The 120,505-nt window shown below is 38.1% G+C and overlaps 12 protein-coding genes across 26 annotated transcripts; 6 read left to right on the plus strand and 6 right to left on the minus strand.

The window, feature by feature from the left end:
* Positions 1–10,789: 10,789 nt before the first annotated feature.
* On the minus strand, positions 10,790–30,890 carry LOC128865374 (transmembrane protein 214). Of its 2 annotated transcripts, XM_054105680.1 has the most exons (11): positions 30,652–30,888; positions 30,292–30,593; positions 30,009–30,230; positions 29,777–29,942; positions 29,619–29,715; positions 29,451–29,568; positions 29,196–29,394; positions 24,818–24,972; positions 14,354–14,761; positions 11,582–11,700; positions 10,790–11,519 (listed from the first exon to the last, which is right to left on the minus strand). In XM_054105680.1, exons 1-11 carry the CDS (start codon positions 30,773–30,775, stop codon positions 11,405–11,407), a joined length of 2,025 nt encoding a protein of 674 aa, XP_053961655.1. In that variant the 5' UTR covers positions 30,776–30,888; the 3' UTR covers positions 10,790–11,404. The 2 variants fall into 2 exon arrangements, with proteins under 2 accessions (XP_053961655.1, XP_053961656.1); XM_054105681.1 differs by lacking the exon at positions 14,354–14,761 and having other exon boundaries at positions 30,652–30,890.
* Positions 30,891–34,761: 3,871 nt separating this feature from the next.
* LOC128865375 (transmembrane protein 230) lies at positions 34,762–35,632 on the minus strand. Of its 2 annotated transcripts, none has more exons than XM_054105682.1 (3): positions 35,266–35,632; positions 34,963–35,206; positions 34,762–34,865 (listed from the first exon to the last, which is right to left on the minus strand). In XM_054105682.1, exons 1-2 carry the CDS (start codon positions 35,449–35,451, stop codon positions 35,021–35,023), a joined length of 372 nt encoding a protein of 123 aa, XP_053961657.1. In that variant the 5' UTR covers positions 35,452–35,632; the 3' UTR covers positions 34,762–34,865; positions 34,963–35,020. The 2 variants fall into 2 exon arrangements, with proteins under 2 accessions (XP_053961657.1, XP_053961658.1); XM_054105683.1 differs by having other exon boundaries at positions 34,762–34,891.
* Positions 35,633–36,249: 617 nt separating this feature from the next.
* On the plus strand, positions 36,250–37,349 carry LOC128862800 (thioredoxin-related transmembrane protein 2 homolog). The gene is made up of 2 exons (XM_054101544.1): positions 36,250–36,312; positions 36,380–37,349. The coding sequence occupies exon 2, from the start codon at positions 36,406–36,408 to the stop codon at positions 37,240–37,242; it is 837 nt and encodes a 278-aa protein (XP_053957519.1). The 5' UTR covers positions 36,250–36,312; positions 36,380–36,405; the 3' UTR covers positions 37,243–37,349.
* Positions 37,350–40,937: 3,588 nt separating this feature from the next.
* LOC128862817 (40S ribosomal protein S11) lies at positions 40,938–42,380 on the plus strand. 2 transcript variants are annotated; one of them, XM_054101573.1, is made up of 5 exons: positions 40,938–40,964; positions 41,322–41,444; positions 41,583–41,708; positions 41,801–42,006; positions 42,204–42,380. In XM_054101573.1, the coding sequence occupies exons 1-5, from the start codon at positions 40,953–40,955 to the stop codon at positions 42,325–42,327; spliced, it is 591 nt and encodes a 196-aa protein (XP_053957548.1). In that variant the 5' UTR covers positions 40,938–40,952; the 3' UTR covers positions 42,328–42,380. The 2 variants fall into 2 exon arrangements, with proteins under 2 accessions (XP_053957548.1, XP_053957547.1); XM_054101572.1 differs by lacking the exon at positions 41,583–41,708.
* Positions 42,381–47,775: 5,395 nt separating this feature from the next.
* On the minus strand, positions 47,776–71,381 carry LOC128865345 (menin). 12 transcript variants are annotated; one of them, XR_008454789.1, is made up of 7 exons: positions 70,285–71,380; positions 69,587–70,228; positions 61,106–61,236; positions 60,445–61,014; positions 59,693–60,369; positions 54,658–55,102; positions 47,784–54,575 (listed from the first exon to the last, which is right to left on the minus strand). XR_008454789.1 is itself a non-coding variant. In XM_054105573.1 (7 exons), exons 2-7 carry the CDS (start codon positions 70,649–70,651, stop codon positions 54,521–54,523), a joined length of 2,442 nt encoding a protein of 813 aa, XP_053961548.1. In that variant the 5' UTR covers positions 70,652–71,012; positions 71,183–71,381; the 3' UTR covers positions 47,785–54,520. The 12 variants fall into 12 exon arrangements, 10 of the variants coding, with proteins under 10 accessions (XP_053961551.1, XP_053961549.1, XP_053961550.1 ...); XR_008454788.1 differs by having other exon boundaries at positions 54,650–55,102; XM_054105573.1 differs by lacking the exon at positions 54,658–55,102 and having other exon boundaries at positions 47,785–54,575; positions 70,285–71,012; positions 71,183–71,381.
* Positions 71,382–72,010: 629 nt separating this feature from the next.
* LOC128863147 (uncharacterized) lies at positions 72,011–73,616 on the plus strand. The gene is made up of 3 exons (XM_054102119.1): positions 72,011–73,119; positions 73,176–73,304; positions 73,366–73,616. The coding sequence occupies exons 1-3, from the start codon at positions 73,074–73,076 to the stop codon at positions 73,458–73,460; spliced, it is 270 nt and encodes an 89-aa protein (XP_053958094.1). The 5' UTR covers positions 72,011–73,073; the 3' UTR covers positions 73,461–73,616.
* A 132-nt stretch (positions 73,617–73,748) lies between these two features.
* On the minus strand, positions 73,749–74,783 carry LOC128863146 (uncharacterized). Its single transcript, XM_054102118.1, has 3 exons — positions 74,700–74,783; positions 74,451–74,640; positions 73,749–74,378 (listed from the first exon to the last, which is right to left on the minus strand). Coding segments are annotated over exons 1-3 (387 nt in total). The 5' UTR covers positions 74,702–74,783; the 3' UTR covers positions 73,749–74,183.
* A 5,416-nt stretch (positions 74,784–80,199) lies between these two features.
* Positions 80,200–80,737, plus strand: LOC128864398 (probable 26S proteasome complex subunit sem1). The gene is made up of 2 exons (XM_054104033.1): positions 80,200–80,423; positions 80,477–80,737. The coding sequence occupies exons 1-2, from the start codon at positions 80,327–80,329 to the stop codon at positions 80,605–80,607; spliced, it is 228 nt and encodes a 75-aa protein (XP_053960008.1). The 5' UTR covers positions 80,200–80,326; the 3' UTR covers positions 80,608–80,737.
* A 3,263-nt stretch (positions 80,738–84,000) lies between these two features.
* On the plus strand, positions 84,001–85,944 carry LOC128863015 (uncharacterized). Its single transcript, XM_054101899.1, has 5 exons — positions 84,001–84,625; positions 84,683–84,861; positions 84,924–85,138; positions 85,289–85,648; positions 85,718–85,944. Exons 1-5 carry the CDS (start codon positions 84,352–84,354, stop codon positions 85,854–85,856), a joined length of 1,167 nt encoding a protein of 388 aa, XP_053957874.1. The 5' UTR covers positions 84,001–84,351; the 3' UTR covers positions 85,857–85,944.
* Positions 85,945–88,828: 2,884 nt separating this feature from the next.
* On the minus strand, positions 88,829–90,579 carry LOC128862892 (WD repeat domain-containing protein 83). Its single transcript, XM_054101699.1, has 3 exons — positions 90,414–90,579; positions 89,627–90,349; positions 88,829–89,570 (listed from the first exon to the last, which is right to left on the minus strand). The coding sequence occupies exons 1-3, from the start codon at positions 90,493–90,495 to the stop codon at positions 89,458–89,460; spliced, it is 918 nt and encodes a 305-aa protein (XP_053957674.1). The 5' UTR covers positions 90,496–90,579; the 3' UTR covers positions 88,829–89,457.
* Positions 90,580–92,223: 1,644 nt separating this feature from the next.
* LOC128863887 (nucleoporin NUP42-like) lies at positions 92,224–94,061 on the plus strand. Its single transcript, XM_054103291.1, has 2 exons — positions 92,224–92,457; positions 92,524–94,061. The coding sequence occupies exons 1-2, from the start codon at positions 92,381–92,383 to the stop codon at positions 94,004–94,006; spliced, it is 1,560 nt and encodes a 519-aa protein (XP_053959266.1). The 5' UTR covers positions 92,224–92,380; the 3' UTR covers positions 94,007–94,061.
* Positions 94,062–97,710: 3,649 nt separating this feature from the next.
* Positions 97,711–114,836, minus strand: LOC128863501 (serine/threonine-protein kinase RIO3). The gene is made up of 3 exons (XM_054102697.1): positions 113,929–114,836; positions 104,979–105,743; positions 97,711–98,176 (listed from the first exon to the last, which is right to left on the minus strand). Exons 1-3 carry the CDS (start codon positions 114,685–114,687, stop codon positions 97,826–97,828), a joined length of 1,875 nt encoding a protein of 624 aa, XP_053958672.1. The 5' UTR covers positions 114,688–114,836; the 3' UTR covers positions 97,711–97,825.
* Positions 114,837–120,505: the final 5,669 nt, after the last annotated feature.

The following is a 120,505-nucleotide window of genomic DNA, read 5'->3' on the forward strand; positions in this document are numbered from 1 at the left end:
GCTAATTACTGGTTCCAGGCGACCAGACAGGCGCAGCATAGTTCAGAAGCAGTAAACTAACCCTGCCTAGTATACCGTACCCCTCTCAAACCTCCTCATTGCTTCTGGCATATGTTCCCATCTGATATTGAGAAATTTCATCGGTGGCATTGGGAGTTGCGATACCAAATACTGCCATATTCCTTCCTTTTGTAACATACTTGCAAACGCATTTTATGACCATCATAAAATTTTAATACTTAACATTTCAGTGTATTTTGAATGTTTTTCAAAACAGCGGCGAATATTTAACAATCCAGTTGTTATCGACTACAACGATCTTAAATTTAGGCGAATTTATTAAGCCGGTTTGAGGATACACCCATATACCCAAAAGTAAGCGGAGCATCACTGTCTTGACTCCGTACTCCCTGGCCCATAAATGCACGGTCAAGCTCATTGCCACGGTTCAGAAGATCTGGATAGATAGCGATTTCTCAATACTAGAACTGGCTATCAAAGAGTATAGCCGAAGTTTTTTAAGTGTAGGGTGCTGATCATCAAATGAACTAAGTCATTTTTACGAGAGTTCCCTCGAGAGGTAATTACCTCAACTGTAGGTAACTGAAATTGAGTTAACTTGCTAATTTTTATGGGTAATTTATACAAATGAACCACCAAGCAAAACAAAACAGAATAAACCAAAGCTAAAGAAGGAAATAAATTCATAGCAAACTACCAAAAATGAGCGATAAGTAAATAAACATTTAAATAATTTTTGCATAATGGAAGCAGAAGGAAATCATAAAAACATGTTTTTTTTTTTTTTTTTTTTTTTTGATGAGTTGCAATTGTGTTTAGGGGAACTGTTGTTTCTCTTTGGAAAGATAGAGTTGGAAAAAATTGCACTTATTTGTAGATACTTTTAAGGGAGAGAATTTATATTTTAAGAAACAGCTCCAATCCTACAAGGGATCGGATTGTCAGTAGGCTGATGAATACTTCTTCGAAAACGGCTGCCGTAATCGAATCGGTTGGCCCGTTGCTATACCATTCGTCAGGATCCGGTTGCGAAACCCACTAAAGCCATAAAACATCAAATGATAGAAAAGATTTTTTCTAAAAGCGGTCGCCCATCCGCAGGCTATGGCAAACTTGGGAGCGTATTTATGTTTTGAAAAAGCTTCTTATAAGAAAACCATCAGCCGGTCGGAAGCAGCATATAACCGGAAGTCCCTCCATTTGTGGAATAACATCCAAAATCGCACCAAAAACTGCAAGAAGATCCCAGCCAAACACCTAAAAAAGGAAGTGCATGCCAATTATATATATACTATACAGTACAGTTATTAAAATTCACCACAGTTAACCCACCCTGAATAACTGAACTTAAGTGTGAAAAGCTACTGTTTAGAGAGGTGACTATTTTCCTTTTGTGATGTTCGCTCGTAATGTGTGGGCTTCAGCTCGGTGTGGTATGTTGCCTCAACTTCGCGCACAATTCAGCAGCTTTTTAGATGTTATAATCGCTTGTTATAATGCGTCCCAAAGTTTAGCGAATAACATAAGCAGAGAGCTTTTAATTTATTTCATTATTTATTCGCAGAAAACGTTTAACTACCCTTAACTATAAGGCTGCTATAAGTATTAAGTTCACTTATAATTATTTAAACCATCCACTTTAAGGATAAATGTGCACAACAAAATATATGTACCAGAGAATGTTAATGAAATGATATGACGCAAATGTTAAGTACACTCGGAGGTTTGCCCTGCCTGCGGAGAAGCGATCGCTATTAGAAAAACTGTGTACATCATTTGGTTTTTCGTGACCGGGGTTTCGAACCAGTGCACTTTCGAATGGTTTTTTTTTCAATACCCACATAAAAGCTACATATTCACGTTTAAGTAAATATATTTTATTTGATACCAATACTGAAATAACTAAATTACTTTCTAGATAATTTAAATACAACCTTTACTGGACAATACCTTCATTTAATTGAAAACTAACCAAAATAAACTTCCATTCAAGTCGTTAGGCAGTCAAAGTTTTCTCTTCTTCTTGATCGACGCTGTAACCGCCTAAGCCATTTTGGCCGAGTCGAATAAAAGTGCGTCAGCCGCTTCTTTCTATACCAACTGACGCCACTTGGAAATACCGAGGGAAACCAGATTCTTCCGCACCTGGTCTTTCCAATGCAGAGGAGGTTTTATAAGGCTCATACAGCTCATCGATCCATCGTCGGCGGTATTCAACATCGCACAACCATGCTTTCAAAAAACGAAAAGAAGTATTTTCAACTCTAGTCAAATCAAATCAAATCAAAAATATAAAGGGTGGTTAAATTTCAAGGGCGGATGTTGAATGTGAACCTCACCTAAACGTCAACGTCACCGTTGGACTTCTTTCTTTGGGGTTATTTGAAAGAAAAGGTGTACATCGACAAGCCAGTAACAATTCAAGAGCTAAAGGATAAGATAATTCGACACATTAACGTCATAGAACCTCAATTATGCCTCAGCGTCATCGAAAATTTGGGCCATCGGCTGGAGGTGTGGCGCCGAGGCCGCGGCGGCCATTTGGCCGCTATTTTGTTCCATACGTAATTGAGCCATACCAATATTATCATAAAAAAGAGAAATGACAATAATTTCTTAAAAAAATGTATTTTGTTCAAAATCAACACCGGCCCTTGAAACTTAACCACCCTTTACAATGCAAAAAGGTCAACTATGATCACACGCTGATGCATTTCAATCAGCTCAAAGATATGGAACAGTTGTTTAGGATGGCGCAAAATTCTTGGGTTAAATTGTTGGTTAGTAGAACAACTGAGAACGCAATGAAACAGACCAGGTGTATATATGTGAGATTAATTCTGAAATTAAATACTCGTAACATAATAAAAATACGTTTGGTCTTCTATAAGGATATTTTATTCAACATACACGCGTACTTGGTCCTCACCAATAATCGACGTGAACACAAATAAGAATGAGAAATTATTGAAACATTGAAGCCTTGAAATCAAAATATAATTTTAAACAAAAATGAAATTTTCTATATTTCTTAAATGTGTTAACTATATTTGGCTGAGCTCCGTTTGGTTCTTTCGCTAGCTTTTAAAAATCGTTTCTTGAGGTACCATCGTGATAGTTCTCTGTGATAGTTCACACGATATTTGGATTGTACGTTACCGGAACGACCCGCATTTATGTGCAACCAAGGACTGTCACTTCAAAATTATTCATACATAAGTATTGAACAAATCTTTTATGCTGTTACAACAAAAACGATATCAATTGCCACTTACATACATATACATAGTGCATACTTATATAATATATGATATACTTAGTCCTGCCATAAGTTCTGTTACAAGTTAAATCCGTTATAGATATGAAATTATAATACTTTTTTTAATGAAGTTAGTTATATTAAATCATGTAAATGTTAAAAAATAAATTTTAATGGTCACCATAACCCTTCAAACGATTAGGACAGTCAGCTATTGCAGCACGATCGGTTTCCATGGATATTGACGTTTGAAAATTGTTTGAGACTCTCCAAGTTTCTGTGAGGTCTTCGACAGGCCATGTTCTCCAATTCTGATTACAAACTGTAGTCCAATGGATTCAGATCAGCCAATCTTCTACGGCTATGAACCCAGGAATATGGTTGTTTAGCCAATGCAAGGTGGTTGTTTGCCTTATGGCCTGAATTTTGCTGGAAGATCCAACGCACTTAATTAAGAGAGCGCTGCTCAACTACATCACCACGCCTTCTAAGACATCATCTCCCTACTCTATTGCTCATGTCTTAACCTCTTTTTCGCAGAAAGGAAGAGATGAAGTGAAGTGAAAGTGAAGACACTCCCCACCGAAACATTACGGAGGCTAGATGGTGCCCACGCTGAATCTTTGGAACAACATTTTTTGCATCTTTAGAAGTTTTAGCATAGGTTTTATCGTTTGCTTATTAAAAACTTCTTCAGCAGTGAACATTTTCTCAGCTATGAAAAAAATATTTTCATGGCCGTTGACCTCGTGCACCGAAGAAGCTGGTTGCATCTGTTGAGTCTAATTTTCTTTAAGCGCGCTGTCAAAAGATGACCAGATGAGCGACGGAAGGAGATCATTTCTTATTACTTTTGATGGTTCTGGTCGATATATTCATTTCCCTGTACATCATTTTTTGCATTCCAAGGGAATTTTTGCGAATTCTTTCTCGAACGGCTTTTATGGCTGCACTGTTTCGAACCACGCGACGACGACAACTTCTTTTTCTGTCTGTCACTTCAAACATTTGGGAAAAACGATTGATCGTGCGATAAACAAACGTTCTCGAAATATTAAGTTTTCTCAGAATTTCGTAAATCTCATTTACACTTATACCACACTTATGTAATGCAATCACTGTAAAGTGATTTTCCTTACCTCTTCATTCCACTGTTAACAAGCGAAATTTGCCACGAAATTGAGTATAATTTATGAGTAGACAATGCATAGGCATTGTAAAATTTGTCTCAGAATTTACGGCAAGACTAAATGCATATATGTACTTATACTTACACATACCTACATATTGGAATTATATTTTATTTATTTGTATATTTATTCTGAAATCAATAAACAACTGATTCTTAGTTATGTTTTCAATATGAAGTATTTATTTGATTTTATTTCAACAACGTATTATTAGTTAATATTGTAGTTTTTCACTTGAATTATCTCTGAATCTCAAAATTAGCACCGCTTCGTCCAATTTTAAGGCCTTGTGATCTTTGATACGTGCTTGAGGAATTTTATGGTTGGTTGACAACGTATCATTGTTGCTGTTGCAGGTCGGGTTTATCGATCTGTTGTGCTCATCTTCTTTACCTGAATGACCAAAACTCAATGCAAAATAAAACCTCCGAATTCGGCTACATCATGTTGCCATGCACGATCAGCCTAGCGATTGGTTTTTGACCAATTTTTTAGTTACTCTTTGAAAAAGGTCTTCATACCTCAGTGAATAATTGGCTTAAGTAATATAACGTTTGTTTAAGTATATGTAAGTAATATTAAACATCCAGCCTGAATACGCAAGCCAAGAAGAAGAGAATTAAATAGTGGATATCTACCTACCTCAGTCTTAAAGGAATTTCGTGAAGACCTTTTTATATAATACAATATTATGCTTTCTTAATTTTCAAACGCCTATTGAGATTTCGCACCCAGATATGAAGTCGGCATTTAAAAAATATCGCTGTAAGCTCTTGTCCGCCAATCGCTAATGTATATCTTATTAAGGCCCTTTAATATCTGGTCCACCCATGTAAACGAGTTTTTCGAGCTTCTTTCACTCAGAAGATTGAACTTTATAATCATGTAGCCCGAAATGCATATACTCCAAAGCGTTGTCGTCCAGAATACCGCATTCGTCTGGGTGGGAAGTAGTCAGCCATTCGCTTATGTCTGCCGCTACATTTCCCCTCCCTTGGAGACACTCCGTGTTGCGCGCTACAAAGATAGGAAGAATAAAAATAGATATATATACATATATATTCTGAGAAAGCAACATATACAAATATATGTACATTACCTAGGATATAACTTCGCACTGGGTATATTCAGAAACGCATTATAATGCGCAACGTACTTTTGCAGTGTTGGCAGTGCGTTCAGAAATGCAAATATGGCAGTACTGCAAATGCATCGCGTTCCAAAACGCCATTTTTGTATCAAACGTCACGCATTATTTGCAGGAAAAATTTTAATACTGCCGCTGATTACGCTAATATGATTTCTGATGAAAAGTGAGTATAAAACTAATTTTTTTAGCTTTTAATGTAAAGATATATTAAATATACGTTATTAAAACAATATTTTATTACATTTTTCTTGATTTTAGCGATTATCTAAGTACATCGGAAGTAAAGTTGCTTCTCAGAGTCCGACTGAGCATGGAAAGTGAATTTGCTTCAGGGAGGAGGAAAAAGAGTGTTTTGTGGAATAAGGTGGCGGAAGAAATAAAAAAAGTGAATAAAGATTTGAAAATAGACGGGCAAATCGCGCAGCGAAAATTTTCTAATTGTTTCAAAAGAAGATTTTTTTTTTTTTGAAAATTGGAAAAGTAATGAATTACAATCACAATAAATTAAAAAGCATTAGCGACTAGGAAAAAAAGATTTATTTTTGGGAATTTTTCGTTTTAATGAACATCTTACTATATGTGATCTTCTTTTTAGCTTTAACACGTCTTTATTTTTCTTAAATTTAGGGCTGGAATTTAGAACAATGTATATTTTGAAATTTCTGGCAAACTATAATGTTTTTTTTAATGAAACTTGGTGGAGATGTTAGTGAGGTGTTAAGGAACACTCTTTATAACTTTAAATTATTCGGGAAATAATACAATAATTTTTTAATTATTTACATTCAAAATGCCCTCAGGAACTTCACTATAATTTGCCACATTACACTCTATATTTTTTAACATTTCACTAAAATTCACCAAATATACACTCCCACGCGTGTTTTTACCGATTTTTATGCTAATATTCTAATTATATCTATTAAAATTAAATGCAAATTCATTTGCCAATGCAATCACATTCCAATTTTAAGCGCGAGAAAGAAGAAGATTGGAATTACAACAGTATGGTGTTGCCGGATGCCTGCAAATGTAAACAAAAATTAAGTACTTGAGTTTAGTGTTAATGATGGGAATGGGGGTTATTGTGCCTGCTTACTACATACACGCATATGACGTTTTAATTTTGGGTTCAATGGTTTTAACACGGAAAGCAGTTTTACGCAAAAATACTGTGCATTGCGTAGCCGGAGTGGGACTGATGAGGGTTATTTTTTTGAAGCGCGGCCGAAGGCCGCCCACGCGAAAAGGAGTTCTACGCAAAAATACTGTGGATTGCGTAGCCGGAGTTGGACTGATGAGGGTTATTTTTTTGAAGCGCGGCCGAAGGCCGCCCACGCGAAAAGGAGTTCTACGCAAAAATACTGTGGATTGCGTAGCCGGAGTTGGACTGATGAGGGTTATTTTTTTGAAGCGCGGCCGAAGGCCGCCCACGCGAAAAGAAGTTCTACGCAAAAATACTGTGGATTGCGTAGCCGAAGTTGGACTGATGAGGGTTATTTTTTTGAAGCGCGGCCGAAGGCCGCCTACGCGATAAGGAGTTCCACGCAAAAAGACTGTGTTAATTAATTTAATTTTAATTACTTTATTATTTTTTGTGATACGCTTAATATCATTGTTTTTAAGTTTAAATGAGTTGTATGTTTTTATTTTCAAAATTATTTCTCAACTTTAAATTACAGCAAAAAATACTGCAGTTTTACAATGAACCTTCCACTGAACATCCCTGCGTGCGAACTTCGTTTTCATTTCAGGTGTATGGCAACACCAACTTTTCGCTAAATTATAGAACTTTAACATTAAATTACTTAAAAACTATAAGCCTCCGGCAGGTTCTGTTTTCAGTTTTAAGATGGGGATACACCCCTCTATCACCCCCTTTTTAGCGTTTTTTCCAAAGCGATATACATTATACTAAATTTTAGCCAAATTTAGCAAAAAACTATCACTTTTTACTTCAAATATATCGTCAACAACTAAACTCAATAATACTTCCATTTTAGTGTAAAACGCGTTCATAAATGCAACAAATCTTTTTGCAAATCGTCAACAAATCTATCAATTGCATCACTTGTCACATTGGCAGTGTTGTCAGCGCTGCAATTTCTGCGCATTTATAATGCGTTTCTGAATATACCCTATATTTAAACTCCATCGGTGACGTGTGGTCGTTAGGTCAATTTTGCTGCAAATATCACCAAAGAAAAGTTCTATTACATCCTTCGTTTAATTCGAATATATTTTATACTTGGGCTAAGGTTTACAAGCTCATAAAGCATTATTAATGGCGTGTTGGTCATGAATATTCCGATCTGAAATACTTTTAACCTCATTTTGTTCGGAACTATGGGCAAAATCATAAATTATTTCATTCTATTGGCGGCCACCGTAACCGAATGGGTTGGTGCGAGACTACCATTCGGAATTCAGAGAGATCGTAGGTTCGAATCTCAGTGAAAGACCAAAAATGAAAAAATAGTTTTTTCTAATAGCGGTTGCCCCTCGGCAAGCAATGCGAACCTCAGAGGGTATTTCTGCCATGAAAAAGCTCCTCATAAAAAACATCTGCTGTTCGGAGTCGGCTTGAAACTGTAGGTGCCTCCATTTGTGGAACAACATCAAGACGCACACCACAAATAGGAGGAGGAGCTCGGCCAAACACCCAAATATATATATAATTCACTAGAGTTATTATCTCGTGTAAAACTGGGCTTGAATGAACTTCTATCGGTGAAAGGTTGGCGGAGGCTGTCTTTCTTTTAAGAATATTTTTGTCTGTACTAATACATTTAATGGCATTGTATACCATTTTACGTCAACCCATTATTTCTTCAATTTTTGTTAACTAATGATTGCGTATCGGCACCCACGTCACTGTTGACTGTTATAATTTCGAGATTGTAAAGGACTTCGTTTATTTAGGAACCAGCATTAACAACGATAACAATGTCAGCCTTGAAATCCAAAGTAGAATCTCTCTTGCCAACAAGAGCTACTTTGGACTAAGTAGGCAACTGAGCAGTAAAGTCCTCTCTCGACGAACAAAACTAACACGGCTCTCATCATGCCCGTCCTAACGTATGCCGCAGAAGCTTGGACGATAACAACATCCGATGAAGCGACGCTTGGAGTGTTTGAGAGAAAGATTCTGCGTAAGATTTTTGGACCTTTGCATGTTGGCAACGGCGAATATCGCTGGCGATGGAACGATGAGCTGTATGAGCTTTACGACGACATAGACATAGCGCAGCGAATAAAGATCCAGCGGCTACGTTGGCTGGGTCATGTCGTCCGAATGGATACAAACGCTCCGGCTTTGAAAGTATTCGATGCGGTACCAGCTGGTGGTAGCAGAGGAAGAGGAAGGCCTCCTCTGCGTTGGAAAGATCAGGTGGAGAAGGACTTGGCTTCACTTGGTGTGTCCAATTGGCGCCGGTTGGCACGAGAAAGAAACGACTGGCGCGCTTTGTTAAACTCGGCCAAAATCGCGTAAGCGGTAATCGCGCCAATTAAGAAGAGAAGAAGAAGAATGATTGAAATAAAACTGGCCTATTTCGTTTTCCAACGCAATAATATGCATTTCGAGTAAAACATGGCAAAACGAATATTAGAGAGAAATGATCCACATCATAAGATTGACATAAAGATATCAGCCAAATAAAAAAACCAAGCCAAATAAAAAACATATTGTTGTTGGTGTGAGCAATGCGAAGGGCTCTTGTCGGAATTTGGCTTAACCAAAGGTCGCTGCTGCTAAGCCATTATTACAACTCTTCAATGAAGGTAGCTCACGCTATTATGGTGCCAGCTTCATCCAATCATTGTTTTGTACTATGTCATTAAAAAATACAGTTTTATCACTTTGAGTGTAATCAACACTTAAAAGATATTAATGAAGAAAAAACACATTAGCGGATTCAGTGATCCCTTGAAAGGAGTTGGGGAAATAGCACGAAAAATTCACGGATGTACAAAAAAGTAAGGTCACCCGGTCACTTGAAAAAATAACTACTGGAACTTTGAAATTTTTTTATCTCAGACAAAAGCCAGAATAAAAGAAGTGCTACTATGAGCAATAATATGACCATTCTGGCCAATCTTAAAGCCACAGAGAATCTAAATCTTTATTATTATTCTGAATACGTCAAGCCATTGGCATTTTCTACCATCAGTCCAATTGAGGCAAAACTGTTTAACAAGGTTTAGCCAACGGAACATGGTAAAGGTTCCCAAAATTTACATAACTGACGCAGAGTTGAAAATATTTTCTGCGTTATTGAAAAATACCTACTTTTTTGGGCTCGCAGAAAATTCGCCCACCATGTCCAGCATGATACTTAAGTGTACTTGACGCAATCTCTTCCTCGTACATCCTGTTAAATTTAAGAAAGGTATAATTAATAGCTGCGTTCCAATGGCCAATGGTCGGGATGGACGGGTTGCGCGAGATAGAAGTCGTGGAGAGCAAAGGCGCTTCCTGACGAGAGTTTTTATTCCTGAACACCTGAACAGGTCTTAAAATTTCATCATCCATTGCACTTAACCGAAATTGAGTTCAGAAGGAGCCTTCTTTGGCAAGCAGCAGAATTAAACTTCAGATTCGGGATTAGGTTCATCCCTGAAGAGAAATGCTGGGAGCAAACTAGTTACATAGTATTGTTCCTGTAGGTGAGGGTTTAAATTCACCGTACTAAACAGGGTTAGTTTAATGTAGCGGCAGCTCTTGGTAGGGACAAACCATGCCACCAATAGAATGAGAATAAGGCCATACGATATATATGACGATGTCGAAGTGGTCAAAAGCATCACATAATATTCGTGATTATTGTATTATTGATGAATAAAAGTGCAAAAGTTATCATATGCGCTCAAATTTACCATGTAGAGAAACTCTTTAAGACAGACATGCCAAATTGAAGCGGAATATCTGCTCTAGGTATCTCGATGTTCGAGGGGTGTGCCACAGTTTATAGAGAAAAAGATCAAATATCTCAAGAGTGCTGTACTCAAACTTTGTATTCGTAACTTTTGGAAGTTTTTACTCCAATACTAATGTCAAATCTTCTCATGGTGGCACAAGTCGCATGGTACAAGGTTGAAACAACAATATTCATTAACTCTATAAGCACGAACTCTGTAAAATTTATGTTTTATATCAATACATCAATATTTTCAACTTTTAAATATATTTATTTAAAAAATGTGTTATCATTCACAATTCACAAAATGAACTAAGAAAAATGCATATTATTTTATATCAATAGACTAAAATTTGATACAAACTGGAATAGTAGTAAGCCACAACTTTAAGCACCCTAACGAAAAAGATTACATTATCAATTTTTTGTCCCAAAAAAATTATCTAATATAAAACTGAATTTGGGTTTGTGTTGAATATCAGTTTAAAGCAAATTTCAACAATTTATGATTTTTGTAACAACACAAAAAATGTGAAATTTTCAAGTTATTTCATAATTATCTAAACTTTAATTCAAAATGAGAACTCAGTTAAAAGACTTAGCACGGTTAATTTCCGCTATTGTACTCGATTCTTCTCAACCGGTCCATGAATGTATATGTTTATGTGTACGGTTGAGGAAGTAAAAAAAGTATTTTTAAAAGCACTCAAAAAGTTCAAGTTAATTTAAAAAAAATCAGATTGGCGATGTGGTTTTGCGATGCGCTCCTTTTTGTTATTGGGTGTTTAGCATTGATGTTAGCGAAGGTGTTGTGTTGATTTGGTGGAGATGTTGGTGACCAGTGTATTCGAGATTTTCCTTAAAATCATTTCAGTTTGGAATAGGTATCGACCTTTTTATGAAACTGATTATAATAGCCGATTGCAGCGTTCTGAGTTTGATTCACTACTTTGCTAAGGTTTTCAGGGGAAAGGCTTCCGCTGCAAAAAGATTATAAATTGAGTGTTTATACTGAATATTATTTAACAGCGTAATTACTTACATGAAAACCTGTGTCTTAAAGAAGGTCACTGTCTTTCCAAAAGCATCTACACATACATTTTTTAACACCAAAGAAGTGTCTTCAATTTTTTTGGGCAGACCGGGAACATATTGCTCGAGCTGAAATGTAAGAAAAATTATTAAAATAACTCAAGATATTAAGAATTTCTTCACTTTTTAGTTGAGTAAATTGTATTTACTATTGGTTTACAAGTTTTTAGAAGTAATTTGTCTTTTTTATTTAAATTACAAGGAATTGTATTCTGTAACTGAAATTAATTATGTACTAGTAATATAATTTTTTTCCGAGTTCTTAGAAAGAAATAGTAAATGTATGTGAGAAAGTTAATTTACGAGTATCAAATGTGAAATAATTATTGTAGTCAAATTTTAAAATCGAAACTACGCAGTAGACAATTTTTTCAAAGCTTCGTGCCTGTAAAAGTTAATAAAAGAAATAATAAGAAAATAATTGGTTGAATTGTGAAATTAACACAAAACAATAAATAAACAAACGAAAATAGGTTTTCACTAAGTCACTTGAGGAAATGTGCGTTAGGTTCCATTAAAATCAGTATTTGGAAGTGATAGTCGAAGCATGGTGTCATGTACAACGCATCCAAATAATAACAAAACGCAATAAAAAAAAAAGTCTCTCAACCGGCGCCGAGGAGATCAACAGTGTGGTTACCTTTCTAAATTATTCCTCTAGCAGCGGCAATTTATTATACATATAAACCAATTTACTTTTAAATATACAGGTGATGGAAAATATTTCATGTGTTGAAGGGAAAAGTGATTTTGAAATTGTAAAAAATTATAAATTGTCTCGAAAACATTAAGATGTATGAACTAGGCAAGATCGTTCCCACGACAGTTGGTTCTACTTTACCGACGAAGGACTGTCACTCCAACAGCATTCCCAAAATATGTACCGGGAATTTTTATGCCGTTACAACAATAACGAGACGAGAAAGGAAGCAAGTCAATTAAAAACAATAGGGCAATTCGGAAAATAAATTTAAATTTCTCTCTCCTCTTTCAAGTCAGCGACTGGCAGTCGACAACGTCAGCGCAATGGGAGTATTCAAATGATACTTGCACTAACTGCAAATTCAATTTTAAACTTTTGAGTATTTCTGTTTGGCCTTCCTACTACTTGGAAAGTGCAATATCAAATTCAAATGCAATAATTCTATTCGCTTTGTAACGAAGAAATTGAAAGAAACGATTGCAAGTCTACCAATTATCTAATATAATAAATTTTTTTAGATTAATTTTTGGATGACTTTGAGGAATCCGTAAATGGAATTGGAAATAAAAAACTTATTTCATTATTATATTTTAAATTATAGTCGAAAAATTGGAAAACAGATATATTACTAGCAAATAATTAATTTCTATTACATAATATTATAAAATTCCATTACAAAATGAATTAAAAAAAAATACTTCTAAGGAATTTCTTTATTATCTCAAATCTTAAGAATTTCCGAAGAAGTTAAGCTCGTTTTGTTAAAGCCAACTCAAAAAACATCAAACATCAACGGAGGAGTCTACTCGGAATATTGAACTTCAACTTATCAATCAGAGAAGGGAGTAAATTCTGTGAATGACCAAGCCAGATATAAAAGAAATGCCCAAGAGATTAAAATTTTTCTCGTAATGCCCATACTGAACGTGCACTTCGTGACTTTAATGAGATTTCCAATTCTAATTTCTATTTAAAAAAAAATTGCTGTGCTATTGAACTCTATTTTTTAGTTTATTTAGACCTTACGATTACTGATACTTCAAGTGTGAATTTAGTTGTATTTTCACATCAAATCAGAACAAATAAATTTGTTTGACAACTTACTCCTATGTAAAAGATTCAGTTGACATTTATTCATATGCGAAAGATAGCACTCATGTCATAGTATCTATTTACATAATTTTGCCGAGAGAATACTTGCTCTAATTTAATGTATTTTTATATTTTGTTAAACATAAATAACTTGCAAGTATATTTTTAAGTTGTTTTCAATATATATTGGCTCTTGCAAAAGTGACGCCTTGACTCTTATACCCTATACTCTTTTTCCATGCCATCTTAGACATTTATGAAATAGACAGATGTATAATTTTACATGTTAGACCAACGCGTTAAAGTTATTGAATCTTATTATTTTTCATGGAATACACTCGGAGGTTAGCCATTGCCTGCAGAAAAACTGTTTCTATCATTTGGTGTTTTTTGACCGGGGTTTCGAACCAGTGCACTTTCGAATGGTTGTCATGCACCAAACTATTCAGATACAGCGGACGAGTTTTTTTCAATACCCATATAAAAGCTGTAATACTAGCACTACATATTTAGGTTTATGTAAATATACAATATTTTATTTGATACCAATATTGAAAAAACCAAATTACTTTTTAGATAATTAAAAAATGGAAACCTTTACTGAACAAGATCTTTCATTTCATTGAGAAGTAGCCAAAATAAACTTCCATTCAAGTCGTTAGAGCAGTCGAATTTCCCTCTTCTTCTTCATCGACGCTGTAACCACCTAAGCCATTTTGGCCGTGTTCAACAAAAACACGTCAGTCAGTCGCTTCTTTCTATACCAGCTGACTCCAATTGGAAATGCCGAGGGAGGCCAAGTTCTTCTCCACCTGGGCTTCCCAATGCGGAACACAATAAAATTGTGTTTTTCTTATCGAACCACAAAACTTATTGAACAATCTAGTATATGTAAATACTATAATAAGATTAAAAACAATTACTTACAAAGTTCGCAGCCGCTGGCAACTTTGACGCAACAAGATCTGAGAGCACGCCATATAAGTTACAGGCAGCATTGCGCGCCATTTTGAAAACATCACACGCCAACTGGCCTGCAGGTTTTGCGTATGGGGGCACATGGTGTTCAGCCCATTTGTAACCTCGTGCCGCAGCTCCCATCGACATGTACCACACTTTCTCCACATGCGGTAACACGCCGGCATTCTTCAATACTTTGCCAGTAGCAGAGCGTTCGAAGACACCTTGGCCATTTACATTCGTGTCGTAGATCAAAACGCCAGCAATCAAGACAATCAACACAAAACTGCCCAGGATCCACTTACAGCAGCCACATTTTTTTTGTTCGCTGGTTATTTGCTTTTTCTTTTGTTGCGTTGTCTTCTCTTGAACACTCTAAATTAAAAAAAAAGTATATATATTGTATATATATAATTAAGAATGTACAATATCCTACTAAGTATGTATAGATATTTATTTTCATCTGCGTTAACTTCGTTAACCAAATCAGCGTATTTCTTTACCTTTTTGCCTCCTTGTTTGGTTTGTTTGTTCTTATTGCTTCTGTTATTTTGAGCCATTTTTATTGCAACTTAATTTAATTGAATAGGATAATTTTAACTAAAACAATGAACATATGAATATATCTTTATCTGATAAAACCAAAAGTCGAAGAAATCAATTACGACTTGCAATTGGAAAGGTTACGCCTCAGTTCAGCGAACATATATGTATACATATAAATATATATATACATACATATATATGTAAATTTATTTAAATTTATGTATAAATTGATTATTCATGTAAAAATTAAAAAAAAAAAAATTACAATATTGTAATTTTCATTAGAAATGGTCACCATTTGCTTTTACACAAGCCTTCAAACGATAAAGCCAGTCAGCTATTAAAGCACGATCGGTTTCCACAAACTGTAGTCGAATGGATTCAGATCTGGACTTCCAGACGGTAATCTTCTGCGACTATGATCCCAGGAATATTATTTTTTATTGCTAGGTGGTTTTTGCCTTATAGGCTAGAGCGGAATCTTGTTGGAAGATCCAACACTCTCCATTGAAGAGAGTACTGCTCAACTTTTTCGCAGAAATTAAGAGATGAAGTGAAATATTAGTGAAAGTGAAGACACTCCCCACTAAACCATTACGGAGACTGGAAGGTGGCCACGCTGAACCCTTGGAACAACATTTTTTGTCCCTTTAGAAGTATTAGCCTATATTTTTTTGTTCCGTTATATTTTCGAATTTCCTTTGCTCCACGCTCCATTGTTAACAAGCGAAATTAGCCCCGAAACTGAGTATCATTTATTAGTAAACGGCATGGTGAAAATATGTTTAATGGTGTAGTACCTAGCAGACCGTTATTTGGCTCTGAGCGAATTTGACAGATAACAATAAAAAGTTCGATTAGCTTCGACTTCGGCAAAAAAAACCGAACTTTGGCTGAGCATTTCTCTACTTTTTTTGTTCAAAAATTGTATCAGATGTTTTTTTAGCTGTATGACAATAATTATGGTTTGACAGATGAGAATGACAAACTCTTTGGACATTTCTGATCAGTAAGGTCTGGCAAGTCATCACGCTCATCGCTCAACACCAAAATAGCGCTTCCAAATTGAGGAAATTTACTTTGAAAAAAAAAATTTCTTCGCGAAGTTTATGAAGCGAAGTATTGAAGAAGACGCCGAAATGTCGATTCGTCATCATTCTCAACCTGTTGGCCTTGTCCTTCGACTACATGGCAAATTTTACATACATAAGGATCTTGGCTTACAGCTCGTGCAAAAATTGAAACCAACTTAAATCCTTTGCGATTCTTTTATTATTTCTGTTTTGTATTATCAATTCAACGCGGCCCCCTAGCCAAACGGGTTGGTGCATGTCTACCATTCGGGAGTGTGTAGGTTCGAATCCCCGTGCATGAACATCAAATAAGAGAAAGTGTTTTCTAATAGCGGTCGCCCGCCGGCAGGCTTTTTCTGCCATGAAAAAACTCCTCAAAAAAACCATTTGCCCTTCCGAGTCTGCCTAAAACTGTAGGTCCCTTCCATTTGTGGAACAACATCAAGACGCACATCACAAATAGGAGGAGCAGATTGGTCAAACACCTAACAAAAGTGTATGCGCCAATTATTTATTTAATTTCTTATTATAATTTCAAGTTCCCAAGCTCTTAAAAAAACACCCGATATAAACTTTTAGTTGTGCTTTTTGCATACAAATACGTATGTACGTATCTGCATTGCTATCAGTGTGCCGAGTTAGCAGGTCAACTCTGCAGATAAACTGTACCGCTTGCTTGGCATAAATACCTATAAGTTTTAGTATTATTTTAAATATTAAAAAAATTCCACTAGCAACCATTGTTTTTTTTATTAAGAACTAGTTTATAGGTTTTGCTACGCCAAATTCGCATTTTTCACAATTTTTGATGGATAAACAAAATGTCGCTTAAAATAGGGAGTCGCTGAATGTTTATCAGCAAGTATCAACATAATGCTGTAAACTTGGAATTGAACGATATGAGCGGGTCATGGTGGCTAAAATTTCAAATAGTGTTTAAGAAAGACCCGCAACAAACTTTTATTTGTATATAGAATACTCTTACTTCAAAATAAAGATACCAGAACTTAAGAAATGAAAAATATCTGTCAGAAAAAGTATTCTACATTAGATATTCCTTGGATTGCAAAGAATAGGAAGGTCAATGAACCTTCAGCAAGCATGTAATACTGCTTGTAGTCGAAGATAAGATGAAACGTAAAATGGCCTAAGAAAACAAAGCATATGCGTATAGTTTGTCTAATAGATGCGTGACCGGCCAAAGTAAAATTTACAGTTCCGTTATAAATAAATTCAAATGCTGCTAAATAGGGGTATCCTTTTAGATAAATTTAGATAACGTGCGTTGTTTTTACAAGAGTTCCGCGTATGAAAAACGATTTGAAGCAGTGTTCCTATGTGTACACCCTAAAAGTCCAAAAATGTCACATGCATCTGCAGCTTAATACTTGAAGAAGTCGAAGGCGTTCATAAATAAGTGGGTGCAACTTTGTGCCGAACTTTAAAACGTTGACATTCACGAAAGTATCTTCTTTTCCTGCGAATAATTGCATACGTCCGTCCTGGCGTACTGCTGATAATCGAAAACTTCTACGAACTATTAACCATCCAGTTAAGTCTGCTTCTCCGAAAAACTTTGGCAGTTTATTTGAGTTTACCGCTAACTGGATACCTGATTTCCCCCAGAACTTGTGCAGGACACAAAGTATGAACCGAAGATGTGAAGTCTTTATAGCGAATGGTTGTAAATATACATTTTATTGAATATATTACAAGCCCATACAATGCAGTCGAATTAATCAAATAGTTTCTAAATTATAGCGGTCACGCTTTTATTAGACAGACTGTACATACAGTGGTCACACAATTTATTCGTACACCCTGCATAAAACGTGAAAACCTTTAGCTTTGCGCAAAATATTTGCTGTGACAATTCTGGGTCAGATAAGAATGTTACATTCCTGATGAATTGCCGCAAACAAAACTTCCGGTATTTAAACTCACACTGAGGGATTCCAAGGACAGCAGGCAGACCTAGCAAAATGCTGCAAAACATTTATTCGTAAAAAGTAAAACTATAAACAGCCCGTAATTGTCTGCAGAACGCTGGTTATCATAGCAGAGTGGCACACCGCAAGCCCTACATTTCAGATATTAACAAAAAGAAGAGATTGGAGTTCGCCAAATGATATATAAATAAGCCAGATTCTTTTTGGGCAAACGTCATATTCAGTGATGAGTCGAAATATAATGTTTCCCGATGAGATGGACCTCCAAAAGTTTGGCGAAAAGAAAATACAGAACATGATGAAAAAAATCGTATTCCTATCGTTAAACATGGAGGAGAAAATGCTATGTTTTGGGGGTGCCTAGTTGCATCTGGAGTAGGAAAAATGGTTTTATTGATGTTAAAATGGACAAACATCTGTATTTAAACATTTTGAAGAATCATTTGCATGATAGCGCTGTTAAACTTGGACTGAGTGTTAGACGGTTCTTGCAAGACAATGACCCAAAACACTCATCTTATCTCGTGTAAAATTGCTTACCACTGTAAGCAGCTTAAATATTCGCCTCAATCATCGGATCTGAACCCAATTGAGCATGTCTAGGAGCTCTTAGAAAGGAGAATCAGAAAGCACAAAATAAAATCAAAGGTGTCATTAAAGACAGCTTTAAGTGTTGAGTGGGAGAAAATTGTAGCTAATGAAACCAACGTATTAGTAAAAAGTATGCGATGACGTTTAGAGTTACTCGTTTTTTCCATCTTTATATATAAAAATGAATGTTTGTCTGTATGTCCTCGATGAACTCAAAAACTACTGGACCGATTATTATAACATTGGTATATATATGCAATACGCAGAGTAGCAATTTCTGCCTCGTTCAACCGATTTCTTCGAAATAAACAAAATCAATAAAATGGTTTATGAATGAATTGAATATTTGTATACTGATTTTTCTTTAAAGTTATTTTTCTTAAATTTATTTTAGTTGTTGGCGTAGCAACGCGCCCCGGGTACAGCTAGTTTTTTTAATAAAAAAATTCCTTACATGGCTATGTACAAATAGTTTTGCATAAAATTGTGCCTTATTTCGTTATTGCCTTAAGTTCTCTAATTCCAGAAATGAAATTGAAAGTTTTTGTCCCTTAAATATTGAATAAATATGTTATTCTTTACGAATATATCAACATTTTGTTCGTTTGAATACACCGTGCTAAGAATCATACACCTGATGTTATAAACTGAGTGTACGAATAAATTGTGTGACCACTGTACGTGCAAGCATATTTCCACAATAGTGTATTTTACGAACGTAAGTAGATGTGCATGTGTGTATGTAATTCGCTTAAGCAATGACGTTACAACGTCACAAATTAAAGATTTTTCAGAAACAATAGTTTTTTCTAAAAAGGTTGCAGCCACGTGTATACCATAGTACCGGTGCGTATCAATATGGAAAAGCCATCATATTTAGATGCTGACGGAGCCTGAAGAACAGGTTGTACGCGATATATGTATAAAGCAACAATTTTCTGGTAATTAGGTATACTGTGTGTCCAAGTACTAGCAATTTTATAAATTAGGATGATCTAAACTCATTTTAATAAGAACTAATCTAACTATTATAATTTACACTGTGTAGTAGGAAACCTTGTATAAAATGGCAACCATCGAGCAAGCAACATTAAGTGTACACATATAACATAACCGCCTTTATCAAAAATTCATCAATCCTCTCATTTGAGCACACAAAAAAAAACTCCACGTCGCACACTTTCGTTTCATCCATTACTTTCTCCAATTGCTTATAACTAATTTATATATTTAGGTTAATATCTAATAGTATTTTGTATTGGTTTAGCTTTCGTTAAATTTTCCACTAATTTCTGTGTGGAGTAAGCGAAAGTGTTAACAATTTAACTAGCCAACTCTGACCCATTCCCTTCTTGTGTGCGTATACATATCCAACTGCAATTCCATAATCGATTTTTCAACAATCATTTACTAATATATATAAGCATTGCATTATAGAAATAAAAACCGAAATTATTTTTACGTTTACTTATTAAACAGAATAATTTACTATGTTTTAATTAAATTTTACTACTTCACTGTTAAATCTATTAATCGCCCAAAGTAAATCTCAACCGAAATTGCTTATGCACCAAACCCTCCTCTCGCCAATTTCGGACTAACCAAAATTGATTAGCCAAGGCGAATCTATGAATTCGCTGCGCCATTCTTATTTCCGAAACAGCTACGAATGGCTGCCAGATTGATAAAAAAAAATTGTAGTAATTCATTATAACATGCAGTCTTCACGATATAAAAATTCCATCATTTTGTTGCCTAGTTGTGAAAAGAGCAATTGTCAGACACAAACAAATGTAGCTCAACTATATCGGTAAGAAAATCGATTTACTTCAAAAGTAATTTTAACAAGTAATTTGTATAATTAATAATATATAAATAATAATACTAATTAAAAGCACGATTACCGCACTATAATCATTCGTGTTGTCAGGTTCCGTCAGGTTCCGTCTAATTTACCCGGTTCAAATTGGTTTAATCCAACGAAAATTGGTTTAAGTGAACTAGCTTGTTAGACTCCTTAAAAACTGGAGTAGATAAATGAGCCTCGTCGATATACCAAGCAAACACAAACTTATTTTATTTTGAAAACGCTTTAAAAGTTTTAAACCGAAATTTCCTTACTATTGACCGTTTATTTTGTTTTTTTCTTTTTTTTTTTAGAGAAATATTAGGAATTTTCCAATCAAACCCACAAGATATATTAGTTTAGTGTTTATTTTGCTAAAATTAACACCAACACAATTCAGTTAATAATAGTTTTTAAGTTACTCGTATTTGTTTGTGAAATTTGCCCTTTATCCTCACCAAATTTTGATAAGTGCACTTATCACATTTATTTTAATCATTATTACAACTGTGCAACATACACACACGTTTCACACACTTTTTATTTATATAAACCATAATTAAAAATAGGAACACAATTTCCACAAACTCTTTTCTGCTAGAATAATGCTGAAAACAGTGACCGACGTAAACGCAGTCCCCTGTCAGCTGTTACGATCAAACTTATGAGAACCCCATGTAAATGAAAAGTTCCTTCCTTCCGTATCGTAGTACCGTAGATTTTAATTCACGATTGTTAAAAAAATCTCGTAATACCGACTCAACTGATTGGTCTCTCACCACACAGTGTTGCTAAACAGTACATTTCGAAATCATTTACAAAATAAACTTAGAAAAATTATAATTTTTATTGAAATAACTTAAAAACACTGTTAAATAATGTGAATTTTAGATAAATGAACTATTTGCATTTGTTGGTTTTTTGGCTTTGGTTTATTAAACAATGAAAAATTGTAACTGATAACGCGGATGTGTGGAAAAGTGTGTAAGCAAAAATATCAATGGCAACATTGTGTAGATACAACCAAACACATACACACACAAACCGATGTATTATGTAAATATGTAACTAAAAGAACGCAGTTGTTCTCTACGGGATGAGTTTTTGTGCTCGTTAGGGGCTGCGGTAAGGGACTGCGTATGTCAGTCACTGTTATCAGAATAAGGAGTAGACCGGTGTCCGGTGTTGGATTGATGAGTGTTATTCTTTTGAAGCGCGGCCTATGCAGAAAGAAGTTTTAAAGTACGTTCACATATGTATTAATTACCAATAAATCCACAAAATCAATCTACCCGTTTACATATGGCAAATTACCTGAAAAATTAACAATCAACTGTCAATACTGTTGTGAAAGAGCCGTTATGGTTTCTTCTGTATTATCTGGTATTTTTTTCGTTTTTGTTTTACTATGAATACACCTATATGGCTTTAATTCGTATTTAGTAAATTTTAGCATTTTCAAAAATTTATAAAAAGGTTTTAAATGTTAAAAGAGGTTATAGAAAAAGATCCAATATTATTTCATAAACTCAAAAGGAAAAAAAATGAGATTCGCACTTTCAAAACATCAAGTTTTCAATAGCAGAGAAATGTTCTCAGCATAAGCTTTAAATGTAGGCCCTTTTGTGCCCTTTTTTAGTCTGTCGATAGTTTTAAATTAAAAAAAGAAACAAATGCTAAACTCAAAAATTTTCCCATTTTGGATATTAAAAACCACTAAATTTATTGCGAAGAGCAAAGGGTTGGCAACACTGCACAGCTGCACTAATGCGACGTCACGCACTCTCAAATGGGCGCAATCTTGTTTCTATCATTCTTGGGACATACCATATATTACACCACATATTACATAAAATATAACTCTGTAAGACCCGATCTACTCCATCGTACCGGTCACGGTTCGGCTTCGGTCCGTTTTTGGTCTAGTGAAGTGCTATCATGTTCACTTTATAGGTTCTCACTTTTCGCGGTTCAGTCTCGTTCCATCAATAAAAATAATAAATAATTGGCTCGTACACTTCTGCTAGGTGTTTGGCCGAGCTCCTCCTTCTATTTCTAGCGTGCGTCTTAATGTTGTGCCACAAATGAAGGGACCTACGGTTTTAAGCCAACTCCAAACGGCAAATGGATTTATATGAGGAGCTTTTTCATGGCAGAAATGTACTCGGAGGTTAGCCATTGCCTGCTGTCATTTCATACATGCACTCCCGAATAGTAATCACCCACCAGCCCATTCGGCTACGACGGCCATCAATACAAAAGTATTTTAATTGGCTGGTCATATTTTTTGCGGCCGAAAATGTTATTTAACTTTTCGATTCATTCTTGATGAAGAAGATATGACTATCAAATCAAGAAGAAAACATGACGCAGGGAGAAGGATTTGGGTTCATCTGAGTTTATTAACACGAAAAATGGAAAGAGAATACTACCACTCTTCTTACTCTTACGCGATTTTGGCCGAGTTTAACAAAGCGTGCCATCCGTTTCCTTGTCGTATTAACCGGCGCCAGTAGGAAACACCAAGTGAAGCCGAGTTCTTCTCCACCTGATCTTTCCAACGCAGAGAAGGTCTTTCCCTTCCTCTACTACCACCAGCTGGTACCGCATCGAATACTTTTAGAGTCGGAGCGTTTGTTTCGATTCGGACGACATGTCCCAGCCAACGTAGCCGCTGGATCTTTACTGTGTATGTCGTCATAAAACTCATACAGCTCATTACTTCATCGCCTGCGATACTCGCCGTTGCTAACGTGCAATACAGTTTTACTGTACTAGACTACAGCTAACGTAGTACAGTCTATACTTAGTGTCAAGTCGAATGCAACCGGTCTGGATGGTATTCATCCAAAGTTTTTAAAATGTTTGTTACCAAAGATCTTACCATATCTTACTTACGCTCTGAATACCATCATGATCACGTCAACCTTACCATCTCGTGGAAGGGAGCCAAAATTATACCAATAAAGAAACCGAATGGTGACTACCGCCCGATTGCAATATTGTCGTTTTTATCTAAAGTTTCCAAGCATCGCCAAATAAGCACGTTTCTCAATAACAACGCTTTGGTGAACACATTGCATTCATCACACACTCCTTAAAGTGTCGGATGAAATAGGGCTAAACATGGACAAAGTTATTTAGCTTTACAATGTCGGCTTTAACTCTTGTGGAAACATATCCTAGTGACCGATTACAAGCAGTATGTGGTGATTATTAAACATCCCACTTCCTACCTGTAACCAGAGGTGTACCTCAAGGCTCTATCCTTGACTCTCTTTTGTTTGTCTTGTATATTAATGATTTGTTTAGTGTGATTAAATATAGTGGTGTCCATGTATACGCCGATGTCGTTAAATTATATGTTAGTTGTTCCCGTAACTGCATTGATATTTGCATAAGCAATTTGAATTCTGACTTGAGACTCTTAAGCAAGCGGGCTTCTGACAACGGATTAATTTTTAATCCTGATAAATCCCAATGTATCATTATATACAAAAAAATATCTCAAGATCGATGACTATACAGAAGTCAGACTAAATGACGCTATAATTAAATATGTGGACACTGTTAAACATTTAGGGAATACATTTAATAGAACTTTGACATGGATTAACCACATCTTTATTGCCATAGGCAAAGTTCATGGGATGCTCCGAAATTTATGGACTACTCAATACTTTACACCAGTAAATATTCGACTGCTAATAGCTAAAGGAGGAGGAGGAGCTCGGCCAAACACCCAAAAAAAAGGGTGTACGCGCCAATTATATATATATAATAGCTAAAGTTATGTATATACTATAGCTGAGTTATATACTCATTGTGATAGTCTGTGCCGTAATAAATTTAATTTTTTTAATAATAACATTGCAAGATACGTTTACTATAAAAAACGTTATGACCACATTTCTTTTTTTGCGAAATATTGCTTCCGTTTCATGTTACTCCAGAAGATCATAAATACTCAGGAACTCAGATATCTCAAAGATCGACTTATGTTTACAAAATCTTGTCGCTCGTTAAAGTTAGTCCCGATAAATACAGTTGTTTGGTGACTGAACGAAAATACTTTATGTTGTCGGTCCGTCTTGCCCCGAAAAATTAAACGTATAGAAGGTAGCTTGCGCTTCAAACATAAATGGCTTCGAATGTACTCAAATGATTTCTCTGTACTTCAATTAATTCCAATTAATACCTACTACGATTACTTTTTTAGTTTATTTAATACCTTCTCCAACTTCAAGCTCTTTGCTATTAGCAACAATGTTAATTATAGTTTTATTGTTAATCCTTTTATCTACGATTTATTTATGTCAACTATTCTTAAGGTCAATCATTGTAAAACCCATGGTTGTATGTTTAATAATTAAATAAATAAATAAAGAATATGTATTGATGAATAGGTATTAATAGATAGACTTACTTTTACAACAGCAATCAAATCATGTAAATTTTGATCTTTTCTTTTTGCTGAGTCTAGTTCTTCATTCAGCTTTTGAACTTCTTTTAAGAATATATGGAATGTATTAGAACATACTAATCTTAAAAAATCATCATCAGTTTTATCCAGCTGCTGTTCTGAAAGTGACAACAACAAAAAACAAATTGCCATAAACAACATAAATAGATATTTATGGAAGAAAGAAATAGATATAAATAGATATATGTGCATGTCATTAACTACTATCCAGCATTTATCTACTGGGGTTTCCTGCGGTTCCTCACAGGAATTACTTGCTGAACATAGTGTTATACTAATTAACAGGTAGCATAGTTGCCTCGCTGTTTAGATGTTGTAAAGGGAGCATCAGGAGACATCCAGTAGCCGTCCAGATATCAGTATTATAACAGCTCTGTAGCTTCGCCCCCTGCGTGTCACTAGTTCCAGACGACCTTACATATCGCCCGCAACGTTTCTTTGTCTTCGCTCCATGTGCTATCGGCTAGCGAATTGGGGGCCTTGTTGCAGTTTTGCACATTAATGGAAATTGCGGTTGCATGCACCGGAGAAGGAAAACAAACTATCGAAGCTTACGTTAGTAACCTGGATTTATTGATTATCGGTATTAATATGCCATTGACTTTAACCATCAGTAGTAGTTTGAGCTCCTTCGTAAATAGGGTCGCCTTCAATTTAGTAGGGGAAAGTTGGAGACTCCTTGCAGTGAGGAAGCAAGAAAGTATCGGGTAATCGTTCACTTTTGAACACAAGCCATCGACCTCATTGTCGGACGCCAATGTCGAGCACTCTGGTGGTTAAGGAACGCAGAAGTTGATAAGCAAGGGGGGATGGACAGTACTATGAGACACCCCTTGCTTTATCCTCCTCTGTTTGACATTGACTTCTGTGACTCTGTGACTTGATATCGAAATGCTACTAACGAGTAGACACCATACAGGTAATTTGAGGACCACCGGCGATGTTAACTGGTGGCGTGTGTGTAAAAAGCTTTGGAAAAATCTTACGCTACTAACGCAGCTTCCTTTTATTTGTTAGGATTTTACGTTCACGGTTAATATGCTTGTTATGGCGTTAAGTGCAATGCAATTTACAGAAACTATGTTGATGCGTAGCTAAATACCGACAGTACGATAGCTACAAGAACCTTCATTATTTGGGGGGGAAAAAATATCGGTCGGTATGACTTCCCTTGGTTGGACGAGGTTATATACATGCCCATGTTTCAGTAGTGGAACCACTCTTCCTGCTTTCCACTTATCGGAGATAATGAGAATAATCATGGACGGGTTGAAAACGTTAAGTAGTACACTCCCGTTTGAGTCAAGATTTTTAGCATCAGCATGCTTAATCCGTCAAGACCAATGGTGTAAGAGGCATTAGCAATGATACAAAGAAAATAATAGATTAATAGTATAAACACATTGAATACGGCGACGACAGGCAGCATCTGTCAAATATTAACCTACACGTGTTGCCACCGAAGTAGTAAATATGACATTTTACAAAACTTTTTATTAACACGTTGAATGCCACGCCAATACGACATTAACAGACTACTGATATCAGAAACCCATTTTTATGATAAAAGCTACGTTAGTATTCCCGGCTACAAAATAATAAGTACTAATCACTCTGCCAACAGTGCACACGCGAATCAGCAATTATACTGAGACGTAGTATAATGAAATGGGCCAACTTCACGCAACGACGATTGGAGCAAATAATACTCTAGACCCGCTGGCCATATCAGCTGGTTACTGTCCTCCGAAACACAACAACAAAATAACTACCTTAAAACACTTAGAAGTAAATTTATTGTCGGAGGAGATTATAACGCAAAACATATGATGTGGGTTTCAATATTAAAAAACACCAAAAGAAAAGCACTACTTGTGGTGTGTTTACGGAGCATATGGAATTATTTTTAAACACAAAAGTATCTTTGAAAACAAGCGATGAAATTGAGACAGCTATAAAGTTTTTAACGAAAAGATTATTAAGTCACTTTAGACTTACACTTACACTTTCTTCACCGCGTTAGCTCAACATTTTAAAGATACATTTGAAAATAATATATTACTAACCACATAAATCTCACTAATGCCGCAAACGAGGATATAAGAAGCAAATTAAAAAAAATCGCACTTACAGATAATAAAACTCTAAAGAGATTTCGGGAACATATGATGCATATGCCTGAAAAGGCAATAATGTATCTAAGAAATAGTTTTAACGTGCTATAAGCCTCAAATATTTCCTTAACACCTGGAAAGTAGCTGAAATTATAGCGATCCCAAAACAAACAAAAAACAAAATCGCTACACTAGTGACATCATGTCGACCAATCAGCTTGGTACCGGCAATATCAAACATTTTCGAAAAACTACTATCTAATCGCACAAATCCCATTGTAACAAGCATGAATCTAATACCCCAACACCAATTTCGATTTAGACCAAATCATTCAACAATCCAGCAAGTTCATAGAGCTTCACAAAATAGACTCATAGGGAGTGCTCCACACGGTATATGGCCTTGTGTTGCTCCCGCCAGCAGGCGTCTGATGCCTTAACGGCTACTACTCCCCCTGATAGGCCGGCACCACCAACCGCCACCACAACCCATACCTCCACAGTAAGCAGCCTATCGGAGCAACAAAACTCCCCCGACTTAGCCCATCCCCGTCCCTCCTGCTCCAACCCCAGAGCGGGGACAAACCAGCAGCTCTTGGTCCCCCGCACAGTCTGTTCCGTGTGTCACACCGAAATACCTCGGAACCTGATATCAGTTAAGTGCAATTCATGCAATGGCTGGTGCCATTTTCGGTGATGTTCCGGCCAGCGCACCACCCTTGAGTGGACAACTGACTACGTTGCCCCCTGCTGCAGAGCTCTGCGACCGCAACCGCCCCCCGTGGCGCGGCCGTCCACCACCCTCAGACCGCAACAACTACAGCGGAATGCACAGCAGGCCCAACGTAGGCAGCCCCACGCGTCCCTAAATGATATTTATCAGTTGACACTCCCGCCATGGCTGGAGAGGTGGTCCGCAAATTACGTTCTGGATACTGTAGCACTGAAGGCACCCAGCACGACACTAACCACCTTTTCACATGCCCATCAAACCCACTCATCTAACACCTCTCTCCCTCTGGACCCAACCCGTCGAAACAGCTAGTTTCCTGGGCCTACCGTTAGATGAGCTAGACGAAGACGACCGGTGATTACACTACACTGACAGGGCAAAGGTACTGCTACAACAACAACAACAGGTGGTCTGCAAACTACCTGAGCTGTCGTCACTCGTCAGTGATTTTTCGAGACTAAATATCAAAGCAGAGGAAGATTAAGCAAGGTGTACCACAAGGTGGTGTCCTTTCACCCTTGCTGTTCAACTTCTACATCTCGAAGCTCCCCCAGAGGGGGTATCCCTGGTCTCATACGCTGACGACTGCACGATAATGGCGGCGGGCAATCGATGGCCTGTGCTCCAAAGTGAACAGCTACCTCACCGACCTTTCTCGCTTTTTCACTGCGAGGAATCTCCAACTTTCCCCCGCTAAATCCACGGAGACCCTCTTTACCATCTGGACAAAGGAGGTCTAACTGTCCCTCAAAGTAAAAGTCGATGACACACCAATTCCGACGGTAAACAATCCCAAAATTTTGCGTGTGACCTTTGACAGTTTGCTCTCGTTCTCAGCGCACACAACCGCAATTGCCACTAAGGTCCAAAATCGCACCAAGGTCCTCAACTTGCTTGCCGGCAGCACTTGGGGCAGAGACAAAGAACTGTTGCTATCGACATTTAAGGCAATTTGCCGCCCGGTTCTAAACTATGCTGCGCCTGTCTGGTAGCCTGGAACTAGTGACACGCAGTGGATAAAACTACAGACATGCCAAAATACTGCCATTCGAATAGCGACCGGTTGCCTCTTGATGCCCCCTATTCAACACCTTCACAATGAGGCACAAATGCTCCCTGTTATGGAGCACAATAAACTGCTCAGCAAGCAGTTCCTGCTGGGGTGCTACCGTAGGTTTCACCCTTACATTAAATTACTTATTGTCTAATAATAGGTGTAATATTTTATGTAAGCAAATAAAAAATATTCCTTTTTTTAAATAAACAATTTTACTTGAAAAAAGATATATAAACGCAAACCCTCTAAATCAGCAATTTTGCTTTTCGCTGCCGCTTTCAAAATATTTATGGAGCTGACTTTATAAGGACATTTGCAGGAAAGCAAAATTTGGCTGTCGCTGTGTCGTGAAGAGTGGTGGTCAATGTGTTTATCCTACAATCCTCAATGAACATGTTATAAACAAAATAAACTCACCTATTTCTTTAAAAAGTAGAAGAGATGGCAACAATTGCTTTTTGTAATTCATTTTCCATACTTTAAAACTATCTTCACCATTAACAAGGCAACACAGACAGCCCGCCAACTCACTACGATCCTTTTTTGCATTTTCAATATTACGGAAAAGTGTAAGAAATATATTAGCATGCTTACTGCTGGATAAAATGTACTTGATCTGTGGGAGTAAAATTGATAAGTACCGTGCATTAAAGTAAACTTCAAAAAACTTACCAAAAATTCATGTGCACATTTTGCCAGAGTCTCTTGATTCTCTTTTGGAATAGTATAATTTGTTTTCAATGCATTGTAGAACGAAAAGAATGCGATTTGATTCAAAGTTATTGTGCAACTAAAACAAAACATGTCATTATAAATTTATTTCAGTCCCATTTTACATACGCTTCTCCGGAGGCAGATAAAACTTTCTCTAAATATTCTGTTACAAATTTTGTGTAACTTTTTAATTCCAGATTGGGTAACATTAAATTTTGCCACACTGCAAAAAAATATATTGAAATTACATGTATGTAAATCTTACGATAAATAGCGTTTTATACCTTTGATGCCCTCTGTTATCTGCTTAAAACCGCTTTGCCCAATAGCCCACAGTATGGTCAAACAAATGTTGCTTCTATTTTGATAAGAATTACGCAGCAAAGCAATTTTCGCCATATTATTTGATGCAATGTGTGGCCAATGTTGACCAATTAATTGGAGTATGAACTGAAAACAAAAATATCAAATAATAACTCACATTAAACGTATTGCCCAAAATAATGTAAATCTCACCTTATAGCCCACAATAGGCAAATTTTTGGAAAGTTCCATTGTCATATTAATTAGTAAAGTGTGATAGAAATATGACAAATTCTCATCTCCAACCGATTCTAAAAAATCTACAACAGCCGCATTAAGAGCTGGATTTGCTAAAATGCTGGGGTAATGAATTGATTTCCCTGAAAATGTGGGATCGCAATCGAATGGCAGTTGCTCATTGAAAAAGCTTGCAACCTACCGTATAAAAAATTATTCAAACATTTATTAAATATTTAATATTTTCAAAGATAATTACTCCTTTCAGCCATAGCAGTTCAGAACCAGGATAAATAATTTTTAATTGCTCGAGTTTACATTCGAATTCATCTGCTGTAATATTCCGCAGCACGGTCTCTAAGTTTTTAGGCTTTGACACAACTGGCTTCGATTTTACTTGTTGCTGCGGTAGTTGTTCTTTTTTTATATCTTTCGAATGTTTAGTATTTTTCTTGTTAGGAGAATATTTTGATTTAGTGGAAGAACTGATTGACTTCGCGGGCGATAGGTTTTCTTTGCCTCTTTTTCCAGATAACAAGCTTCTATATTCTTGTACGGGTACTGAAATGCAAAATTTTTGTATAATGCGTCTCATATAGATATTTAAAATAATACTCACAAATTTCCTCCAGTTTTGGACTTAAAGCCGCCAATCGTTTTTTCTCCGAATGGGCCTCTACCTTCTTATCCAAATTTCTCGCTTTTTTTGATTTCGTAACAACTTCCCATTGATTTGAGGACATTGCAATTTAATTACTTATTGACTTTAACAGTACTTATTTAATCAAACAAAACTATCTTGCAACTGTATAAATAAATGCACTTTGCCGGCGCTGAGTCGCATTAAGAAGAAGAATTTAATGCATTGACAGATGACGTTTCCATTTAGCTGTCAAAAGTAGCCGAGGCCTCTCGGCTGTAAGGCGAATTCAGTACTGAAGGTGGTGTCTTCCCAAAACAGCTTCTTTATTTTTCGCGGTTTTGAAAAGTCTGGCGTCAGGTCCCTTACCAATGCAAAACAAACGAGCAAAACAGACAAAATTTGGAGAAATTACATGTTTGTGAAAATTCAGTAATATTGTGGTTTGAGTAAATTAATATTGCTACGAATTTCGTTACGTTAAAGTTCAAATAAATCTCTCTCAATAATTCCTCTCGGTTCGATCTCTAGATTGTCAAATATTATCACAAATTCATGCCACACACTTACTTGCTTTATTGAATCACTTTATGACTTTTCGTTTACTTGCATATAGCCTAGACAGACGAGGGCGTTAATCGGGACTAAAGACTTAGTTCGGAATTATCTTAGGAATTAAGTGCATCTAATGCGGATTGGCAACTACACTTAATTCAACATTGACGAAAAATTTCAGTTAATATCTATTATGAACAAGAAACACTGAAAACAATCATTGCAGCATTAAAATTCTGGAACAATATGATGAGCACAACAGGAGTAAGTATTTTATAGCATTTTTGTTTTATTTTTAAATTTAAAAATGCGTTTTTCCAATTTCATATGGCAAGCAGAAAGAAACGCAAATGAACAAATCAGCGTAATCACATAAAGCACACTAAGAATTAACTGCGCTGGTAATACTGATTAAAGCAGCCGTTGTTGTTATTGTTGTGATTTTAGCTGCTTACTAAACCCTGTCAGTCCGATGTAGTCACCTGCCGTTTTCGCCCAACTCATCTAACGATAGGCCCAAAAAACATGCTGTTTGGATAGGCGAGAGGGGTGTTAGATGAGTAGATTTGAGATGGCATGTGAGCAGATGGTTAATATCGTTCGTAGTTGTGCCAAGGTTAAGAGAGTCTCTCAGGGTAGCTGGAGCTCTTCATCAGCTGTGGGTGGGGGTTGGACGCTGATTACGCCATTCGGGGGTTGGGAGCGTTAGAAGGTGGTAAAGATCTTCTGATGAATGCCGTTTGTTATCTGTCTAAGCACTGTCTATTCCAGTAGTTGTCGATTCGTTTTGTCCTGGATCTCGTCGGCGTAGTTAAAGATGTGCCTCCTGACGTGGCTGTGAGGTGGCTCGGGCTCAAGCGGGTGTCTACATGGGTGAAACCTGCGGTAGTACCCTATCAGAAATTTTTTGCTAAGTATCGTTTTGTAGGTGTTGTAGAGGGAAATCAGCAGGCAACCTGTCGCTGTCCAAATAGCAGTGCTTTGGCATGTCTGAAGCCTTATCCACTTCGTATCACTAGTTCCAGGCGACCAGATAGCGTAGTTTAGAACCGTCCGGCTAACTGCCTTAAATGTCGTTAGCAATATTCCTTTATCTTGAAGGCCATTTGAGGGCTTTGTTGGGATTTGGACTTTAGTGGCAATTGCAGTTGTGTGCGCAGAGAAGGAGAGCAAACTGTCCAAGGTTACTCCCAAAATTTTGAGATTGTTACACAGTCGGAATTGGTGTGTCGTCGACTTTGACCTTGAGCTGCAGTTTGACCTCCTTTCTATGGATAGTAAAGAAGGTCGCCGCGGACTTAGTGGGTGAAAGGTGTAGATTCCTCGCAGAGAAAACGAGAAAGATTGGTGAGGTAATCGTTCACTTTGGCGCATAGACCATCAATGTCATTGCCTGACGCCATTATCCTGCTATCGTCAGCGTAGGAGAACAGGGAGACTCCCTCTGGGGGGCTGGGGGAGCTTCGATGTATAAAAGTTGAAAAGCAAGAGTGAAAGTTTACCACCTTGCGGAACACCTTGCCTTATCTTCCTCTGTTTAGAGATTTGGTCTCGAAAGATCACTGACGAGTGACGACCACTCAAATAGCTCCCGGACTACCTCTCAGCCTTGGAGGGAGTGTCGGCTCTATAATGTCATTTAATAGCGTGGAATGACTGACTATGTCGAAATCTTTCTTCAGGACCAACGCTACTAGGGCAGTTCTCTGTGGTACTGTGCACTCTTCGGAAGCCATGCTGGTGTGTGGTTTGGGCCAGATGTTTTGTGCAGAGTGGGAGAAGGAGGGCTTCAAGAGTATTCACTACTGGGTAAAGTCGAGTTATGGGGCGATAAGAGTTAGTTAGCCGATTTCCCAGGTTTCAGTAGTGCCACCACTCTCCCTGATTCCCACTTGTTAGGAATTATGAGAGTGGCCATGGACAGATTGAAACCCCATGGGAGATGCCCTACTGCCAATGCACCCAGGTTTTTCAGCATCAGCATGTTAAGCCCGTCAGGGCCAATGGCTTTTCACGCATTGGTGTTGTTGATGGCCCCCTGAACCTCATCACAGGAGAAAGAAAGTGGCACCTCCCGCTTAGACCGCTTATGTTGGGTGACCAGTAATCCGCGGTCTCTCAATGGAGATAATAATAGGCAAGTGGTCTGAGGCAAGCGATAGCATAGGTCGTCAGATTACGCTATCTATGTCAGGCGTTATGCCGAATCGTCTATTTGATCTGCCAAATTGTGTCCTCGATCGTTTGGTAGGCTTGAATGCCAAGATCGTGATGAGCATTAAAGTCACCTGCAACCAATCGGTTTTCACCTCTGCTGAGCGCATCAATATGAGGGTGATATCCTGCCTGACAGCAGGTGACAGGGGGTAAATATATGTTATAAATTTCGAGCTCCCCTACGATCGTTTGGTAGGCTTAATGCTAAAGATCGTGATGCGCATTAAAGTCACCTACAACCAATCGGTTTTCACCTCTGATGAGCGCACCAATATCAGGGTGATAACCTGCCGGACAGCAGGTGGCAGGGGTATATATATGTTATAAATTTCGCCATCGCCTGAGCGGACAGCTGCACGTTGACATTCTAAGGTGCTGTCCTTGTGGTCGATGCCTTCATCGATGAGACGATACTGCTTTGTGTGGTGGACTATAAACGCTGGGCCTCCACCATTGTCTCGCTCGCGATCCTTTCTAAGCACGTTATAGCCATCCCTGGTAATCAGGGGAAGCTAGCGTGCAGTTTTGTCTCTTGGACTGCAGCTATATTGATTTCATGTCGGCTCATGAAGTCCACTATCTCGTCTATCTTACTCATGAGTCCGTTCCAGTTTAGTTGTAGGAGTTTGAAGCTTCTCGGGAATATAGTCGAACCACGGGGTGTGAAGGACGCGTAAGGTTCTCTGCCCTGGACCTGCTGCAGCCGCACCAGAAGGGGCGGTTTCGGGTGCATGGCTCTACAGCAGAGGGTAACGTAGTCGCGTGTCCACTCACGGGTGGTGCGCAGGCAAGAGCAACGATGAAAGTGGCACCTACCATTGCAAGAATTGCATTTGACTGGTGTCTAGTTCCGAGATACTTTAACACCCGGAACAGACTGTGCGGGCGACAAAGAGTTGCTAGTTTGTCCCCGCACTAGGGTTGGTGTTGGTCGATATTAGGGGAGTTGTGTTGCACGCAAAGTTGCTGGATAGGATTGCTCCTGTTACGATGGAAGGAGTAAGATACGGTGCACTAGACAGGTGTATTTTATTGGGGCGGCAGCCCTTGAAAAAAGCCGAGTAATTCCGGTAACGTAGAACCGGCTGCCACGGGAATGGTCAATATATGTTCATTTATACCAGTTGCTTCTTCAATTCGCCACCCAGTATGTTCTTTATATTTGTAATTGGTTTAGCTGAGTTCCTCTTCTATTTTTTTTGTTTTTTTTTTTTTTTGCTTGAGATCTGGTGGTTCGAATGTCAAAGTGCATGGTGGCTGTTGTTCGATATTTAGAATTAGCTAGAGACCAAACTTGTCTAATAATAACAATAACACTACCCAATAATTCTAAGAATTTATTTAATTTATGAGGACCAGTGGACCATATTTCAATACAAGTTGTTCTTTCTGGAATTTTTTTTCGCGTGTCTAATATAAACCTGTGTGATAAAAATATTTAACAATCCTTAATACGGAAGCATTATAATATTTATATTAAAGGGAATTAATATTATATCACACAGCTCAAATACTTACTAAAATAAAAATACGGTCAAAATTTTTCGAAAATGCGTGGATTTTAGTAATATGGTTATCAAATTTCTGGAATATCTTCCCATGAAAAGCCGTCACGTTCCATTAAAATTGACGCCAATATATAGCCATAATAACCTCCTGGGATAATCATTAGAGATCCAAGGATAAGTAAAGGAGATGCACGATCAACGTATGTTTTGTCTAAAACTTCTGTGAAAATCAGACCTGCTGTGGTCATGCAAATCTATATATGGAAGCATGTAAAAACGATATGAATTTAATATTACTAAAGCGACAGCTTACCATTCCTACAATTAGAAAAAAAATCACGAACGATATTGTCTTCCATGGTAGTTTTTGTTTATCGCTCATAAAAAATTGACTGTCCTGGAAATTGTAATCATAGCTATCAACATCATCCCTTCCACCGTCACTATCTGAAGCCTGAATGCTTCCAGAAGACACTCTGTGCCGTCGGATTGCAGGCATTTTCACAAACTTTTCGATTTTGCACTTCGAGACACTAAAGAAAAAGGATACTTAAATTTCATTTAGTTTCGTAAGCAATACTAGCAAGTTTCATTGACATCAAGTCATGTATATCTACATTATTTTGTTTAAATATCATTGAAATATCTGAAATAGTGTAAACAAAGGTGGAAAACATATGTACGCACGTAAATTGTAAAAAATGTAAGTTAAATATGCCAAGCTAAATAGTTGCCATATATTTCGATTCAATATGGGTCTTCACACCGAACTCGTTCCGCCGTTACTTGGCAGTTTTACGTATATATTATTTTTCTAAAACCAATTAGATCGGGTAGTTGGCAAAATAACAATCAACTATTTAACAACAAGAATTTGATGGTCATTCACGAACATTGTACAGATTCATAAGTAAAAACACTTCCAGCTGGTTGTCAAAAAATGCCCAGAACTAAGATCACCTGATTAAAAGAAGCAACAATATTTAACCTCGCAATCACAAAGCCCTTCTCCTTTTGTTTGTTTTGTATTGGTAAGGAACCTGACATCATTAGCGTAGTTGATTGATTGTTCTTCAACTTTCTCTAATTTTGAAATGTCAGTAAAACGGATTGACGAAAAGTTGTTGTTGTGAATGCGCGACAAACTAATTTTATCCATTTGTCATTCATTAAATCCTTCTATTATCTTTCCCTTTCTAATTTTAAATATTTTGTTGGTTGTTCGAATGCTACCACCTTGACTAGATTCGCCTTTATGGAACACAGCTTTTATTTTTGATTTTTGTTTTTATCAAAAGTGTGGCAATGCTATGTATTGTTGAAAGCTGAATTTTCATTGTGAGTGGAGGTGGAAGGAAAAGTATGGTTGAGAATTATTAGAATGAAAAAGGCGGATGTTATTAATTAAACTATTATTTTGTTAATAGAACGTTCAATTGCAGCATATTGGACAATGTCGTTCCAAAAGCAGCTTCGTGAGCTTTTAAAGCCGTATTATTGGATAAATATTTTTCTTTCAATTTCATATGTACTCGCGAAAAAATTGGTTCCATTATGTGGAAAACTTTTTAAGCATCGCGGAGAAGATATGTGCGAATTGGATAGCCGTGAAACCGAGATTTTATTTTTTCTACTAATTGTGGTTATGATACGGTCACGCAAAACAGGAAGCGTCACGATGGTTAATTACCTGTCTGCGTCTTTCCTCTACACAAAGGTGGCGAATGCCATTCTTTGGGCTTACAGTGATTTTCGGTACGGCATTGGTTTCTTTTTATTGTGCGTATTAGTCAGTACTGTATTGCCAGAACCATCTTACAGTGGTCCTGAACACATAATCTACTTTCGTAATATGCATACTTTTGAAGAAGAATTGGTTCGAGACAAACGAATAAATTGGATGATTTGTTTCTATACAGTATGGAATCCAAGCTGCGTAAATTTTGCTCCCATTTTCGCTGAACTTTCCGCCGAATACAATTTGGAAAATTTGAAGTTTGGCAAAGTGGACATTGGCCGTTTTCCAGATGTAGCACAAAAATATCGAATATCTGATAGCAGTTTTTCACGTCAATTGCCAACAGTTATATGTTTTAAAAATGGAAAAGAAGTGGAACGGCGGCCATGCGTAGATGCAAAAGGAAAGTTACAAAAATTTTTTTTCTCAGCGGATAATATACGTGCCGCATTTGGCTTGAACCAGCTTTATAAAGAATGTGTCGAGAATTCCATAAAGAAGCCCAAGCAGATGATCACCACTGCAACCACAGCAGTAAAAAAATCACAATAGATGCGTTCCCTCAACAGTTTAATCTATATAAGATGAACGACCCGGATTTACATCTGGTCAAGGGCTGTCACATCAGCACTAAATAAAGACAAAATAACTAAAAACCATTTTATGCAATTTTTAATTGTCTTTTGCTAAAGGTGTCCTCATTACATTTTATTACGTTAGTTTTACTGATATAAATCAATGTCCATAAATATTTAATGTAGTAAGAATATACCAAAGATTTCAAAAGAATTACGTTACTTATTATATTAAGATATATATTTGTTTATTAAAGGATAACCCAAGGTCAATATAATATCTATCATATATACAATTTGTCCAGTTGTCAGTTCGTCTAGCACTAGACCTAGGGACCATGCTAATTCGATGGATCGGATTGACAAGGAGGGCAGACAACTTGGTAAGAGTGAGCATTTGTGTAGGTGGATGATGGTTAGTCTTTAATTATGACGTTCACGTGGCATGACTGGCGGTATTAATGTTGTTAGTTGCATGTCGATAGATTTAAGGTTTCAGAGTTTGACGAAAATGTGTGCATTCCCACGATTGTCGGAATTACGTACTGGAGAGACATATTTTACATGATCAAGTGTAGTTCTCGGGTTAAACCAGTGAGAACGATCCCATTAATCATTAGTGTACCCCGCACGACACTAACCACCTCTTCACATGCCCCATCAAACCTACTCATCTAACACCCCTCTCCCTCTGGACCCAACCCGTCGAAACTGCCAGTTTCCTGGGCCTACCGTTAGATGAGCTAGACGAAGACGACCGGTAATTACACTACACTGACAGAGCGAAGATACTGCTACAACAACAACAACATCCCATTAATCATTCCCTGAGTATATAATGATCCCTTTCTTTAAGTTTATTCTATAACAATTTAAAGTTATAAAATTTTCAAAATATTTGGATCTACACAAAAAAAAATTACTTATAATTATTATAGATTATTCACGTTATAAAATATCGTTAAACCCATAATTTATTACATACTACGTATATGAAGAAGAAAGCACGCAATAAAATAGTATTCTTATGGTGAGAATTCATATACATGGGGCTCTCATTAGTTTCATGGTATCAGCTGACACGGGCCTGCGTTTACGTTTCTGACTGTTGGTGCTCTTAAAATACAAAAGAGGAGAATAATTTCTTTCTGAACAGTTTGGAAAAAGGATATAATTAAAGGTTTACAAACTACTTTTGTCTTTTTTCAATACCTTTACTTAAAGACTTATATATTTGATGTTGACTATGAGCATGAAGTTGTCGAATAACTTTCATATGATTTACATTCGTTCTGTACCACACAAAGCTAGCGTTATAATGATATATGTATATATATTTGTACCAAATAGATAGGTGGCTATGAGGAGATAAATTGGTTTACATGTAGGGGAAAACTGTTTCCTAATTTACAAGTTAAAAATGGATTTGTTCGCAAATACGTACATTAAATTAGTTTATTTCAAACTAATAATTATTTGGTATCCATGGTATCCTTACCATCGGGCGATGAATGGGGTCGTCTTTTGCAGCAAATGTATCCTACACGCAAACACGGATATGTTCTTTAGTGCCATAACATTGTCAGGCACGAAAGGATATTTCAATATTTTTACCCCCCTGAAACATAAATTCAAACACATAAGGAAAAAAGAGAGGAAAGAAAAAACTGACTCATTTGCTTATCAACGTTTTTGTGCACAATACAAATTTCACCATTTTCTCATTCAAAATAACAATGCAATAATATTATATTATATACGGATAAACTTTATTTTTGGCGTTTCAATATAACTGCTACAAATATTTGAATAAAAATGTAGAAACAAAAAGGTTTTTGACAGCAGTACCAGTTCGCCTAAGGCGAATTAGTCAAATATAATGATACTGCCAAGGCGAATTTATTACAGGTGATGGCAACCACATATAAGTAAAAACATACCTGTATTTGTTCTTGCGCTTGGTGTAGACTTTACGTCAAAAGCAGCTGTTTGTTTTCGCGTTTAAATTGGTAATGCTGAAAACAGTGAACACCGTAAACGCAATCCCGACTAATGAGAACCCCATGTAAATGAAAAGTTCCTTCCTTCCGTATCGTAGTACCGAAGATTTTATTTCACGATTATTAAAAAAATCCCGTAATACCGACTTAGCTGATTGCTCTTATAGCGGTTAGCAGAGAAAAAAGAGGAGAAATGTTTAGCTAATTTCCACCTGCAGAAAAGTTAGCTGAAAAACTATGCTGGAAATTGTCACAATATAAAAAGTCGCCACATTTCCCACATGATTTTTATAATCTGTATTTAGAACATTAGTTCCTAAACTTTGAAAAATTGATTGAAAAATAAATTATTTAATTTTATTTACATTTATTTTAACCCGTTTGGATTTTATCCTCTGTTGGGCACTGTGCGGTATCGATATATACAGGTCTGTATGACGTCCTCTAAATCTGTAAGCACCTATGATATAAAAAACAAATTATTGTTTATGCCTATTATTCGAATTATTATTATGCACACTTGCTTATACTCGATATCTGAATTAGTATTCAATTTCAATCCGTGCAACAAAATAACTAATGTATTCACTGGCAGACACAATTTCCTGGTTTGTAATATTAGCTTCCAGCTTCCAAAAGAGGTTTTGGTAATTCGGTTAAAGGGATTATGTTTGAGGAACAAATACAACAGCTCTAGACAATTCGCCAACTGTTAGTATGCATGTTCTTTAAAAAATAACATTAAACGTTTTAAATTTGACAACTTGAAGTCATAATATAGCCATTGCGGTATAAAAGCGTTGAGACTTAGCAGGTTGTTTGCTATATATTTACGTACGCTACTGGAATTTCCTAATTCATAATCATAAATGAGTTTTTGTAACAGTGACCAGGTCACACCTGCAGCTTTATTGCGATGAGGCGAATCTAAATTACAGAAAAAGCCGTATAGCAAAGAAGATGCTTGTATAGAAACTACTTATTCTCACCAGCCATTTCATTTTCTTGTAACCACGCCTACGTTACAATGGCGCTTTCCTTGGTAATGCGGCTTACCCATTTAGAAAGAGAAAATAATTCGAAGCCAGTCACCAGCTTCAATGCAGCAGTACATTGCCAACTGTTGTGGGCCTGCATTATTAAGTGTTTGTTCGTGTTTCCGATAATCAGCGAGTCGAACCAGTGCTTTGTATGATTCCCCACATTCTAGCAATGTACAGCCACAATAAATTATCCAAAAATTGTAAATGAATTAAATAAAAGCACAGCCGCGAGTCTATAAATTGGCATACACGAACAAATGTTCCATTTGCACCAATAGCTCAGCAAACGTACATAATCTTGAATTATAATTTTAAGTTAAGTGCTGAACAACTATTACTCAAATATTACATTGAACCAGACAGGTCATTTGAGTAATAAAAATAGATAAACTATTAATACGTAGACGTATTCGCAAACACACGGATGCAAACACACAAAAACAAACAATACGTCATGTTGAAGTTGTTCATATCTACGGCGAAAAAATCAGTTGGGTGGTTGCCATCACCTTAAAAAATCCACTGTGGATACCACCTTGTATAGATACGCCTTGCAGTCAGCTATAACGAGAATTTGTAGCGAGTGGACTAAATTTTGCTACTCGTTGGCCTTACTTCCTCTAGTTGTTTTCTTTTCCACCAAGATGGCTGATCAGGTAAGACGCGTAATGTTTGTGCTCAATTCTTTGGAGTTGTTTAAAATGAAATAGTGACAAATTAAAGGCTACATCTTGTCAGAAGTCGTGTGTGTTCTGTAATATAAAATTATGAAATATTTGTACTGCTGCGGGTATATTATGAGTGCTGGGAAAACCATGTGGTTCGGTGATTACATATGTATGTGAGGAAGATTGTATTCATAAACACATTTTCTTCAGTATCTTAACAAGATTATTGAGCAATATTAGGTTCCATTGAAGACGCATGTTTAAATATTATCTAAATTCGTTTTCTATAACCTAACTTCCAATTCTTGTGTTTGATGTTCTCACCGCCCACATTTGATCTCATAGCAAACTGAGCGATCCTTTAGCAAGCAGTTTTCTATACCGGTGATACGAAGGAAATCACCAAATGTGAAAAGAAGGCTTCGTATGTACCGCAATATAGGCCTAGGATTTCGAACGCCTGCCGAGGTAAATTTCTAAATGATACAACTAATTTGTTTTTCTTTTTTTTATTTGCATGTGTTGCCACATCCCATTGTGTATTGTTCCTGATCCACGCTAAAATATTACATATTTGTGAACCCAATGAAATTAATAATAATGTAGAACGAAAGAGCGTTCCAAAAACAATTTGGCATCAACCTTAACAGAAAACTTAAGCCTGGAGTGACAAAGAAGAAAACTCTTCGTCGCTACCGTGACATCGGCTTAGGTTTTAAAACACCCCGTGAAGTAAGTTGCACCAAAACAACTTGCATGCCTCCTATATGTGTTAAAAATATATTGCATTAGGAAAGTTAATTAGTACAATTATTATTATTTAGGCTATTGATGGTACTTACATCGACAAAAAGTGCCCATTCACGGGTAATGTACGGATTCGTGGTCGTATTTTGACTGGCGCCGTGCGTAAATGTAAAATGCAGCGTACCATCGTCATTCGTCGTGATTACTTACATTTTGTTCGCAAATACAGCCGTTTTGAAAAGCGGCACAGGAATATGAGCGTACATTGCTCACCATGCTTCAGGTAATTCTATCTTCAATAATTTATGTGCATTGAAAATTCTGACTTAAGCATAATGATGATAAAATCATGACGGTCTTCAGAAACATAATTGCTGAAAAAACTTGACAATCAATTAAAAATACTGATTTTAAATCATTCTACTTATGATATCTTCCAAAAGTGAGATAAAATACAAGAATTATTATTTTTCTTTGCAGAGATGTCGAAATCGGTGATATTGTTACAGTCGGTGAGTGTCGTCCACTTTCTAAGACTGTACGTTTCAACGTCCTCAAAGTTAGCAAAGGACAGGGGTCTAAAAAGAGTTTTAAAAAGTTTTAAGTTTAAATATTTTTAACTTGATGCTTTTCAAATAAATAAGAAAAAAATTTAAACTTGATAATTTGATTTTAAGTAAGGGCACCTTAGAAGTTCATTCTGAATTCAAATATTTGTTTATTAAAGTATTTACAGGTTTTAATTCTCGTAATATTTGTTTATTGGAGTAAATGTAAACATGTACTCGTATATGCTTAAAAATTCGGATTAAAGTGCAACTTTTATAATACGTAGGTTCTTGACTGAATAGCGTCCTGTGACTTGATTACTTTTACCTTTGAGTGAGTTCAGCAAATTAATAATTAAAATGGTTATATCACGGCGGCGTTCATGAACTTAATTGCTGAAATCACTTGATCTTACCGAATTTCAGGTTTTCTCCACTTTGATGTTATAATACTAATCCAAAAGTTCCAATATTAATGCGATTTCTTTTTTCCCATCAAACAACCAAATTAGTCCTGAATTTTTTGAATCTGCTTCGATACTTTTTTTGTTTTTATTTTTTTCTTTGATAAATTATACATTTAGATGACATTCTCACCGGAACATAGGGCGGAAACAAATGTTGTTGTAGCAGTATCTTCGCCCTGTCAGTGTAGTGTAATTACCGGTCGTCTTCGTCTAGCTCATCTAACGGTAGGCCCAGGAAACTGGCTGTTTCGACGGGTTGGGTCCAGAGGGAGAGAGGTGTTAGATGAGTGGGTTTGATGGGGCATGTGAAGAGGTGGTTAGTGTCGTGCGGGGTGCCTTTACATGCTGGACATATGTTTAGTATGTCGGGGTCGATTCTGGATAGGTAGGAGTTTAACCTGCTACAGTATCCAGAACGTAATTGTGCCAAGGTTACGCGGGACTCTCGGGGAAGCTGGAGCTCTTCGTCTGCGATAGGTGGTGGTTGGACTCCGGCATTCGGGGGTCGGGAGCTTAAGAAGGTGGTAAGGGTCTCCCGATGAATGTCGTTAATTTTCTGTCTGAACACTGTCCGATCCTGGAGTGGTCTGTCAGTTTCGTCCACGTAGTTGAGAAAGTGTCTCCTGATGTGCCTGGGAGGTGGCTCGGGCTCGAGCAGGTGTCTGCATGGGTGAGGCCTACGGTGACACCCAAGCAGAAACTGGTTGCCGAGCATTTTGTTGTGCTCCTTAACAGGGAGCATGTGCGCCTCGTCATGCAAGTGTTGAATAGGGGACATCAGGAGACATCCTGTCGCGGCCCTAATGGCAGGTCTGGAGCTTCGTCCACTGCGTATCACTGGTTCCAGGCGACCAGACAGGCGCGGCATAGTTAAGAACCGCGCTTTGAAAGTCGACAGCAACATTTCTTTGTCTTTGCCCCAAGTGCTGCCGGCGAGCGACTTGAGGACCTTGGTGCGATTCTGTATTCTCGTTGCAATAGCGGTTGTGTGCGCTGAGAAGGAGAGCAAGCTGTCAAAGGTGACTCCCAAAATTCTGGGGTTATTTACCGTCGGTATTGGGGTATCATCGACGTGCACCTGAAGTGGCAGCTTGACCTCCTTTGTCCAGGTGGTAAAAAGAGTCGCCGTGGATTTTATGGGAGAAAGTTTTAAGTTTCTCGCAGTGAAGAAGCGAGAAAGGCGGGCGAGGTAGTCGTTTACTTTAGAGCATAGGCCATCAATGTCATTGCCCGACGCCATTATCGTGCAGTCGTCTGCATATGAGACCAGTGAGACTCCCTCTGGTGGCTTGGGGAGTTTCGAAATATAGAAATTAAAAAGCAAGGGTGAAAGGACACCACCCTGCGGTACTCCTAGCTTTATTTTTCTCTGTTTTGAGGTTTGGTCTCGAAATATTACCGACGAGTGACGACCACTCAGGTAGTTCGCGGTCCACCTCTTCAGCCCTGGCGGGAGTGTCGACTGTAAAATGTCATCTAGTTCCGTGGCGTGGCTGACTGTATCGAAAGCCTTTTGTAGGTCCAACGCTACTAGGATAGTCCTCTCGCAGGGGCGGTTTTGGTTTAGTCCGCGGTTTACCTGGGTGTTTATGACGGTTAGTGCCGTGGTGGTGCTGTGCACTCTACGGAAACCATGCTGGTGTGGGGCTGGAGTCAGGTGTTCAGTGAGGAGTGGGAGTAGAAGGGCTTCAAGCGTCTTCTCTACTGGGGAAAGGAGAGTTATCGGACGATAAGACTCCCCTTGGTTGGAGAGTTTCCCAGGCTTCAGTAGTGGGACCACTCTCCCTAATTTCCACTTATCAGGAATGATGAGAGTAGCCATGGACAGGTTGAAGACCTTTGTGAGGTATTCTACTCCCAATGGACCCAGCTTTTTCAACATCAGCATGTTTAGTCCGTCGGGGCCAATGGCTTTTGATGGTTTCATGTGTTTGATGACCCCTGAACCTCGTCGCTGGTGAAACCAAGCGGTGCACTGTTGTTTGGCAGTTTAGATCTGTCGACCGGAGGATGCAGTATGAATTGCCGGCTAAAATAGCTCGCGCATCTCTTCGGGTCCGTCGAAGTACGACCGTTGAAGGTGATATCCGCCTTGTCGTTGTGCTTCGTCGGGTTCGACAGGGACTTTACGGTGGACCAGAGCTTGCTCACACCAGAGGTGAAGTTACAGGACTTCAGATGCTCTACCCATTTGGTCCGCTTATATTGGGTGACCAGTTGTCGGATCTCCGAATTGAGATCCTTTATACGAGGATCCCCGGGATCGGCCTGGCGTAGGCGGTCACGCTCGTTTGCCATAACGGCTGCTTCGGCTGGGAAGTTGGGACGTAATTCCCGGATCCGTCCAGCAGGTATGAAGCGAGCCGGGGCGGCTGTAATCGCCTTGCGGAATGCGCGTTCGCCTGCGCGCACATCGGTGGGAGTGGGTAGGGCTGCGAAGATGTCCTCAGTAAATTCCGCGAATCTGGTCCAATCAGCTGATGTATGACCAGTGATCCGCGGAAACAAAGTCGGCAGGTCTCTCGATCGAGACGATAATGGGCAAGTGGTCTGATGCAAGCGATAGCATAGGTCGCCAGGTTATGCTATTTATCAGGCCAGCGCTAGCAATTGTTATATCAGGCGAGCTGCTACAATTGCCCACTACACTGGTGGGGACGTCGTTGTTTACAGTGCTGAACGTCGAATCGTCTATCTGCTCTGCCAATAGCTGTCCCCTACGAGCATTTACATGCCAAAGATCGTGATGCGCGTTAAAGTCATCTACTACCAATCGATTTTCTCCCCTGATGAGCGCACCAATATCGGGGAGATATCCAGCTTTTTCAACATCAGTATGTTTAGTCTGTCAGGGCTTATGGCATTAGACGATTTCATTTTGGTCCCCTGAACCTCATCGCTAAAGAAAGCAGGTGGCGTACTGTTGTTCGTAAGTTTGTGTAGCCGTCTGGTGGCACGACGCTTAGATCCGTTGGCCAGAGGATTCAGAATGGATTGCCGGCTAAAATAGCTCCTGCGTCTTTCGGGTCCGATGAAGTTCAACCGTTGAAGGTGATATCCACCATGCCGTTGTGCTTCGTCGGGTTCGACAGGGACCTGGTCAGCTTAATCACACCAGAGGTGAAGTTGTAAGTTTTCAAATGTTATTCCCACTTAGTCCGCATTTGTTGGATCACCAGCTGCCGGATCTCCAAATTGAGATCTTTTATGCGAGGATCCCCGGGAACAGCTGCTTCAGCTGAGAAATTGGGACCTATGCCCCGGATCCTTCCAGCGGGTATGAGGCGCACAGTGCGGCCGATTCCCGAAAAGCTGCCCAAAACTCAAAAAATTAAGTAATTGATTCAAAATTTCGTACTCGGGGGTTGTCGGGGTCGCTGATTACGAATTTGATCTTAAAATTTTGAAAATCCGTATAGCGTATATTCTAGAACATAATCAAGATGCATGTAAATTTATATGTTTTCGGGGTCGCAAGGTAGCAAGTGGTAGCAGCTGAATCTTGTTTTATTCAGTAACCATTACTTTTTTGAGTAACCTTTAATAGGTTTCAAAGCAGCATATGACGGCGTTGTATTACTATACAGTTTGAAAACTCAAATTTTATAAAAAAAGTTGCAAAAAATGTATCTACGTATTGCTGCAGCTAAAAATTTTGTGTCGAGGTATTGATATGTACTAAAGATTTCTCGTATTTTACTAACCTTCCGAAGATGATTCCATTTGGTTTTGTTCAATTTACTCCATTACAAAATCTTTCAAATGTGTACAACTTTCACTATTCATCGACAGTAATACGATGCTCAAACGAAGGCCACGTTGCGACTGAAAATACAGAGGATACTTAGGGTACAGGACGTTGCTATGAACGGTTTTCACTACTCAAGGCATTACTGAAGCCAACCCAAAGGAAAAAAAAACTCTATCTAGAAACTTTTTTTTTCGACTTTTGGCCAGCTTTTTGGGAATCGGCCGCACTGTGAGCCGGCCCAATTAGCTTTGTTAAAGTTAATGTATGACCGGTGAACGACGGAAACAAAGTCGGCAGTCCTCTCGATCGAGATGATAATGGGCAAGTGATATGATGCAATCGATAGCATAGGTCGCCAGGTTATGCTATTTATCAGACCATCGCTAGCAATTGTTTTGTCAGGCGACCTGCTGCAATTGCCTACTACCCTGGTGATGGCGTCGTCGTTTGCGGTGCTAATTGTCGAATCGTCTATCTGCTCTGCCAAATGCTGTCCCCTACGATCGTTTGGTAGGTTTGAGTGCCAAAGATCGTGTTGCGCGGTAAAGTCGACTACAACCAATCGGTTTTCACCTCTGATGAGCGCACCAATTTCAGGGTGATATCCTGCCGGGCAACAGGTGACAATATGTTGAATATTTTGAGCTCGGCATTGTCTGACCGGACAGCTATACGTTGACATTCTAAGGCGCTGTCCTTGTGGTCGATGCCTTCATCGATGAGATAATACTGCACTGTGTGGTGGACTATAAACGCTAGGCCTCCACCATTGTCGCGTGCAGTTTTGTCTCTTGGACCGCAGCTATCTTGATTCCATGTCGGCCTCTGAAGTCCAATATCTCGTCTATATTACTCATGAGTCCGTTCCAGTTTAGTTGTAGGAGCTTGAAGCTTCTCGAGAGTACAGTCGTAACACGGGGTGTGGGGGACGCGTGAGGTTGTCTGCGTTAGTCCTGCTGTGCGTTCCGCAGATTTTGTTGTGACCTGATGTTGACGGGCGGCCGCGCGACGGAGAGCTGTTGCTGGTGCAGAGCTCTGCAGCAGGGGGCAATGTAGTCGCGTGTCCACTCACGGGTGGTGCGCTAGAACTCCTCCGAAAGTGGCACCAGACATTTCAAGAATTGAACTTGACTGATGCCACGTTCTGGAACCCTGGTCTGACACACGGAATAGACTGTGCGAGGGACCAAGAGCTGTTGGTTGGTCGCTGCACTGGGAATTAAATAATTTAAATGTCTTATTTAACAATTTCCATTTAGTTTTTTAATGACTTTTCATTTGCTTCCAATTAGAATTTGTCATCGACTGACGAAATTTAAAATTTCGGTAATTTATAAGGTTTTATCTACAACTACAAACCTTGACAAGGCGGCCACCATAGCTATAGCGAGACTCCCGGGAGGGCCCGGGTTCGAAACCCACTGTAGTCATGAAATATAAAATGATTGAAAAGGGTGTTTCTAACAGCGGCCGCCCCTTGGCAAGTACTGACTTGATTAACCTCCGAGTGGTTTTTCTGGTATGAAAAAGCCCTTAATAAAAAACCATCTGCTCCTTTACCGAACGAGCTTGTATATAAATACGAGTATTGATATATACCCGAACACTCAGAAGCAAAAGAAAGAAGGAAAAACAAAGAGACGAATTGTAGGTTATGTCCCAAAAAATGCTCAATGTGCTGTAGTAAAGCCAAAAACGTTATGAATTTTTTATTATTCAAGTTTTATACATTTTAAATTTTGTGTTGAATTTACAACATTTTTCTTAAAAATATAACTATATGCATTATTTAGATAAATACACGTCAAAATCAAAAATCACAATGTAACTACAATATGGATATATTTAATTTTATAATTTTTAACATTTAACATTTAAATATACACTATTATTATTTATTTAAATGTTACAGGTATTTAAACATTCTATGTTTGTAGAAGATTATTGCAAAACGTAACTTCTTATTAAATATGATTTCCATTCATATCCGCTTTAACATGTTTATTTTGGGATTTATATGCACTAAAAATGACGTGAAATTAGTTTTTATAATTTTTTCATCACAGACTTTCCTTAAAATTCATTTCTTATTATCATTATTTACAAATCATAGCCATTCCTTATATATGACTGTATTCTTATTTTTTAAGTAATGTATTATATGTACTTGGTTATGCAAGTGTAATATACTTATATATTTTAATCTACACTACATATACACTAAGTGTTTCAAATAGGAGTACTTCGATGGCCCAACTTACAAATGAAACCACCCAAATTGACCATCAATTTTACCAAATCGTTTGTAGGTAAATAGGTATAACAAGACCATTAAGTTGCGACTCAAGCTTTTATATGGTAAATTTTTGGTTTAAATTAAAACACTATAACTGTTATAGACAAACTAATATAATATGTCTCACTAAGGTTCTAAATAAGACAATAGTCTAAGGTTTATTGGCATTTTTAATCTCCTGCAATTTACGTTAGGTCATCAGTTTTTAAATACAAATCAAAATATAAAATACCTTTTTTGAAACACTAATGCAAACCCATTTGAAGATATGGAGACAAACCTAGTTGGAGAAATTATTGGAGTGAAAACACCCCGAATTATCTGTGGAAAATTTTGAGACAATTTTCTTTAAATTTCTTTCGGTAAAGGGTGTATGAATTTTTAACTATTTGCAAAAACCTGCGGATAAAGAACAAACATATAGTATGTGTAATAGTATAGAAAAAGCGTATTCTCAATGTGTGTGAGTTAAATCGAAAAATTGAGTTACGAGCTAGTGTATTATTTGGGAATGAAAATTAAAAGTGCATTCTGTAAAAATAACGAGTTTTTTTAAACCGAAATAAGCTGCCTTTCCGGCTGCTTTCATTTTGGCTATGTATTTAGAATCTTGTCTAGCATTCTAAACATTATTGAAACAAAATGTGTAAAAGTTGAAGTAGTAGAACTAACAATTACTGCATATACTTTGGAAACAAAATGGCTAATATTTCACCGTTTCAATATTTCACCATTGGTATTCAATCTGACATCAACATTTTTTTAATTTACCTACGGAACATAGGCAAACAACATTCATAGATGATCTTAAGATAGGAGCAACACTTCCAGTGACAGTTCCTTCCAGCGAACGCTGCTTCTCAGCAATCGGGATAATTAAAACATATTTACCTAATTAAACTGAACAAAAATCAAATGGTTTAGCTTTACTTAACATCCACAGAATCCACAGAATAGAAGTTACGAACAAAGAAATTCTTTTTTTCGTTTAACACGTTGGCTGCCAATGTATCACTGGTGATCATTTCAAAAACCTACCCCCAGGTGACAATGTATCACCGGTGATCATTTCAAAAAACTACCCCCAGGTGCCAATGTCTCACCAGTGATACACGCTTAGGCCCCTAGATTTTAGGGGCTGGGACCCTAACGGAAGGAGTTTTGGGAAAATTGAAAGTTTTTTTTTAAAAGAAAAAATATTTTATTTCATAGTAAAATACAAAGTTTTGAAATAATACGAAATTAAAAATGAGAAAATTCAATTCAATTCTGGAAACAGAAAAAACTATATTTTTTGTTTTTAATTTTAATGTAGTTGTTGAAAATGTTTAAGACATAGGTATGGTGACCTCCGACGTTGGGCACAGTATGTGGCCACTAGTTTGGCCTTCTTCCTGGCGACTGACGACGAGCTTGTCGTCTTTAATTCTGAATAGCACATGCCGCAACGATGTCTCTTGCGCCTACCATCCTTTGTTGCTTCTGTCGACGTTATTAAAAAATGTTTTTCCTGCGGAGGTGAGCGCGCTATTGAAATGCTATCTTTTCCACTCATGAAAAGGATAATGCTTTGACGAAAGTCAGATATTTGCATTTTATAAGTTTTTGACACTGTTTCAGAGGACTGGGCATTATCTGCGAAGTGAATGAATTTGAGCAAGATCTGGAACCGGTTACGAGCCATAACTTGTGGGACGAATGCGTTTTTGAACAATGTGCTTGGTTTCCAATAGTCGGTTATTGCAGGGTATTTTACCATTCCCATATACATGACTATGGCCAGAAACTCCATGATCTCCTGGCGATCAGTATCTTTCCACATATTCATCCTACTGCTGCTGCGAGTACCGATGCCAGTTACTTGAGAGTTTGCATTCCTATTTGTCTCTTCAACAATAATATCCAATATCTCATCGGTCAAAAACTTTCTGTAATATTGAAATGGCGTACCGGCATCATATTGCAAAACCTGGGGTGAATTGGTAAATTCTTCTAAATTTTCAAAGTCTCTCCGGTAGCAGGCGAGGCCCATGCTGTCGTAGTTTCCGTCTGGTCTTCATCAGCAGTATTATTAACATTTGTAGCACTAACATCGAGGTCTTCATCAATACTGGCATCACTCCTTGTATCACTGCCTGAATCTGGGATGTACTCATCTTCATCTGGACTAAAATCCTCACCACTAACACTGGAATTTTCCATTGAATTCAACGCGTCACGTATTTCCTCGGAATTCATAACTTCCCAACTTCACTTCACTATATTTCACTGTAATTTGCAACCAACTGCTCGCTATGAACTTAAGTTTGATACTGATTTATTTTGATTTACTTCTTCAAAATAAAATAAGAATAGTTTTAAAAAAACGGCAAGTGGTCACCGGTGAACACAGCACAAAAACGTGCTCATACGCGTCAGGAGCGTGACTTTTATTCCTGGTAAAAATATCTCGTTAAAATTCAAACGGGAACATGATTTTTTTGCTTGGCACCTGGGGTAGGTTTTTTTTTGTGATCACTGGTGATATGTTTCAGCCAAAGTGTTAATTTTCCCTTTAGGGCCGAAACATTAAAGGAATATTTCTATAATAATAAAAAAACTAAATATGGACATATTTGAAATACGAAAGGCATATTTAGTGGAACTGATGAAATGAAGAAGGATCCACAGAATATAAGTTATGAACAAAGAAATTCTTTTTTCGTTTAATTTTTCCTTTAGGGACGAAACATTAAAGGAATATTTCTATAATAATAAAAAAAATAAATATGGACATATTTGAAATACGAAAGGCATATTTAGTGGAACTGATTAAATGGAAAGAAAATACGTTTTTTTAACAGTTTACTCAACAGGAATGTATGTGTTTAAAATGTTTCCAAATGCTATTTCGGTAACCTTATTAAAACGTATGAGGAATAATTTAACACTTTAACTGCTTTTTAATGAACTTTCATTGTACCTGTTTTGAGAAAAGGGGCAAAAATAATCATTTAGGTTGGAACCAGAGAGTTCATATGTAATTCCAAAAAATTCCTCTTTAAATATTCTGAGAATAGAAATTATACAATATTTGAAGTCGTTTTATACGATAAATTATTCATACTTCCGCCCTAGGCTTCAAAAGTTTAACCCTACCACCATCTGGACTGGTACTGTTTTCGGTAAGGTTGATCCTGAAGACACCCTTTTTCAAAATTGTTATCGTCTATTCGTGTTGAACAACATTTTTGTAAGATTGCAGCCACTGTTGGCGCTGCAACGATAAGTTTAATTCGTATATTGGTATTAATAGTACTGAATTAAATATTTATGACGTGTTTCACTTAAGCGGGTTGGCCCCTTAAGTGTTTTTAGTGTACAATCCTTGACTTATATGTATGTATATGTAGGTATTTATGAAAATAAAAAGTGTATACTGTTAGGACTGCGATAGTACATACGCAGTTATATTATATTATATAAATATGTATATAAGTATAATAGTTTGATTACAAAAGCTTTTAGGAAAGCATATCACAAGAGAGAGGAAATGTTAAACTGAATTTAAACTTGAATACATACTCGTACATATATGTATGTATATTCTTTATATTATTTTAAAGTATACTTAACCACTAACATTTCTTTTATAAACTGTACGTCCTTTTTATTTGGGATTGATATTCTTAACTTAGCTATATGCTTCCCTTTTATTTTTTCTCTCCATAATTTTATACAAATATTTCAAAATTTATAATCTTTGAATAGCATAAAACGGGATAAGCATAGTGCACTTAACCAGTTCTAAAATCTTAGGGTGCGACCAGAGTGAGCGCTGAAAGCCGAGCCGAGATTGTCAGTGCGATAAAACTGACTACATACAAGTCAATACAAATAAGCTTGTGTATAACACAGTGAGCGCCGACAAGAGCAGAGAGCAAAGCCGATGAGTGCGAGAAAACAGTTTCAAAGCGTTTTGCTCGCTTTTTTGGATTGTTGATGTTTACTTTTTAGAGTGCAGTTGTGTTTTTAACACACTTTTATTAGGTCGGGTTGTATGTATGTATGTAACGGAATCTTTGAGCTTAATTTTCACTGGCTTCTAAAAATCTGATCGACTTGAAATTTTGCACACCTATCAAGGACCGATGACAATGCAATAATTTGATAAAAGTTTTCCATTATCCTTATTAGGATTGCCAGGATTAATATTTTCTTTTTTTACCTGTGGGCAAAAAGTAAGGTGAATTTGGTTGTAAAATGAAAAATCTTTATTTATTCTTGTAAATCAATTTCATCCCCTTCAAAAAAATCCCCTCTCGATAAAATACACCTATGCCAACGATTTTTCCAATCCCCGAAACATGCCAAATAGTCCATTTCCGGTATAGCCATCAGCACCTTCTTCGATTCAGCTTCTATCTCCTCAATCGACTCGAAACGCGTTCCCCGGAGTGGCCTCTTGAGTTTTGGGAATAGCCAGAAGCCACACGGAGCCAAGTCAGGCGAATACGGTGGTTGCGGAACGATATGCGTGGAATTTTTGGCGAAATGGTCACGAAGAACGAGTGCAGTGTGAGACGGTGCATTATCATGATGCAAAAACCAAGAGTTGTTGGCCCATAATTCTGGTCTTTTTAGATGAATTGCTTCACGTAAACGACGTATAACGCTTAAACAATATTCCTTATTAACAGTTTGGCCAGGTGGAAGGAATCCATAGTGCACCACACCACGAAAATCGAAAAAAAACTGGCCAATGGAGTGGGGTAAAAAAAAAAAAAAAATTTGTCCAGTTTTTGTTTAGTTTCACACCTATCTTGTCCAGAATGTAATCAAATGTTTCAATTTTCATTCGGGTATATTGTTGAAATTTAGCTGGATATTTTCTTAAATCATTATATAAATGATGAAATTCACCAAATTCATTCCTTTTTAGTGTAATTGGATTTTTTCCAAACTCTTTTGTGTTAATAATTGCATTAATCACACTAGGAGAAGCAAAATACTCTTCATCAGATGAATCCATTACCGTGTACAGCAATTTTATAAACACAAATGAACAACAAAATTAAATGACATAAGAGCAAAACAAATGGAATAAACAGAATTTCAGCGCTGATTCTCGCATTCACTGTGTTGTATACAAATTTTCTTCTCGCATGAAAATAAGCGTCAATAAGCTCGGCTCGGCTCCGCTCGGCATCAGCGTTCACTCTGGTCGCACCCTTAGTGTTTTACTTCTGCTCCTCAAAAAATTTTCAATATTGAGTGAGAAATACATACTTACAAAAACTTGTTTGCCCACAAAACAAAAAAAAAAAATCAAAAATGGAAAAAGTTCTTAAGGTGATCGAAAAAGCATTTTTCAAAATGTTTTTAATGTTTTTTGGGTGGTAATAATAACGTTGCCGGCAACAATTTCGTGAACTATTACACCTTTAAATTTTAATTGCAGTGATCTATTTAGTTTAGTTAGTTAGTGCACTGGTAATTGTGTACTCGTAAAATTTCAAACTGAACTATATGTACTCTAGCAAATTACGTTCGTTACAATTAGTCAAATAGATTTGAAGATATCTGATATGGAATGGCTGGTGTCTATTTTATTTTATTTATTTATTTACATAAAATATTATTATAAATGATTCTATTACACAATTAAGGCAACTAGCAGCCACTGCTGGCGTTACCATGATAAGGTTAATTCGCCTGGTTTCTTCAGCAAATTACACATTTTCTACAACTAAACATTATCCCTTCTGGGAACACTGCTCCTGCTGGTAAAATCGCAATGTGTACCAATGGCTGAAATAGTAATAATTGAGTCATGATTTGTACCATATCGTAACTTATCACCACAATTGTATCATGATTTGTACCTATGTACCTGAAGCATGAATGTGCAAATTTTCCAATTCTGAGTTAATGAGTTGACTTGATTAACCTTTGGATGTTCTATGTTGTACCAAAACTCAGAATACCAAGTGTACAAAGAAGCTATAAACAATTTGGCATATCAGAAGCCAAATATTCTAAATTTACGAGAAATATACGTTTTTCGGTCTTTTAATTTTTACACATTCGTGTTTCTGGTATAAGGGAGGCGATATATCTACAAGTGTTGCAATCTCGGTTCGAAACATTACTCTCCACACAAGAATACTGTTATAGAAATTTTCAAGTTTAATTCCCTGTTGCAAAGGGAACGGTAACCATTTGCAGAATTCGAAACGGAGCTCAGATTACAAATGTGATTTAGCGAGTTTGCGTGCACTTGGTGTCAACGATCTTATGGCTAAAAGATCGAATACGCTGGCGAAGATCAAAGAAGACTGTGAAATAAGGGAAATGAAAATTTAAATGATGTTGGTCTTATGGAGAGGAATCAATTAATAATAGTATTAATAACTTTCTCATTTGCGGTTTTTGAAGGCGTATGCAATATTTTACTTTTACTTATGTCTAAGAAAGCTTTTAATTTAGATTTTCTTAACATTAACTATGGTGAATGGACATCCATAGTCGATTAAAGATAACTGGTAGAGAAATGCTTTCGTTTGCTAATCTTTTTCCTCTTGCATTAATTTTACTCTAGTTTACACACTAATTACTTTTATCAGAGTATACTTTTAAATATATCATCATCATATAAAGGATTATATTTTTTGTCACAATGAAGAATATCGAATAGTTTGTTCTGGCCCTTCAAAATCAAGGCATCATTATTGCAGAATTTTTTAAAATTCAGGAAAAAATGAAAAAAAATATAAGTTCAAGGTTGCCTTTATCTTTATCAATAAAATTTCCAATTCTTTATTAAAAATTTGAATTACAAATTAAAATAGGGTTCATTCTTCATTTCATTATCCTATACTCAAAACAAAATTAATTCTTAAATAATTTGGCAGTACAAATGTTATGAAATAGTTGATTATAATTTAGAATCTGAATTTTTAATTTTCTTTTATAACCCATTATTTAGAAAGAAATTGTTGACTGTAGCCCATTAAAGAAATATGTAGTTAACTGCACAATGAATTAGCCTAATGGTAATGGTAAAGCTTGTCAGGAAATAAAAAATGATAGGAATCCAATAAAGCTCAAATTTAAAATGACGGAAACACTAATAAAAAATACGAAGTTACGTTCCCACGACAGTCGGTACTACGTAACCGGAACGACCGCGATTTATATGCGGCCGAGGACTGTCACTTCAGCAGCATTCCTCGTATATGCACGGGGAATGTTTATGCTGCTACAACAAAAGCAGCAACGAAGTTATTTATATATTATTATGAGATTCCATTTTCTGACCGTCATCGATAAATTTTCAAAATATGGAACAGTTTAGAATATCATTTCATTAAATTCGGAAGCTCATAAAAAATAGTTACAGATAACGAACTCAAAGCTACAAGATACTAGATAATTATTTAGATAAAATATTTTATTACATTTGACAGGAAACGCATGAGGGATTCCACAACACAATATTTAGGGTGTTATTAAAATTAATGTACATTTAGACATTATTGTAATACCATAAGGATATAGATTCAGCCTTACGATGATTGACCGATTCTCAAGATGGTCAGAAGCAGTACACTCAGAAATATAACAACAGTCCTCTACTGTTAATATCAAAGTCGTTGAATTAACTGAATTAGGTCGAGTATATTCTTTATGAAATGATGCTGTTTACTCGACATTAAGAAAAAGAAATTCGCTTTGTTATTTATTTTAATATTTAAGTAAACAAAGCTATATATTTATAATTTTAGCGGATGTTAGAATACATTACATCGAATAAACTTAATTAAATCATTCAATTAAATTTCTTTTAACACTTCGAAGACGGGAGACGGAAATTCACGTAATTTGAAATTCCATGCAATAATGTGTGAGTGGTAAGGATACAACAAATCTGAAATATTCTTGGACTGTTAGATATTGAGGGTCTGGAGACGAAATGTAGTTAGCAAAGGCGATCGTGTGTGGATATGTTTTCTTTCTTCGTTAAATGGGAAGAGCACTTTTAATATATATATATTTTTCTTGCCACCGCTAAGAAAGTTTACATTTCCATTCAGTATATGCATTTTTTTTTAAATGGAGTGCATATTTTGTACTGTTGTTCTGCAGTTGTGTAACAGTGATAATATTAGAAAAAAATCTAGCAAATGACAAAGTATTTTCAAATTTGTAGCCTGCATTCCTTTTATTTCGTGGATCTTGCGTGTGCTATCTACAGAAGGTAGTGCTGAAGTTGTGGTGTCATATACAAGGACACAGAAAAGATTATCAGTAATTTCAAGTTTTTCTAGTTGGATGAGCATGAAGAAGTAAATGAAAACGATAAAGAAAAGAAAAATTAAAATTTACAGTGGAATGTTATAGGTAGAGAGCGAGCATCGTTAAAATTTACTTCCTGGAGTGGCCAGTGCGCGTCACCACCAACTCCACTTCTCCCACACATATCAAAAACATCAACCACTCTCCGCCACAATACCGAGCCACTAGCTCGCTCTGTCCACTCTTCCGCTCACAACGACATCAATAAACAACACAACAACAACAGCAAACACAGCAGCTACAACATCAGTATGTTCCCTGTCACATCTGATTTGCTCTTCGGCAACAAATTCAAAAACTTCCACAACATTGACATTCGCGCAAGTACAAAATATCAACACCATTACCCCCCAAAGAACCAAATAAGCAAAAAAACCTAAAACGGTACCGTAACAGAAAGTTCCCAAACAACTCAAACGAACAGATGAACAGTAATAAAAAACATAAAACCAAACTCAAAGTACTGTACAAAAAACACTCAAGAGTACTGACTGGACAAGCCTAATTCGAAAAATCGTTTTGAATTGCTGGCACAAGAAGCTGAAGAGAGTGAACTACATACTGGCACTGGGACAGAACCGAAAACCAAATTACGAATCCAAACAGAACAACGCAAAATTAAACCACGGCCCATATATGTATGCGCAAAAGGTAGAAAATGTACATGCATTAACAACAGCCCTTAAATCACTATCTGATACAAAATACGAACTTAAAGCACTCTCAACAAATTAAGTTAAAATCCAACCACAAGAAAGCATTCACTACACAAACATTTTAAAACTATTAAAAGATAAACAAACAAATAACTACACATTTAGACTTAAATACCTACGAGGCTTCAAAGTAATACTTCGCAACGTCTATCATGCAGCAGATAAAAACGAAATTAAGAACTTGGTCACGAAGTGCTAAATATACACAAAATTCAACGCAGTAACATAAAACAACATCTCCCGCTCTTTGCTATAGAACTAAAACAACAAGAGAATAACAAAGAAATTTACAAAATAGTAAGCCCTCTACACTGCAGAGTCACGTTTGAGCCACCACATCAAAAGGGGACAATCCCTAAATGCACAAACTGCCAAAAATATGGTCACACGAAGAATTATTGCGCAAAAGATCCAGTATGTGTAAAATGTGCTGGTAAACATAATACACTTAACTGCAAAATCATTCACTCCTCCAACAGCAATGTAATTAAATGTGCCCTATACGGCGAAAATCATACTGCAAATTATAAAGGATGCATGGTCTACAAAGCCCTACAAATACAAAAATTCCCCTTTCCTCAGTAAAAAAGGACTACCAACAACGCAAACGCCACCCGCAGTATCACAACACTGGTGTAAATGTACTAATAACCCCAGAAATATCGTACGCAGAAAAACTTCCCAAAAATATATCATCAACGAGCCATAAACATCATTCTCTCACAACTAACACTTACCCGACACAACAAAAAGAATTGAAACAAATGATGAAACAACTAACGGGTGATTTTTTAGCTATTATCTTTTTAAACAGTTGGTTTAAACAGCTGACGCACGTTTCGTGTTTTGTTTCACTGTCAAACATCTTCAGTTCGGTCTATAATTTAACCATGAATCGTCTTACAAAGGAACAACGCTTGCAAATCATTGAATTTTATTATAAAAATACGTGTTCTGTTGAGAAAGTTTAAGATCCACTTTTTTATCGAAAAATTGTGTTCAGCGACGAAACTCATTTTTGGATCAATGGGTACGTAAATAAGCAGAATTGGCGATTTTGGAGTGAAGGTCAGGCATTATGGTCGTTCCTCTTCAAAGAAAGACTGCTTAAACCCTGATTTAGACATCAAAAAAATGTATGGGTTGTTCAAAGTGAAATATCCTGATAGCTTGATATTTTATAATACATACGGCATTTGCAAAATAATGATGGCAAATATATATGTACATATGTATACATTATTGTCGTTGTTGTTGTAGCAGCATACTAGGCCTGTCAGTGCAATGTAAATTACCGGTCGTCTTCCTCTAGCTCATCTAACGGTAGACCCAGAAACTTGCTGTTTCGACAGGTTGGGCTCAGAGGGAGGGGGGTGTTAGATGAGGCATGTGAAAAGGTGGTTATATCGTGCGGGGTGTCTTCACATGCTGCACATATGTTTAGTATCTCGAGGTCGATTCTCGGTAGGTAACAATTTAACCTACTGATATCCAGAACGTAATTGTGCCAAGGTTACGCAAGACTTTCGGGATAGTTGGAGCTCTTCATTTTGTATTTTCTGAAAGTTCAACTAAAGATGGCCCAAACACCTAATTCCTGACCTGAGTTTCCTAAAAAATTAAGAGAGTTGAGAGTATTTTATATATTTTAAGTGTGTTATCAAAAAAGTTCTTGTAATTGTACGTTTTGCCAAATCAGAGCACTTCTTGACGAATGAACCTTTTGTAGCGGACAACTAACATTCTTAAAATATTGAAATTCACGTCATAGTCCTAACTTAATAAAATTATTACAACATGTAGTATGATATACATATATATATGTAGCTTGCTTACCTCAACTGTATTACTTACTCGCGACGAGAACGCTTAGGTCGTGAAGAAGCAATTGAAGAAGCTACACCACCATTATCATTTACGTTAGTTATACCATCAGACAAGTTCCCATAATGATTTGGATGAGCCGACTGTGAAGCATTGATTGGTACATGAGCAGTTGCATAGGTTGAAGTGCTCGTATGATTGCCAAGCTTATCGATTCCTCTTATCTTCTTGCTGGCTACAGATTGAGCGGTGACTTGTAGCGAAATAGCATGGGTATTTAATTTTTCTGCTAACAGAAGATCTTTAAGTCCCTTCATTTTTTGACTGTAAAGTGTAATAATGGGACGTTTACACATAAACTCGAACGGATTCTCGTCTTCGGGTGAGGGTGGAGATGAAGATGGATTCAAATATGAAAGAGTATTGTTAATAATGTCTTCATTATCTTGGACCAACTTTGCACTGAGTTTTGATTTCTCTGTCTCCAAGCTTGAGTCGATATTTTTACTTGTGATATTTCTTACTCCATTTGCTGAATCGCTGTTACAGGCTCCCTGCCTCTGTTCTAACTGTTTCTTTTGTTCAGCGAAAGGCTCGCCTCCGCCTTGCAATAAAAATTCAGGATTTAAAATCTTCTCCCCACATGCGGCAGTTAGATTCGCCAACGTAGCCGTAATATCCGATTTTTTCGCATCCAAAGAAGCCTTCTGAAATGTACCATATATCAGAACTAATTCATGTGAATAAGAGCAAAAATGTTATTAAATCTTAACCACATCTACCTCTTCCTTTTTAAGAGTATTGTTATTCATAATGCAGGTAACAACCTGATCCTTTTTCAAATCGGAGTTCACAGGCATCTTTTCAATTTTAAGAAACTCAGAGGATTCTTCTCTTAGTGAATTTTCTAAAATCCTCAATGAGGAAGTTGTTGCTTCAGCCAATCCTGGAGATATTTGTTTTTTTGCGTACACCTCATCCTCTTCAGGAACCTTAATCACAACTTGGGACCTAATGTCATAATCGAATTTTGTAATGTTATTTACTAATGGTTTAGCCCAACCAATATGCAATATTGGTGTTAAACTGTCCTCCTCCCATTGGCAAATACCATCATAGAAACGCAATAAATTTGCAAATACTTCGGAATCGCGTAAAATACTTCGTGCCGAATGACCCGAACTTTCCGTTTTCATAACGTGGGGTATCATCTCATTTGCAATGTCCAAAAGCTCTTTATAGATTTCCTCATCGTCGCGGCAACTGTACGTATAGAGACGTATTACATCTGCGGCATTAGCCCACGCAGCAAAGGCTTCGCGATATTTTAAGAGCCGATTATAAAAATTACCCTTAAATTGATTTCAAAATATTATAATAAGAAGAGAAATTCAAATACCATTCTTGCATACTGAAATGTTATCTCGCTTCATACGTACTTACCTGGTAGGTATAAGGGTAAACATGATGGTTGCGATAATATTTACGAGCAGATTGTATAGCCTCTTTATATAATTGTTCACAAGATATGCGTTTTGGTGATGGACATATTTCTTCCAATTCGCCAAGTGTTCCTGCATATAAAATTTAGCAGTACGATTACATAACAAAAAAAATCAAGCTTTATTGGTGCATAAGAATTGTATTAGCAATGAAAAATAAAATGAAAATGTTGCGTTATTTAAATGTACGAGTATGTCTAACCTAACCTAATGTACGTTAATTAGCTTTGTTTTTGTCTGATCAGGCAATAAAGTTTACGAATTATATCAAAATGTATATTTGATGTCTTTATGCTATTCTAAAAACCTACGGTCCGCTAAATACATACAATAAAATTAAGCAATAGTGGTACAAAAAGAGAATGACGAGCACAGAAGAGCGATCCGCTATATCAAAATGGTAAAATGTATGGACGAATGAATTATGTAAAATACTACATTTCATCATCACACAGTGTGGCGATTGGAAGAAGCTAGCTGGAAAAAACTACTTGATTAGCACTTTCTGAATCCTCATTACTTCTTCATCTTCTGTATTTTCAAAATCTACGCCATTTCTACTTTTTGGTACAATGAGTATTCTGAGTACTACATTGAATTATTTATGTTTAGACTTTTATGTTATAAAAAAAAAATACACGAATAGTTGGCTTTTAAATTAAACCTATTATTATTTTTTTGAAGTGAAACTTCTTTACGCGCGTCAGAGCTATTCTCTTTCTCCGCTTTGTGCGGTGCTTCCTAGTCCCCCACTCTGTACATACGTATTACAGAGTATACACAGACAATTTATGTACACTAATGCATACTATGCCATATATTGTAGCCTACGGCCTATTTCATATGGTGACATCCGTATACAGACGCCTAGACACGTAGAAAACGACGCGGATTTGTGTAGTCCACGTGTTCATCAAAATTATTATTATTAAATAATATTTAAATACATATTCAGTGAAAGTCAAGTTGAAATTTGCAAATTAATTTCCAGTTAGAACAGGTATGTAATGATAATTTTTTATAAATATACTATGTCAAATTTAGTACCTATACGAAGAAATTAAATATCAGTATATTATGATCACAGGTACTATTGAGGAAAAACTGCTGTGCCTTACTAAACCCGATTTGACATCACTAATTTGAGTATTTGTAAGTATAATTTTATAATAGTTATACATATTATTGTATTGGATGACTATAAAAAATATTGTTGATTTCCAATTTGGTGTTACTATTTGTTATAGACTTCAATATACCAAAAACGCCTGCTGAACGTGCACGAGAATACAGAGCTCGGAAAAAAATTGTCGAAGCAAGAAAAACCGCCAGCGCAAACAGCAGCACAACTCAATCCAGAAATTAAGAAGTTTCACTTCAAATATGCGCACATAGTGCGGCAGGTTCTTTTTTTATTATTTTTCAAATGTAAGCGGTTTTATCAAATAACAATTGAACTGTTGATTAAATTAATTGAATTTCGAACCGATTAGTCTAAAATGTATGTATGCACAATGCTTTTTCTTGAGTTTTTCTATTCGGAATATTGATTCTTCACTTCAAGAATAATTTGACTAAAAAATAAGTCAGAATTTGATCAGTTATTAGCGCACTTTTTTCAAAAAGTTGGAGAAGTAAAAGGATACTTGTAGATGAAGTCCTGAATTAGCGGCTCCAGGCATGTAATGTGGGTAAACCAAAACTTAGATTTTCCTCGATTTGCATATGATTTGGAACCTCCTTATTTACTTCCTTGAATTAATATTTTGCCCAACCTATTATATGAAAGGCTTTGTTAGCGGTTATTTAAAACTGAACTTAAAAGTAATTCTATTAGCGTTGACACCTGAATTTTATTGCAAAAATAACAACTAATAATAAATTTCACTACAATAATAAGATATAGGTAACAAATGAAACGTATACGATTTTAATAAAAAAATTGTTGTATGTGGTTTTGCTACATGGTTTTTATTGCATTTCATTTTAATAGTAAAACATGGATATCAGATGAAAGGTGTTTAATAAAAGCAAAATATTTTAAATATTCAAAAATACACATATACGAGTATATGTAAATAAGACATTAAGACAATCATATTTTTAAATGACACTGCCATCTAATTTTGAATAAAATCTTTTAATTTATAACAAAATTTATTGGAGGTAGTTAGGATATGGGTATCAAACAAAATGTGTTCAAAAAAATTAATATAATAAAGCTTTAATTAAAAATATATACTATATATGTATGGCAAATCCACCTAACACTTAAAGGAGAAATGGTGAATAACAGTATAGATGAATTAAACATTATGGGTGAGTATCTCGAAAATTAAGTATTATTGAGAACATTTTAACTGTAAAATATTTTTTGAATGGCGTTGTGACTAAATTTTTAAGTCAAAAAGTGTTGGAATTAACTTATAATGTAAAGTATGTACATCTACTTTTAGAAGCATCATTATTCGAAAACCACTATCGAGAAGAGGACCTCATGGCTTTGTGAACGACGTATATTATCTCCAAAAAATTAGCACTCGGCTGTAATAGGCCATACAATTGTAGATAAAGTAAACGGAGATGTAATGACGCACACATCGATAGGTTTGACTTTAAAGCAAGAAGAATTAACTGTTTATCCAGTGTTTTATTGCTAAATAGCCTAACTCTTCGGGACTACCATTACACCACATAAAAAATTCTAGCTCTTGAAGCAACTATTTTGACCGGTCGGGCCACTACAGCCGAATGGGTTGGTGCTTGACGACGACTGGGAAGTACACGGGCTCGAAAATATATAAGCATTTACTATATAACATAGAGAAACATTAAATCAAAATAGAATCAACATTTTCTCTAAACTTTCCTCTCCAAATTGGCATTCCCAAGGGCTCCCTATTACTAATAGCTCACAACAACTAAAAAACACTATGACTCCACAAAGAAATTCTATCCAGCCTACGCAGATGATGTTTACTAGTAAAAAAAGTAAGCAAAAACAAGCATACAAATTCTCCTGCTACAGCAGGCATTTTGACGCGGTGCAGGGGCTTAATTGAATCTCAAAACGGATCAAAACCCCAGGAGGAATTGCCGTTCAAACTATAACTAACCCAAATGTCTGGTACCCCTTGAGAACGACGACAAAGAACTGCCACCTCCTAATGCAGGATATTATGCGTTACCGTGCCCACTGGATGATTTGCAGCCGTTTGAATGATTTAGCGCCTCCTCAACACTGGGCCGAATTTAGAAGTAACTGTGTCCTTACCGCGGCAAGGGGCGCTGGCCCGCTGGGTCCTTGAGATCCCCAAAAAATTAGGTGTCACCACAGACTTAGCATCCACAACAGTAAGCGAGGAGAGCCTCGTAGAGAGGCAACCGTTGGTTCTCACCAACCAATACCGTCGCCTTTGCTACCTAACACAAGGCCGGATACCTGTCTGGTTAGTAACAAGCAAGGAGGGGACAGGGTAGGCGAAGGAAGGGCTTACACCCGACTCTTCCGCCACCTAGATAACCCTGCGGGTTGGACGACCCCTACAGGACAGGGTTGAGCGGCGCGGGGGTGAAGTGGTACCTGCGATGCCTGGAGCAGGGTAAAACCCCAGAAGCAGCTCGCCAACTTGTGGAGCAATGGTCCAAGTATGTGCCTGACCTGCCCCATGGAGCATCGATGGCCAAGCGGGACCTATACCGCTACAGGACAGGAAGGAAAGGAAATGCACCTGCACCCATCGAAGAACAGGGAAGCGGGAGACTAACAGCTGAGCCCGCACCCGCTTCAAAGCGGAGAAACGGGCAGATCACAGCAGTCTGTTCCGTGTGTCAGACCAGTGCGTTGCTTTCTTTGTTGTTGTTGTAGCAGTATAAACATTCCCCATACTTACATACGGGGAATGCTGCTGGAGTGACAGTCCTTGGCCAGATATAAATCCGGGTCGTTTCGGTAACGTAGAACCGACTGTCGCGGAAACGGTTGTTGTTGTAGCAGTATAAACATTCCCCATACTTACATACGGGGAATGCTGCTGGAGTGACAGTCCTTGGACAGATATAAATCCGGGTCGTTTCGGTAACGTAGAACCGACTGTCGCGGAAACGGTTGTTGTTGTAGCAGTATAAACATTCCCCATACTTACATACGGGGAATGCGTTGCTTTCTACTGCACGTTGCTTCCTACAGCTCTGCAACCGCAACCGGCCCCCGTCACGCGGCCGCCCGTCAACATCCGGTCACAAAAACAACTGCGGAACGCACAGCAGGACCAACGCAGACAACCTCACGCGTCTCTCACACCCCGTGTTACGACTATACTCTCGAGGAGCTTCAAGCTCCTACAACTAAACTGGAACGGACTCATGAATAAGATAGATGAGATAGTGGACTTCATGACCCGACATGGAATCAAGATAGCTGCGGTTCAAGAGACAAAACTGCACGCTAGCTCTCCCTGATTACCAGGGATGGCTATAACGTGCACCGGAAGGATCGCGAGGACAATGGTGGAGGCCTAGCGTTTATAGTCCACCACACAGTGCAGTATCGTCTCATCGATGAAGGCATCGACCACAAGGACAGGCAATGCCGAGCTCGAAATATTCAACACATTGTCACCTGTAGCCCGGCAGGATATCATCCTGAAATTGGTGCGCTCATTAGAGGTGAAAACCGATTAGTAATAGGTGACTTTAATGCGCATCACGATCTTAGGCACTCAAAGCTACCAAACGATCGTTGGGGACAGCATTTGGCAGAGCAGATAGACGATTCGGCATTTAGCACAGTAAATGGCGACGCCCCCACCAGGGTAGTAGGCAATTGCAGCAGGTCGCCTGACATAACAATTAGTAGCGCTGGTTTGATAAATAGCATAACCTGGCGACCTATGATATCGCTTGCATCAGACCACTTACCCATTATCATCTCGATCGAGAGACCTGCCGACTTTGTTTCCGCGGATCACCGGTCACACATTAACTTTAACAGAGCTAATTGCGCCAGATTCGCGAAATTTACTGAGGACACCTTAGACGCTCTCCCCATCCCACCGATGTGCACGCAGGCGAACGCGCATACCACAAGGTACTCACAGCTGCTGCGGATCGCCTCATACCCGCTGGAAGGATGCGGGACATAGGTCTCAATTACCCGGAGATCCTCGCATAAAGGATCTCAATTTGCAGATCTGGCAATTGGTCATTCAACATCATTCACCTCTGGTGTGGGTAAGCTCTGGTCCACCGTAAGATCCCTATCGAGCTCGACGAAGACAAGATGGATATTAGGTGTTCCGCGAACTATCTGAGTGGTCGACATTCGTCGGTGATATTTCGAAACCAAATCCCTCAACAGAGGAAGATAAAGCAAGGAATTCCGCCGGGTGGTGTCCTTTCACCCTTGCTTTTTAACTTCTATATCTCGAAGCTCCCCCAGCCATCAGAGGGAGTCCCCTGGTCTCCTACGCTGACGATTGCATGATAATGGCGTCGAGGAATGGCTGACCTGTGCGCCAAAGTGAACGATTATCTCACCAATCTTTATCGCTTTTTCACGGCGTGGAACCTCAACCTTTCCCCCACAAAGTCCACGGCGACCCTCTTTACCACCTGGACAAAGGAGTCAAAGTCGACGACATACTAATTTCGACTGTTAACAACCCCAAAATTTTGGGTGTAAGCTTCGACAGTTTGCTCTCCTTCTCTTCCCATACAACTTCTATTGCCACTAATAGTCCGGGAGCCAGGGGTCGATTTTGGACTGAGTTTTTACACCGTTAAATTCTTGACTATACTTGTGATTTAGCTTTCATGAATAACGAAAGTGAACGTCAGCTGGAGCACCCGCGGTGGGTGTGATTGTGGGAGGGTACGAAAAGTGTCGAAAAAAAATGTCTACCAACTCATTTTATACCGGCTGAAATTTTTTTCATGTATTGTTGACATTTAGTAGAATAAAAAAAAATAATCAGCTGCGCGGTAGAGGGGGAAAACACGCTGTTTGACAGGTCTGAAAATTCGACCAATGCGAATCACTAGTTCCAGGCGACCAGACAGGCGCAGCAAAGTTTAGAACCGGCCGGCCAATTGTCGATAGGAACATTTCTTTGTCTTTGGCCCAAGTGCTGCAGACAAGCGATTTGAGGACTTTGTTGCGATTTTGGACTTTAGTGGCAATAGCAGTTATATGCGCAGAGAAGGAGGGCAAACTGTCGAAGGTAACTCCCAAGATTTTGTAGTAACAGTCAGTATTGGTGTGTCGTCGACTTTTACCTTGAGTTGCAGTTTGAAGTTGCTGGTGTGAGGCTGGGGTCAGATGTTTCGTGTAAAGAGGGAGTAGAAGGCCTTCAAGAGTCTTCTCTACTGGTGAAAGGAGTTATCGGACGATAAGAATCCCCTTGGATGGCGAGTTTTCTAGGTTTCAGTAGTGGGAGTTCCTGATTTCCACTTGTCAGGAGTTATAAGAGTGGCCATAGACATATTGAAAACCCTTGTGAGGTACTCTACTCCCAATGGGCCAAGCTTTTTCAACATCAACATGTTTAGTCCGTCAGGGACAATGGCTTTAGAAGATTTCATATGGTTGATGGCCCCCTGAATCTAATCGCTGGAGAAAGCAAGTGGCTCACTGTTGTTCGTCAGTTTGTGCAGCCGCTTTGATAGCACTACGCGTGGATCTGCCGGCCGGAGGATGCAGTATGAATTGCTGGCTAAAATAGCTCGCGCATCTCTTTGGGTCCGACGGAAGTAAACCGTGGGGTCGTTCCGGTAAGGTTGAACCGATTGTCGATTGTGCTGCAACTTGCTTCATTCCTGTTGGAAGGAAGAACATTCGCCCGAATTTCCCATCGAGCGTGATCACTTACGTCAGGACGATCCCGGGGATCCTGGTATAAAGGTTATCAATATGGACGTTCGGCAACTGTTAAATTAATACAAGCGGACTAAATGGGTAGAACACCTGAAGACCTGTAATTTCTTTTCTTCAAGACTTGAAGCCCTCCTACTCTCGTTCTTCACGAAACACATGACCCCAGCTACACACCACAACACTTAATGCCACGAACACGCAAATAAATCGCAGGCGAGAGAACTGTGTATCGTTAGACTTATCCAAGATTTTCGACGTTCCATTCCACGCTACTAAATGACATTCAGCAATCAATTCGTCCGCAAACTACCTGTTAGTCGACAGTCAGTAATATTTCGAGATCAAAATTGAAAACAGAGGAGGTAAAAGCAAGGACTGGCCCTACATTTCAACTTCTATTCTATTTACAGCCTAGACGAAGGAGGTCAAACTAAAGCTAAAGGTTGAAAACTACAACACATCAATAACGACTGTAAACAATTGCAAACTATTGGGTCACACCTCCGATAGTTAGGTCTCGTTCCCGGCGCATACAACCGCAATCGCCACTAAGGTCAAAACCCAAATTTTCAAATCGATAGCTGATAGGCTTAGGACAAAGACAACGGCCGGCCATTGCCCGGCCGGTTCTGAATTATGCAGCGTCTATCTGTTCTCTGTAACTAGTGACACGCAGTGAATTAAGCTACAAGCATGGCAAAATACTGCCATCAGGAGAGACACGGAATGTCTCCTGATGTCTTCTTTACAACATCTCCACAGCGAGGCTACTTTGGTCCTAGTTGGGGACCATAGTAGGATGAGGAGCGAGCAATTCCTACTGGGATGACACGCAGGAACCACCCCTACAGGCTCTTGCTGGAGGCTGAGCCACCTCAAAGGCACGTCAGGAGCCTTCTCATCGACTTAACTGATGACATCCAAAACCTAACACGACAGCCATCAGGATACACACAGACTATAAACGGCAATCATCGGGTCTCTTACTACGTATTTAAACTCGCGTCCCCCGAATGCCGTCTTCGACATCCAACCAACACCCATCGCAGTCGAGAAGTTGCCTTGCGACACTAACTACCTATTCACCTGCTTGGGTATACCGTTAGATGCGATTGACAAAGATAGAAAGTAACTTCAAGGTGTCCGGCAGTCCTTGATAAAATGCTATAACAAAAGCAACACTGTGGTAATTACCTATTCACGTACCCACTTATCTAACACCCCTCTCCGTTTCGACCTACCCCGGTGAAACAGCATGTTTCTGGGCCTACCGTTAGATGAGATTGGCGATAGTGACCGAGAACTCTACCGCGCCTGGCAGTCTGGTCGATATATATTATTCCAGATAAATTACTTATTTTGAAACATGTTTGCGTAAACGTAATATAAAAAAACGTAGTTTACTGAAATTTGAAATGTGAAGTTAATTTTTTAAGTAAATGAGCTTTGCACAATAATACAAATTTCAGCAGTTATCAAATGTACAATAGTACATATATTTATATGCATATGTAAATGAATGATTTTTGTTTCAAATTTCATACTTACCTAAAGCCATGGGATATTTTGTCAAATGACCCATGTCGTACAGTAACCAAAGCAATTTTTGCTGCAAATCCGCAACTTCTACACAATCACTATTTGCTGTCATTGATATATTAATCGCTGAGACTATAGCAGTAACTTCCATAGCTCTATCACATACAACTGCCAAGCCACCCAAATATAACCAGGTTCCAGATTCAATCCCAGCGGTTATATCTTGACCACGTTTATCTTCGCTACCTTTACCATGCCACGTAACCTCAATACATTCAGTGTGCTTTAATCCAAATACGACCCAGGCGTGGTCTTCAGATATAGCCAAATGTACATCACGATAGCCTAACATCTGACAGCCTGCCACAACAGCAAGAGCTACACCAAAGCAATCCAATTTATTGCCCGATAAATAACTGTACAGGTTTTGCAAATGAGCCCGATCCTTGTAACTACTTCTTATTAAAGAGTGCCAAATTACGTCTGATACCTTTTTGATAACTTCGCGAGTTGCTTGGCGATTTTGCGTTGGCTTTGGTTTATCAACTACGGATAGTATGCTTTGAAATTTTTTATATAGTCCCGAAACCAACTCATAAGTTACAACAGGAAAAGGTACACTGTTGCTCTTTATTATGCCGCAAGTTGACGCTAAGGAAGAAAATAAAAACTAAAATGATTCGAAAATTGCAATCTAAGCAAAATACCTGACGTTAAACCAACACCAGCCGCAAGAAGTGGAAGGGAAGAAATAGTCGTATTTGTAGTTGCGTTCGATAGTGCATGTTCGGCTGCTAAGGCAGCATCACCTGTAGTTAAGGAAAGCTCGACATAGCCCGCAACAATTGAAAGCAAAGTTAAGTCGGGCTCAATTCCATGCCCGTGGGAACCTGATTCTAGTGATCGACGAAAAAAATTCACAACATCTGTTATTGATTTAAGTGGAAAATTACTGGGATCTACTGTTGAATGCTGATAACTTTGACGTTCCGTTTGAATAATATGTGGGTGCTGATGGTTATTTGAATGGCCAACAGATGGACTAGCACTCGCACTACGGGTAACGGAAGACATTGTGTATGTACTAATTGCTTCTATTATTAATATTACTTCAACGACCGAGCTATCTGACGCACCAGTCAGGAGTACATCAACTGCCGAAATCTAGGGACGCCACAAGTTGACAAACAACTTTTCCTGTTGCTCTATTAAGACCTTCACCTCTCGTTTGTTATATCTTTTGTTTTATTCGTTATTGCTTCAATGCTAACGTTTCTATTGCTGCGGTTCGGTTCTTTTATAAATATTATTTTGCAAGCACATTGAACAGAACGGAAAAAGCCAAAACTATTGTTTGTCACAGCTTTTGGTTAAGTTTATTTATGGCTTTTATATGTGTCAATGTTGGATAGACTTTCCGAAATTACAAATACGTCTTAAAATAAAAAGAATAACATCATTCCATCACACCAATGAAGAGGACTATTATTCACATTCCCCCCATGTGCAAAAATTTGCATTATTCCTGAACGAAATGTTCCATTGTCTAAAAAATATCCGGGATTTGATCACATACTAAAATGCTTCGCTTGCCTTTTAACTCACATGTTACTTTTTTATTTATTTATTTTTTTTTTTATTCCACGTTAAGAAATTATAATGCCACTATATACGTATGTATATTCAATCGCCACCTGCAATCCGTGCTACTCAATTATTTTTGTATCTTTCTCTATTTTAACTTTCCAACGCACTTTCGTATTGTTTACAAAACATTAAATGACGTCTTATAATATGCGACCAAAACATAACAAACAGATGGATAGTGTTGTGGCTTTCAACGATTTTAAGTAATGACATTGTGCTGTTTAACTGTGGTGAATTATTAAACAGGGCTTCAATCTGCAAGGCATTGAGCGTTTAATTGGAAATCAGAGTTAACACGCTGAGTGCCATGTGAGTCCAGGTTGGTCTCACAGTGCGAAGGGACTTTCAGGCCTCGTGGTGACACTTGGTCTCACGGTATAATGTGTGAGATTTCGGTTTGTGCTGATGCAGCTGCTTCATAGAGGCTATTAGTAGTAGTGTATTCACGCCATACTAGAGCCATTGCATTGTTTATGCTGCTTGGCCTATGGGTATGAGACCAATGTGGCATCATATGGCCTATTCAAAAATTAAAATATTCTATTGTATTATGTAAAAAAAAAAATCGTGGCCGGACGAACCCCATTTTTTTTTGTTGTATGGTGGCACTCAACTTGTGAAACATGTACTAAAAAACTTTGAAGGCCATGAAATTCAGAAACTTTGTTTAACAAAATTGGTATAGTTTTTAGTGAAAAAAAGCACTAAAGCACACTACACATAGCTCACAAAATAATCCCATCTGAAATATTATATCCACATGTTACAATTCTTCAAAATGACATTTAAAAAGCTGTAAGCATTTCCATTACATGTCAACCACAACTAAAAACTAAAAATTAAACTTTTTTCAAGATGAGTTAACAGGAAAACACTCAAATTTTATGAAGTGCTTATTATAATTTTAAAGAGCAAAGAATGGCAGTTTAACACTGAATATCTCCTCCACTCAAGATGATAGTGACAAGGTTTCCCCAGCCAAGAAACAAAAGAAACGAAACAAAGAGGGAGGAGAAGCAAGAAAAAAGATCATCTGGAGGCTTTATATCATTTGCGCTTTCATAATTTAACAGCAGTTTTTATTATTTTGTTAAAATTCCAAATATTAACCGAGAGAGGTACTATGCCGATTTATAAGGCCAAGTGGTGAATAGATGAAGCAAATGAACATATGTCGGCAAATTAAATTACATGTGTGTACAAGGCAGTGCAGCCTAATGAGCTATAGCCATACTCGCTAGCGACGAAGCTTACTCGATCATTTTGTTATGGCTTGCGCATGCAATGTGAGTTAGTGGGCCCATCGGTTTTGACGTGTTTTATGTTCTAAAATTATCGCTTAAATGTAAAACAAATGCTTGTATTTCTATATAATTCCTATATTTTTTAATCACTCAATTCGTCGCTTTTCGATTGCATCAAGTTACCTTAAGAAATTACTAGCAAACAAAAGTTTCGAATTGGCACAGCAGAAGTGTAAAATTTTTTCACCATATTAAAAAACTGTTAACCCCAAGGCAAGGGTTTATTTTCTGTGCATACATATATCGTCAATTCGCCAAGGACAAATCAAGGCGCATTTATAAGGGGTGGTATTATTAGAACATCTGATATTTTTGTCTCGGTGATTCTTTTCGTTTAAATTATGTGTTTTGTTTCTTCTTCTTCTTAATTGGCGCGATAACCGCTTATTCGATTCTGGCCGAGTTTAATAAAGCGCGCCAGTCGTTTCTTTTTCGTGCTAACCGGCGCCAGTTGGACACACCAAGTGAAGCCAAGTCCTTCTCCACCTGATCTTTCCAACGCGCATGATTCCTTTGTTTGGAAAGCCTCAAATGAGAGGAAGGTAATGGAGCGGCGCTATAATAATGGAGATACAAGTTCGTGGCTATTAGGTGAGTAATTAAATAGGAAAAAATTAAGAGACGGGAATAAATATGTATATTTTTAGGGGATTCTGGATACCCTCTTGAGCCATGGCTTATGCCCCCGTATCGATTACGCGAAAGTGAGACCGACGTAGGCAAATGTATTTTCAACGATATTCATAGTAAGGCTAGAAGCATTGGCGTATACAAAGGTTCCTGCATTTATTGAATCAAAGGTAAATATACTAACATTAATTGCATTGTTCACTTTAGGCCGCTGGAGAATATTATCGGACGATAGAAAGCCAAGGTACAACCCAACATTATTTGCACGTTTGCGCCGCTCTTCACAATGTATGTATCAATAGAAATATTCCATTTCAATTCAGCAACGAAACTCTAACTCCAAGACAAGAAGGACTGTTAGAATGTACACTATTGGACATAAACAATCGATTATCAGAAAGGATAAGAAAGAGAATAAAAGACCATCTTTCCCAACCAGCAATGTAAAAATTTAATTTTATTGTTGATAAATTAAATAAAATGCCTTAAGTATAACAAAAAATTGTACTTCACTTCTCAGGTATACCTATGTCTTTCTTTTTATAAAAAGTAAATAACTAAGCTTAAAGTTATCATATACATAAAGTAACTCATTATTAATTCATTTTTCGTTTTAGCAATGCGATTTCACATTTCAGGTTTTTCAAGTCATACTCTAAGACTTGAATCTTCATTTTTTTATATTGCACTTCAGTTGCAATTTGTGTCTCCTTTAGTTGCAGTTTCCTCTTTGCGATTTCATTGCTCTCTTCGAAAAGCCTCAATACTTCACTTTCAAATTTTTCTTGCTTCTCAATCTCTTTTTCAATTATTTTGACTTTGGGGTCTGAATACCTTTTTCTTTTAGCAGCTTGTTGACCCTCGTCGATTTCCACTTCCTCACGTATATTAATTTTTGGCGTCTCAGTCTTGCTTGAGGTTTTGCCTTCGTCGTCACTCGAAGAATTATCGGCGCTCGAGATTTGGCTCAAGTATTCGCTAACGAAGGTATCGTCTGCCTGAGGAGCCGCAGTGGAACAGCTAGGTCAGTCTGTATGGCAACCATATGAAGTTGTGCCTGGTACTCTCAATATATGCTCGCTTATTTTGGCTGCGGCAACTATCCATTCCTCCATATGATTCAATGCAATCGCATCATACGGACCACCACCCGTTTTCGTCATGCTTTTCATGCGCTGGGTAAGCTTGTGTTTTGTATTGTACTTGTAGTCAGTCCATACCTAGGGGTTTTACAAGGATTTATTACCTCAAATGAAAAATGTTTAAAAGTAATGGTAAGTGTTAATACAAACTTTCTGCCATCCTTTTGTTGGCTTCACGGGGGGTCCATTACTATTTAACAATTCCGTTAGCTTATCCCATAATTGTTTCTTCTTCGAACGGCCATTAGCTGCACTCTGTAAACTATTTTTAGCTAATGAATCGTGCCTTTCCATATATTTTACCATTATATTTAGTTGAGCAGCGTTTGTTTGTTGAGACCTGTGTAAATAACTATATAAAACCTAAAATTTCAAAAAAAATTTACATTTTGAACTTACATTTTGAAGAAATAAGCAGCTCAGAAAATGAAAAACGAGAGCAAAAGTGGGGTCGAGCTGTATCTATCGAACGTTCGATATAACGCTACAACATTTTTTGTTAGAGAAAGCAAAAACGATTACTTCGAATATCGTTTTTGCTCGATATCGAATTACAGAAAACCACCCCAGTGCACAAATTCCTCCCGTTGATGTTGAAGACTCTATTGCGCTAGAAGAAACAATAAAGAGAGTAATAAGACAGTATTTTCCTCACTTTACACGACCCAGAAGCTCGGAGATAAAGTGCTAGATCTGCGGTAAGGCTGGAAATATTGCACGCAATTGCAGAATACCACATAGCCAACCGAAGACGAGCTCAAGCGGAAGGAAGCAACAGACTCTGAAAAACAAAACATCTTGGGCATCGTAAAGGTAAGCAAGAAGTTAAGGCTGATTCAGTACCTCGGCGACCTGGTGATATCAAGTGTAAACATCACATCAATGCACTTGGAACCCGATGAGTGGGAACCAAGTACGATAAGGGAGAGTCAATTGAATGATGCTGACTTAAAAACGATCATAAACGCGAAAGTCGTTGGAAAGAGATCATCCAAAACTGAAATGGTGAAAGAAAGTCCTGTGGCTAAGGCATATTGGGTACAGTGGAATAGTCTTAAAGTCATTGATAGAGTTTTGCACCGCGTATGGGAAAGCGAAGACGGAAATCATTCGCGTAATCTGATTATAGGTTCTAAATCCAGAATTACATCCATGTTAAAGGAATTCTATAATGCAATCCAATCACTGGGTTCGCCTACAACAACCTCTAAAGTGGTGGAACAAAGCAGGAATAGCCTCACCACCTTGAGTGAAAACCGTAAAGTTACCTTAATCTGGGTCCCTGGACATCGGAACATTGAACATTGAACTCCGAATCGCGGATTGTAGATGGAGAGACCAAACGAAATGCAAAATTAGCAACCTCAAACAGTCGTCAACATTGTTAAACATGAAAAGACGGGACACCTGGACACTAGCGTCAGTATAACTGGCTTTTGGTCTGTTGGAGAACAAGCACCCAAAATGGGCATCCCTCAAAACATATACTGTGACAGTTGTAAACAACCGGAGAAAAAGGAAACAATCTTCCAGTTCCTCTGTGAAGGGCACTCTGGACCTTTCCGGACTGGTGGACTATGCACTCCCGCCTACACTTGCCATTACAATGTTCACGACCCTCCTATCCTAAGGGAAGAGTGGGAATGGGACGATGTAAGACAGGGCCATCCATGTATACGCAGATGGCTAAATGCTCGAGGGCAGGGTGGGCGCATGTGTATACTCCGAACATCTGAGCATATCCTTCAGTTTTCGGCCCACCGACTACTGTAGTGTATTTCAGGCTGAACTGATGGCAGTAATGTTTAACAAAGCTTTGTTAAACTCGTCCAGAATGATTTAAGCGGTTATCGCGCCATTTAAGAAGAAGAAGGAAATGGCAATAATGAAAGCCACGTCACGGGTTCAGCGTGATGCGATATCTCGAAATGATATCTACGTTTTCGTTGATAGCCAAGCGGCGATAAAATCCCTCACAAAACAGTCGCCAACCTCTCTTAACGAGTTAGCTGTGTCATTTCACCTCACCTAACCTAGCGATTCGCCACTCGACTCTCACTCCTGCTCTCAGAGAGTACTGCCCAACAAACCGGCATGCACGAACAATGGAGCAACATTTCTCGTTCTCTACGTACCGCTGCCGAAGAAGAAATCGGATTCCGGCGAGACCGAAAAAACAGTCAGTACGACAAGGAATGTCATGCTGCCGCAGAAAGAAAGGATGCCACCTATAGAGCCACGCTGCGATCGGGCGCAACGCGAGCCATGCGGGATCCCTACAGAGAGGTAAAAAAGGGAGATAGACGTATTATCCGAAAGAAGAAACGAGAGGCTCAAATACGTGAGTGCGAGGAGTTTGAGAGGCTGGTCAATAGGAACAACGCCCGAAAATTCTACCAGAAAGTTCGGCGGCTTACAGAATGGAGCAATCTTAAATTATGGAGGGAAAACTTCTCGAACCTGTTAAACAGTGACAGCAGCGCATCTCACAGAGAATGTGAAGATCCCGATACCCCAATCGTTGACGACGAGGAGCTGGAAAGGTGCATGCATCAGCTCCTATGCAAAATATGGTCAGATGAAAGCATGCCTGCCGATTGGAATTTAAGTGTGCTCTGCCCAATCCATAAGAAGGGCGATCCTGCAATTTGTGCTAATTATCGCGGGATTAGTCTTCTAAATATCGCCTATAAGGTTCTAGCGAGCGTATTGTGTGAAAGGCTGAACCCCACCGTCAACCAACTGATTGGACCCTATCAGTGTGGCTTTAGATCTGGAAAATCTACCATCGATCAAATATTCACAATACGCCAAATCTCCGAAAATACCCATTAAAGGAGAATCGACACACACCATCTTTTCGTCGACTTCAAAGCTGCATTCGACAGTACGAAAAGGAGTTTGCTGTATGCCGCGGTGTCTGAATTTGGTATCCCCGCAAAACTAGTGCGGCTATGCAAGATGACGTTGCTCAACACCAGCAGCGCCGTTAGAATTGGGAAGGACCTCTCCGAGCCGTTTGATACCAAACGAAGTTTCAGACAAGGTGACTCGCTGTCGTGTGACTTCTTTAACTTGATGTTGGAGAGGATCGTACGAGCCGCAGAACTTAATGGCTCAGGCACAATTTTTTATAATAGCGTACAATTGTTGGCGTATGCCGATGATATCGACATCATCGGCCTTAACAACCGCGCTGTTAGTTCTGCCTTCTCCAAACTGGATAAAAGGCAAAGCGAATGGGTCTGGTGGTAAACGAGGACAAAACGAAGTACCTCCTGTCATCGGCACCCACGTCACTGTAGGCAGTTATAATTTCGAGGTTGTAAAATACTTCGTTTATTTAGGAACCATCATTAACACCTAAATAATGTCAGCCTTGAAATCCAACGTACAATCTCTCTTGCCAACAAGTGCTACTTTGGACTAAGTAGGCAACTGAGCAGTAAAGTCCTCTCTCGACGAACAGAACTAGGCGCAAAGCGAATTGTGCACCAGAACAGTAACTTCATTTTTCGCTTTTTTTATTTTGAGAAGTCTAACGTCAGTTCCCTTTCCAATACGAAACAAACGAACAAAACAAGCAAAAGGGGGAAAAATGGAAAATGTTTGTGAAAATTCAGTGAATGGTTTGGTAATATTGTGATTTGTGAGGTTTAAACTGAACAAACTACTGAAGACGAAGTGCCGTGTGTTAAAATTGTGAAACCACAAATTAATGTAAAGCTTCCAAATACAGTTGTTTGCGTTTTTATGCGGAAGACGTCGTGACAAGAAAGTGTGTGTATGTGCGTTTAACTTCTTGTTTTTGGTTGTTTCAATTGCTTTCGCCTACTCTTCCTCTTCACATAAAAATAATTCCGGCCCCTTTTGTTTGCTTATTTACGCTCTTGCAATACAATGAATTTGGAAGCCGTTACCGAGGCGTATATATTCAAAGCCGACCGACTGTCGTGGAAGTGTGACAACTTCTGCCTTGTCATCTGATACTGATGTTTTTTTTTTGGTATTTCATTCGCTCGGTATTGCCAGTAGTTTCGCTAACCTTCCTGATTTGTTGCAATATATATTCACGGAGCGGCATCAAAAATACTCTATACTATAGAATCATCAACAGCTTCCATTTGCAACCCATATTGTACGAACACATCCTTAAGTTATCGGGGTCCACATTTTGTCCGATATCTCGAGACCCTAGTCACGGAGCGGCATCAAAAATACTCTATACTATAGAATCATCAACAGCTTCCATTTGCTACCCATATTGTACAAACACATCCTAGGGTTACCCGGGTTCACGTTTTGGCCTATTTCTCGAGACCCTGGTATCCGATTCATAAAATTTTAAAACACAAACCATCTACTGAATAGTCCAAACAAAGCCTAAAAATTTGGTTTGGATAGGTGAGCCCGTTCTTGAGTTATAAGATTACCAAGGAAATGTAACTTCTTTTTATATATATAGATTTCTCGGAAGTTTTATTTTGGAACTTCGCGGAAGTTCTTTAGATTAACACCAAGCAGCATAATAAGAATTAAAGGTTCTTTTACTTCGAATAATATCAATTGTATAATTTTTGGGGTAATGAATAATAATTTGAAACTGCACGGAGGAAAATATACTAAATTTTAGTTGGCTTAATTAAAGAAAGTAAGATGTAAATATGTACATAAACTAAATAAATTTGCCTCTTTTTGTTTAGTTTTTTAAGGTTGAAATAGGACGGAAGGTTGACGAGGGAGTCTGTTGGTCAGAAAAGGGGGAACACAGCAAAGTTAGTACCCTTTTAAGGTATTTTTCTCTCTGTTTCATGGAGAAATAAATTATTAAATAGGACGGGAAAAAATGAATGTTTGTAAGAAAACTTTATGTGAAACCGGTATTTTTAACAAGGTTTGTAAATTAAAATTTTTTTGTTTGTAAATATTTATATAAATGCTGCAGTTTTTATGTTAAGATGGAACAAGATTTGGGGAACCTTATGGCTTTTGCATAGTTTTATCAATCGAAATATTTCTGTATATTTTAGTTTTCTGGAGCTGAACTCGGTTTTTCAAGTTCTGGGAAATGATTATTTACAATAAACACTTTTTTTACTAATACATTCACAATTCTCTCATTTTAAATTGGCAAATGATTTGACTTAACTGCTAAATTCGGTGGCGACGCTTCGTTGTAATAATGCGTTCACATATGTATTAATCACCTATAAATCCCCCAAATTAATCTACCCGTTCATATATGGCAGATTACCTGTCAATACTGCTTTGAGAGGTTTTTCTTCATAGAAATTGTTTTGGTGGAATATTTCAGTGTTTTTGGTTTCTTTTATTATTATTATAACGATATGAAGAAAATACAGGTAGAAGAAATAACTAATTCAATTGCGCAAATGGCTGCTAATAACAAAAAGGTTGGAGGAAATCCGTATGCGACGTTTACTGAGGTGGCAAAAAATTATGGCAGCAATGCGCATGGAAAAACGTTTATAGACACACGTTTTTTTTCTGTAAAATGAATTGATAATTAATAATATTTAACAAAAATTTTATTAGAATTATGTTTGCAGACCTGTTTTCTTTGCCGGCATCCATTTCATTCAGTTTTTATTTTGATGTTTCTCCTTACATTCGAAATAATAATTATCGATAACACAGAAAACACAGGGTTGTATGTTGAAAAGTATCATTATTATTTAGGATTATTTTATAATCTCAGATTTTGGGAGAGAAATTTTCTATGGGTAATCTAGCTTTTTAATTACGGATCGGGTGTTAAGAACGAAAAAGTAGATAATCTACTTATATGTGAACGAATTATTACGTATTTTTCAATATAACAAATTGGCAGCACTAAGTACCAAATGACACAGTATGGCCAGGTTCGTTCATGTCACTCGTTGGTGTAGAACTGACAGATGACTCGGCAGTGTTTTTCAGTAAAGAACGCGAAAATTTGTTGGTTATTAAATATTACCTTTAAATAGAGTCTGAAGTAAATTTGTATTTCCTAATTTTTCTACAAAATGTCGTTAGATAAAGACAAAGAGAAAGATAAAAATACGAAAGGAGATTTAGGACTTTTAGAAGAAGATGACGAGTTCGAGGAATTCCCCGCCGAAGGTTAATATTTCATCTCACTTAAACAAAATTTATAATCGGCGAAATTTTTCCAGATTTCAATATCGCAGATGATGACCAAGACGAGGTGAATGTGTGGGAAGATAACTGGGATGATGACAATGTCGAAGATGATTTTAACCAGCAACTGAAAGCACATTTAGAAAAACAAGCTATGGAAACATGAATACAAAATGTCTAATAGAAATAGTTTTATATGCGCATGAGACATACATAAGTTCAACTATATTTGAACATACCGCGAAATCGACACTAAAAAACTAAACAAAAATATAAACTTCATTTATTTCATCCAATTTATTTGTTTGAACAGTAAGAGTAAAAGTGCGAATAATACGAATAACTAGGAGTGAATTCATTTTTATATATTAACATTCGCTTGAAGTGTACTTAAAATTAATAATTATGACTTTATTGTCATAGTGAAAAACTACTTCGAAAGAACGTAAAAGATAAGTGCTACCTTCAGTTATGAAAGTTTACCACTACTTGAAAATTGTAATCTTTTTGACAGGGACTTGTACCTCACCTATGCACTGGCAATGATTTTTCTACAATCTTTTTACGTGGGATTACCATTGAAAGTGCTGTTCTCCGACACACTGCATACTCTTTCCTATTATAATCGTCATACCTCCTTGGGACCTCCATCATTGAGTAAGGGGCCTTTGTGTGGAGCACACTTTTGCTACTAAGGAAAAAGTTCACAATTGTAATAAAAAATTTATTCTACGAGTATTTTAAAATATATTTATGCAAAGAAAAACATACATATAACTATTAAAATTTTCTTCTTAATCGGCGTATCCATTCTGGATGTTCGCGATTACATACAAACGTCATTATGATCTTAGTCGTACGATTGTCAGGTCATATTATTAATGATGTCATTATATTTTTGTGTTTCTCGCTGCCGCTGGTAGTTCGCCGATTGGTTTGAGCCCTGTCCACTCTTTGATGTTGTCTAGCCATGTCATTTTCTTCCTACCAATTCCTCTTTGTCCTTCAATTTTTCCTTGCATCAGCAGTTTTAAAATATACTTGTCACCTCTTGTTATGTGTCTGAAATAAGCGACTTTTCTTCTATTTATGTCGGTAAGCATGTTCCTAGAGGTTTGCATTCTATTTAGCACTACGTCATTTGATGTTTTGTCATTCCAGCTTATTCTCAACATATTTCTATAGCACCACATTTCGAAAGATTCTAGTCGGCGTATGCTTATGATTTTCAATGTCCAGGCCTCGAATCCATATAAGAGTGTTGACCATACATAACATTTTAAAAATCTTGTCTTTAACACAATTGGTAAGTCCCGGCGTGTCAGTATCTCTTTAATCTTTATGAAGGCCACTCTAGCCATTTCTATTCTGCCTCTTATCTTATGATCATGGTCCAATTGGTCATTCAGCCATACACCCAGATACCTGAAACTTTTTACTCTCTCTATTGTTTTGCCCCCTATGGTTAGTATCGCATAGGAATAGTTTCTGCTTTTTCAATAATTTGATTTTATTAATATTTATATATAGCCCGAAGACTTTGCTGTGTTTTTCCACTTTGTTTACATTAGTTTGGAGATCCTACAAATTGTTTATTGCTAACGTTGCATCGTCTGCGTATCGAATGTTATTTATGCATATACATACATATATCCCATTAACTTAAATGCCTATTTCTGCGTCATTTATTGATTCTAAGTACAGATACAACAATTTTCCATGCAGAGCTCTTTGCCATAATGGAAACAGTGGAAATCGTATCCAAAAGAGGGTTCGAGAAATTAAAAATTAAAATACAGCCAGTTCTCAAAAAGCTTTGAATAGCTTCACATTCAAGTCAAAAGTCCTAATAGAGTGAAACAATGCACTCAACAAACTGGCCACTCATAATCAGCTGTCACTGATTTGGGTACCAGGACATAAGGGACACGAAGGAAACGAAAAGGCAGACTTTTATGCCAAAAAAGGGGCAGAAGGGCTATTTATTGCACCAACCCCATTTTTCGGCCATAACAAAAATAATATAAAATCAAAATCTGCTCTAACATAGATCAAAAAGGGCCTCAGATTACTCTGTGTAGCACTTACAGGTCACATTGCCTGTAATAAACACTTTAACACAATAGTGTTATCTATTACAAGATTATGCATGTTCTGCTGTGATATAGAGAAGTCTATGGAACAATTAATCACCAACTGTAAGGCATTAGGCCACAGGAGACACAGAATTCTGGGATCGAACTTACTAGAGGAGGAATACTTCCAATTTCTCCCTCCTAAGGAGCTGGTTCGATTCCTCGGTATACTAAATAATTATAATTAAGTAATTACGGGCGTACAATAAATCAATCTGGTCGCAGTACATACAGGCCTTACTCTAACCCGTACAACCATTACCATTATCTTTACCATTACCATTGCTTTGACAATCAAGAACAGTGTTGTTGGTCTAGTGCAACCACCTTTAATGAATGCGTCATTGGTAGCATGTGAAACAAAAAAACGTGTTTTGAATAATTCCCTTTTTATTCGTCATTTTGAAACACTTTAAGCGAGTTTATTTAGTAATAAATCCACCATGCAGTATACTTATATTAATAAAACGGAACATAGCAAAAATGCAATGGTTAAAAACAAAAAAATCAATGCTCTCATAGATGTCTAGATGCATTGTACATATGCAAAGCGCCTTCTTTAATAGATTATTAGAAAGCGCATTCATTTAAGGTGGTGGCATTGTACCAACAACAATGTTTTGTACCTTTTATTGTCAAAGCAAAGTATTGCCAAAGTAGAAAACAAAGAATGAATCCGCATTGTTTTATTCTGTGCTGACAGCTAGATGGGCACGGCGAAAGTAAAAAAAAAAAATCAACTGCTTCACTGATACTACCCAAGGTTAATGGAATACGTGGTTGAGTCTTGCATAAAAACGCAAAGAAACTGCATTTGGAGGCATTACATTAATTTGTGCTTTTAAAATTTAACCCGCAGCACTTCGTTTTCTTTGGTTTGTTTAATTTAAATCTCATAAACACAATATTGCCAAGCCATTCACTGTGTTTTCACAAACATATAATTTTCCCTCCTTTTGTTTATTTTGTATTGGATAGGGGCCAGACTTGTCAAAATAAAAAAAGGGGAAAATAAAGTAAGTGTTTTGGGAACGCGCCAGCTGCAGTAGTTGATTCGCATAAAAACGCAGAAAAATTGCTGTTGAGTCCAATTAAGTATTCGATTAAAATAAGTCCTTTATTCTTATACATACATCCATAGAACTTACCGCTTTTGTGAAATTTGTTTTTATTATATACACTTTACGGGTTTTCAACTCTTGTTATTTGTGATAATTTTCTGTGAGAATAGATAGGCTTTGATTAAAGATAAATATGTGTATAAAGGGAAAATTTTGGAAAATAGAGGTTGTAGAAAAATTGTAGTTTTGAAGCTAAAGAAACAAATTATTATTTAGATTTGTGCCATAAACATCATGAGTTCTCTGTGGTAATTGATTTTGAATTTTTGTCACAACATCATTTGGATTTTTGTCACAACAACAGTCTTAATAAAAATAAAGTAACAGTTTTCGAAAGGAGCCAACTTCGGTATTCAATTCTCCTTGATCACCTGCAATAAATCCACTTGCCACCATGGACTTGCCACGAAGACTAAAAACTCGCAAAGTTAAAGTAGCAAAACGTTCTCTGTATGAACGCGGTCTAAATATTTCAAGAACTCATTGTGAATGAATTATGTATTCAAATGAAAATATGAAAATTAAATATGTATTCAATTCATGTACTCGTATCCTAGTGGAAAGTTGTATTAAATTTCGGTTAATTTTGCTGCTGATTCGAATTAAACTAGGCGTCAATTTATATAGTACACTCAATAATATTATTTTCTAAAAATGTTACCCAAAGAATATCTTGACAGCTGGAATGAATTATGTGCTGAATGCAAAATGGTCGAGGCAGACTTGGCAAACCCATCGGAGATATGGCTTACTAAAGTCCTTATAAGTTATTTAAGAATGTTTGGCTACCGGGTCGAAATACCGAATTCCGAGGAGGGCACACGCGATAAGCGACGGTATTTAATAAAATTAGTACGTCATATCGATCATATATACAAAATAACTGATAAAACATTTACGTTCACCTATTATGATTTGTTGAGGCCAAGTAAGTTAGCTATATGCCAGTTCTCGGATATAAATAATGAAACTTTTTTTCGTGTAGGCCCTAAAAAGACATCGCATATGTTGAGGATTCTTTTAAATTACTTATATTATTTCAATATGTTCAAAACAAACGTATTTAAAATGGCAACGGAACGACTGAAAGAACGACAAAATATGGTGGATGAAATAAAATATACAATTGAGGAAAACAAAACACGTCATACTAAAGCCGAAAAGGTGTGTATGAGTTAAAATAAAAGGTTAAAATAATATTTAACTGCCTTAATGTCTAATTTTAGTTACAAGAGGAGGTGGCTTCCCTTTCCAAACAAATTCCACTACTGATAAACGAGTTAAAATCTCTTAACTCTCAAATAAAACAGAGTAAAGAACATTCGCAACAAAAGCAAGATGCTGTAAAAGACCTGAAATCAAAAATAGATGAACTTAAAGGACAATTACGGAACTTAAGGAGGCTAATAGTTCCCGAAGATGAAGGACAGGAATTACAAACGTAATTATCAGGGAATTTGTTTCGGTAATTTCGTTAATGTGGTATTCCCGAATTATTCAAACACATTGCGTTGAGGAAGCTAATCAGCTTTTCCTATTTTATTTTATTTTTTTATTACATTCTACTAAACTGCCTTACTTCTTTTAACAGTCAATTGGGAAAAATACAAGAAAATATTTCTGACTGCGAACAACAAACCCACAATGCTGAAAGCAATTTGAAAACGCATATTGTGGATAATAGTGGGCTGCAAGATTTGCTAAAAATTGTTGAACTTTCCAAAGAAGTTTTATCGTCGGAGTTTGTAGATAGCTTTAACGAAATTATTAAACAAATTATGAGTACTGAAGTAAAAATAGCTAGCTTTGAGAAAGAAAAGAACCAACTAGTCCAGATGATTATTGGACATCAAAAAGCCATGGAATCCTTACAGGAGGGGGTCAAACATGGACAAGCCCAATATAATGAGGAAAAACAGAAACAGTGTCAAACAATAATATGTAAAACGAAGTATGAATTTTATAAATATTTTGTGTTTTTTTTTTTTTTACTAGAAAGTACACACACTTTTTATTTCAGGGAATGTGAGATTCTTGGGACACAAGTCGGTACTCTAAGAGACGAGGTTGTTGAGGCGGAGAGCTCTATAAATGATCAACAGCGCTTCCATTCATACATTCAAAAGCACGTTGCAACGTTGATGAACTCGTACAAATGAATTAATCTGAATATGTATAACAGCTCTACTTATCCCTTAAGTATAAAAATATATACATATAGTCGCCGACTGTCATTCAAAGCGTTCAGACGTTGTTTTTCTCAATGACTAGTTCGTGGCACACATTTATTAACTTTTCGTGAACGGCGCCGGAACTCTCAAATAGGTCACTGAATCGCTTTTCTGCATTAGCTGACTTTCTTGATAACCCCACAAGGAAGAAAAAAAAAAAACTTAACCCATTTGCCATTAAAAAATCGATTGAAGCTATATCCACGAAGATGATTTAAATCTCACAACTCTGCGACGGTAACTTACATATGTACCTTAACCCGCAATGCTCGAATTGCAGATAATTTCCTAAAAGCTAAATCTTCCAAACCCATGTCCCATTAATGTTAAGTTACATGAGACATTAAATTTGGCGAAAGGTGTAATCTACTCGCCTTGTCTAAAGTATGTTACGGAAGGCGAAATAGTCCGAGAAATGAAGGATCAACATGGTACGGGTATCTACAAATTTACCCGCCAAATTGAGGGTAAAACAATTTATACTGGAAAAATTGTTATAACCTTCGATATTTTCCAGCTTCCTACTCCGTGGACAGAAACCAAAGGTGCAATAGTAATCCAACGTGTAATAATTGCAACCTTCCACCTCACAGTCGCGGCAAGTGTATCCGTACTCAATGCGCCGAAGAGCACCCCAGCGGGCAGGAGCTGCACCAAATATATCCACGTCAGGAAAATCCTTAAGATAAAAAGACTAGAGAAATGCAGTACCGGCTAAGTGCGCCACAAATGCAAAAATAGTTTACTTCTTTCTCAACGGCTAAGCTCATATGCTAGTGTCACAAAAAATGATCATCCACAGATAATATCGCTTTCGGAAGTACAAATATGTAATAAAAAAAACCACAATGAAAATAAAATTCTGACAGATTCTTCTACATCATCAATGCAAATTAACCCTACCGAAAACATAACTTCACCAATTCAACCGTAATACCCAATTCTAGTAGCGACTTTAACGCTGCTCCTACCTGCTGAAAATTGTTCCTCCCTACAACAAAACTCAACTTCAGATACAAACACTTTGCCATTAAAATCAACAATACCAATTTTTACTCAAAACTTACTAAAAAATAACGACTACTGTCTTAAAAAAATCGTGAGTACTAGAAAAGATCTCTAAAAAGATAATTACTTTGAAGAATTATAAGTCTTTCAAAATTTCTCGCTTCTATAAAGGCAACTTTATAAGCGACTGAGAATTTTCCTTTTTTTCCTGAACATCTAAAGATTCTACAATGGACTGCAAAAGGTTTTTATAATAATTTCTCCGACCTGCAAGTGCATATTGAGCAATTCAACCCAAGTTTTATTTCTATCCAAGAAACCCTATACCTGCCGCAATGCTACCCCAGCCTTCCTAAACAGTTACTCCTCCTACTTCGTAAATGCTTCATCAAACACCAGGACCAAACAAGGTGTTGCTTTATTAGTAAAGCACATTCCAAATAAAAAATCGACATAAACTCTAATATTCAAGTGGCTGTGATCGAGATTTGAAATGAGCATCAAATTCACTATGGTATCGGTCTACATTCCTCTCTGTCAAACATTTACCACCAGAGAGCTAACCGATATTTTTGGATCAGTTAACACACCACTTATACAATTATATTTACACACCTCTAGAACAAACTATGGGGTTCCAACTCCAACAATCACCAAGGCCTCATAATCGAAAAGGCTATAGGACTGTCAGACCTCTGCGTTCTAAATGATGGTAGTCCAACTCACTTTTTCACCTACTCTCCCTTTTCCCATGTTGATATATTCCTTTGCTGTCATCCAGTATTCCTTCTTTAAAAATGGCAAATATTATGTAGATCTCCATAACAGCGACCACTTTCCGATAACCCTAAATCCTTCAATGAACCATAATATTTTCTACCGTTCCAAAGCTTCCCGAAATTCCTATTACAACACGCTGATTAAGCCAACTTTGCAAGGCAGGTTGATCACCAATTGGACGCTCGCATTCAATCCAACTCCCCGAACCATGAAGCTGCCAGCATGCCAAAGCTATCTGTAGAGCTGCAACCTGCTAAGCATCCCACATACGAAAAACCATATGCCCTGGTGGAATAAAGAGACAAAATGCAAGCATGGCATAAGTTTAAACATAACCCCACTCCTTCAAATCTCATGAATTTCAAAAATTCAATGCGAGATTTCCGAGAGAAATGAAATCCCAGAAAAAGTTGGGTTTTTTAAAGTTCACAGAATCTGTCTCTCCCAACTCTTCTATTCCCGATATTTTAAATAAAAGTAATAGACTACGCAATCAGCACACACACCAGAGAACGTAAATTCATAGAGAAGACGCAATGAGAGGGAGAGAGTGATACACAAGTGTGGAAAAATGATGTTGTTGTTGTTGTAGCAGTATCTTCGCCCTAGCTCATCTAACTGTGGACCACTCCCTGTGTGTCTTAAGGCCTGAGCAGGTCTTAAGATGGCACCACCCGTTGCACTGGTTACACCTAACCGAGGTGGAGTTCGGGTGGAGCCGTTTGTGGCAAATGCAGCAGTAAAATACTTCAGGTCCGGGGTTGGGTTCGACGCCAGCCCGGAAGAGAAGTATTTGGAGCAAACTGGCTGCAATGAGTTGCTCCTGTGATGAAAGATTTGGGGTAAAATACGGTACACTAGACAGGGCTAGTATACTGGGGCGGCAGCCCTTGATCGGGAAAGAAAACCCGAGTCAATCCGGTATGTGGAAAAATGTAGTTTACATTTGCTTGCGTACAGAATATATTTGTTTATTTGATATGTCCTATTCTTATGCTGAAAACAGTGAACGACGTAAACGCAGTCCCCTGTCAGCTGTTACGATCAAACTAATGAGAACCCCATGTAAATGAAAAATTCCTTCCTTCCGTATCGTAGATTTTATTTCACGATATTTGAAAAATCCCGTAAAACCCTGTCAGCTGAGTGCTCTCTCACAATGTTGCCAAGCAGTACATTTTGAAATCATTTACAAAATAAACATAGTAAAATTATAATTTTTATTAAAATAACTTAAAAACACTGTTGAATAATGTTAATTATAGATATATGAGCTATTTGCATTTGTTGGTTTTTGGCTTTGGTTTATTAAACAATGAAAAATGGTAACTGATAACGCGGATGTGTGAAAAAGTGTGTAAGCAAAAATATCAATGGCAACATTGTGTAGATACAACCAAACACATAGTTGCACTTGATTCCTGAGATAATTTTAAATGAAGCCGTGAATCCCTATTAACGCCACCGTCGGTCTAAGCTATTACGCGTTCCATTACTTCTTTGTTTTTATACTGCAGCTGTTTATATCACAAGTGTCAAATAAAATTGACGTACGACGTTTGATGGTAGAAAACTTAAGCAGAATGTTTTTTTAAATAGTTTCGGTAGTAACTGCTTCTTCATTTAAGTATTATTCTTATTATTTATTTATTAAATTAAAATTAAAATTATAAAGTAATATGTTTACAGCATTAGCTACCAGGCTTTCTGTTACTGTTAAAACAACAACAAGGGCTTCGGGCTATTCCTCATTAAAATCTGTACGATATACGTAGATATCTCTTCGACGAGCCAACACCAATTCATTTTCGCTAGGATGAGTATCCAGGGAATTAACAACTCCTCCGTTGCTACCTAAAAAGCAATGTGTTAGTATATTTATATAATGAAACAAGTTTTTAAAATCGCACTTAATTTAATATGCTGTAAAATTTTCCCATCGAGTAAGTCCCAAACTATAGCGCAACCCTCGCTAGTTCCTGAAATTATTTGTGCATCATTTGCCATAATACCACATTCTATATGGAAATCTTCCGCTTTATGACCTTTATATTCTGATAATAAAGTTCCGGTTTCACAATCAATGAGACGAACTGTGCTATCTTGGCAAGCTGCCACAAGACATTGTTCATCTCGAGTCAATTTTAAAAATGTTATGGGATCTCCGATTTTATCATAAAGCACTTCTCCAACGCGTATATCATATTGACGTATACAACCATCCAAAGAAGATGTGATTATTTTGTGGTCGTTAGTTAGAACAGTTGTTATACAATCTCGAGCGTCCTTCATTACCTGAACGGGTTCTGAGCGACGAGTTCGTATATCCCAACAAAAAACCGCATTATCTCTCCCACCAGATATTGCGATAGAAGAGTCTTCATTAAAACAAACACATCGTATACCACCAGCATGCCCTCTTAATCGGCGTACTGGCAGGCCTGTGGAAACATCCCAATATATTACGCTTTTATCAAGGCTAGAAGAAACAATATGACAGCTGTCACAGCTACCAGATGCATCAGTCACCTCATCTGCATGACCACCGTACGTTTTCAACAACAGTCCAGTTTTCGGATTCCATAGTTTAATTTTTTTATCTGAACCACAACTCAGGCAATATGACCCATCAACTGTAACGAATGAAAGATTGATCAGATTTGATTAAAAGATTTTTAATTTTCACATAAAACATACCATTATAACGTACGGCCCGTACAGCACCCTGCTTACAATCAATTACTTTACAGCAACGGAATATTTTATAATTAGTGCTCATTTATAAATTTGTGTGAGCAAAATTGTACAAAAACATACAAAGGCATTACTATAATACTGACATCTCCTAACGATTTTCAAAAATAATCGATGTATTGAATCTATTCGATAGTTGCCGTTTAATATATGGTATTTATTTAGCATGAGAATTATGAATTTCAATATATTTGGTTTAAGGTACTTGACCACCTTGGAAAGCTAAAAAGTACAACATATTCAATAATTTTTTTTTCATGTTCTGTATAATATATTAAAATAAATTTTTTTTTAATTTTTATTTAGAGCTTATATAATACAAAAAAAAATTGATTTATTAAAATTTCTTTTTTTAACATATATCCAGGAGGCGCCAAAGTCGAGGCCTGAAGAAAATCATGTCTTGCGGCGGACAGTTAATCTTAGAAATGGTAATTCTAAAACAAAAGAGATAAACAAAATTTTCAAAAGGAAGGTTCCTTGCGTGAGAATTTACCACAAACTGACAAAAAAAAAAAAAATAATAAAAAAATGGCGGGTGTTTGAAAAAAAGTTAAGAAAACACCCCTGTTTTTCACAATGTTATGCTTAAAAAGCAATACTTTATTAACTTTTTTTTTGCAAAATGTGGTAAATTGGCATACAAAACATCTTAACAAATAAAACAAGACCAAAATCATTAAAATCGGCTAAGCAGTTTCGGAGATAAAGTGTCCGCCATTCGAAAAAAAGTAATTTCTGGAAAAACGCGTTTAAAGTTAAAACTTGCTATTTTCTTTCAGCTGAGTCAGCAAGTAATGAGTGCAGGATGCGCCTGCACATTTTCACTGATTTCACTTTGTTAGAATTCGAATTTAAAAAAACAGTTTCAGGTGATGATTTTTAAAAGTATAAGGATTGAAAAAATGTAAAAAAAAAAAATTTAATTTTTTGAAACTTATAAGGTGGTCAAGTACCTTAATAACTGAGAACGGCAAACTGTATTGCTATTTCTGTTCAAGAAATTGTGAAGGTCTGCTATAATACGTTCATATATAAGTAGATTATCTACTTTTTCGTCCTTAACACCCAATCCGTAATTAAAAAGCTAGATTACCCATAGAAAATTTCTCTCCCGAAATCTGAGATTATTAAATAATCCAAGATTATTACCATACTTATTTACATACAACCCTGTGTTTTCTGTGCTCTAATTACTTTTACGAATGTAAAGAGAAACGTAAAAGTAAAAACTAAATAAAATGGATGCAGGCAAAGAAAATAGATTTGTAGACATAATTATAATAACATTTTGTTAGGTATTATTGGTTATGCATTCATGTAACAAAAAAAGCGTGTGCCCATTAACGTTTTGTCCTTATAGAATTTCGAATGCGTATTGCTGCCATAATTTATTGAAGCCTAAGTAAACGTATTTCCTGTTTGTTATTACGAATTTCCTGTTTATTATTAGCAGCCAATTGGGCAATTAAATAAGCTATTCCTTCTCCTTCTAAATTAGCTATCGTTAATAATAATTAAACAAACCAAAAACTCTAAAATGTTTGACCAAAGCAATTTCTATGAAGAAAAACTTTTCACAACAGCTGATTTTCAATTAGGAAGGTAATCTGCCATGTGTGAACGGGTAGATTACTTTTGTGGATGTATTGGTAATTAATGCATATGTGAACGTACTTTTATGAAATAAATATTTAATTATGGAATAACACGATTTGTTAATATTAGATATTATAGAAATATATCGATTCATACCATATGATTTGCTTTGGAGTATCCCTAGTTGAGTACCCATTTGTAAATTATATTTCTATTCATTAATAAACAAATATTTATCTGACGAAGTTATTTGTTTTTAAGTTAACAGCACTTCGCATTTTTTTGTGTGTTGTGTTGTGTGGGAGTTGAAAATGGTTCTTTGTAGGTTTTTTCTTCAAGGAACGTGTAGGTTTGGAACCAAATGCAGCAATGAACATTTGGATATAAAGTAATTATACATTGTTAAAATAAGAAGATATGTATATAATGCTCATTCATCCATTTACATTTACAGGCAACTTGTGAAAACCGATTTGGAAGCAGCCATAAATGGTAAACAATGGCCGTTTTCCTGCTTTGGACCTTTTAAGGATAAACCATGTATTCCGGCCTTTATTGAAGATCAGTCCTTCGAAGAAATACGATGGCTGTGTTACGAAGCCAAACAAAAAAACTGTGCAGACCAATACGTCCAACAATTCAACAAGGAAGCTATGGAAGCAAATAATAAAATAAAAACTATTTTGCAGTTATCACCTCATGTAATAGATCTAATTTGCCGATTGTATGACGCGCCTGCTGATGTCGGTGGCAATTCGGGATTGGAAAAAAGTAATGCGAATCCATTTGGGTTTAGAAGTAACATTACTAATGACGCAACTTCCATTTTCAATAAGTCTGGTACTCCATCTGGCAGTAATAATACTTTTAGAGGTGGATTTAGCAATATTGCTACTACAAGTAGTGCGGGAAATACATTTAGCGGTGTTACGTCATCACCTGCTGGAGGGATATTTGCTGGAAGTAGTTCACCCTTTAATTCTCAAAATCAGCAGTCTTCAATTTTTTCGCATCAACTGCCGCAAACAAATTCCATATTTGGTGGCGGTGGGTCGCAAAATGCTTTGTTTGGGCAACCGCAGACAAGTACAGGAGTTATTGGTGGACTTTTCGGACAAACATCACAACCGACCGGTGGCTTTTTTGCCCAAGCATCGCAACAGCAACAGAATCGACCTTCGCCCAATGTAGGTTTATTTGCCCAACAGACTCAGCAGCCACAATCGGTTTCGAACGTTGACTTATTTGCAAAACAATGTCAATCTCAATCAGCGCCAATAGGGGGAGTTATATTTAATCAGAATATTCAACAACAGCAACAATCAAATGGAAATATATTTGCTCAATCCATACAAGCTCAGCAAATGCAGACCGCTTCGGGTTTTCCTTTGTATCAGACAAATAAACAACATCCTCCATCGGTTTTTGGTCAACAAAACGCTTTTACACAACAAAGTTCGAATGGTGTATTTGGTCAAATGGTTCAAAATGCGTCTGTTAGTAACAGCAATAATATATTTACACAACCCCTTAGTGCAACAAATGACAATGGGGGCTTTAAAAATCCTCATACTTCAGCTATACCCACACAAAACATCTTCGCTCACGCATTGCAACAACAACAACGAACTCCTGCAAACATATTTTCACAACCAGCCAAACCATCTGCAAATATATCTGTTTCAATGGAGCCTTCTACAGGTTTTTTCCAACATGGTACACAATTGCAACAAGTACCACATCAGGAGACCGCATTTGGCCAGCAGATAGTTGAAAATGGCTCTTCTCAGCCTCTGCTTCAATCACCGGTGGTAAGCAGCTCTGTGTATAGCAAGTTGGAAGATCTTACACACGAAGAAATTGAGTCTTTTAAAGCGGTAACTTTTACCCAGGGCAGAATTCCGAATGTTCCTCCACCACGAGAGTTAATAAATTAATTGTTATTTCAAAAATTATAGTAAATAAATAATCAAAAAGTGCCCAGAACAAAGATTTCAAACAAATTTTTTCTTACATCCGCACGAGTGTCAAATTCCGACTGAGTGTACAAATGGATGATATACCAATTTAGGCTGTTAATCATCCACTTTCGACAGTTTGTTTTTCTCATCGGTGCCTACAACTGCGATAACCACTAATGGCTTAAAGGTAGCTTCTTCTTCTTGATTGGCGCGATAACCTTAAGCGATTTTGGCCAAGTTTAATAAAGCGCGCTAGCAGTTTCTTTCTCGTGCAATATCAATATCATCGGCGTACGGCAACATTTGTGTGCTCTTAAAAAAAACTCTGCCTGAGCGATAAAGTTCTGTGGCTCACACGACAACAAGTCACTCTGTCTGAAACCTCGTTTGGTATCAAACGGCTCGGAGAGGCCCTTCCCAATTCTGACTCCGCTGCTGGTATTGAGCAACGTAATCTTTCATAGCCGTATACGTTTTGCGGGGATACAAAATTCAGACATCGCGGCTTACACTCGCACCCACGTTGCTGTTGACAGTTATGATTTCGAGGTTGTAAAAGGCTTCGTTTATTTAGGAACCAGCATTAACATCGATAACAATGTCATCCTGGAAATCCAACGTAGAATCTCTCTTCCCAACAAATGCTACTTTGTACTAAGTAGGCAAATGAGTAGTAAAGTCCTCTCTCGACGAACAAACCTAAAACTCTACTGCAAGACTCTCGTCATGCTCGTCCTAACGTATAGCGCAGAAGCGTGGACGATGACAATATCCGATGAAGCGACGCTTGGAGTGTTTGAGAGAAAGATTCTACGCAAGATTTTTGGACCTTTTGACCACCTTGGCAACGGCGAATATCGCAGGCGATGGAACGATGAGCTGTATGAGCCTTACGACGACATAGACGCTGGCTGGGACATGTCGTCCGAATGGACACAAACGTTCCGGCTCTGAAAGTATTCAATGCGGTAGCAGCTGGTGGTAGCAGAGGAAGAGGAAAGCCTCCTCTGTGTTTGAAAGATCAAGTGAAGAAGGACTGTGGTCCAGGAACTACCTGTTGGGTCGTCAACAGAGGAGCAAGGGGTTGCATCCGAAGCGCAACGACCTCGTCCTGGTCCAGGAGGACAACACACCACCGCAGAAATGGGTCTTCGGCCGCGTCGCCGCTATCGTAACAGGGCAAGACGGCAAGGTCCGCGTAGCAGACGTGGAAACCAAAGCGGGCGTAATTAAACGCCCCGTTCACAAGCTCGCCGTACTGCCATCAGACGTTGAAGGACCATGAGCCTGTCAAGTTGGCCGGTGTTACGCCAAATGGCTTATAATTTTAATTATTGATTTAATTTAATTTTAATCATTATTATCATAATTTGTTAAATCCATAATTTCTCATAACGTATCAATATTAAGCTTACTGTTTTCTAAAAATACTGTTGAATTTTTGTATATGCATTTAAAAATGGCGGCCGCCGTAGCCGAATGGGTTGGTGCGTGACTACCATTCGGAATTCAGAGAGAGAACGTCGGTTCGAATCTCGGTGAAAACACCAAAATTAAGAAAAACATTTTTCTAATAGCGGTCGCCCCTCGTCAGGCAATGGCAAACCTCCGAGTGTATTTCTACCATGAAAAAGCTCCTCATGAAAATATCTGCCGTTCGGAGTCGGCTTAAAACTGTAGGTCCCTCCATTTGTGGAACAACATCAAGACGCACACCACAAATAGGAGGAGGAGTTCGGCCAAACACCCAAAAAGGGTGTACGCGCCAATTATATATATATATATTTGAAAATAGCACTATACATGTATAAACACCTACACATATATCACATAACGTAACATAGCAATACATATTTACTCTAATTACATAAATTTGAACTTAATCCGTTAGGCTAAGACATTATAAAAACTTGAACTCAGGAATAAATAAGGCACTTGTAAAGTTACACCGAACGCGCTCGCATTTCATTTAACATGCAATTGTATTCGCGCATTTCCCACGTAAAGTAATTTCTCATCTTAACAACGCTTAAGATATTTCAGTAGAAAAAGATGGAGTTTTCTTCAATACCAGTGTGTTTAGCAAAATTATCTTCAAGACGATCAGGAGTTACTGAAGATGAAAAAGGTGATAGATGTAACCATCATATTTTAGGTACACCGCTTAATTAATTATTGTTGTTAGATCCAATAATTAGAGATTGTATCCAATAATTTAAGGAGTAACCATTATATTTTCGGTACAACGATTAATTCATTATTGTTGTTAGATCCAATAATTTGAGATTGTTAGAACTTGCGGCTATTATTTTGGGGAACCGATTTCCACATGGAGCTTTTATCTAGGAGAGCAGACTCTCACTAGCACACATAGCGCTCGCAGTGGCAGAATTCGAGCCTGCCTCCCCACTCTCTGTAGCAGTGATAGTAGCCGGTTGAGATACAAAAGCAGTATCATTAGAGCTGGAAGCAGCAGAAACCGAGGAAAATGCAGCATGCGATGGTGAGACTCGCACTAGCAGCAGGCAATAAGCAAGCAGTGTTAGCGTTGCTGATGGCTGCTGGTTTGTTGTTTGCAGCACGAGTTACTATGTCACATATATTTATTAGTTCGGATGTAAGTAAGGATATGTTAGCTTCACTATTTGTGAATTTAGTATGCATTGAAACTGTTTGTGCCTGCAGGGCATCGATCATTTGAAGTAGTTGTTGCTTATCTTCATGCAGAGTATTCACCAAAGGTAGCGACCGAGCATTCTCAATTAGAAGTCGTACATTTTTCTAAAGAAAGGCTTATCGGCCGTGATAAGGAAATCCAAATCAGCCGGCAGAATGCCAACAAAGTTCAAGTGAAAGTACTCTTTGCACTGAGCATACAGCACCTTGGGTTGATTTCGACCAATCTTTTGTCCGCACAAGCAAGGCATTTGTACATCACCAATTAATAATTATCGTTATGTTTAGAGTCAATGTCTCCCGGATTTATATCCCGCCAACGACTGTCACTTCAGCAGCATTCCCCGTGTATGTATGAGGAATTTGTATGCTGCTACAACACACACATCAAATAAACACGTCCATACTGTATCAGTTCGCACAAATAATATAAAATGTTATCGAACTTAGGTGGAAGGAAGCGAAGTGCTGAGACTGACAATGGCACTCCCGTTACATAGCATTCGTTCATAGCATCTAAAACAAACCAGCTCCAAGGGATGTGAACTGATCTACGTCGCGTAAAACGGACGGAGATGCAACAACTTCATGGAAAGGGGAACTGTTGTTATTGGAGCTTCGTCAGTTGTTCAACAAAGAATTATCGCATACTATTACAGAGTCCTCAGGAAGGCGGAAATAAATTACTGCGGGTCGAGACGGGAACCTTTAGCTGTGGTTGAGTGCGTAAAATATTTCCACAAATACCTGTACCAGTTTTCTAAATATTTTATTAACCTGAAACTGATGTATTGTGGTTATTCAATGCAAGGTATTTGAGAACTGTTTCATCCATTACTTTTTATCTCTCAAACCGAAAAGTATTCAAGTTTCAGATCCAGGGCTCTGCATATTTACGATTGGAAATCCCACGCATTCCCTATTAGCATTCCCATTGCTATCCCTATTAGACGATTAAGATGTGAAAACCTATTCTTAGTCTCTAAGTAATAGAAAAGAAATCGTTACTCGTACAAGTCTATAAGTATATTTCTTTACTCATATTAAAAGCATAATGGATGCCAAATTGCTCAGAGAAGCGCAATAATATTCGTTATCAATATGAACAGTATCTTCCTCTTATAACTGATTCTCATGATTTATACTAGGTGCGTTAATATTTAAAACCTTCATTGCAGAAGCAGCCTGATCAACAATCGGTATACATAAAGGGTTCGCTGATTCTATTGACTTCCGTTGCCGTCGTACACATTGTGATTTTTCCCATGCCAGGTCGAAAGGATACGTAAGAGGTTTCAGTTCATCTGGACACTCTTCTTGATAAGGAGCTGTGGCTTCGGCTATTGAGGCACCACGCGTATGAATGCGTTCTAGCATGGCTGCATTATGTGTCTCGGCATTCAGAGAGGTAATGTATTCAAAAAGTTGTTCTTTCGTATAAATATCTGACAAACCACGTTTTTCGAAGAACTGAAATAAAGTTAAAAAATGAGACATAAATATAAATGTGATCAGCAAACAATATACACTAAATGAATTCGGATATAATTCTTAATAGTATCAATTTATATAATTTTTTCAACGGAACTCTCGATTTTTTCACCGTCCACCAAATTATTTTCTCATGCGCTACTATCTCCATACAATCGACACTCCATCGTTCCTAACATATAGTACACCAAAATCTCCATCGGTACGCCTTTATTATTGAGCTAGAGAACTTAAAATGATAATACAAAACAGAAATATTGTTGCAAGGAATTTTTTTTATTGTAATCCGGTAGATAATTTCATGGTATTTATTTTTTTAATATGATATCCGGCATATGTCTGCCGTGGTTACTAGTTACATGGCTCACTCGATCAGTCCAATTTTTTAGTCTTTTCCTCATAAATCTGGACGCATGGCGTCAATGGTAGCTTTAATATTGGGTTCCAATGCTTTAAGAGTTTTTGATTTGTCGGCATAAAAATGATTTAACACATCCCCATAAAAAGTAATCCAGAGGCGTTAAATCGCACGAACAGAGGGCCAGTAAGTAGGAGCACTTCTGGAAATAAAGTTGATTTTGCAATACTATAAATCGATTGTTAAGCACGCTGTATAGCAAGTGGCGCAGGCTTGTTGGAATCAAATGTCGTCGCTTTTTAGCTGAGTAATTTTTGAAACGAAAAATTCAGTCAGCACGGCTTATTTAGCTTATTCACGTAGCCGTTTAACCAGAAGTGAACTTCATTACTAAGCCCAGTACTTCGGTCCGTTTCGAATGAGCCCAATCAGCAAAAATGTTACGCGAGCTTACTTAAAAATTTTCACGTAGTCGAAGTACAAAGACCAACAAGTTGAGGACGACGACGAATCGAATTTTCTATCATTTCCGTTAAATGCATTTCTGTGATACATAAAAGAATATAACTTTTTCTCATTGCAATTACCTCTAGTGATGTGCAAACATTAAAGGGTTTTCCTCGCTATCGAGGGATGATTAACGATTTTTTATGGCCGGAATTGGATGGTATTGATCTGGACAACGTTTATTTTCAACAAGATGTGCCACACATCAACGAAACCATTGATTTTTTACGGGAAAAGTTTCCGGACCGTGTTATCTCTCGAAGAGGTGTCACAATTGGCCACCGAGATGTTGTGATTTAACACCTTGTGACTTTTTTCTTTGAGGCCACGTGAAGAAGGTCTACGCCAACAGCTTAGGGTCGATTCAAAACCTCAAAGATGGAATCCGTAAGGATATCGAGGACATAGGGCAGCCACTTTGTAATTCGGTTATGGAAAATTTCATGAAAAGGATATTGCCCTGTAAGCGTGGTCGTGGTGGTCATTTGCCTGATGTTATTTTCCACTATTAACGGCATACCTTCCTCTTTATAATGAAATAAGCATCCGATAATTTATATTAAAAAATAGCATTTTTCTTTGAATATCAAAACAACACCTCTTATTAGAAAACCCTATACATTACACTTAGTTTTGATCGCTAATTTAACGTCCTTTCGGTTTCAATTCTCAGTTTCTTTTGTGAACACGAGCCTCTTGTATGGTGGTCGATATTTATTAAGGTTTACTTTTGACAGTTTATGCATTTCGCAAAATCGTTTATACATTATTTATACTTATATATGTATATGACCAGCTTCGCCCCATTTTGCACATACATATCTGCTCAGTTTCCTACACACAAAAAATTTGTTGGCATTTCAAATTTAATTTTAAATCATAAACTTTCATAAACAAGAGAACATTTCAAAGTTTACCTTTTTAGATTTACATACATATACATATGTGGCAGGATTTATAATATTTTTAAATCCTAATATTTTTCCGAAATTAATGATTAAAAATTAATAGTTTTAATAAATTTATTTTTGGGAGACACCCTAATTTATATACATACTCATACATATATTCATGAACATACAGTCTGCCTAATAGAAAATTCAAACTTAAAGTCCAGCAATAAAAAAAATTGTATTTAATGCTGCTAAATAGACGAATCCCTTTCGCAATACACGTTGTGAAATTTGATAGTTTTGTGAGGAATTTAGAAAGCGAATGTGACACAGAGATTTGCTACTCTTTTAAAGAAACCGCTAATGACAATGCTGATGAGCCGGTACCAAAAATCGGAAAGCTAAAAATAATAAAGCCCCAGGCGGTAATGGGCACGCAGTAGAAGCAATCCATAAACTTATACTCCGAATTTGGAGAGAGGAAATAGGACCAAGGGAGTGGCTAATTGAAGTCATTAAATATTTACATAAAAAAGCGATAAAACAGAATGCAGAAAAAAACTACAGAAGCATTACTCTTTTCAATACTGGCTGTAAAACTTTTTTCATAACCAGGCGTTTCTTCTCAAACAAAACATTGACAAATGCCTCGGATATAGCTTCGATCTACATGAATTATTTATCGATTTTAAACAGGCTTTTGGCAGTATAAAAGGACCAAAAATAGCAAAAGCGTAATATACCAGCAAAGTTAGTTCATCTGACAATGCTAACACTTAGCAATACAACAGGCAACGCTACTTTGACTACTTTGTTATTGGAAGCGATATAAAGTAGGGCCGCATTGTCAACAACAATATTGATCCTAATGTTCACTACGCGTAGATTATGTATAATAGTATCTGATTATGTATGATAGTATCTGATCACCTGTTCAGTCTAATGCCATTATTACAAGAAACCTGTAGGCATTTGGATGATATTTTTACATCAATTGAAGTAAGCACTAAATCCGTTAGTCTAATAAAAAAAGAAAATAAAACGAAATACATGAAAATCTCAAAAGATGAAAATCTAAACAGCAACGATATGAGTTCATCATCAATGAGAGTCTGGTGACAGTCAACCATGCGTACTACGCTAATATAAAATTGCTTAGATCAAAATCTCTCTCTAAAAAATATAAGCTTGTTGAGATTTAGTCCATATTACTGCCAAAAGAAGAAAGACCTCGGAGTTTTGAGATGACACCGACGATTACTGGATACGGTATAAGCACGAGCTGATTGGACTGTGCAACGGCGAGGACATTATAACGTTTATTAAAGCTCAATGTCTACGCTGGACCGATCACAGAGTGTGCATGAAATAATCGCGACCACAGAAAAAAGAATAGATTACAATCCAATCATAGCAAAATGTAAAGGCAGACCCAAGCTGGCATGTCTACAAAACATCACCCGATTGGTTGACATGGCAACATCACATAAAAAAACCGGAAGACAGTAGCTCTTGACCGAGTTAAAATTCACCCCAATCCGTAATGCTGATGATGAATATTCACGGATTAAGCTTCCTTTTGGGCGAATGGTAGTATCCGTCGGGCCTGGTGCATTGCTGATAATTAACAACTTCAAAGAACGTTAAGCATTCAGTTATGGTTCATGTTTAGGGCTGCTTATCTGAAAAAGAATTTGACCATTTACCGCCAATTTCAGTGAAATGTTGATGAATAAAATGTACCGCATTAAAAAAAGCATTATTACTGTCAGCTGTGAAGATATTTGTAAGAATTAGACAAATTTGGATTTTACAAGAAGACAACGACTGCAAGCACCAAAGCAGATGCAAATGGGAGTCGAACCATATTGAAAATGTTTAGACAATAGTTAAGCAAAAACTCAAAGGAAAACAAATATGGACGGCCCAACAGAAATTAAGGCAAATTCGGCTGATTTGGAACCGATTACTTTCACATCTTGCGCAGACATTAACACAGAGCATCATGACTCGAAGATGTGTAGTCATATACGGATAGTGCAATAGATTCATAATTTTTTTTTTTAATCCATGCCGTCCGTAATGAGCTCAATTTTGCAAAATTGCTCCCTGCTTGCTCTGAGTTCCCTAGAAACATAAGTTTGTTAATTTTTTTACTACCTGTTACATGAAAAACCACAAACAAGTGCTTTTATCTTACATTTTATTGCTTCTTTAGTTGTCTCTCCGCATATTTTAAACATAATCAGTTACGGATGCTAAATAGAACAATCTCTCCGAAGCGTGAAATAAATACGTGGATCCACTTCGTTATCGTTCGATTATCATAATACTGAAAACCGTCGGATTGCGTATAATTCTCGCTGCAACCATCCGTTGGTGACCATAATGGGGGTGAATAATAGCAGTGTTTTTTATGCGTATATGTAACATACCTGCACTTAAAATTTGTATGAAGCAACGGGCGCAAGGAGGATGATTCCATATGTAGAAGTCCACGCAAGTGGGGAAAGTTACTGATCGCCATTCACTTGGGAGTCGCCAGGACGATTCTTCTGCATATGGTTCAAGCAGCTCACAACTCGCGGGATTAGCCCAAGTATCCTCTGGGTAGCTTCCGAACACCCATTCGGGAATGAGCTAACGTGAGAAGGCGAAGCATTCCTGGATAGCTGACTGTGCGCTGGGTTTGGGACCCGCCACTTAAAAAACCCCCCCAATGAATATATATACAAAGCCTCGGATGAGAACTACCTTTACTGATGACGACCCTACCTTTACTGGCGACTTCAACGCCAGGGTGAGTAAGAAGAGAATTTTTGGTTCCACAGTCGGAAAATTCAGCCTGCACAACGAAACATCCGGTAACGGACAGAGACTGATCGAATTCGCCGGGGCCCGAAACATGGTAGTCCACAGCACCAGATTCCAGCATAAGAAAATACACCAAGCAACATGGCTGTCTCCTGATCGGAAAACGCGAAACCAGATCGATCATGTTGTGATAGATGGAAGACGCTTCCAGTGTTTTAGATGTACGTACGATCCGAGGACCCAACATCGACTCGGATCATTACCTTGTTGCAGGCAAACTACGCACACGCCTCTGTGCAGCAAAGAGCGTACATCTAACTACGCAAATAATGTTCGATATCGAAAAGCTGCAATCACAACAGACAGCCAGAAGATTCGCCACTCGACTCTCACTCCTGCTCTCAGAGATTACTACCCAACAAACCGGCATGCACGAGCAATGGAGCAACATTTCTCGTTCTCTACGTAGTGCAGCCGAAGAAGAAATAGGATACCGGCGAGCCCGAGAAAACAGCTGGTACGACGAGGAATGTCATGCTGCAGCAGAAAGAAAAGATGCTGCCTATAGAGCCACGCTGCGATCGGGCGCAACGCGAGCCATGTGGGATCGCTACCGAGAGCTAAGAAAGGAAGAGAGACGTATCATCAGACAGAAGAAACGAGAGGCCGAAATATGTGAGTGCGAGGATCTTGAGATGCTGGCCAATAGGAACAACGCCCGAAATTTCTACCAGAAAGTTTGGCGGCTTACAGAAGGTTTCAAGACCGGGGCGTTTTCCTGTAAGAACAAAGACGGCGATCTGCTGACTGACATCCAGAGCATACTTAAATTATGGAGAGAACACTTCTCGAACCTATTAAATAGTGCAGGTGCGCATGTCACAGAGAATATGAAGATCCCGATACCCCAATCGTTGACGACGGAATGGTCGTTCCACTACCCGACCATGACGAGGTGAGAACAACGATAATACGGCTTAAGAACAACAAAGCCGCGGGCGCCGACGGACTGCCGGCTGAGTTATTCAAACATGACGGCGAGGAGCTGGTTAAGGTGCATGCATTAGCTTCTATGCAAAATATGGTCGGATGAAAGCATGCCTGCCGATTGGAATTTAAGTGTGCTCTGCCCAATCCATAAGCAGGGCGATCCTGCAATCTGTGCCATTTACCGCGGGATTAGTCTTCTAAATATCGCCTATAAGGTTCTAGCGAGCGTATTGTGTGAAAGCTTGAAGCCCACCGTCAACTAACTGATTGGACCTTATCGGTGTGGCTTTAGACCTGGAAAGTCTACCATCGATTAAATATTCACAATACGCCAAATTTTGGAAAAGACCCATGAAAGGAGAATCGACACACACCATCTTTTCGTCGACTTCAAAGCTGCATTCGACAGTATGAAAAGGAGTTTCCTGTATGCCGCGATGTCTGAATTTGGTATTCCCGCAAAACTAATACGGTTATGCAAGATGACGTTGCTCAACACCAGCAGCCCCGTCAGAATTGGGAAGGACCTCTCCGAGCCGTTTGACACCAAACGAGGTTTCAGACATGGTGACTTCTTTAACCTGATGTTGGCGAGGATCGTATAAACCGCAGAACTTAATCGCTTAGGCACAATTTTTTATAACAGCGTACATTTGTGCCGATGATATTGACATCATGTGCCCAATTGGCGCCGGTTAGCACGAGAAAGAAACGACTGGCTTTGTTAAACTCGGCCAAAATCATGTAAGCGGTTATCGCGCCAATTAAGAAGATAATGGGCGCACAGTTTTATATGTGTTCATGAAATATAATAATTACGGATAGAATCCACTTTTTCATCGATTATAGGCAATTGCCGAGAAAGATTTTCTTTCAGTTTACAGACAGATACATATGCGCTTGAAAAAAACTACAGCTAATAATAAGTCAGTGGAGTGGGGCTTAGACGGCGCGATAATTTTAAATATTTTCTAAGAGCCTAACCGGCGAACTCCAAACAGTCAATTAGATACTTCTGGAGTAGAGTCGAGCGGATACAAAAGAAACAAAAAAGAATTTAACATTTGCGAGGCTTGCGCTGACCGTAATAGAAAAAACTGTGCTTAATGGAAATAACATATAAATAACTGCGTCGTATTCAAATACAGAAGCTGAAAAATTGCTGAATTTCTTTTTATAAAAAGTGATGACGTTAACGTGTTTTGCATTTAATACTTACAGTTATTATATTAGTACAATCACGCATCAAAAATTCTAGTGCACTTGGATGTTCTGGCTCTACTGACTGTGCTACATCGATGATCCAACACTTGCCGTCGTGCCATAGAATATTGTACTCGCTCAAATCAGCATGTATCAACTTTGCTTCATTATATAGCTTGTGCATTGCGGCAATAACTTCTGCATAGGCAAAACTCAATTCCGAATGGCTTAGACGCGCGTCTTTAAGTTTTGGTGCCGCATTGTGATTATCGCCAATGAAAGACATTACTAAAACATGTTTTTTTAAAATGACAACATCCGGGCAGTTTATACCGACGCTTTGCATGCGCATTATATTATGCATTTCCTTTTCTGCCCACATATTTATAATAACACGATTATTTTGTTTGCTAAAACGATCTTTAAATCTATAATCATCTTTTATATATCGATCCCGTTGCTTAAACTCATTTAGTGTAGTTTTAAATATTTTAATAGCACACTCTTTGGGCAACAATTGCGGTGAACATACTGTTCCACTATATTTAATGTCATTTGTTGCGTAAGCAGGATCTGAGTTCGCATGTAAAATTATAGCTTCTTTTCCCGTCGATATAATACCATTTATTTGGCCCAAAATTTGGCAATTTTTTAGCTTATAAAGCAGCAGGCGAGTACGCGCATCCACCCCCATTTCAGCCGTAGTCTCGTTGGCCTTCCGATCATTCATTCTACTTTTCTTATTCCCTCGACGTGAGTATGTTTTCAATTGGTTAAAAACCTGTATAAAGTTTATATAGTTCAATAAAATTATATGATATTAATTTGATCAGATAAGGTATTAAACGTATGCAAATACATTCTGTAAAAAAATGATCGGGAATTGTTCATTTAAAAAGCGCGCGTTACACATACATATGTCTAAATTTTCTTGCTGGAATGTTGGCACAACTGCCCTTTATAGTGTCGCAGAGTTTGAGCGTGTTGAGAGTTAGCTTGCTTTTGGCATTTAATTATATTAGTCAATCGCAGGTGTGCTCCGCGATTTTCACTATGGATAAAAATATCGAACAAGGAATTTGTCTTCAATTTTGGGTTTTGAACGGGATTTCGTGTGTTGAATCATTGAAAATGTTGCAGAAAGCCTACGGCGAGTGAGCTTTATCAAAAACACGGGTTTACGAGTGGTATAAGGCTTTTGCAGAGGGACGAGAAGTCGTGGAAAATTTGCCCCGATCTGGTCGCCCATCAACGCCTTCAACGGATGAAAACGTCGACAAAGTCGAGGAAATGGTGCTGGAAAACTATAATTTAAGTTTGAGGGAGGTAACTCGTGAATTGAATTTCTTTAAATAAATTCATCGGAAGAAGGTGGTTGAAGACATGCATGAGCAAGTGAATTCGGACCCAACGTTTATCCAGCGCATCATAACAGGTGATGAGACGTGGGTATATGAGTGACATGCAATCCAGTCAACAGGCGGCCGTATGGCGCTATCCACATTAACCGAAACGCAAAAAAACTACGTCAAAGTCGGTGAAAAGAGAAAGTCATGCTACTCGTTTTCTTTGATTATCTTGGTGTTGTGCACTAGGAATTCGTTCCAAATGGTTCTACGGTAAATAAAAAAATATTAGTTGGAAGGTATGCATCGTTTGGGAGAGAATGTGCGTGGGAAACGGCCCAATTTGTGGAGAGAAAACTCATGGATCTTGCACCATGAAAACGCACCGCCTCACAAGGCTCATATTGTGAACACTTTTTTGGACAAAAACTTGACAAATATCATCGAACCACCACCGTATTCACCGGATTTAGCCCCCTATGACTTTTTCCTTTTCCAAAAACTTAAATTGCCACTCCGCGGACGCCGCTTTGCGTTGATAGAGAATTCGCTGAAGGAGCTTCAGATAATCTCTTCAAACGGATTTAAAAGGTGCTTTGACGACTGGACTATTGTGTATTGCTTCGAAGGAAGCGACCAAATACATTTTGATAATTCAACAATTATTTTGCGTTTTATTAAACAATTACCGGTACTTTTTTGATAGAATGTATATTATGCAAATACAAATATTTATAAGTACAAACTACACATAGCCTTTTAATAAAAATCTTTGTCAATTCTCGCTTCTAGCACTTGGCAAAACAAAGGAATAGAAATCTTTAGCCTGTTTTATTGGGTTATCCATCTCAGCAGAACGATCAATTCTCATGAGAGGTGAACATTTTTTTATTTTGCAAAACACAAAAAGTGCGAAATTTTTTCAATATTCAATATTTCAAAAAGTGTATTTTTTTTTTAGCTTTTTCCAAATCAAGAGGACACCAATTGAGCGGAATGTCCAGTTCCTAAAATCAGTTGTTTTTGAGTAATGAATTTTTTAGTAAAAAACCTGGAATTGTTTGTATTGAAGTCGCTCGTGCAAGTAATAACGATCATTGTGAACCCAGAATCATTAGAATCGGTTCATTTTTGACTAAGTTATGAGCAATTAAAAAAAAAAATTTCTTATAAAGGGTGGTTAATATTCAAGGGCCGATGTTGAATATGAACCACACCTAAACGTCAAGTTTTTTTCTGTATTTCATTTGACATTTTTTAATTTCAGACTAACTCAATTTGAATCATGGAAAGATACACAATCGAGCAAGGCGTTAAAGTTATTCAGGCTTATTATGAAAACGGGCGTTCAAATCCAAATGCATATTGCGCACTTCGTGATTTTTTCGGTCAATTTAATCGTACAATTGGAAAAATTGTGCAAAAGTTTGAGCAAACTGGGTCTGTGGGAGATGTGAAAACAACAGTGTATGCTCGTTCAGCTTCTACTTCAAAAAATATTGCTGCTCTTCGCGATAGTGTGGTTGAAGAGCCGTCCACCTCAACTCGTCGTCGTGCCCAACAATTGCACCTCTCACGCTCGTCGTTGATGAACAATATGCATAAAAACTTGCATTTACACGCTTACAAGGTGCAATTGACTCAATAACTAAAGCCTTTTGACGATTTCAAGCGTCGTCAATGGTCAGAATGGTGGCAGGAAATGGCAACAGTGAATGCCCAATTTTCGAAGAAAATCATCTTCAGTGATGAGGCACATTTTCACCTAAGTGGATTCGTCAATAAGCAGAATTGCCGCATTTGGGAGAATGATAATCCAAGAGTGATTGCCCAAAAACCAATGCACTCACAAAGAGTGACTGTTTGGTGCGGTTTATGGGCCGGCGGCATCATTGGGCCGTATTTTTTCCAAAATAGTGTTCGCTATCGTGAGATGATAACGAACTTTTTATGGCCCGAATTGGAAGATATGGAAGTGGACGATATGTGGTTTCAACAGGACGGTGCCACTTGTCACACAGCTAACGAAACAATGGCTCTTTTGCGCGAAAAATTTGATGGCCGAATAATCTCACGTCGCTGCGATGTCAATTGGCCGCCAAGATCATGTGATTTGACACCGTTGGACTTCTTTCTTTGGGGTTATTTGAAAGAAAAGGAGTACGTCGATAAGCGAGCAACAACTCAAGGGCTAAAGGATGAGATAATTCGGCACATTAACGGCATAGAACCTCAATTATGCCTCAGCGTCATCGAAAATTTGGACCATCGGATGGGGGTGTGCCGCCGAGGCCGTGGCGACCATTTGGCCGATATTTTGTTCCATACGTAATTGAGCCATACCAATATTATCATAATAAAAAGAAATGGCAATAATTTCCTAAAAAAAATTGTATTTTATTCAAAATCAACAACCTTGAAACTTAACCACCCTTTATAATTAAAAAAATCGATTTTGAGACGAAAAACATAATTGACTATAAATATTGAAAAAGGGCGAACAAAAAATACATGTCTCATTATTTTGACCAGAGAGCAACATATTTGAGTTACATCGAACATGTCCCGAATAGCCCGGTTGAATTGAAATGGAAAGCATCAGGAACAGTTTTTTCTAATAGCGGTCGCCCCTCGGCAAGCAATGGCAAACCTCCTAGTGAATTTCTGCTATGAAAAAGCTCGTCATAAAAAATATATGTTGTTCGGAGTCAGCTTGAAACTGTAGGCCCCTCCAGTTTGTGGAACAACATCAAGATGCACGCCTCAAATAGGAGGAGGAGCTCGGCCAAACACCCAAAAAGGGTGTACGCGCCAATTATATATATACCTATATATATAGGCTAACAGAGCTGTAAGTGTATGTTCAAACACACTGATTAGCTGAGGCAATTAAACTTAAATTGTGTCGTTCCTGATGTTCTCCATATACTATATGTAGGGAATGCTGCTGGGTTCTTGCTCGGACATAAATCCGGCTCATTCCGGTAATGCAGAACTGATTGTCTTTGGAACTTTTGGTGGTCACACAATTTAGCTAACACAATTAGTATTTGACAGCCCTGTTTCATAAGATTGCATAGAGAACGGACCGGATTTATATCCGACCACAAATTGTTGTTGTGGACTACTTCAGTAAGTGGCCAGAAGTGTACGTTCTACTAAACCTAGAGGCAAAAATCATTGCCGCGGTTTTTGTGCAGAACTGGGTGGCTCTGTTTGGAGTACCTAATTAGTTGCATGGAAGAAATTTCGAGCCCGCAGTATTTAAAGAGATGCATTGCTTAATGGGAATTAAGTAAACAGGTATTACACCCTTGCAACAGTAATCGTATGCAATGGTCGAAAGATTCAATCGCACATGCAAGCACCTGTTGACCTATCGCTCATCTGTGCATTAAACTACTGGCCAAACACTCGCCAGGACCATCTTTGGAAGCAATGCAAAACTAGACAAGGGAAAGCCAAAGTAGTTCAGTTGGAGAGATTAGCTTCATTTGGATCGAAACATTTGGTGTCTAATCGGGACGATCAGACTTAAGCGGAAGGAAGTGTGGCAAATCCGGAATGTTCGCGAAACTACTGGCAATATGGATCGAATAAGGTACTAAAAAACACATGAATACCAGATCACAAGACAGAAGTTGCCAGAACATACGAGTTATCACATCTAGAAACTACGATAGTTGTTAAGCACATACATATAAACAGAAGTGCGCATTTTATTTAGCAATACAGCATTCAAAATCAGAGGAATTATAGAGACGTATTTGAAGAAAAAAGTAAGATATATAGTTTAAGATGATATGTTTTCGTGATGGATAATATTTGCTGGGTAAAATTTCTCCAGCGCAAAATAAACGTTTATCTTGCATGGAGTTGTCGCTTTGCTCTCTAAATTTTTGAGTAATGAATCTCAGTGAGAAATTTGAAAATTGTTTGGTTCAACGGTAATCGACAGTCCCATGCATACTCCGATAGAGTACGTTGAATGCTGGTGTACAGTAATTTGAATGAACGTAGCTTGGGAAAATTCTTAGGCAGAGGTAACGTGAACAAACGTGTACTTGCGAAATAGAGCTGGAACCATCATCAAAAAGTTACTTATATTTTAAGGTATTTAGCCTGTAGTATTCTTCTTAATAAAGCCTATTCAAAAAAATTTCAGCTATGGGTGAGTCACTACTTGACTTTATTCTAGAAAACAAAATCAGTGTTTTGAATTTAAGCTCAGAGCCGACTTTTGTTACCATGAACAGAGAGGAAGTTCTGGATATCACACTGGCTTCCGACATGTTTTCTAGCCACGTTAAGAGATGGAGAGTTGCAAACGAAAATTCGTTCTCAGACCATCGGTAGATTAAATTTGAAATTGACACTAGATCTCCCCAAGTTAGTAAGTTTAGAAATATGCGGAAAACTGACTGGGGAGTTTACAATAATAAATTAAGAGCTTTATTGCCAAATATAGTCCCTAAAGACCCCGCTACATGTGGGGAGCTGGATAAATTGATTAATCAGGTAAGTAAAGCAATGAATAGCTCCTTAACAGCTAGTTGTTGTAGCAGTAATAAAAGCCCTGTCAGTGTAGGGTATATCACCGGTCGTCTTCGCCTAGCTCATCTAAAGGTAGGCACAGGCAACATGTCGAGGTTTGGGTTCAGAGGGAGAGGGGTGTTAGATGAGTAGATTTTAAGATGCATGTGAAAAGGTGGTTAATGTCATGCGGGGAGCTTTCACATGCTGGCCATGTGTTTGGTATGTTGGGGTCAATTCTTGATAAGTAGGAGTTTAACCTGCTACAATATCCAGAATGTAACTGTGCCAGTATTACGCGGGTCTCACGGGGAGACTGGAGCTCTTCATCTGCTGTGGGTGGTGGCATTCGGTGGTCGAGAGCTTAAGAAGGTGGTAACGGTCTCCCGATGCATGTCGTTTGTTGTCTGTTTAAAAACTGTTTGGCCCAGTAAATGCCTGTTAGTTTTGTACTGCATCTCGTCGGCGTAATTTAATAGGTGTCTCCTGACGTACCTAGGAGGCTGCTCTGGCTCAAGCAGGTGTATACATGGGTGAAACCTGCGGTAGCACCCTAACAGGAACCGCTTGCTGAGCAGCTCCATTACAGGGAGCATCTGTGCCTCATTGTGAAGGTGTTGAAGAGGGGGCATCAGGACGCAACCCTTCGCTGTCTAAATGGCAGTGTTTTGGCAAGTCTGGAGCTTTATCCAATGCGTGTCACTGGTTCCAGGAGACCAGACAGCGCAGCATAGTTTAGATCCGGTCGGCCAATTGCCTTAAATGCCGATAGCAGCAACTCTTTGTATTTGCCCCAAGTGCTGCCGGCAAGCGATTTGATGACCTTGTTGCAATTTTGGACTTTAGTGGCAATTGCGGTTGTGTGCGCAGAGAAGGAGAGCAAACTGTCGAAGGTTACACTCACAATTTTGGGATTTTTTACAGTCGGAATTGGTGTGTCATCGACTTTTACCTTGAGTTGAAGTTTGGACTCCTTTGTCTAGGTGGTAAAGAGGGTCGCCGCGGATTTAGTGGGGGAAAGTTGGAGATTCCTCGCAGTGAAAAAGCGAGAATGGTCGGTGACGTAGACGTTGACTTTGGCACACAGGCTATCAATGTCATTGCCTGACGTCATTATCGTACACCTTGCTTGATCTTCTGCTGTTTGGATGTTTGGTCCCGAAAAATCACTGACGAGTAACGACCGCTCATGGCGGACCACCTCTTCAGCCCTGGCGTGAATGTCGACTGATAAATATCATCTAGTAGCGTGGAATGGCTGACAGTGTCGAAAGCCTTCTTCAAGCCCAACGCTACTAGGACAGCCCTCTCATAGGGGCGGTTTTGGTTAAGCCCGCTGTTTATCACGGTGAGTGCTGTGGTGGTGCTGTGCGCTCGTCGGAAACCATGCTGATGTGGGGCTGGGGTCAGGTGTTTCGTGAAGGGGAAGGGATAGTTATCGGCCGATAAGATTCCCCTTGGTTGGCGAGTTTCCCAGGTTTCAGTAGCGGGACCACTCTCCCTGATTTCCACATCAGGGTAATGTGTGCACAGTGTGGTGGACTCTGAACGCTAGGGCACCACCGTTGTCTCGCTCGCGATCATGTCTGTGCACGTTATAGCCATCCCTGGTAATCATAGAAGAGCTAGCCTGCAGCTTGGTTTCTTGGACCGCAGCTATTGGGATACCGTGGCGGCTCATAAAGTCAACTATCTCGTCAACCTTACTCGTTAGTCCGTTGCAGTTGATTTGAAGAAGCTTAAAGCTTCTTGGTAAGACTGTTGCAGCACGGGGGGTGAGGGGGGTAGTAGCCGTTGAGGCATCGGACGCCTGCTGGCGGGAGCAACACGTGACCACATACCGTGTGGACCACTCCCTATGTGACCTAAGGCCTGAACAGGTCTTAAGGTGGCTCCACCCGTTGCACTTATTCCATTCCTTATGGCATTCGCAGCAATAGAATACCTCTGGCCCAGTGTTGGATTCAATACCAATGACGTACGAGGCGGCAGCCCTTGGTCGAGAAAAACCCGAGTCATTACGGTAACGTAGAACCGGCTGTCATGGGAATGATATCTCGAAGGTCGTGGCTTGTATAACCGGTCATTGGCTATTTGGGAGACATTCCTTGAGACTAGGAGGTTTCTCCCATGATTATTGCAGAAGTTGTAGAGATGACGAAGAGGAAGAAACAGTTAAGCACTTCCTTTTGCAATTGTCCAGCCCTAGCTAAAATCAGAGCAGATTGTCTAGGTAAATACTTTTTCAATTCTCTTACAGAGCTGTCTAGCTTGGGGATGGGGGGGTTCCTGTTCAGAACAGTGGTATCAAAACGGACCTGTAAGGTCTAAGTGAGTTGGTCGTACAGACCGGCTGCCACCATAACCTAGCCTGACCTAATTCAAGATTATATTTTATGAATTCATTTTTAAATTTAAAACCGATCGCAAAGTTTAACCAATATGAAGCTATTGTGTTACCTAAGCAAAATATGATAATAATGAATTCTTTCATAGAAGAAATGGATTCATCATACAATTAATAAACTGAACACTTTATTACGCTTTACCCACGTAAGCTTAGAGTTTAGGCCTCAAAGTCACTATTATTCTTACATTACTAACGGCATTCCTTCATATCTATTTGAGAAAAGCTTCTTGTCGTCACGTGCTCTAAACACCCAATAAGCAATAAGTAGCTGTCACCTTTGAATACTAGCTGCAATGTTTTAGCAATATTCGGAAAGCTGGTAGTGAGCTTGGCTAAACCTCCTCTGGACACTTCATCCACCCATGTGAAGGTAGCCTTATTGCAAACATACCATTTTGAAAATGAAATTTTCTTTCAACAAATTTTACTTTTCCTCCACTTGTACTCAAAATTTCTAGAGCTTGCATCCTAATTTCTTACTAGGGGAGCCGATTTGCAAAGAGGGAACGGGAATGCTGCTTACCGAGCAAACCTTTAACCATGGTCAATTCACTATCATGAAAATGTTATGTTCATGATTTTTCTGAACTATGACAGGATAGAGAAAAAGCCTACGCCAATGTTTCTATTCTTTGAACATAAACTATAACTAATGTGATATTTGATGCTATACTTACTTGATTAGAAAGCTTCATATCGAAGCCCGCGCCATCTCCAGTAGGAAACTCGGGAGGGAATGACATCACTCGGCATGCATTGCGAACTCCACACAATTGCGGATCATGTTTTGTTATCATTTCGCCCTCTTTATCCAGCTTAAATCCACATTTCGGTATTGTGTCCAAGAGTTTTTCGTTTGTCTCAAAACGGTCCCAATCACGTTTATGCTGGCTTTCTTCCTCCTCAACTTCAAAATAATTGTCTGAATCGTTCAGAAATTCCATATCACCATTACGATGGAATTTATCCAATATTACGGTAACTTTACTATCTTTGTTGCGTTGATGTTCAATTCGTCGTAGATGCTCATTATATTCGTGATCCAACTGAGATTGAAGCATCTCAGCGATTGCGGCGTCAGAATCACATTCCCCTGCAGTCGTTAATAGTGCAGAATAATCTTCCCACGTATTAAACTCGTCTTTCACTCCCACATTGGATGAGCAAGCTCTTTCTTCATACTCTTTATTCGCTGATGTCTCATCACCTGTTGTTGTAGGGTATATACTAGAATCTAAATTATTGTTTATTAATGTTGCTAGTCCTTTGGATTGGCTATGCGCCTGTTTCAATAAGCGTTCTTCATGGCGCTTTTTTTCGCGATTATGAACACGGTGTGCATATTCTTCTGACATTATATCAGAAAAACTAATTATTTCCATCGCCTTTGTGGCTGTATTACCCCAAGCATTTATACTTGTATTTTGTGAATCCATTATATTTAAGCTACCTCATACACGTACATGCAATATATCGAATTATAAAAACTCTGCAGAATGTAAATTATAATTAGATTTACAAAATAATTCTTTGGTCTACCTTTTACGATATCTGGTGAAATAAGCTATCAGTGTTTTGACCCAATAAAAAGTTCCTGGTTCAGAGATGTATTTTATTCAGTAATAAAGGCTTAATCACACGAAGCAAGAGAGTTGTGAATTTCGAAAACCAAATTAAAGTTACTACTATAATGTTTTTCTTTCTTTAAAAGTATGTCGCCTCATTATAGGTCAATTTTGCGAAAATCTTGCCATGCGTCCGATGAAAATATTTCATATTTCATATGATAATAGAACAAGAAAAATCCAACCCTTTCACAAATTATATCTTATTGGTCTGCGTATTCATATTGCATGCTCGTGATTACAAGAAACATTATTTTGACTTTAGCCATAGGGTTGTCAGTGTTGGTATTATGGTGTACATTTATATTGGCAACACTGTATCTGTCAACTCATTCTTTTCTTAGCCTTTTTCTTTTATTATTCTAACAAAATGGCCGACAAGATGTAATATTAAGATGTTTTGTGTTAATTAAAATAATTGTAAAAGCTTAATAAAACTAACAAATGAAGTAAGGAAGAATTTCATTCATGTATATTAAGAGTCAGGACATATTGTATTATTAATGATATCATTAAATGTCTGTTGTTACTCGTTGTCTTTGTTGGTTCGCCAACTATCCTAAGATTACTCTACTCTTTGAAATAAACTTCGAAATAAACCACTTTTCTTCTCGTTAAGTCCCTCATAATTTTGTGTCGTATTTAGAACTACGACATTGATACTTTATCAGCCATCATATTTTCATAATTTTTCAATAGCCGCACATTTTAAAAGCTCTTAGTTGGTGTACACTTGCAGTTTTCAACGTCCGCTGTATAGTTTTTAACCAATTTAATTGTTATGTGCCAGCGTACCAGTAGTTTACCAAGTTTAATGAAAGCCTCTCTAGCAGTTTCTATTCTACTGGTTATTTAATTATCATGATCCTATTGGTTGTCAGGCACACTCCATGGTATTTGAAGCTTTTTGCTTCTTCTATTATTATACTTAGTTAGGGCTGCCGCCCCAGTAAAGTAGTCCTGTCTAGAGCACCGTATCTCACCCCTCTTCTATCGTGACAGGAGCAATCCTATGCTGCAATTTTGCTCCAAATACTTCTCCTCAGAGCTGGTATTGAATCCAATCCTGGGCCAGAGTTGCTCTATTGCTACGTCTGCCATGAACGGTTTCACCCGATAGGTGTAATAAGTGCAACGAGTGGAGCTAGCTTAATGCAGTGGTCCACACAGTATGTGGCTACAGGTTGCTCCCGCCGCCAGGCGTCTCCTGCCTCCCCGGTTACTGCATCCTCTAATGTGCCGGCACTGGCAACCGCCACCATAAACCATACCTCAACGGTAAGGAGCTTATCGGCACAACCCAACTCCCCCAACATCGGCCGATCGCAACCCTCTTGATCCAACCCTAGTGCGGGGACAAACCAGCAGCTCTTGGACACCCGCACAGTCTGTTCCGTGTGCCAGACCAGAGTTCCTTGGAACTTGACATCAGGCAAATGCAATTCTTGCAGTGGTTGGTGCCATTTTCGCAGATGCTCTGGCCTCCGCCACACCACCCGTGAGTGGATACGTGACTACATTACCCACTGCTGTAGCTCAGATGCGCAACCGTCCCCTGTGGCGCGGCCGCCTACAACCATTAGACAGCAAAAACAACAGCGGGACGCACAGCAGACCCAATGCAGGTAACCCCAAGCGTCCCTCACACCCTGCGTTATGACAGTCATTCCGAGGAGCTTCAAGCTTCTTCAACTCAACTGTAACGGACATCCGAGCAAGATAGATGAGACCATCAACTTTATGAGCCAACATGGTATCTCAATAGCTGCGGTCCAACAAACTGCACGCTAGTTCTTCCCTGATAACCAGGGATGGCTATAACGTGCACAGAAAAGATCGTGAGCGAGGCAATATCAGTCGCCTAACGTTCATGATACACCAAACAGTCTACGATATCTAGTAAGTCAATATTATATCGACGAAGGCATCGACCACAGGAATTACACCTTAGAATGTCAAGGTACGCTCATCAGAGATGAAAACCGATTGGTAATAGGTGATTTGAATGCGCATCATGATCTTTGGCATTCAAGCCTACCAAACGATCATAGGGGACACCAGTGTGGAAGTGTCACGAATTGGTTGTGTTTCAGAGGGCTCTCAATTTTAGAACCCTCAACGGTCAATTTAAGTGAAGATTTTTATCAGCGAATAGTGCGGAGGTGTATTGATTCGTTTTGGCGAAAGAACGTTCACATTACCTGGGACACATAAAGAAACTGAGTGCTTAAAAACAAAAGAAATAAAAACGATAAAGGACGATTTAAAAAATTAAAGAATTAAATTGCGCGTGATCCACGAAACATCTATTTAGTATTCAGCAATTCAGCGATCCACTTTTGAAGGTGTGTGTCCAAACTATCACCCACACTTAAAGTAGGTGTCTTGGCTAAACGAAAGGGTGTGCTGCGAAATCAGTAACGGGTGGATCAGCTTCCTCAAAATGGAAAGTACTCCATCGATAACCGGTTTAGAACACATTGGAGAGGACATTTACATCCGTTTGAGCGACGACGGCGTTTATCACATTCTCCTGGGCGCTCAACTTCCTTAAATACTGCGCCCGCTCTAGGTATCACAGACCCAGTGACAACTGAAGTAGAAAAAGAAGATGCTTTCCTGTGCCTCGGTCATCTTATAAATGATCTAAAGTATAAGGCGTGATAAGGAACCAAATACTATACGGTGATCCTATCTGGTATATGGCAAACAAAGCTGCAGTATTGGCTGAGAGTGAAACGCAACGCATCGTAGCACGGGAAATTAGTAAGAAAACACGGAGAAGAGGATTTTTATCTGACTAAATTTTTAACCGGGCATGGATGCTTCAAAGCATACCTTCATCGGTTCAAACACGAATCGAATCCCACTTGTGAATACTGTGAGGTAAACGCGATAGAAGACGTCCACCACGAATTCTCCGACTATAAGCGTTTTAATTGCTTTAGATTGAAGCTTTGCATCATATTTGGAGGAAACTATCACCCAGATTCATTCGAGCAATCCATGCTATAAACCAGGGAAAATGGACGGCAGCATGCGATGTCATAGCAGACACTATGAAGAAACTAAGGACCCGCAAAAGACTACAACAAAGGACAGGCGACTAATTCACCTTTGTCCCGTGGTTTGTGGAGTTCGACGAAACAACAGGCTTGTCATGGTTTCAAAGAGCCACTTGAGGGTAGTGCACTACCAAAACGCCCATGAAAAAAACCTACGACAGGTCGATTCCGGATATCCCCGCATAAGGGATTTCAATTTGGTGATTCGATAACTGGTCACCCAACATAAGCGGGCCAAATGGGTTGAGCACCTGAAGACAACTTCACTTGTGGTGTGAGTAAGCTCTGGTCCACGATAAGGTCCCTGTCGAACTCGACGATGCGCAACGATCAGGTGGATATAATGTTCAACGGTTACACTTCGTCGGATCCGAAGAGATGCGCGAGCTATTTTAGCCGGCAATTCATACTGTATCCTCCAGCCGACAGATCCAAACGTCGTACCACCACGAGGTTTCGGGGGGCCATCAACAAAACTACAGCATCAAAAGCCATTGCCCCTGACGGACTTGATATGCTGATGCTGAAAAACCTGGGACAATTCGGAGTAGGGTATCTCACAAAGGTTTTCAAGCTGTCTATGGCCAATTTCATTATTCCTGACAAGTGGAAATTAGGGCAACGCGCCAACCAAGGGGAAACATATCGGCCGATAATTCTCCTTTCTCCAGTAGGGAAGACTCTTGAAGCCCTCTTACTCCCACTCTCTATGAAACACTTAACCCCAGTCCCACATCAGCATGGCTTCCGACGAGTGCACAGTACCACCACAGCACACACCGCCATAAGCACTCGAATAAAACGCAGCTTAACCAAAACCACCCCTGCAAGATGACTGTCCTAGTAGCTCTGGACCTGAATAAGGCTTTCGACACTGTCAGCCACTCCACGCTATTAGATGACATTTTATAGTCGACACTCCCACCGGGGCTGCAGAGGTGGTCCGCGAACTATCTCGAAACCAAATCTCTGAACAGAGGAAGATAAAGCAAAGAGTTCCGCAGGGTGGTGTTTCTCTCCCTTGCTTTTCAAATTCTACATCTCGAAACTCCCCCAACCACCAGAGGGAGTCTCCCTGGTCTCCTACGCTAACATTTGCACGATACCGGCGTCGAGCAATGATGGCCTGTGCACCAAAGTGACCGTCTACCTCAACAATCTTTCTCGCTTTTTCACTGCGAGGAATCTCCAACTTTCCCCCACAAAGTCCACGGCGACCCTCTTTACCTCCTAGACAAAGAAGGTGAAACCGCAATGTAACTTAAGAGTCGATGACACACCAATCAAGACTGTTAAAAATCCCAAAATTTTGAGGGTAACTTTTGACAGTTTGCTCTCCTTCTCTGCGCACACAAACGCAATTGCCACTAAAGTCCAAAATCGCAACAAGGTCTTCAAATCGCTTGACGTCAATACTTGAGGCAAAGAAATGGTGTTATCGACATTTAGGGCAATTGCTCTGCCGGTTTTAAACTACACTGTACCTGTCTGGTCGCCTGGAACTAATGACACGCTGTGGATAAAGCTTCAGACTTGCCGAACTCTACTATTCGGACAGAGACGGGATGCCTCCTGATGTCCCCACTACAAAACCTTCACAGATGCTACCAGCACAACAACTACTCAGTAAACAGTTTTTGGTAGGGCGCTAGCGTAGGTGTCACCTATGTAGACACCTGGTTGAGCCTGAGCTGCCTCCTATTCATATCAGGAGACACCTCTTCAATTACACCGACGAGATCCAGGACAAAACGAACAGACAACTACTGGACCGGACAGTGTTTAGACGTACAATAAACGACATTCATCAGTAGATAAATGCCGTAATCGGAGTCCAACCACCACCCACACCAGATGAAGAGAGGAAGAGATTGGTGAAGCATCTTTCATTTTTTTCTTTGTAACTGAAGTTTCGATTATTTCAACAGATTAATTTAACAATAAATATATAAGAATAAATATTTAGCAGAACACTGTACGAAAATACAACTAACTCACAGAAATTTCAGAGATTTCTTCAATATTATATGTTTGACACTCTGGTCTTCATTCGAGCTAGAATATTAGTACAGTATCACCCAAAAAAGTACCTCTTTCAGAGGAAGTTTCTAACTTATTTTGGTCTTTATTGGTACATCACTGATGCTTTGAAATATACTCGTAGAAGTTTAATTGTAAATGAATACTGTTAAATATAAAACAAAAAATTGTTATGTATATGTGTATAAATTTGTATACTCATTGTTAGTGTCAAATCAAAAGAAAAGAGTCTATCTATCTATCTAAGGCGAATCTATTAAAGGTGGTATCGGTAAACAGGCTGATTTGCTTTAATTCATTCGCTGTGTTTATCCGGATGTCAGCATAAAATGATAAAACGAAAAGCCGTTCCATTTGCACTATTGTCGTACTCGTATGCTTCTAGCTCCTACTTAATGATGGCTGTGCAAAATAGTTGGCCTCTTCTTTTCACGTGACATTTATATGTACAAAACTTTGTTGTTGGTCTAGCGAAAAAACGGGTATTTTGCGGACAACATGTAGCAAAGGGGAGTCCACACAAG

Source organism: Anastrepha ludens, chromosome 5 (genome assembly GCF_028408465.1).
Source record: "Anastrepha ludens isolate Willacy chromosome 5, idAnaLude1.1, whole genome shotgun sequence".
Lineage (NCBI taxonomy): Eukaryota > Metazoa > Arthropoda > Insecta > Diptera > Tephritidae > Anastrepha > Anastrepha ludens.

Coding starts and splice junctions, on each gene's coding strand:
- LOC128865374 (XM_054105680.1), bottom strand. CDS start 30,775: ATGTCCTCAAATCAATGGGAAGTTGTTACGAAATCAAAAAAAGCGAGA. Junction 30,594..30,651: donor TCCAAAACTGGAGGAAATTT/GTGAGTATTATT, acceptor TTTGCATTTCAG/TACCCGTACAAGAATATAGA. Junction 30,231..30,291: donor AACTGCTATGGCTGAAAGGA/GTAATTATCTTT, acceptor TTTATACGGTAG/GTTGCAAGCTTTTTCAATGA.
- LOC128865375 (XM_054105682.1), bottom strand. CDS start 35,451: ATGCCTGCAATCCGACGGCACAGAGTGTCTTCTGGAAGCATTCAGGCT. Junction 35,207..35,265: donor TTTTTCTAATTGTAGGAATG/GTAAGCTGTCGC, acceptor TTCCATATATAG/ATTTGCATGACCACAGCAGG.
- LOC128862800 (XM_054101544.1), top strand. CDS start 36,406: ATGTCGTTCCAAAAGCAGCTTCGTGAGCTTTTAAAGCCGTATTATTGG.
- LOC128862817 (XM_054101573.1), top strand. Junction 41,445..41,582: donor GATTTCGAACGCCTGCCGAG/GTAAATTTCTAA, acceptor ATAATAATGTAG/AACGAAAGAGCGTTCCAAAA. Junction 42,007..42,203: donor CATTGCTCACCATGCTTCAG/GTAATTCTATCT, acceptor TTTTCTTTGCAG/AGATGTCGAAATCGGTGATA.
- LOC128865345 (XM_054105573.1), bottom strand. CDS start 70,651: ATGTCTTCCGTTACCCGTAGTGCGAGTGCTAGTCCATCTGTTGGCCAT. Junction 61,015..61,105: donor TTTACCCTTATACCTACCAG/GTAAGTACGTAT, acceptor AATCAATTTAAG/GGTAATTTTTATAATCGGCT. Junction 54,576..59,692: donor CCTAAGCGTTCTCGTCGCGA/GTAAGTAATACA, acceptor TTACTATTTCAG/CCATTGGTACACATTGCGAT.
- LOC128863147 (XM_054102119.1), top strand. CDS start 73,074: ATGGAGCGGCGCTATAATAATGGAGATACAAGTTCGTGGCTATTAG. Junction 73,120..73,175: donor TACAAGTTCGTGGCTATTAG/GTGAGTAATTAA, acceptor GTATATTTTTAG/GGGATTCTGGATACCCTCTT. Junction 73,305..73,365: donor AAGCATTGGCGTATACAAAG/GTTCCTGCATTT, acceptor TGTTCACTTTAG/GCCGCTGGAGAATATTATCG.
- LOC128863146 (XM_054102118.1), bottom strand. Junction 74,379..74,450: donor CAACAAAAGGATGGCAGAAA/GTTTGTATTAAC, acceptor TAAAACCCCTAG/GTATGGACTGACTACAAGTA.
- LOC128864398 (XM_054104033.1), top strand. CDS start 80,327: ATGTCGTTAGATAAAGACAAAGAGAAAGATAAAAATACGAAAGGAGAT. Junction 80,424..80,476: donor CGAGGAATTCCCCGCCGAAG/GTTAATATTTCA, acceptor AAATTTTTCCAG/ATTTCAATATCGCAGATGAT.
- LOC128863015 (XM_054101899.1), top strand. CDS start 84,352: ATGTTACCCAAAGAATATCTTGACAGCTGGAATGAATTATGTGCTGAA. Junction 84,626..84,682: donor TTATGATTTGTTGAGGCCAA/GTAAGTTAGCTA, acceptor TTTTTCGTGTAG/GCCCTAAAAAGACATCGCAT. Junction 84,862..84,923: donor GTCATACTAAAGCCGAAAAG/GTGTGTATGAGT, acceptor GTCTAATTTTAG/TTACAAGAGGAGGTGGCTTC.
- LOC128862892 (XM_054101699.1), bottom strand. CDS start 90,495: ATGAGCACTAATTATAAAATATTCCGTTGCTGTAAAGTAATTGATTGT. Junction 90,350..90,413: donor ACGGGCCGTACGTTATAATG/GTATGTTTTATG, acceptor CATTCGTTACAG/TTGATGGGTCATATTGCCTG. Junction 89,571..89,626: donor TTTACAGCATATTAAATTAA/GTGCGATTTTAA, acceptor ATTGCTTTTTAG/GTAGCAACGGAGGAGTTGTT.
- LOC128863887 (XM_054103291.1), top strand. CDS start 92,381: ATGGTTCTTTGTAGGTTTTTTCTTCAAGGAACGTGTAGGTTTGGAACC. Junction 92,458..92,523: donor AATGAACATTTGGATATAAA/GTAATTATACAT, acceptor TTACATTTACAG/GCAACTTGTGAAAACCGATT.
- LOC128863501 (XM_054102697.1), bottom strand. CDS start 114,687: ATGGATTCACAAAATACAAGTATAAATGCTTGGGGTAATACAGCCACA. Junction 105,744..113,928: donor ATATGAAGCTTTCTAATCAA/GTAAGTATAGCA, acceptor AACTTTATACAG/GTTTTTAACCAATTGAAAAC. Junction 98,177..104,978: donor ATTGTACTAATATAATAACT/GTAAGTATTAAA, acceptor ACTTTATTTCAG/TTCTTCGAAAAACGTGGTTT.